This window comes from Rhea americana, unplaced genomic scaffold, assembly GCF_003343005.1.
Source record: "Rhea americana isolate MKP2758 unplaced genomic scaffold, rheAme1 scaffold_81, whole genome shotgun sequence".
NCBI classification, from domain to species: domain Eukaryota; kingdom Metazoa; phylum Chordata; class Aves; order Rheiformes; family Rheidae; genus Rhea; species Rhea americana.
Genome location: NW_028186990.1, coordinates 1,815,256 through 1,956,133, shown reverse-complemented (window position 1 = coordinate 1,956,133; position 140,878 = coordinate 1,815,256). Strand labels below are relative to the sequence as shown.

The 140,878-nt window shown below is 46.0% G+C and overlaps 5 protein-coding genes across 7 annotated transcripts in view; 2 read left to right on the top strand and 3 right to left on the bottom strand.

Moving 5' to 3' along the window:
- The window catches only part of IGSF3 (immunoglobulin superfamily member 3), a 109,224-nt gene extending 53,111 nt beyond the window's left edge, over positions 1–56,113 (top strand). The window contains exons 3-10 of one of the 2 annotated variants that reach the window (XM_085323060.1): positions 18,083–18,493; positions 20,320–20,709; positions 22,430–22,831; positions 26,648–27,052; positions 45,800–46,210; positions 47,624–48,031; positions 51,345–51,761; positions 53,077–56,113. In XM_085323060.1, the coding sequence (XP_085179186.1) occupies positions 18,083–18,493; positions 20,320–20,709; positions 22,430–22,831; positions 26,648–27,052; positions 45,800–46,210; positions 47,624–48,031; positions 51,345–51,761; positions 53,077–53,327 (3,095 nt within the window). In that variant the 3' untranslated portion in view covers positions 53,328–56,113. The remainder of the gene's footprint in view (positions 1–18,082; positions 18,494–20,319; positions 20,710–22,429; positions 22,832–26,647; positions 27,053–45,799; positions 46,211–47,623; positions 48,032–51,344; positions 51,762–53,076) is intronic. The other variant, XM_085323061.1, reaches the window with a different exon arrangement.
- A 159-nt stretch (positions 56,114–56,272) lies between these two features.
- Positions 56,273–66,978, bottom strand: ADPRH (ADP-ribosylarginine hydrolase). The gene is made up of 4 exons (XM_085323063.1): positions 66,695–66,978; positions 65,706–66,052; positions 59,359–59,719; positions 56,273–58,371 (listed from the first exon to the last, which is right to left on the bottom strand). The coding sequence occupies exons 1-4, from the start codon at positions 66,874–66,876 to the stop codon at positions 57,978–57,980; spliced, it is 1,284 nt and encodes a 427-aa protein (XP_085179189.1). The 5' UTR covers positions 66,877–66,978; the 3' UTR covers positions 56,273–57,977.
- Positions 66,979–83,598: 16,620 nt separating this feature from the next.
- Positions 83,599–109,800, top strand: CD80 (CD80 molecule). Its single transcript, XM_085323047.1, has 7 exons — positions 83,599–83,620; positions 83,830–83,939; positions 96,484–96,831; positions 99,539–99,820; positions 101,714–101,839; positions 105,038–105,158; positions 107,073–109,800. Exons 2-6 carry the CDS (start codon positions 83,843–83,845, stop codon positions 105,139–105,141), a joined length of 957 nt encoding a protein of 318 aa, XP_085179173.1. The 5' UTR covers positions 83,599–83,620; positions 83,830–83,842; the 3' UTR covers positions 105,142–105,158; positions 107,073–109,800.
- A 1,785-nt stretch (positions 109,801–111,585) lies between these two features.
- TIMMDC1 (translocase of inner mitochondrial membrane domain containing 1) lies at positions 111,586–119,777 on the bottom strand. Of its 2 annotated transcripts, none has more exons than XM_085323044.1 (7): positions 119,628–119,777; positions 119,267–119,432; positions 117,612–117,700; positions 115,660–115,727; positions 114,665–114,743; positions 113,140–113,250; positions 111,586–112,565 (listed from the first exon to the last, which is right to left on the bottom strand). In XM_085323044.1, exons 1-7 carry the CDS (start codon positions 119,738–119,740, stop codon positions 112,487–112,489), a joined length of 705 nt encoding a protein of 234 aa, XP_085179170.1. In that variant the 5' UTR covers positions 119,741–119,777; the 3' UTR covers positions 111,586–112,486. The 2 variants fall into 2 exon arrangements, with proteins under 2 accessions (XP_085179170.1, XP_085179171.1); XM_085323045.1 differs by having other exon boundaries at positions 119,405–119,432.
- Positions 119,778–121,224: 1,447 nt separating this feature from the next.
- On the bottom strand, positions 121,225–138,569 carry POGLUT1 (protein O-glucosyltransferase 1). The gene is made up of 11 exons (XM_085322995.1): positions 138,461–138,569; positions 137,255–137,345; positions 134,457–134,600; positions 133,878–134,013; positions 130,749–130,870; positions 129,330–129,389; positions 128,204–128,303; positions 127,195–127,253; positions 124,695–124,862; positions 124,121–124,177; positions 121,225–123,540 (listed from the first exon to the last, which is right to left on the bottom strand). Exons 1-11 carry the CDS (start codon positions 138,546–138,548, stop codon positions 123,384–123,386), a joined length of 1,182 nt encoding a protein of 393 aa, XP_085179121.1. The 5' UTR covers positions 138,549–138,569; the 3' UTR covers positions 121,225–123,383.
- Between the last annotated feature and the right edge of the window lie 2,309 nt (positions 138,570–140,878).

Here is a 140,878-nt window from a genome sequence, read left to right as displayed (position 1 = left end):
TTTCTTTCTAGTGTAGTATGTACTAAGAGCTGCTACTACTGAAAACAAGCATAGCCTCTGCAGGGACACTGGTGGGTTTTGCTGGAGATCTAGGGAGGAGAGAGAGGCTGAGGTTAGGTGACTCACCTGAGGCTACACAGCCAATGAATGGTAATCCCTGCTTGGGCTCCACCTTTCGCTTGCGGATGTGCTCTACCCTTAGCTGTCTGGTCCTGCTTGTGTTGGCATGCTGGTTGCAGYGTAGGGTATGTGGAGTGCAAAGGGTGAGGTAGGGCGTTCCTGCTCCACGCTGCATGCCAGGCACCAAAAAAGATGGACTTTGRTCTTTCATTGGGAAAATGCCACTGTTCTCCGCCTGGAAGTAAGTACTGGGCACTGGATGACTGTCTGTTGTGCTTTGGTCTGTTTTGCTGTCCCAGCTATCCCAGCAGGGGTGGTTGGGGGGTTCGGGGAAGATAGGAACTCCAATATAGCAGTCTTGTTTTTCTGAGGAGGTTAAAGCTGTTGGGAATCGTTTTCTCTCTGGCACTGTGGAGAACGTGCAGTTCCAGAAAGGGTGGTGGTGGGAAGTGTGTGCCAGTCCCTCTGTGGTGATAGCATTGAGGCTTTCAGGAGGGACCCAGTGCTGCATGGTTTATTGGAAATTCTTTTCTTAAAATCTGTATGAATAGTGCATTAGTCAAAGTCTAGGGTAAGAGAGCAGCAGGTGTCATGAATTCTGGAAGTGGAAAGCAGATCTACAGCACAAGGTCACAAAGACCTTATTGACTGTAGCTTAAAGGAAAAAAAGGAAGTAGAAGATTAATGGAGGTGAAAATCAGCCAGTCAGTCACTGCAGTTAGCCTTGTTGGGCTTTGGGTGCGCATACACTGTCCTGCAGCTTCACCGCTGCTGGAGGAATTGCAACCAGCGTGAAAATGGTACATTGGCAGGAGATGCCGCTGCCTCTTTCCTGCTCTCAGTCTGTGTTTCCAGGGTGCAAGTATTCCACAGACCTTGGGAAGAGACTTCTGAGCCTGATTTAACTGCAGCTGATGGAAGGCCTTCATCTGTTTTCTGATGTGCAATGTATTGCTTGTATGGACATGAACCAAGAGGAAGCTAAAAATGAGCGAATGCTTTTGTACCACATGGTTGTGAATGTATTTCTGGTCTTCAAGCCAGCTTTAAGAGCTTAGTTAATGAAAGAGACTGAGAGGATGGAGTTGTCCGCCCCCAACTCTATAGCTCCCAGCCTTCTCRCTGTGAAATAAGGGCTCTCGAGAAGCAGCATAGCAGTAATTCAGAAGGGAGAGAGGCTGGGAGCTTCCAGCCAAACTCACAGTAATTAGAGAGAAGGTAGCTGTGAGTGTGTCAGACAGATGGCCTCAGGGGATGAGCTCTCATGTTGTACCCTCAGACCAAATATATCACATAGCATGGGTGTAGGGCAGGCCTCCACTGCTGTGCTCCACAGGGTGCTTGTCCCAAAGGAAGCATCTCCAAGAAAACAGTGTCTTTCTGATCCCTTTTAACCTCACTRCTTTTATGGCTATGAAATATAGTGGTCTATGCCAGCTCCACTGAGGATGGCAAAACATCTTTGGAAGCTGCAGTGTCAAGTACTTCACTGCATTTACATGTGAAGGATGAGTGTTTCTCAGCCTCCTAGGAATTTCATTTTCAGTGTCTTTTCGTATTGTTGGGCACACTTAGGGGCTAAATTTGCACTGGTAGCATAAAATGAATTGGCTTTTCACTTGCTCCATACAAGGCAGTAAGTGAGTTGGGTCTGGCCTGTATGTCATTTACACCATCTTAACAACTCTCTGTGTAGATACCCTTAAATTCCTTAAATCATCAAAGTAAACTGCATGGATTAAAGTCTAGTGTAAAACTATTTAAAGGCACAAGCTTGAGAAGCTACGTTARGTTAACTGAAATCACTTTGCATGGATTTTTGTGGTATAACCTAGTTCTTAATAGATTGAGAATGTCTGGGGATGATAAAGTACTCAAATAAACTTGCAATGAATTTTAAGTGGAAATGGCTTTCTGTCTCTTACAGTTCCTTTTTTTCAATGATAGTTAGAAGAAGGAAAGTTTTACATGAACACAGATTTTTTTTTCCCCTTCCTCTCTCCCCTCCCCTTTTTTATTACTTCCCTACTTGTTTATCTGGGGGAGGTGGGGAAGTAAGGTGCAGTAGTRTATAATTCATTTTGCTGTAGAGTGATTGCGTTTGGAAGAACCTTACTGGAAGACTCGTTTAGAATCTCAGGTGTACAATGGGAGTCTTTTTGCATCTCTGCAAATGGGCCGCAGGTATGAGTCCTTTCCAAGGAAATTTTCTCCCAAATGTATCTGTTAAGATGTCTTGACAAAAACAAGCTAGGACTTACGAATTCTAAGAGGCTGACTAAAACTCCCTTCCCGTATTGATTTATCCACTCTTTCTTCTGTGCTGTCATGATTCTAGTTCTTCAGTCACCCTTGAGTCTGCCAGGGCAGAAGAGACCTGAATACTTAATGCGTTTAAACAAGGGTTTGGAGGGGGGGGGGGAACAGAATAATTAAAAAAATCTTTCTTGCCATTTTAATATAACAGAAAAAAAGAACAAGCAAAAGTTCTTTTCTTCCTTTTTTGAAGGTCATGTTTACAGAAATTTAGCTATGATCTGAAATATGATAGCCTTTAAAACTGCCCCATTTTTAAAGGTCTAGGTTACAGAGAACAAAACACTGATAGGCACAGCACGGGGAGATGTCCTAGCTGTAGTACAAGACACTGCTCCTGAGTCTAAAGAAATCTTGAGATTTCTTTATTTGGGTGGATGAATGGATTCCTTCATTCTACCCAGTCTTAGGGTAACATACTGATATCAGTGCTGAGTTTTGGTAAGAGTTCTTTTATAAAAGAAAGAGGAAAAAATGTGAGCAGATGAACTAGTGAAGCTTGATTGCCTGTGGTTTTTGCTTCATGGTTCAATTCCTAGGTATCTATTAAAGTACAAACATTGCTGTTCTGTGATTGGGATAGTCTCAGGTTCTCTCCCAAGTGACTTTGGTGTCTAATTAAGGACTGAGTGAACATTGTATTGTTACCCTCAGAAAATATTAATGTGTGGTGGGTATCTCTGCTACACCTCCAGCTACATCATGAAACCTGTGAAACTTAGCTATTCTGAGACAGCTATCCATCTCTCAAATTTTGTTTGAGATCTTTAGCCACTGTCAAAGTAATAGATACTTTCTAAAGTTAGATGGGAGACAGATGCACATACTCAAGTTGTAATCCCATAGTCTCATTTCACTGATGGAGGCAATATCCTGCTTTTCCTTCAGGTAAGGCAGAATGGTAAGGCTTTTGGAGAGCAAATATCCAGAACAGAGCCTAGTCTCTTAGATCTTGGGCTGTGCACAGAGGCTGTGTTACAGAAGACTCCCATTTCCCAAGGTGGTACTAGGAGCCGCCAGTGTGGGATCAGCCAAGGTCCCACTGTTTGGCGGGAGAGAAGCTATCGAAGGACTACAGGCTCCATGCACCTACCATGAATTAAAGAATTAGTCTCCACTGACTGTATGCCCTCGGTGTGCTCTGCTTTCTATAATGAGATGATCACTCACGTTGACTAATTGGTCATAATTCTGCAAATTGACTTGTTTAGACTTCCAGTTCTACTTGCTTAAAAAAGAAAAAAAAAGATGTTTAAATGAGATAGTTGTGAGAAGTTTTTTCCCCTGTAGACAGTGCAGAATGAGGGTGATGACTAAGTACTTTATCAGGATCCCAGTGTATACTGTATTTGCGTACCATAGCTCCTCTGCATGAGAGATCTTGGGCTTTCGAACTTTGTAAGTGCTGTGAGTCAAGTCATTATCTCTGTGTCAGAGATGGTGAAACTCAAGTGCTGAGCGTATTCAACTTGAGGCAGAGAGTCAGTGACATTTCTGGATATGAAACACAAGAGGCTGAAACATTGCAGGAACTTCTTTCATCTGCTTGTTGTTTTCTCTTGAAGCTTAAGTATCTGTAAGATCAYATTAGCCTGACAATGTCCAGCAGCCAGAGGTTGATGTGAACGGTAGAAATGAAGGAAGATACTGTCCAAAGATACAGCTCTAGTGAGAAGCCCTTCCTGCAGTCTCTCATCATGTCAGCAATCTAACTCCATTATCTTTGGTTTTTACTCCCGTATTTGCCTTTAATAGGAGTCTAGTACATTTGGAGGTCCCCTGTTACTGTAAATGCTGAGGAGAATTTCTCTCTCCCACCTTCCATTCAGGAGTCTTCAGGCTGATACAAGTTGGAGATACTTCGGTTACACACTGCTTTCCCCAGCCTGCTGAATGCATGGTAACAAACAGAGTATCTGCTGCTGTCTCGGGACATGTCTCTCTTGCTGTCATAGCCAGTTAAGCTCTAGAGCTTGCCTTCTCTGGGATCACGCTCAAGAAGCACTTGCAAGGCAAGTGAAATGCCCCATGCTGGCCATTTTGCTGTTTACCTACAGGGTAGTGAATAGCAGCTGGGAAGTGGGCAGCTCTCAGAGCCTTTTGCTCTCTGGTGCAATGGCAAAACAAGCACTGCCTAGAAAACTGAAGCTGTCTGGAGACCTGGGGACAGCAGTGTATCAGCTGTGCTTGGCTCTTGCTCAGAAGCTTTACAAGTAGAAAGCTGGAAGTGCTATAAATAAAATCCAGGATCCTGCAGGAGTCAGTGATATTGATCCTGGACTGGAGACATTGTAGAAACTTCCTCTTTCTTAGCTTATTCTTGATTTTTCTTTGTTGTTTTGAGCTTGTTTTAATGGATTACTTTTGATAGTTTGAACTTTTGGGTTTCTGGTATATGCACCAAAAGCATCTTTTTGTTGGTGTGTTTGAATGTGGGATTTATTTCCTGAATACTTAGTTTAAAATACCCACTGCTTCTGTACTGCAAAGCACAATTGAGGAAGTCATGGAAAACCTGGAACACTAGAAGGCCCATCTGTATTTTGCAAGCTGCAAAGCTTTTCTGTCCATCTGTAAGTGGCAGTGGTGCACGTCTCTCCWGAGGGCTCTGAGAGTCTTTCTGCAGATTCCTCTCCTCACTAGGACTGCTTGATGAGCGGGGTTCTGTGACTGGGAGGAGGCAGACAAGCATCTAGTGGCAACAAAGTTGGAGAAAGTGTYGCTCTCTTTCTGAAACTGATGCTGCGGTTCAGCATTTAACCGTGGTGAGTGCAAGTTTGTTGTAGTTATGTGAAGAAGTCGGTGCCAGGGAAGAGTGAAGAAGGCTGCTCCTCAATACTGTTGTTGCACCCCCTCATTCCTGCCTCCCTGTATCAAGGGTTCAAGGGCTACAGCAGGATGTAGCTACAAGGAGAGCTTTGCTGCTAGCCTGTGCCACGAGTCTGGAGGAAGTTCACAGAAGAGAGGGTTCAGGAGCTTTGATCTCTATGAAKTGAGTTACCACAAGCCACAAAAACATCAAGCATATAATTTCTAAGACAGGAATTAACTATTGAGTGAGTCCTTTCTGCCTCCATGTCTGGTTTAGGAGCTCTGCTTTAGAAGTGGTGAGCAAAAGGGTTTCTTCACCAGCCTTGCCAAAGCAGCCCAGAGCATTGTGGTGGAGARTCATCATCATTTCCTTTGACCGATCCTTGCTCATAGCTCTCTCTGCTGCCTGGAGAAGCCCTATTGTCTTCTTTGTCTCCTTCAAACAAAGCATGGTTTGTAGGGAAAAGTGATGCCCCCTTCTGTAGTTGCGTGGAGGAGTGCTGCTTGAATCTTGCAGACAGTGCCCCTTTGCAGAGGGAGAAACTTGATGGTGGCCATCTGTCCTTGGGATGATAACCAGAGAGGTTAATGAAGGTCTGAGAGAGGGMGGTTTGAGGGAAGGGGGAGAGTGGAGGGACATGGTGTGCTTTGAGGTGTCTAGATTGGTGAATACGAAGATAACTGCATATATAAAATCCTTCAACATAAAAGGTGCCAAGTATACTCATGGAGAAAAGGAACTGGTTGTGCATGCCATACTAGGTTTTCCAGACTAGCTGACTGTTACAGTGAAGCAAGACCAGACCACTCTACAGCCTCTGAAAAACACTTCTAAGCACAGCACTTTGTAGGTGAACTCCCCTCTTCCTTTTCTTACCTTCTGTCCTCCAAATCATCACCATCCAAACTGTAAGAAGCTTTAAGAAGAGARGTTGTCATAGTCAGATGCATAAGAAGAACTACAATAGAAAGAAATTCATTATGAAAATGGATTTGCAAAACTGGATGTTACCTTCATTTATCCATGCTACGTTGATCTGGCAGAATTTAGTCAACTATTTGCCTGAATTTGCATTGCTTGTCACAATTCTGCTTTCCACTGTGTCTAACACAGGAGGAGAGCAGGTGTTCCTCATGGTTGGGAGAACTCAAATTCTGTCCTTCAGGAGCAGGGAGTTGCCAAATCCTGCCTTTCAGTCATCACAGGGATGCCAGCTTCAAAACAGCAGCTTTGAGCTGCCAAAACTTTGCTGGAAGAAGGTAACTTGTAAGTCTCAAGAAGCAATATCCTTCATTCCAGCTTCCTTCATTCCAGCTCCCTTCGGCTCACACTGACTATGACTCAGAAGACAGTTTTCTGTCTGGTGAAGAGGTATATGTTATAAACAGTTTCTATACTTTAAACACAACTGTTAGAGGAAGAGCAGATTTCCACTTTCTTAGATTGTATGGGGGATTTTTTTGTTCTTAGATTTCAAAACTTTGTTAACTACCTATTTATCACCATCTGTTTCTCAGTAATCTTCTCAGATAAACAYGTGAAGATTTGGTTCTGGTCTCTTCCCTGTTGATGCAACAATTTAACTTTGTCTTCCCATGGAAACTTAAGATCCAGACCTCAATTGAATGGGAATTAAGGGCTAAAGTATAAAATAGAGCCTAATTCTGAGTTTCCTTGGGTGCTTTGCTTCTGAAGAGATGGTCTCAATCTTGTGAGGGCTGAACTACTCTGTTCTTGTGTGTTCAGTTTTTGGAGGGGATGGATGCATCAGGGTATGCTGGCTCTGGAGCCATGCACCTGCAAAATGCTGGCTCTGGAGCCATGCACTGGTTCCCAGCTCAGCCACTGACTTGTGTATGATACAAGGTGCACTCGAGCTGCTGTCAGTGCCTCCTCTCTAGTTACTCTATGTTGGACTGTGTCGCAGTAGCTGCGTTTAGCACAAGGACCCTGATGACAATTGGGAAGCCGCAAGTTTCCTTAGTTTAAAAAATGCCACTCACAGGAATCCTCTACTGAGTATGTCTTAAGCCTGTGTTATCTTCCACCAGAGGCAAAAAGAAATCACTGCTGCTGACCGTAAAGATTTACTGGCCAGAAGGGATCATTTGGAAATTCTAGCTTTGTGCTTTGCAATACTTGGGGCAGGAGAGATCCCAGAAAGCACTTGGCAGATGGGAGGAAGGAACTTAAAAGGTCTCAGAACATTCATTATTATATAAATGAGGGAAACTTATCTTTCACAGGCTCATCTTGACCTTCTGTGTTCTCTGCTGGCCTCTTGAAACACAAATGTTAATCTCTGAAAACAGCTCTGCTGTTTTCTGCAGCGTTGATACTACTCTTAGTTTTATAACTGAAGTAGAAGAGAATCCTCCTCTAAAAAATGATTTTTGAGAAGGGTGACCCACCTGAAAACACTAAAAAACCCCACAAACAATATTATAGCCTACTGGGAATGTGGTCTGAGCTGCATTTTTATTGTTTTGAAATGATACTGTATGATGCTCTCCCTATTCAGTTGTTTGTATTGCCTGCCTGAGTATGCAAGGTTACATGAAATAAGGCTTTTTAAAAATTGCAGAAAAGAGGATTTGTAAGCTTCCCATGTCTATAATTTCTTAATTTCAGCTTCAGAGATATAAAACATTAAGACAGTATTGTGTACGCAGCTTCAGAGAAGTTAGCAAAAGTCATGTCAGCTACCTGGCTCTGCGTTGGCTGGGTATTTCTTACTTTCCCTGGCTGATGCTTGAGGGCTCGGGAAGATGGTGGCTTAACAGGTTGCCCTGTGCCTGCTGAGCCATTGTAGATTCCCATATTCATGCTCTTAACAACACTTGTGAGCTAAGTAAAACACATCAGCTTAACCCTTGGTGAAAAAGGTGCGTGCTAATGTGTTCTACCCATGTAGAGGGTACAGGCTCCCTCAGGAGCTTGTATTAAGTTATGGGAGCCRGCTCGGAGCTCTCTGGCTTGGCATTGGGGGAGCGCTAAACCCTTACAGAGGTCAGCGTGCAAAAGAGGGAGGGAGAGCCAGCAAGAGCTGCTGGGGAGAGAGAGAGGATTGTGGGCTGACTCACCTGGGCTCATTGCTGGAGGTTACCACCTCCACAGGTGGGCAGCCAAATGCACARTGTTGTCCAGGGCAGTTTGCAGCCTGGTGCTGCCTTTCCCAAACACCTTCTCCTGGACCACATCTTGGGGAGAGCTCGTCTGCATGGGCTGGAGCCGTGCCAGGGAGTGGGCGGATGGCTGGGGCCAGTGGTCTGTGATGCGGTGCTGGAGCTGCATTTCGTTCAACAACTGAGGTGGAGGCAGAGACCCCACRGCCGGGGACAGCCCAGGCGGAGGGTGATGTGCAAGCCTTCCCGTTGGCAAAGTGGTGGGAGTAGGCTGCTACCGCAGCGTGCCTGAATTCCCTCTGGTTCTGRTTTGGGTCCTGGCCTGTAAGAGAGCCGAGTGTTTCATACCATCTGTTGTAACCATAGAGCACACATACCAAATATAAAGAGAAATTGCATCTTTTAAGGTGTTGGGGAACAGAGCAGGGAAATCCAAGCTGTCATAAATCACAAGCTTCCCTGTTGCAGAGAGGGGTATCATCATTCAACAGAAGAGACCATCTGCCAGGAGACTTCTTACGTGGACAGCCTGTAAGACTCTTCATTTGGCTGTGCCACCCCTAACCCTGTCATTTTCCTTTGGGTGGCATCGCTGCCATCACAGGGCACCTTTTTACCACTCTGCGTGTTGAAGGCCTGCAGGCTGGCTTGTCTGTCTGTCCTTCTGGAGAGCACCTGACTCAGAGCAGGGTTGCAAAAGAGTGTGTGTGTGTGGCGGGGGTAGATGGTAAGGGGTTTTGTCCCTCCTGCTGCTGGGAGATGGAGAGCCTGTTCTCTCTGCCCACACCACGCACCTGGGTCTCTGTGCTCTGGGGGCACCTCTGTTTCCTGAGCATCCCTGCCCTTCGGGCAGCCTGTAAGTCAGTGGACACTTTCAGTGCTATTCACTTCACCCATGCTCCGGCTAATTTTTGCTTAACGAACAAATGATGACTCTCTCTGCTGGGTGCTTCCTTCTCCTTTCACATACCGCCCCTTTCTGGTTTCTCTTTTCTAATGAGGTCATTTCAACTTCTCTACCTAAATTAGCTGTCCTAATAACCAGATGCTCCTTGGGGTACATTGGGACTGGGTGGGTGGAGAAAAAAAAAAGGGAGCTTGTTAGAAAGGGAGCTTGCCTCTCAGCTGAGAGCAGAGGGGCACGAGAGAGATGGTAGGGTGTAGCGAAACTGAGGAGGGAGGCATAAACGCTACTTCTCCCAGGCGCCCGCCATGTTACGTTAGAAATAGTGGAGAAAAGAGGTGCAGAAAAACAAAGGAGCAGCTGCTGCTCATCAGTGAGAGGAGGCTCAGGGGAGCGCCCTGAAGTGTGCTGCGCTCAAGGGGCAGRCAGGAGCCCCCAAGTCCCCTGGTGCAAAAGGGAGAGCAGATACCGTTTCTCATGAAACTGAAGCCCTTGGTCATCTGCAAGCCCCTGGGAAAGCTGTAGCTCCTCTGGGTCTRTCGAGGACAGCGGGAGCTGGAGGCAGCGTCAGGGCTGCATGAGTCCGTTCTCGTTGCCTGTGAGCCCCGGGCTCCTGGCTGGTTTCTCGGTCGAGCCTTGCTGGCTGCGTAGCCCTGGGGGTGCTGCGAGTGCCCCAACCCCGCAGCGGGGCAGGCGGGTGCCTCCCGAAAGCAGGCAGCCGGGGCAGGACGCGGGGGCGCCTTCGGCAGGGAGCCTCCCCTCCTCGCCAGGCACCGCTGGAGCCGGAGCAGGCTGCGCCGCCACGGGATCCTCTCGTGTTGCACACCAGGGAGCGTAAGTAATCATCCCTAACGAGCGTGCGGAGCGGGTCGGATGTGTGACTAACGGATTCTGCAGCGTGCAAGGACTTCAGGCCCCGAGTCGGAAAGCTGACCTAATTTCCAATTTACATATCTTTTATCCAATTCTCTCTTTTTTTTTTCTCCCTTTCTTTTACATTATTTATATATATATATGTTTTTTTTTTCCTGTGCCCTTTCTTACTGGCTGTTTGAACTCATCCGGTTACTTTGAGAGATGCATTTCTATCGACATAATCATTCCAACCAGTCGTTAATGTACAAACAAGGATGCTATTGTAATCTGAGGATTTATTGCTACTGCTGTGAAACAACTGCTATGCCATCTTATTTAACTCTTCGGTTCCCCTGTTGCCTTTTACTGGCARCTGAATTAGTAATAAGCTACCCTTTTAAAAAGCTGCATTTTTTTTACCTTTTTATTTTATRTTATTTTATTCCTCTCTTTCAGCTACCTTTCATCTGAAAATATCTTAACCTCCTTATTTCCCAGGTGGAACAGTGTGGATTGGGCTTTACTGAAGCAAAGTAATTCTCAAACTAAMCAGATTATTTACACTTGTTTTAAATTTTCCTTGCAGTATCAGAAGCCACTTACATGTTGATAGGTGGTGAAAAGAAGAGAGAAAGTTCACAGAGACCATTTTTTAGGCGCTCCGTGCACTTTCCAGAGGGGAAGACACCCCACACGGCCCCCAGTAGCAAGTATATCTCTGGGGCTGGTAGATATTCCTCTTTAACCCTCCTGCTGTGGCCTGCTGGAAGTTAGGTCAGGGACCCCACCGCTCTCCAGACCAGCACTAATCTGGGAGAATCCGTGTGCTARGTACATGCATTTCCCTTTGCCAACCAGGCTTCAGCTCTCTGGGCTCTGTACTACTTGGAAAAAGGAGATGCTGAGACAAAAAGCATATTCATAGTTAGCCTTGCCAAAGATGCATCATGTCTCCAAACTGCACAGCACAGAGCTGCCACTCAGAAGAACTGTTACAACTGTGGCCTATTAACTCACGTAAAAATACTGTTCTCTCGGCATCCTGTTAATACCGGTACGGATCTGGGGAGCATTTTCCTCCTCCCTGCTGCAGTGACTGGAATCCTTACTGCAAAGTCATGCTGCTTTTTCACCATGACTTTTGTCTAATTCTCCACTTTAAGAGTCTAGCATGCATGTTTGCAAGTTGTGTGTCTTGCAGTTTGTTCAAAAACATTTCTGTGGGTCTGAGCAAAGGCTCCTGGAACAACATGTAAGGTGAATACTTTCCGCTTCCCAGTAAAAGCTCGTAAAGCACTTTGCAAGGACTGTAACAGGCAAGTCTTGCTGGCTCCTGGAGGTGGGTCTTTTTGCAATGRTTCAGCTTCAGTGAGGGCTGGCTGCTTCAGCAAGCATCCCTGTCCAGCTACACTGCTTCTCTGAGCACACCTGCGCAGTAAAGGTAACTAGCACTGGTTGAGGCAGAGCAGGCATCTTCTCTGTCCTCCAGCATCTGYCAGCCGCTGGATGTTCGATGGGCTTGGTGTACTCTAGAGCAGTCAGGAGTCAAGGTGGTCAACTCCGCATCTATAACAGAGTTTGCATGTGAAACCTGATCCTCATAATTCTCTCTCCGCTTCTTCAGTTAACCTTTCATTTTACAATTTTAGGATAGCTCAGTAATCTCCCTCTCCCCTGCTCCCCCACAAATTCTGGTCACAGATAGGACTTTGGGCGGTGCATGAAACTTTTAAGTAGCAGCAGGAACAAAACTTTTTGTTTATTCCTGTTCTTTTTTACCCATGTGACCTGTGAGTTTTTAGCTGAGATTTGAAATTAAGGCAAGGGAGGGGCGTTACCAGCATCATCATCTCAGTGTTGTCTGCTTGCAGAGGTGACATTTGGGGGTCTTTGTCACTTACACAGCAAGYGTTTTTCTCTGTGCTGGAGACATTAGGCCATCTTCTGATTGACTAGGTAGGAGGAGTGGTGTCCAGTGTGCTGCAGCAGGTATGGATCGGTGTGTACAGCTAATTGCTAGGCATGCAGTCTGAGAGGATTACGTTGCTAATCTGGATATCTTTCCTTCCTTAACACCACCTTTTCCTCTTGCGACATGCATGCACATGTCTTTGGATCCTGTCAGGAATGGAAATAGGTAGCGGCATCGAGGAGGGACAGGAATGTGGCTTCCTGAAAGCTTGCTGTGGCTGGGAGGCGGCAGGTCCTTTCCAGTTGTTCCTGTTGCATCAGGGAAGACTGATGACAGATTCYCCTTCTTTCCTCTCACAGTACTTCTGGCTGTTGCAAGGCAATGACAGTGTCTTGCCTGGCTCCAGTAAAACTGGGTGCTTGATTTTCTGCACTAGAGACAAATGAAACCTCTTTTGCTTTGATGGCAAAGGGGATTGCTAGTATTAAGGAGATATGGGTGCAGATGCCATGACTCTGGTAAGGGGTAATGTGGTGTAGCGAGGCTCCCACGGTGGTGCCCTCTGGGACAGTGCTGGTGATCACAGAAGGGATAGCAGATTGCAGAGGATAATAATGAAATGTTAAATCCCTGTGCCTGGCACTCCTGCCTGCATTCCTGTTAGTGGTGTCATTCAGTGTCTGCCAGTGCTTTCTCTGAACTGGCGGTCTTGAGCAGCTTGTTCTTGTCTTGCAAGAACAACCAGAGGGATCAGGGAAGGAGGTTGGTGGCACTGTGCTGGGATCCCTGCGGGGCAACAAGATGTCATGGGGCAGATGGAAACATAACTCTCACATTAATTCCCTTTAAAATCTGAGCAGTGTTTCTCAGCAGAAAGCAACTCCCTGGGTACAGGGAGTGCGTGTATTTGTTCTTCCTAAATAGTTCACACTTGATGCCTGGCAAACTTAGCTCTATCCAGACCGTATGAGGTATGTAGCTGGGGACATAGGATAACACTGTACAGTTTCTCTGAAGTGTGTTGGAGGATAAAGGGAATAAGGAATCACAAGAGAAGTAGAGACTGGTGGGTTTTCTTGTTGCAGAGTGGCCCTGAGATGGCCCTGCTGTGCTGGGTAGTCTATATAATTTGGCTTGCCTACAGAGTAAGGCTACAGTCGCAATAAGTGATTTTTACAGCACTATTTTACAGACTTTAGCTAGAGAGCCTTCCTGCCTTTGGCTCCCAGCTCTGTCACCACACATGCATCATTAAATGGGGCAAACAGTGTCCCAGACTTGGAAGCAGATGAAAATGTTGGTAGCTCTCTCATTTATGTCCATCATATGAGACTTTTGATTACCTGTTGCTGAGGTGTCATAGGGATTTTGGATACCCAGGAACAAATCAGAGACAGCATGTGCAAAGTGAGGGGCACCCTTGGTCTGGCATTTGTCTGCGTGAGGCAGCTTGCAGCCAGGCCCTCTGGATACAGGCAGCTCAGTGGAGAGCCTTRATGCACACCAAGTCCAGAGCTGGCAACTCCAGGTTTCATTCCCCACTTTTTCCTGGGAGACCTTCAGCCAATTCCTTACCTGAAAGCAAATACCTGATTTCCCCATCTGTTGGTACTCAATGTTGCTCACAACATGCTCATCACTTGTGCTTTACTGAGGTGTGTTTTTGAAGCAGATGTGACTGGAGCTGTGTGCATAGGCTTCCTTAGGACGGTGTGCACCTTGGGACCAGTCTCTTGGGAGAGACCTCTTCCTTCTCTTCCTCCTCCTCCTCCTCCTCCTCCTTGCAGGAGGGCACTGGGTGCCTCCCTAGCTAGATCCCTGACACCCTCTAGTGGCAACAATTCTTACATTTATTATTTCAAGAGCTCTCACAACTTGGGTAGTTTGTGCGCTGCAGCCCACCCACCTCTGAGTTCCTATCCTCGTGGCCTCTGCAGCAGCTCATGGCTGAGGACTAGTAGGAAGTGCCATATTTCTTGCTGCTTTTAAAGTGATGTAAGTAAAGGCTTGATGCTGTCCGTTCTGGCCAGTATCGGGAAACGGGCTCAAGAATGGCAGTAGTGAGTAGGTTTGCTCCAGGTGAGCGCTTTCCCACTGCTTGGCTAACCACCACCAAACTAGTGGCAACGGCGAGCTGTGCAGACACAGCTGGGTGGCCCAAGAGCTGCAGGGCTGGGCAAGGTGGCCGCAGGGATGGACTTGGGTTGGGAGGAGGAGGAGGCAAGGCTGGATATTGGAGATCACACAAGATGGGCTGCCTAAACTGCACGTTCAAATGGGAGGAGAAGCAAGCAGTAGCTGGGAGAGAAAAAAAACAAGCCAAAGGATGTGTCTTGCAGCATCTGTCTAAGTTCTTATTCAAGTGTTGCCAAGCTCCAGTTCATACAATAACAACTCTCTTCTATATTTACCATTGCTTTCAATTTGAGCTCAGTTTATGTGAGCTGGAAGCTGAGGTTCCAGTGAGTTTTTCTCGCAGACTGATGTCCTCACATCAGAGATGCAGGATTTCTGAGCTGAAAAGGCACCRGGGCCTCCCCTGCTTCCATGAATAAGCACGCACACTTTCTGCTGCAACGCTTAGCTTGCAGCAGCGTGGGCCTTATGGCGAGGCCCCCTGAAGCCCTAGCAAGTCTGGAGAGTGCACAGCTGTCAGACAAGTGCTGTCATTGGGATATGGCTTTGCAGCATACTGGTGGGCAGTGGAGCTGGGGTACCCAGGTAAACTCTGCGGGGAAGTTACTCAGGTCTACGAGGCTGGATATGTGAACTGACATCCTTGAAACCTGAGCTTGACAGCTGRCTTGAGAGAAGTTTCTCTTTGGACGTGTGATGTCATGCTCTGTAAAGTACCTTTGCAGAGTTCCCTGCTTATTTTTCTTTCTGTGACCTACGGGCCTAACCTGTTCCAGCTTTCTGTGCTCATMCCTATAGCCTTCTTGTTGGTAAAGGCGCTACACTGCAAAGCAGTCAGGGAGCTCAGCTGATGCGTGAGACCAGACTGACTTCAGATGGCTCTGTAAGAGCCCCAGATATTCCAGAGCATTCAAAATGAAATGGTCCTCAGGTTCCTGAAATGAGGTGTGATGTGGTTCCACATGTACTTTCAGAGCAGCGTTTTCCCCTTTCTCCTTTCCCCCTTCCCCCAACCTGATAYGCCAGACACATCTTGCAGTATAACTAAAAAAGTTGCTTGTGCATCGCTGGCCAAGCGTGAGAGCAATGGTGTTGAACACAGAGCCTTCCCCCTGGTCCAGCCAACTCAAAGCACTTATCTGTCCCTCGTGACATCTCATCCTACAGAAAGTGGACTTTCACAAATTGGGCTTTCATTTAGAGAGTGGGTCTCTAGTCCTTCTTGTTATGACAGTGACCTGCTAAATGTAATCCCACACCAAACCAATTCAAAACCACTGCCTCAAGCCTGCATATAACCTGAAAAAAGTCTTACTGATTCATCTGCTTGGGAGGATATGGTTCAATTTTTTTACCCAAAAAACAAAGACTGCAAGATAGGGTGTTGRGGGTTATGCAGAGCTCCCAGACTGGGGAAGGAGGATGGGCACATCTCTGTAGAGCATGGAACTGAGGGAGGGAGAGGTGTTGAGGTACTGGGGACTGGGACTGCATCTCTGACTGGCAGAAGGGAATCATCCTTGTACTTTTTCTTATAGCTGTTTTCACCCCGTAAGTTGTACGGACATTGGTATAGGGAGCTCTGCCTTTGAAGCAGCTCGTCAGKAAAGTAACTCGAGCAAGATGGAGATCAGATTTAATTCATTTAAATAATATGAGAAAAAGGTTTAAGAGACCGTGGCTGGAGGGCAGAGAGAGTGGAGCTGCACTGCTCTGGAAATTATGCAGAGAGGTTTTAAATGAGAAATTTAAATCTCATCATGCAGGAGTTGTGAGGCAGGAGGTTTAGTTGCTGGCTGTTGCCACCGCTTTCGAGCCAGAGGGAAGGAAGAAATGCAAAGCGGGACGGGCTCCCGATGGGCACAATGAGGTCTGGAAGATCGACCCAAGGTTGTTAGCTGGTGGGCAGCGAGCAAGGCGGCAGGGCGAGGAGGATGAGGGGAAGGGAGCAAAGAGGGAGAGATGGCTGCCCAGACCAGGGGCGATGACTGCTATGTAAATGGTTCTTACCACGTACTTTCCCTGCTTGTGGCAGTAAATTCCCTGGGTAGTGAACTCTTGGTAAAAGCGAACGTCCCCATCTAGGCTGGATGAGGGAAGATTTCCCTCTCATTTCCTTCATCGCATGGTGTTTTTCTTTCCCCTCTTCTGTTTTAACTTTTCTGCTGTAAATAATTCCAGTGTTGCCTTTACTGCAACTCATCATTTTTTGTTACAGTGCCTGAATGAAACAGATGAAACTTCTGGCAACTTAACTAATTTTGTCAAGTCTTTCAGTGTTGTCAATGCAGAGATATGTTAATTATATTCTGTCAGTACATGGTGGCACTATGGGCATTAACAAATTCAGTGATGCCGCCTTGTCTGCCTTGTGTACGGACATGGGGAGGAGTTTTACGTTATTCTTTTCAGTGTGATATTGTTGAGACAACAAAGTTTAGAAACATTTTTTTTCTTTTTAAGAAAGTCTGTCAAATTGTGATAGAACCTCTTGCTAAAATTAAGGTACTGTACTTGCAAACACATGCTGCTGCAATTTTGGTTTTTTTTTTTCCCCTCCTGATTTTAGTAGCTGTTTGCTCTTTGGAAATCTTTGTAAATTTGTAAAAACGTAGAGGAGGCAGGGAGAAAGCTCTGACTTTCCAGAAAATACCTGTTGGGATTTTGAGAGCTCTGRCTCTTGGTCCCATCTGGTTGAGCTGCAGGGGTGGAGGATTGCTTGCAGCCAGTCATCTGTCCCCTTCTCTTCTGGATGTTACTGCCCACAAATCTGGACAGACAGGACCTCAACCGTGCCAGCACCAGTGTGGCATGCTGGTGGAGGAGGATTCATTAATCCCAGCGCGTTTCAGCTCATACTGATGTGCCCAACTCTGAAACTGCCCTGGGTGCAACGTGGCAGAGGGGAGGGTGAGCCTCCGGAGGCATCCGTCCAAGGGAGCGAGAGGGCTTTCTGGCTGACGTGGTGCTCCGAYGCCTGTGCTGTGTCCTGCCTTCTGCCCTCCTCAGAAAATCGGTTGTTTGCCCCTGTGACTTCACTGCAAGAGTTTTTCCCCCAGTGTGCCCTGTGCTCATACTGGGTTCGTGGCATTTACTTCCTTTCCACTGGTTAATCAACTTGAAATGTAGCCAGCAGTTTTATTACCAAATGTCTTGATGTGTCTGCATCCCAGGAACAAGCACTGGACATTTTGCAATTGCATTGCTTCCCTCAAGGAGCCAGTTCCCCCTGAATGCAGAAACCCCATAGTTTTGCCCAAGGGGGTCATTAAATTGTGAAAAGAAATAAATAAGGAAAGAGGAATTGGATTTCATGACTTCTTTATGAGGGCAGATTAAAGGAACTAAGTATGTTTAGCTTGGCCAAACAGTAACTAAGGGGCTGAAGACCCAAGTCAGGGCTAGCAGAGCTAGCAAGACATGAGGARGAAGGAGGGGAGGTTATTAAGCGTAGTCTAGGGGCATATGACAGAGCAATGGCACAGAAAGAAGGGGAGGCAAACCTGAAGGTGAGCCCACGCATCATCTTCCCCAAACTTAGTAGGAAGTGAATGCATTAAGCTGTGCAGTAGTAACCTTTGCAGAGTGATGAAAAACTGTGCGGTAGCTGGGACTACTGAGCAGAAATATAAGCTAAGCACTGGAACATATACTGTTAGTAACAGTCTTTCTCTCCCAAGATTTTGGGGATGATTCTCTTTTTATTTGGGGCTAGATGTGACCTAACAGGGCTTTGCAGTTCTTTGACTTATTGATTGCAATAGTTAAGAGAAACCTCTCCCCCGCCTTGCTTTCTACATATCTAGGCTTTAGTCACTCCCTGGGCTCAGCATTTTGAAGTTACTAACTCAAAACCGGTGTTTCTGCCCCCCCCCCCCCCCCCCCGGCCCCTTTTGCTGCAGTCATCCCCGACTCGCTGCGTGTGACTGCCATACCACAGACGCTGAACAAGGTGGAGCGCGACTCCCTGGAGCTCAAGTGTGAAGTGTCCAAGAGCACAGCCCAGCACAGCCATGTCTCCATCGCCTGGTATCGGCAGCGAGGCAGTGAGCCACCCGTGGAAGTGATCTCCCTCAGCCGTGATTTTGTCCTGCGGGCCGGGAGCACCTATGCCCAGCGGCAGGCCACAGGAGATGTTCGCTTGGACAAAGTGGGAGAGACCACCTCTAAGCTCACGATCTACAACCTCCACCCATCAGATCAAGGTGAATTTTACTGCGAGGCGGCTGAGTGGATCCAGGACCCGGACAAGTCTTGGTACGCCATGACCCGCAAGCGCTCTCAGGGCACCATCGTCAACATCCAAGCCACTGGTTAGTGCCTTCTCTGTTCTTTCTTGCTCATCTGGGTGGTGGGAGAAGCCAAACAATGCTGTTGTGAGAAAGTGGAGAAGGGGACTGTGTGCAATACCTTTTATTGGGAGGCTTGGGTGCTGACCGGAGCGGTAAGTGATGCATATCACATTACCTTGCTGCTAGTCTGTGCGCTGATATTCAGCAAAGTAAATAAGACTGCAAGACCAGGTACAGAAATCCCGTGGGTCAGATTATGTTCCTGTTACGTAGTCCTGCATGCTTAATGCAACACTGGGGGAAGCTGGGTCTGGTCTGGGACTGGGCAGCTTCAGACTATGGTTCGCTGTAGACTCTGGGTGTTTGTGGTCTGCTGACCTTGGGTACACCCTGGAAGGCAACCGCTCCTAGGAGGGTTTCTGAGGTCCCTCACTGCCAGTTACCTGGAAGGGCACGGGCTAGGCTCCCTTCACTCTATATGGCTTATTAAAATGTCTCACTTCCCTGGCCCACAGCTGTGTGCCTCTCACTGATGAGATGAGGATCTGCACTAGCAATGTCCCCCTTCACCCTGGTTCTGTCCCTTCTGGAGTCAGGGCAGGACAAAGCCACATTTTGCAGAGGTGAAGGGCCCCCCATAAAGATGCCTGGCCATACTGATAGGTGCTCTGCATGTTCCTAGGAAGTGCCTGCAGCTGCCCCGTGCCAGGCTCCGTTGTCTGCCTTGTACCCTGCCAGGGAGGCTGCTAGCCAAGGCCGGGGTGGAAGGCGCTCTGCACGAAGCCATCCTTTGTTGGCCTGTGGGCTACCTGAGAACAGGGAAGCTGCAGATGAAGAGCAACCAGCAGCAGCTGGGGCCAGCAAGGCAATTTGGGTGGCAGCAAGTGGCTCTGCCCTTTCTCCTGACACGACCAAAGATCAGAAGCTGAAACAGGAGACAAAACTTGCATCTTAAGTGCTTGGTCCTGGCACAGGCAACGAGAGTTTTGAAAAGTGAGGAGACTCAGTGACACAGGCAGAAAATAAAACTAAAAAATTCAGCAAACACTTACTCATTGTGTGAGACCCTTTTGCAAGTCAAAATCCTCCTCCCAGCCGACACTGCAGGTTTCTGCTAAAAGATCCAGCTGATCTTTTTCTTCCTCTCTAATATCCCCGAAGTCCCAGCCTCTCCTGGCTAGTCAGGTGGTCAGAGTATGAGTAAGACAAGGCTCCTGGTCACCATCCTGCAATGCCACTGGATCCTCAGCTAAAAGCAGTTAGAAAAGGGGTAGCCACTCTGCTGGTGAGTGGTTGGTGACTTGACCCTTGTGGGAAGCATGGCAGAATAAGCACCAGTGTTTTCTGTGGGGCCAGGAGCCAGGGCTGCCAAGCTCTGTCACCTGCACTGTGCTGAGCCCGTTGGTGCCCAGTGCCTTGTCTCAGTGGGCTGGCAGCTGCTTCAGAGGACTGCATTAGTCAGAGCCCTCATTAGAGTGCTCTTCTGCTGTGGTCACAGCAGAGCTGCTCCTTACTAGTATAGGCTGGGGGAAAATGAGCAGTTCTTCCCTTCCCCTTTGGGTGGGGAGGCATTGCAGCTTTTCCACACTGAGCAGCAAGCTGCCTCTCCTGTGCCACAGGTGGACTCAGCTCTCACAGCAAAAGTAAGCCCCTGACCCCTCCACCTGCATATTCATGTGTTCAAGGGATGTTGATCGCACAGGGAGAGGGGAGAAACACAAYGGCAAGCTGTAAATATAGCAGAGTTGTGGAAAGTGTGGTGTTAGTTGCTGGCCCTCACATGAGATGTGCTGGCCCTCCAGGTATGCTTTGGCTGTGCTGATATGCACTGGTTTGTCTCTCCCTAGACAAGGAGTTCAGTGTTCGTCTGGAGACGGAGAAGCGGATGTACACCGTGGGTGAGCCAGTGGAGTTCCGGTGTATCCTGGAGGCACAGAACGTCCCTGACCGCTACTTCTCCATCTCGTGGGCCTTCAACAGTTCCCTCATTGCCAGCCTGGGCCCCAACGCTGTGCCAGTGCTCAACAATGAGTTTGCCCAGCGTGAAGCCCTGGGCCAGCTCAAGGTAGCCAAAGAAAGTGACAATGTTTTTGTGCTGAAGATCTACCGCCTCCGCCTTGAGGACAGCGGCAAGTACAACTGCCGGGTGACTGAGCGGGAGAAGACTGTGACAGGGGACTTCATTGACAAGGAGAGCAAGCGGCCGAAGAACATACCCATCACTGTCCTGCCGCTCAGTAAGTAGAGATATGCCCACGCYGCCAAGGGGCCATTGCCAAGGGCCCTTTCTGTGCGTGGCGGCTGGCTTGTGAGACCTTGATGTACCTGGCCCAGACTTTAGCAGGGGGAGAAGGGAGGATAAGATTTATATGCTGTGGAGGCTTAAAATCCCAACTAACAAGATTTTTTTTTTGAGGGGAAGAAGACAGTGGATAAAGAGGGATATGTGCTGTTTAGGTTCATAAATGGGAAACATGCCCACACCTTGATAGTTGCCCCAAGCTGGCAGTTTTGCTTTGAGTGGAAAGTGCATGTGACAGCCTCTGGTTGTTTTATCACACTCTCTCCTCAGCTTGCTCTGCAGGGAGCTGGGAACTCCGAAGTATTCTGCAGTCTTAATGGGAAATCCTGCTTGTCTGTGGCTTGAGAGTTGCCAGGTTCCTGGAGAGGTCTTGGTGGCTGTCGTTCAGGCGTCTTGCAAGACTGTTCTTCTGCAATTGCTGGGTTGTGCCCTATGCTAGGAGAAACCATGGGTCACATGCTCCTCAAGCCCAGGTTTGCTCTTCAGCATAGATGTCTCTTTTGGTTACTGTTTGTCTGCCAGATCTGGTGAAAACAACCCCATTAGTGTCTCATCTGAATGCCTTTTATGTTTGTCAGACAAACACTGTAAATACAGAAATAAGAGCGTGGGAGGAAAGGGTCCGCTGACTCATTCCTCCTTTGTCTCACTCTCAAACTCAAGTAGACATGACATGGCAAACCGTGGAAGTGTTGTCCAACTTACCCTAGCAGTGGGTTTTGACTGAACAAAGGAGTAGCTGAGAGAGGGTTTTGTGTAGTGTTTGCATCCTATTTTTTTATTTTATAGGGAAATGCAGCCCTCTTCTCAAACTCTTTTTTCCTTCTAATTTTTCCAAAAGAAATTCTAATTCTTTTCTTTTACCAATGTTGGGTCTTGTTTGTTTGGCATTGAAAATTATTCCAGTTAGAAATCTTTTCACAGGACAATTGTCTGAAATGCAGTACTTCTAGGCAAAGCCACTATGACAGATTTCATTCCTGAAATTTCATAAGTCACCAGCTCTAGCAACAAATGTGATGATTTTTCAAGGGTGCTAAGTGTCCAAAACTCCGATGGAAGACAACAGGAGTAACCAGCACTCAGTATCTCTGAAAAAACGGCTGTAAAGTTCAACATCTCTGGGAAGCTCAAGCTACCTTTTTTTTTTTTGATGATGCCAAACATTTATAGCTAACTCTTAGTGTTAATAGTGATGGGAGTTTGTGAGAGCTTCTCCTAAAAGGTGTTGCAGGAAGTGGAAGTGGCAAGATGGTAATCAGAATGACATGAACCGGAAAGCCCGGGGAGTTGGAAGGCTTTTTGGCAGAGCCACTTGCATGTGGTGCATGTAGCAACACAAATCCCCTGAAGTGTTTTGAGATGCCGTCCCGGACCTGCAACCAGAAGATGCGTCCGTGTCTCATGAGCCATAGGGAGAGCGAGCAAGCTTTGGCCTGCACCTGATTTAAGTGTGCAAGTCACCAGGAGCATCTCGCTGCCCACAAGCTGTTTTTGGATGTGGTCACGCATAAAGTTAAGATGTGCCTGGACCCAAATATGTGGGCAGTTTCCTGCACCTGGTGAAGTCTCTCGGGACGTCAGTGTCCTTCTGGTGGACTGAGGATTGGCGAGTGTATATCATCTTCCCTGTGTGTATGCGTTTTTCTCCTTAGAGACCAGCATCTCATTGGAAATAACCAACAATGCCAGCAATGTCTTGGAGGGCGAGAGCTTGCGCTTTGGCTGCAACGTGCGCTCAGGCTTTGGGCCCCAAAGCCGCCTCTCAGTCACCTGGCAGCTAGTGGACAAGCAGAACCGGCGCAGCGAAATTGTACGGCTGGATCGGGATGGCACCCTGCACCCAGGCCCTTCATATGCCGAGCGCAGCAGCTACGGGGGCATCCAGATGGAGCAGGTGCGGCCCGGTGCCTTCACCCTGGAGATCTTCAACAGTGTCAAGGCAGACGAGGGCCACTATGAGTGCCGAGTGGCAGAGTGGACACGGACACTGGATGGGGAATGGCAGATGGTTGGGGAGCGGCATGCTGGCACGTCAGTGTCTGTCACTGCTCTGGGTGAGTACTCGAGGTGCGGGGGCCTCAGGGCCGTGCTCCCCATGCCTSCCAGTCCCCCGAGTGTCACCTGCAAATGCCTCGTGGCGAGGGCAAGGTGCAGGAGATGCCTGCTGCTCTTGATTCTCCTGTGTTTGCTGGTGAAAAGTAGGCACTCAGCAGCCAGACCCTGGTGCACAGTTCCYGGGTAGGTTGGTGCAAAACAACTGTGTACGTTGTTGCGTTTGAAGGCCAAGTCTGAGGCATGGCCATAAAGTGAGCAAGATTGGGGATAGCTAAATAGAGGGGCAGTGTTTYGGACATCCTTCCAAAGACAGAAACCAGCAGGCGAGAGGGCAGCGTAATGCTTCCTGGTCCACTGAAAGAGGGCCCCAYGTCACCTGTGGTGCTGGAGATGGACTGTGGGAAGTAGAATTGTAGCACTCCATCAGCAATCCTTGGGCACTGAAGCTTCCTTGTGGACCCTAGGTAAACCTTACCTCCACTCGCTAGTCCAGGAGAACGAAACCTCCACTCATGAGACATGGGGACCGCCAGAAATTGTGAGCAGATCCTACAGCATGAGAAGCCCTCAGGAGCCGTGGTTCAGGGAGGCTCCTCAGTGCCTCCGCACAGGAGGCCTTGAGCAAGAGGCCCAAGACTACACCATAGTCCACTGACCAGGCTGAACTAGAAGTCAAGATCATTGCAGTACTTCTCTTTGAGAGAGAGCACCTCTGTTTCACCATATTGATGGTGAACCATATTGAAGTAAGAGAGGGCAGTTAAGGCATTAGAGGATTTGCAAAGCCTAGGAATTGCTTGGTCCAGTTCAGGCCTGGCTATATTGAATCCTGCACTGGTTCCCAAAGTACTTTGCAGGAGACTGAAGAACTGATGACTGTTCCTGTGAGGCCACTTGCAGAATGCCAGAGCTGTAAAGAATTGGTGCTCAGTGTTAAAAAGTTGAAATAGATTTTTTGGTTCTCTGCAGTATTAATCTTAAGCTTTGGCAAGATGTCAGAGAGACCAGATATTAAAGTCATATCATATTCTGATTAAAATCTTGCTTTTTCATCCTTTCCTCCCCTCTACTTTTGACCTTCTTTCAGAGGCTGCACTGTCTAAAGCTAGAAATCATTGCTATACAGCTTCTGAAAGCAAGCAGGAACTTTAGTTTGTAAAAAATTAAAGGCAGCTTCTCAGCTAGTTTGAACAGCATTTTCCTCTTGAGGTCGGTGACATTTAGCCTGCTATAAGTCTGTGTCCATTCTCTTTACTCTGCTATTTGTGGAGGTTAGTGGGGATAGAACAGAGAGTACAACAGTAAATTAAGTGATAGAATTTTAAAATGCATCACTTTCGCTCTTACTGAAAGTTAAGATGTTCAGAACTTCCCAGCAGTTCCAGAAAATGTCATTAAAAGTTAGTTTTCCCTCTCCCTCTAATCCTTGTCCCTGAGAAATCTCTGGTTGTTAAACAAATTCTGTCAAGTTCTAAGAAATTTCCTAGGTCCTGTTCCTGAAACCATCAAAGACTGAAGTAGCTCCATGAAATTTTATGGAAAAAATGTTGATTTTTATTGCTGTTGCTGCTGAATCTGATTTTGTTGTTGTTGTTGTTCTGCTTAATGTTTGTAAAGTGTTTTGAGAAACTCAAAGAGAATATGCCAAGGAAAAGGGAGGTTTATTGCTACAGAAAGTGCTAGTAAGAAATGCAGCAAATTTAAGTGATACTCGCATTTCAAGTTAAGATCTAATCGTTTGCCAGTCTGCCAGGATAAGAAACTCTTTAGCTGAACCAGCACAGATTATTTTAGAACCCATAAATCTTCCTACACTGTGATTCTAAAGCAATAGCCAGAAGAGAGATTGGCTGTTGGATGAAATCGGATGTCCCTGAACTGCTGGGAACTTCAGTGCAGATCAGGGGTTTCAGTCTCTGGATGGTTGGGATGGAAGAGGGTCAGGCGCTCGCCTCTGTAGAAGTGAGGTCAGCTGGATGAGAGAATTTTGACATGTTGCTGTAGGCAGGTCTTGCACAAAAATCTGCCTGCTTTCATGCATGGCTTCCCTCCTTTTATACGAAGTCCTTCAGGAAGAACGGCTTTTATGTGTTCACCCAAATGCCGTGAACAATGTTTGTTGAGTTGAGGAATTGATTTGTTTTTTGCATGACAGTCAAGAGAAGTACTTTTCTTAAGCCCAGACTGACTGGAGATAAAACTCTACAAGCTCAGCTGGCCTTGAAAGAGAATCAGCCTCCTAGGGCCAGAAATCTCTGCTGTGCTGGGCCTCAAAACACATTGGCCTGGCCAGGAGAGCTGCTGCAGAGTCAATATGTGACAGCTTACGTGGGGATGAGATGTAGCAGTCTTCCAGTGGGCATCCTCCTTAGCCTTGTTTTCCTCTGCTGGATAATCACTGAACATATTCCAAGAGGCTTTAATCCCAAAGACTAGCCTGTTTTCTCAGTAATTACACATCCCAGAGCTCTGCCATGGTGATGCCTTTGGGTGATGAGGGCAGCAGAGGCACTTGCTGGAAACATGCTGACATTGTGGTGTCTGTGCTGTGGCCAGTTGGGCTTGGCAGCAGTGACTCTACAGGCTGCAGCTGAACTCCCAGCTGATCTCCTGGGACTGGAGAATCCTCTCAGTCTATAATTTTGAGCCCATGATAGATTGAAGCTCCATGATGATCTAAAAAACGTTTCTGTTCCTGCTGGGTGCTGGCTGGGGACTTCACCCTCAGAGCTACAATGAAAACTTTACCAGATGCCTGAATTGTCAACACTGCAGAGGGAGGAGAGCTCTTAACTCGCTTGAGATACCCAGCGGAGACTTCCAGGAAGTAAATCTTTCTTGTGGATGTTGCTGATGGAAAATTAGGTCCCTGCTAAATTAACAGGCTGCATTTAAGTAATCAGAAAAAAAGACTTATTTTTCTGCAATGCAAACAAATGAATGATGGAAATTCCCTTACCCAAAATGAAAATCTTATGACCCAAAATCTGAGATAGTCAACTAGGAATATATTGTCTTCAAATTATTAATAGGCTGCTAGTTTTAAACTCTCCTAAACCAAAAAATTAAATTGGGAGTAGTTGAGGACAAATATGTTGACTAGCTTGTGGAATTGTGCATATATGATAATAGCTGTATAAAGCTATCTCATAGCTGTAATTTGAAAGACAACAAAAAAAATACACTCTATGAAGAACAGAATCCAGTAACCAGCTTCTCTCTTACTTACATTGCCTCCATCCTGGGATTTCATAACCACTGCCACCTCTCCAAAGTCTGAAAGCAAGCTGCTCTTACTTCCCTGACCTTTTGCCTGTGACCAACTGCAAACATGGCGTGGGGAAGGGAGAGGGATGCCTTGGCCAAGAGACAACTGTGAATCCCAGGAGCTGTGGGTGATCAGTCTTGTTCCCTTTACAGAGTCAGATCTTGCCTTGCAATGGTTCTGTGCCCATTGCAAACTTCCCTTATGGGCTGGTTTGACAGCATGCAAAAGTACTGAGATTGGTTGCTCTCCCTCTGGGTTTCAGGCGGTCTCTCTCCTCCTCGCAGAAGTCGAGCATGTCCCTGTTGTCACTGCAACAAGTGCTTACTCAGACGGTCACTACTATGCAGGCAGCTAAGTGTGGTTTTTTTTTCTCATTGCTGTTCATGCCACTTTGCGATTGCAAATGAGAGAAGCCAGCACAACATGAGCTGCTGATTATTCCAGACCCACGGCTGGATAAGAACACTCTACCTTTTGCATATTAACAGCAGAGAGCAGGTCCTCGTTAGGCAAGTATCTCTCAAAGCCCTTTTCTTTCTTTCTGCAGAGGCTGGTTTTGCTGTCACAGCTATTTCCCGCACCCCTGGCGTGACCTACAATGAGTCATTCGACCTGCAGTGCATCATCAAGCCGCACTACCCATCATGGGTGCCGGTGTCAGTGACGTGGCGTTTCCAGCCGGCTGGCAGCACCGAGTTCCATGACCTGGTCACCTTCACGCGCGATGGTGGTGTCCAGTGGGGGGACAGGTATGCCAGCTTCCGGACACGCACTGCCATTGAAAAGGCAGAGTCCAGCAACAACGTGCGTCTCAGCATCAGCAGGGCGAGTGACACGGAGGCTGGCAAGTACCAGTGTGTGGCTGAACTCTGGCGGAAGAACTACAACAGTAGCTGGACGCGGCTGGCGGACAGGACCTCCAACCTGCTGGAAATCAGGGTCCTGCGGCCAGGTAGGTGCCAAAGGAGGGCAGGGAAGTGCTTCATGGTGATGGGCTGCTTATCAATCAGTGCTGTGGTGGCCTCTCAGAGCGAGTATTGCTCTTGCAGCTGCCGCTGAGTTTTCACACTTGTTAAAGACTTTGGCTGTAGATATGTTAAGCCCTGCTCTCCACTTCAGAAGACATTCCTCCTGTTCCTGTACTCCTCCTGTGCTGTTTGTGGGTTTTTCTTCTGAGAGGTGAGGTGACTGCTGGCTCTGTCCAGTGTCTGGGCTGTTCTTGTGAAATGGATGCCACCTCCCTTCAGCAGAGCAGATTGGCTTGGAGAGCAGAGGGGAGGGGCAGTGCAAACAGTATCAAAGAGGAGAGGATCATCCTTCCACCAAAGCCTGTGCATGCATACCTATCGTAGATGATACGCTACATCTTCTCTAGTAACTGACTGTGTCTCTTGTTCTGTTGGAGGGGTCCTCAAAAGCAACCAGTGGTAAAAAGAGCCTGATAGTCATCCCCAACAGAAAGTGAGTCCTTTCCAGTTAGAAGACACCAAGGCCATGGGTGCCTGCATGACTGTGCAACATGTAGGCAACAGACCCCTGGCATGGCCGAGAGTCAGAAAATCTGCGATGTCCTTTTGCTGCCTGTATAGTCACTGGAAAGAGCTAGGTGTCTTCTGTAGGCCACCTAGCTGACTCTTTGGTTGTACCTACTTTTCTCCAAGAACGATGTAAAAGCAAGGTCAGGGCAGCTCCAAGCCCCAGCTGCGGTAAATGGTTTATTGCTGTCTCAGATTTTAGGCTGGAATAGATAGATGTTCTGAGTGAGACTCTTGGCATCTTCGAGACCCTTGGCTCAGTTCCTTGCAGCACTTTTAGTTCTCCCCTCATGTGGTTTTGTGCACTGAGACTCCTTCCTCGTGTCTGTCTTTTGGTTTCATTTTGTGTGGTTTTTTTCTTTCTTTCTTTTCAGTAGCCCTTTTCATATCCTCTACCTACCCCCAACCCTTACTGTGTATTTGGAAGAATCAGGATGCTGTGAGCTCCGTGCCCCTCATGATCTCACTACTCTGTTTCTTCCCTCCCTCTGTCCTTGCACTCATCTCTAGGTTAATCTTTTCCATTTATCTTGATTATCCTGACCTGTAATACGTATCTTAACTGCTCCCAAGGTCAGGTTGGTGATGTTCATCATTTTAGCTTATTTCCCTAGGAAACAGCGTTGATTGGAGAAGGTCACTGGAGTAATAAGCTTTTTCATGCTGCATCTCTGTGCATACGTGTGTGTGTGTGTGCATGAGAGAGAGAGAAAGAGAAATCCTTGGTAATACTTTCCAAAAGACAGCCTCTATGTTGCAGCTCATGGGGGCCAGAAGGATGTTTAAAGGTCAGTGGAAGGCCTAACATGCTCTGGCAAACAGTTCTTTACTGCAACAGTAACTATCCAGGATAGTGCAGTGCTTTACCGAAACAAGTGATCTAGGTCTCTGCATTTTTTACCTCTCCCTGCCTCTCTACTGCTCAACAAACTACCACCATGGAAATGTTATCCACCAGTCTGATGAGCCTTGCATAGCATGGTTTTACAGCCCACAAGGGGATGGAGGAGAAGAGGGGGGCTCCTTTCTCTCTCTCCTCCTCAGAATGTCTCCCAGCACCTCTGTTGTGCTCTTCCTGCCTGTCATATCCATGCCCTACAGCCTCTGTGGGGTAGCTTGGAAGTTCTCTGTAAATACTGCTGGCAGCCATGCAAGTGTCTGCTGTGATTCTCTCTACTTTTGCAAGCTACAGAGGTCATGCTTTTGTTGGGTCCTTGGATGATCCCGAGAGAATCCAGGATGATGTGGGAGGCACCTTCCTCAGACACCTCTGAATGAATGTCCTAGTGCCCCAACAGCCAGACCTGGGCTGCTGAAGTAGATGCTGGTTTTCAGATTAATATGCAGGGCTTTTTCTTAAGGGGGATCGTTCAGGACCCCTGAACAATTAAATTCATGAGAGAGCTGTCAGTCTAAACCTGTGGCTTCCCATAGTCACATTAATTTGACATAACGTCAGCCTACCATTGGATGGCTTAGTCCTGTCTTCTCCTTTTCCTTTGCCACTTGCCACAAGTTTCTGCCTTGTCCTACATGCCAGTGAGTATGGGGTGAACTGTCTCTACTACTACTCTTTGAGGAAAACCATAAGGAAGGTATCTGGAGTTTTTTTGGCAAATTGAGGTGGCATATATTTCCAGATTGTAAGTTAATGTTGAAATTCTAGTTTTCTCTTAAAACTCTGCTCCCTATTTGTCAGAGTGACCTTTCTATTTGACAGATTCAAGGTGCAGATGTGGCAATCGATATATGTCAGCCTTTAAAGTATATTAAGGTGAAAAGCTTTACAGAAAGGCAAAATTGTGGCTAACTGATTGCTTCATTAATCTCTTTGCTTGGTGAAGTCCCACATGCTCAAGAGACTAGGTGCTGGATCTTCTCTTGGTGTGTCAGTTTGCTATTGCAATACTTAGGCTGTCTCTTTTTGGCCTTCCTGCAGTGGGTTATAGGGATATTTGTAGATGTCATGCATGCTGTGTGATAACTGCGGAAGGGCACCACTGACTTTGAAATGCATCTGTTAATATAGCTGCAGTTTCACGTATTGCAGTCTCAAGTGGCAAACAGGTAATTTTGAGGAGACTTCAGCAGTTTGAAACACTTAACTCCTTCCTTACTCCCGGGAAGAAACTAGCAGCATCTGAGAAACAAAACATGAAGCTCCCGAAGGAGGAAATGAATAGGGAAGCGATAACACATCTCTAAAGTGAAGCTCTGTAGGTGGGAAGACAGAAGTGTCCTCCATTACATCTTAGAGCTAGTTTTGACCTTTGGATGTGACCATTCCTTATCCCCTTGGCACTAGGCCATTGTAAGGACTGACTGTTTCAGAAAAAACCCTATAGAATACACTAGCTGTACATGTGACAGCTTATATAGTGGATTTAGGTATCACGAGGGTGTGATATTCATCACTTGGCGATATGTGAAAACTCACAAGCAGCCACAGTAGTATCTGAAGCCCCACTATTTTTCCCATTCATTGCATGCTCCTTGGTATCACACAACCCAGCACATTTATACAGCAATACAGCACTGGTTGTGCAGTAGAAGAAAGGTTATGCAAAAGTGCAGGCATGTTCCCCCAGTCAGCCTGTGTGCACTTTGGAGCGAGAGAGTGTGCACTGCTGTAGAGTGAGTCGTTTTTAACTTCTACAGACTGGAGCTGAAATCCAGCCTGGTTCGGGGGTCTTTTTGGCAGGATTACGGACCAGACTGGCTACTGGCAAAATCGTTTGCAGCTGTTTTGTGTCCTTACATCGCAGTACTCTCCTTCTACTTACAACTCTCAGTGAGCTCATGTTGCAGCAGAGGAGGAAAAAAAGTGAGATGCAATTCATGCCAGCTGCTTCCCCAAAGCCCAAGCTGGCAGGAGCACTGCACACAGAAGCGTGAGCTGAGCTTGGAACAAGCCCCAGATGCACACGTAAAGATGTTTTTTCCACCCTCATCCTTTTGTTTGGGATTCCCTTTTGTTACAGGATCTGGCCTGCCTCTGAAATCTCATTTATACCCCAAAATCTAGGAGTTCCCCTAATGATTCACCACCGCATACCCTTACATAGCCATTACCTTGCCCTTTGTACACTTGTTGCTGTGGCCTTTACCTTTCCTGGCTGGAGAAGAGGATGATCCATACTGAGCTGATATGCAAGTCAGCACCCAGGGCAGATGTGTCCTGAGAAGGGACAGACATGGTAGCTCCCTGACACACACTGATCTCTTTGATCTTAGAGGAAGAGAAGGTTCAGGAGGTTTCTTTTGAATCCAGATGATCCTGAAAGCATTTGGATTTAGTTGCTCAGGCTGGTTTCATCATACTAGCTAAACCTATCTGCACATGTAGGATAGTAGCCTTCTCCTGCTCTCTCCGCTATTCCTTGTGTACCACTCAGAGTGATACTGTAGATTTTATACGGGACAAGGTGAGACCCAAGGGCTGACAGCCTGGCTTTGCTCGTGGTTACTCCTTCAGTCTTGGTCTCTCTGCTAGATTTTCAGGGATGGAGCTGTTGAGACAGGGCATGCTGTTTGTGAGCAGCATGTGTCTGTGCAAAGTCTGTGCGACTCAGACAAGGGCAGCAGACAGTCTCTGGCGGCATAGTACATGATGGAAACTGTGCTGCAATCTGGGCAGACGAGGACATTTGAATATGACTCTTTTGGCAAGAAGGTCTGAGCAGATTTGTGCTGGTGTATTAAATTGCTATTGTCCTCGTGTGCATTACTGCACTTATCTTTCCCCTGCAGTGTGAGCGTGAGGTGATTCAGCAGAGCTGTGAGGGAACTGAGTGCTGGGAAATCTTTCTGGCAACAGCTGAATAGAAAAGGAGGGCTTTCTCTCAAGCAGGAGATTGTGACAAATCCCACCAAGCCCCCTCTTTATACTTGGGCGTGGGCTTGCACATCCCAGTGCCGCTTAACAGCCTTTGCTCAATGCAGCAGAGAGCAACCTGGTGAGCAGGTGTCTGCACCAGGCCTGTTCATCTGGAGCACAGAAGGCAATTGGGAGTGGTTGTCTGGTTCTGGGGTGCAGAGCACATTCATGATGCTTGTGGGGAAACCAAGGCTGGCAACATGGAAGTCTGTAAGACTCATGATGCCAATACCATGCCTTTCATCAGGATCTGGAGAGCAGGCCAATATCTTGCTTGCATGACCCCTCCGACCTCCATGGCACAGACATCCCCAGTGCCTATGCACTTGACTTTGGAGATCCAGCATTCCCCAGTACCCGGAGACCTTGGCGCTGGATGCTCCCTGGGCAAGGGACTAGGGCATGGAGAGAGCTCAGCTACTGATGTGCCTGTATTTGGCCAGCTGACCTTGTCCCTGCTGACAGCTGGGCATGGCCCTCCACCCCTGTCTTCAGAGGAGACACCTCACTGTGTGCAAACCATCAGCCTCTAATAAACGCGCAGTTGCGTCTGTGCCCACAAATTGATTTTTCTTCCAATCTTCCTCCTCTCCTGCCTTTCCCATCCTTCCCTTCTTGCGTCATCCTTCTGCCGCTTCTTTCATTACTAATCCTGAAGCAGGCACATGGGGAGAAGCTGCAATCACCTCTATAAATTTATCCTCTTGCTACTGGTTGACAGTAATGAACGTGGGAGGAGGGACGGGGAGAGGTGGAGGAGTATGATAACAGAACAGACGCCAGGAGTCCTGGGCTCCTTGCTGCTTTTTTGCAAGCCGGGCTATGGCAGATTGATTGACCTGGGAGCCGTCAAGCAAACAAGACAGTCAGACTCTTCATTAGAGCATTAATTAGCTTCCAGAGGCTCTCCAGGGGCTGCTTCATAAAATTTGGTTTATTAGGAAATGTCAAGTTGAAACTATTATTGTGGAGAGGGAGGGTGGAGTCTCCTCAGCTGGCCTCAGAGAAGGGGTAAACTTATGTCTTGGATGTTGCTTTGAGAGCAGGATGAGCCAGAGCTTTGCTTCCCCAGTCCAGAAATTCCACAGTCAGATGGATGCAGAGCTCTCTGTCACTCTCTCACTGTCTATAAGAAACCCGGCAAGTGATGGTTTGGTGAGTGCTGCTGAAGTGACTGAGGGTGGGGAAGCTGCAGGGTGGAGAGAGAATGAGGCAGAGGACGGAAGGTATGGAAAAATATACTGCTTTATGATGTGCTTAATGCTGGGAGGGGAAGATGAATTTTAAAGCAATTGCCAAGACACTTGCAGACCATTGGGACAGCCTTTACTCTAACAAGTGTAGTCACTTTCTCCATTCTTAGTTTTTAATAACATTCTCTGGAAGGAATCATCTCATGAAGTGATGTGAAAGACACCTTTTCTACCATGAGTGGCCAGTGGAGCACCAGGGTCTCCTAGACTCCTGAAGGATGGTTCAGACAAGTATTTTCAAGAGCCACAAAGTTCATACTTCAGAACTTGAGCCTTTTTTGCTGCTGGCAACATCTAACAGTAAAGTTCAACATGGAAAGCTAACAGGCCAGAAACTTCCTTAAAGAAATCAAGTCTAGAAACTGTCTTAAGTCTCTGCTTGTTTGAGCTCAGAGTGGTTTTGCTCTGTAGAAGAGCATTGCCTCTCTGCTTTAAAGCCTTCTGTGTCATATGGCAAATAGTTGCAATCTTAGTTCAGTGATGAAGGAATTCAGGAACTGCTCTGTAGAGACAGGAGGCTGATAATCAGCAGCCACAACTGTGGTGCAGAACAGTCTCCTCTCCTGGATGCTCAGGCTTGCTTCTTTCCCTTCATTACCAGTGTGGTAAGACCTGCAGTCCTGAATTGCTGCCTCTGTTATTTCCTATTGCTTTCCAGCACACTAAACAGCTAAAATGAATGAATCAGTGTTGTGTGACCCAATGCTGTCTCCTTGCACAGACTTTCATTAGCAACCCAACTGGAGCTCTTGTTCTTCTCCAGTTGGCCCAGGTTGGTTTGTTTTCACACCTCTTTTCCCTCCCTTTCCTAGCCCATGGCACAGCCTCCTACATGTGTGCATTTACCACTGGGAGCCTGTTCCGGTGCTCATCAGGTCCCTTTAAGCTTCCTTGCTTAAACTTGCTGCCACCTCCTTCACACAATTATTTATCCCTGGCTGGGACCCGTGGCATGCTTTCCCTGCACACAAGCCATCAAACTCTTCTTTCCAGTACCCCCTACCTCCATCTCTTCTCCGTATTGTCGTTGTTTCACACATGCCTGGGAGCCTGATCTTCTCCCTGCTGCTGTGGTGCATGCAATACCCTCTAATTTACAGACATAACTTTTTGTGAAAATAGATATGAGGTGAAGTTTTACCTGTAAGCACATATTCATGAGAGGATGCTCTCCTCCCAGGGTGCTTGCTGGCTTACCTTGTCATGCCAGGCTGTGGCTTCACAGTCACGAATAACAGATAGGTGCTCCACCAGATCACTCAGTGGGGCAAATCAGAGCAATTCAGGTCACGCGTGGGTGTGAGATTTCATTTCTGGCAGAACTGTTGAAGCACACACAGCAAAAGCCATCCTGATCCCACTAAACAGCTGTTATTACAAAATGAGCCTCCCAGTGTAAAGAACAGAGGCGTTCGCACTGGGTCAGCAACAGTGTTCCTGGCCCAGTGGTAGGGATGCTGACAGTGGGGTTGCTGGGTCAGAGCAGGGCTTCTCCTACCTTTGTCTTCCCATCTGGCATGGAATGTAGCTACTGAACTTCGTGCAGGAGATCTTGCTTCTCAGCTTCCCTGAGCAAGACTCGAGAATTTCAGAAGACCTGGGCTGTATTCAAAGCATGCTGCTCTGGTCATATTATCTGGTCATAACTTCACAGTTACTTTTTTAAGTGCATTTTTTTCACTTCCACTTCAAAGCCCTCTGTTTTTCTCTTTGATATCTAATGAGTGGTCTTCCACTCCCGCTTTCAGCATGCGTATACAGAACCAGAATCACAGCCTGCTTTGCAGTCTGCACACGCAGCTTCTTTGATGTTGTCTAGTGTCTTTTTTCTGTACCCTTTAGCTTCTCACTGAAGCCCTGTTTGCTCTCCTGGGACTTAAAATATTCTGCAGTGAAGAATTCTGCAGTTGTCCAGCTCTAAAGCTTTTTGTGTCTCTCATATCCTTGAAGCCCCCAAAAGCAGAGTCAGCAGTGGCAGCCAAAGGAAGGCCATCCTTTGGAGGAGAGCCGCTCTTTCAGGAGTGTCAGTGGTGGGCACTGACTCCTGGTGTCAACTAAGAGCTGACCTGCACTGTCCTGCACCCATGCCAGGGCACAAGCCCATTCCCCTCCACTACACTGGCTGATCCCCACAGATCAGCAGCCTTGGGGCTGGCAGGCTTGGTGCTGCGACAGCACATTTTTTCTCTTGCTGCGTTGTAAGCCCTCCTGTGAGAGTGGCCTCCGGGTCAAGTGTCCTTCTTACTGTGCCTGAGCGGCAGCTCTGGCTCTTCCATTGTTTTACATGGGACTTGGATCATTTTTCTAGCTTCTGCATCACATGGGATGCTACTTCTTTGATGAGAAACCCCCTCTTCCTCATTGTTCCTTTGTACAGGATGTCCTTTTCTGAGAACAGTGCTGAGCAGCTAGGCAGAGAGATGGCCCAGCCCAAATTAGTGTAAATCCCCTGCCTCTAGCCTCTGTGAGTATTGGTTCAACTAACGGATTTGAGATGTCTTCTGCCGGCAGTACACAGCTGGCAAGTTCCCGGTGGCTCTGCTCTTCAGCATGACAGCCACCTGCATAGCTAGGTGATGCAGCAATGCCCATGCAAAGGAGGTAGTTTCAGTAAAATAAAGCTCACTATTTCTCCCAGTGGCGAATTCTTTTTACTGAATTAAATTAATACTTCTGTGTGAGCAGAGTAAAGAAGGGCAATTTTTCTTTGAATACTTTTCCAGAGTTTTAGTTCAATAAAGAGCTGATTATTTTGGGTTTTCTATGTTTTCTGGCACCGGTCAAAGACTGATTTCACTGGACCTGTGATCTGCTTTGTTTTAGCAAAATGGTAGACTCTAGACAGGCAAAACCTATGGTTCAAGGTTTTTTTCCTTAATTTGGAAACATAAATTTTCTAAGGTCATTTTTCCTTTGGATAGGAATTTGGGATACTATTGAAGAAAATTCCTACAGTTTTTCTATATCACATATAATATGGAAACATGGAGTCCAGATAATGATGGATCTATAGTCCATCCTGCTGTGATCCTTCCTGTGTCTTCTTTTTTAAGATGATTTTTTTTTTGAGAAATGCCAGATGGCTCGTTTTGTTTGAACATTCTTCCATGGAGTAGATGGATTCACTGAACAGTTTGTGGAGGCAACAAAATCATGAGAGCTTAGGATGTGGGTTTCACAAGGCAGGTGGAGCTGATCTAGCACTTGGTTGTGCAGAAGGAGGTGCTCCTCATTGCCTGACTGTACCTGGTTCTGTCCCTTTACTTGTGCCAGCACTGACCCTTCAGAGAGCCAGTTCCATTCACTAAACCTGTAGAAGATTAACCCAGTGGGAAAGAAGTAGCTGAAGAAGCTACTTCAGAAGAAGCTGAAAGTGGTCCCTTCTAGTGAGAGAGCTCTTAGGTGCATTCAGTCAGGTCCTTCCCCCAAGACCTTGCCTTCACCCAAAGGGCAGAACTGGTGGGGCGGGTGAGGACTAGGAAAGACCTTGGGATCCCAAGTGAGTTCTGCAGGGGAGCTTGCTCTCTGCATGGTAACAAAATGGCATTTCATACCACTATCAGCTTTTCATCCCTCTCTTTAGCAGCTGACTTTCCAGCAGTAGCCTCTGAAGCTGAGTATATCAAATAGTGCAAACAAAGTCAGTCTTTGGTTATAGGTGTACTCTAGCATACATCTACGCAAATTTTTCAGGTGTCTGACACCCAGCTATAGGGAATTTGGCTCTTAATGGCCAACCTCGAGAATGACACAGGAATTTGTATGTGGTGCTGTCATATGTATTGTAACTTGATTTTGGGTAGATTTTTTTTCCTAATCATTGTAGCTCTTTTTTCTTGAAATCTTTCTGATGAGAGGTTGATTAACTCTCAGTATGTTATTTTTTTTCTTTCTTCATCCTCTGTGGCTGTAACTTGATGCTGAATTTATCTTACAGTGATCCTATCTCCATATTTTAATTTACAAGTGATCAGTGAGCCGTATATGGCTTTCTGACAGCAGGCACAGCTCATGCTGGGAGTCTTTTACTTCTCTGCCACCCTTCTCCTACAGAACCTTTACATTTATTTCAGAATTTGATGGAAAGGTTTCTGATTTTATTTGTGGGATGTCTTGATTGTTTGTTTTATTTTCTTCAAGGTGGATTGTCCATGACTCTTTCTATTTTGCCATCCCTCAGAGAATCTTAATTTCTGCTTGTGAGGGAAGCTCTTGTTTTTCCCAGGCTCACACAGCCCAGCGGCATGTCCCAGCTAGCAGCCTCTGGGTTAGCCATGGCCAGACCTCAGCGCTGCAGGCTTCCCAGTTTTCTCCATCCCTGCAGCTACGCACATGGCCTTCTCTCTTTACACTTAAAGATGTATGGCTCCTGGGCTTTAAAGAGGCCTTTCTAGGTCACATATACATGCTTCACTACCCTACGTGCCCTGATTTGTTACCCGTTGGTTTATTAGCTGCTCTGCAAGCTCCAGTGTGCCATGGGCCTGTGATCTTGGGCTGTCCCTTAGCTGAGCAGATGTCCTTGTCACAGCCCATAGGCTTCACTCTACAGTGCATAGCTTGTACCAAGGGACTTGTGCCTGCTACCTGTGGGTTTTCTGATAGTAGGTCGAGGGTCTGACTGTGCTGCCTTTGGGGAGAGGCAAGCATGAGGCCAGGCACCAAGTTTGGTCAGTGAGGTCAATAGGGCTGAAGGAGTCAGCACTGATGAAGGGGTTTGGTGCTGGGGCTTCACCACAGGGTATGCAGAGAAGGTGCCTGTGCTCCTTGACACAACACTTTGCAGCAGCATTTGGGTGCCTCCCCAAGTCCCTGCAGGCTGTAATAGTGTGCTGCAGGGTGCTTGCATTTAGGGCAGGGGCTTAGGCTGCTGAGTGTTAGCTTGGATTTATATAGCTACTTAAATACCCAGCTGGTAGTGCTCCAGCAGGCAGGCTGTGAGGATAGTCTGCTTCTACAAGGCAATTGAACTTGCATCAACTAAGTGACGTATTGAACCATGTCACTTGGTGGTTTATTCCTTTCTCCTTCTGACATTGAAAGGAGGCAGCTTGCAGCCAGCTCCTCTGTAGCTTGGGCTTGTTCCTGGGGCTGGGAGTGCCCCACCAGCCCTTGCTTCAGGAAGTGTTGATTTACACCGTGCGTACAAGGAACAGTAGATTTCCATTAGAAGTGTTGTCCAGTTGATCCGTAGCAAAGCATGAGCAGCACTTGCAGGGAGGGGCTGTCTGAAGGGCGGTTGGCTCGAGCATCTCGAGTCCCTTTGAGCGGGGTGCATGGCATAGGGAGGGCGCCCGGGGAGGAGTAGCAAGCACGACGGGCCTGGATGGCCAAGGGACGTGGCCGCTCCTGAAAGCCGCAGCGGCTCTGCCCTGCAGCCGAGCGAGCACAGAGGGGCTGGCTGGCCGTGCGGTCTATCCGGCAGGGCAGAGCAGAATGGGATTAACGGCCTGTCTGACTGCAAGCAGACAGGACCGCCCCTGCCGGGGGGGTGTGGGGGAAAGGAGGTGACCCATATCGGTCTAGACTAGCAGTCAATCAGTCTGATGACTTGACCAGAGATGTGTCTTATCTATACCAGAACGGAGCAGTGTGCAAAAATAAGGGTTCTACTTTACAAAATAAGTAGGCTAGAGAGGTTGTAGCTTCCTACAAGACCTTCTTCTGTGGGGCTGCCCAGGCAGAACAGGCTCTGGCCATGGTTCTTTATCGCTGTTGCAGACACACATATATTTTGCTTTTATTTGTATGTCCAACCTGGAGCAGCCTGCCTGAGCGGTTAGGGGACTGCAGAAACATTTGGTATTGCTGCTATACATTTGGTATATTGCTGATATTTGGGAGCTAGGAGAGCACAGGATGGCCCAGACCAGCTCGGTGGGACCACAGCTGGCTGCGTCACAGAAGAAGACAAGTGCAGAGCTGTGGCACCAATCCAAGAAGTAGTACAGGACTGCGATAAAGCTCTGGCTTAGGAGAAAACGGCATTTATTCCAATGAGGTAGAGTTACATGCTGCAGGCAGCCCAGACGGCAATTGCGCAGTGAGGAGGATGGCTCTGAAACTAGCAGTGCTTGAGGTCAAAATGGCAGTGAGGCGCTCAATTTTGAAGCCTCAGCTCTTTTGCCTGCCCACCTGGGAAGGGGCAGCGGCTGCACGTTGCTCAGCAAAGGGTTAACGTTGTCTCTCCTTTCCGTGGAGCTGCTCTCCCAGTAATTCAATCATGTCAGCCTGTTTGCAGGCAATAATTCATTGTTATAGGAACACTACAGCAAAGTGACAAGTTAATAATGGCAGTAATAATGGCAGGCAAAGTCTAATGCTGTTTCCCTTTCTCCTGCTCCTGTTACACTGCAGTCTCCCTTGTTGGCTAACACAATTTGCAACCTCCCTAATCCAGTTTCAGTAGGAATTCTGCTCTATTAAAGGAGCATAACAAGAGTAGGGAGTTGTGCTACCATGCTCCTGGCATCTCTGGGGAGGCTGCTCTGGTGCTGGAGGTTTTCATCTTTGCTGTGATTTTTGGTGTGAGGCTCAAGCCTAATCAGGAGCTCCTCCTGTGAATGGTTCATCTCCCTCCCTTCTGTGAATGCCTTCTCTCTGGCCTCTCTTTCTCTGAAAAGCCACTCCTTTAGCTCCCACGTCTTTCCCTTTTGTGCGTCCGTTTCCTTTCAGCTAGCCTGGTAAACCTCAGCCTACCATTGCTCATCATGCTGAGTCAGAAGGCCAACATGTATTTACTTGACTCCTGTTACCACAGTTCCCTGCAGCCTTTAATGCACATGTCCTTGTAGTATTTCTTGGGAAGGGAAGAGGCTCGTCACTCTTGTTTTATGAAAGGGAGAAGAGGTGGTGGAGGTGCAGCGGGTTAGTGGCACATCTCAGCCTGTGGCAGAATGGAGAATTGAGTACAGACGTCTCCAGTCCAAGATGGACATCCACCACTATGCTTCCTCCTCATGGAATTAGGGTGCTGGCAGTTTGGAGACACTAGTGAGAAAAAGGTGAGGCACTCTTTTAGGTTAGAGCCAGCTGTGGCCACAGGCCAGGGGGTCTGCTGGCCCACAGGAGCTGGCCTGTCTCTGAATGTGGCCTGGTTGCTGCAGAGCTGGCTCAGCCATCACCCCTATTCCCGTGAGGAAAAGCTGCAGTTGATTATCAGCCTCTTTTTCCTGCCTTAGGCTTTCTCTGTGAGTTTGTGCTGCAAGACAGGCAAGGGCCCTCTTTTAAGCAGAGAGTACCTAAAAGAGACCCGGTTCCTAGATAGGTCCTGTGCCTGGGACTCATCTTGCAACTGTGCCCCTGGAAAGGACTCTCTTCTCATCAACCTGTTGACCACAATCCCCTGTGTCTGGGTTTGGCTCTGGTTTGCTCTGTTTCTCCTCTCCTCCCCTCCTCCAAACAGTGAAATCCTGGTAGAGGCTTTTGAAAGTAGGATAATCCCTGGGAAAACTTTAATATTCATCAACCTTCTCCAGGAGAGAGCATTTTCTTGAAGAGTCCTCCCCAGAGAGGGATCACCCCCAAAGCAGGACAAGACAGCTCTTTTGGCCCCCGTCCTGGACTGTGAAGCATCTCTAGGGTGACTCTGTGGCCATCCTCACGCCCATCCTTTCCCCAGAGCATGCAGAGCTCCCTGTTCCCAAGCTCACAGCCCTCTTGTCTCCCACTGCAGGGGAGCATGCTGGAGTCTTGTCTGGGGTTACCTGCGGGAGGGTGTCTTCAGCTGAACTCAAACACTGGCATTCCCAGGATTTGGGAATAGTGGCTCCCATGTGGGAAGCAAGCTCTCTTGTATTTTCTTGGTGCCCACAAAGGAAAATGATGTCGAGAGTCTTAGACAGAGCCTCTTTTATTTGGGGCGTTTTTAGGTATGGATTACAAAGCACTTTTGTGTTTTAATAAATGTTGTAACCCCAGCTAGATGATTAAGAAAGAGAGGCAAGGCAGCCAAGTGGCTTAACCAGGACAGTGAGTCAGTGAAAATGCTGTGTCAGTTAGGAAAAGTTAGTAAAAATTCATATCACTGCCTCTGCATTTCTTCTGCTCTGATAACTAGTTTCCCTTCTCCCCACAAGCATTTGTAGAATTATGCTTATCAAATATCAAACTTGAGGAGCCTGACTCCCTCTGTGATGATGTAGAGAGTACCGCAGCCACATAAGTCAACAGATAGTGTGCCCAGCCATATTCTGTGCCGTGGTTGTAACGTGGGTCAGACCTGGCCCTGCAGCCCTGCAGGGGAAGTGTCAAGGACCAAAGGCTGCTGCAGGTATCCTGAGACAGCAGTTGTCCTTGCAAGTGAGTCGAGACTGTTTCTTCAGCCTGGGATTGATGCAAAGGGACCATGACGCTGGAGGTCTGTCAGTTAAGTGAGGTGTCTAGCAGGTGCATGGGCTAGCTGTGGACACCTAGCATCTTTGCCAGCCTCTCTACAAAAAGAGGGATATAAGGTCCTCAGTGTGCTGGCCTGGTCCCAGTGTGAGTCCTTGCCCTTGCCTTGCCAGGGCTCTTTGAGCAGATTTGGTGGGATGCCCGTATTGATGCAGATCTTTGCTCTGTGCCGTCAGAGAGCTGGCGCTTTCTGTCCCAGCCCCTGCCCAAACAACTGCCCATGTGCCCTGCGCTACAAAACTAGGCGGATTTGAAAAAAAATATGAGGGCTGTAACCATTACTTGCTGCCAGTGTAAACTGAGAGCCTTAAGAGTGTACCTGGAGCCAATTACAGTACATCCAGGTATGACACCTCTACTGGCACCCTCCAGGGAGCCAGGAGACACTGGCAGCAGCATTACAGTTTGCAGATGATATGCACAGTAACCTCACCTAGACACGTGCAGCTGTTTCCCTCACAAAGCAGATGTTCGGGAGCCTGTTAAGAGAGCATCAGTCTCTTGACAGCGTAGCAGAAAATGCCGTGTAACCGTGTCTGTTCACATGGCCGCACCCGCCCCTTCTGCTGCTTTACAGTGCACCGTGACGGCCGTGCCCGGGCGCCCCACAACCCCAGCCCCTGAGGCACGCTACAAGCCCTTGCTTGGCTTTCTGCCCAGGTGAATTTCCAAGCCAGGGAAGGGAGTTTCCCCTCACGTCAAGAGGGTGAGATTTGGCTGGCTTAGTGCCTGGGGTGTCAGTCTTCTTGCAATCCTACTCATACACCAGCAACTACAATAATTTCCATGTCGCGCAGGCATTTTTAAACATGCCTTGCAAGCCACATGGGGCATAGCGAGATCCAGCTTTATACTGAAGCATTTGTATCAGCAGGAATGAAAAGAGATGGACTCACTGGTGCTCTGTTGTACCATTTCCATCACCCTGGCCCACTAACTTCAGAACTTTTTTTTAATTGCGTTGTTTCTGTATGCCAAATGAGCCTTTCAGATTATTTGGCCTATCTCTGAATGGTGGCTGATAGTCCCACCTCTTGCACTCCTGTGGGATAGCAGAAGTGTAAAGGATTCCCACAAAGCTTCCTGTCTCTTAACCAGACTGTGGGCAGAGGATCTCTCTCCTGCGTTAGAAAGCACATCAGCCTTTCAGCCTGCAGCTGAAGCTGTTTCCAGTTGTGTGCCTAGAGTGTTTCCAAATCAGCAGTTTTTAGCTTGTGGTCTGTGAAAGCCCTGGATTATTCCTAAAGGATCTGCAAAAGGTGACTAAGAAAAGCCAGGCTGGCACTAGTAGGTGCACAGTTACTGTGCAGGAGTGAGCACCTGCACGGGAAAGCATTTGGTGTTCACAGGTTGCAAAAGGCTGAGAGTGTCCTGCCCAGATCCATGGGAGGGAAACAGATCCCACGTTTGCACTTTCCATGGAACATCTCAGTTAGGAAAGTAAGTCATAGTAGATGAGAAGTTCATTGGCAGAAGTGTCATTATGTTGATACTGCTAATCTAGAGAAAACTTGGTGTACTTGTTGTACATCTGTGCAAGTTCATGCAGTCTAGCAAAGGGAAGCCCTGTAATTCCTCATCAAGGCCTACTGCTCTGCATGGTAGAAGTGATCATGTCCTCATGATTTGGTGGTGGGTGGGGGGGCTCTATGGGTACTGAGATGCTGTGGTAGTACAGATTCCTGAATGCTGTCTGCTATAGCTACTAATAAAGATTTTTGGAGGATACCTGTATGGAATCGAAGGTCTCATTTTTGCCAGACTAAGACAGATTTCTCTCCCATCATCCTTACCTGCCTCTGAAAAAAGATGTTGTCTTAAGCCTTGAATGGAAGCAGGAGAACTGCACGTAGGTTGTCTGAGTGCCCTGTAACATGAGGGGTGTCGTGGTGTTTGTACGCACCGATAATTGCTGTGCTTAGGGCTGGGAACATACCCTTACTGCTTCAGTGAAATAAATCCATCACATATGAGATGCAGGTCTGTTGCCCAAAACACTGCACTTAAAAATATCCCTGTCCTCCTCATTTCCTCCTCCTGGAGATACAGTAGTGTGGGAAGGACATGGGGAGGGGCTCTTGAAACTCTCCGCAGCTCCAGTCTCTGCATGCCCCAACTGTGTGTGTGTGTGTGTGTGCGCGCGTGTATTGGTACGGAGCAACCCTGCTACACATGCAGTATGAGTATATACTGCATTTTAATAGATATAAGCTACTGACTTAACATACACAGTTGCTATAGTAACAGGTTTCCGTAGTAACAGTTGCAGAAAATAATCCAGTACCAATTAAAAATAAACTGTTTGGAAAGGCGGCTGGGGCGGGGGGAGGAAGGGAACTGCTGGGAATCACCTTCCCCTTTATTGGTTCATCTCCCAGGGCCTCAGAAGATTGATTAATGCTTGAAATAACCTTTCTTAACCAACAGTGACCCACAAAGGTGGGATGAGAGTGAGTGTGGTGGCTGAGGCTGCTGTCCTCAAGTGAAACAAAGGGGAAGGAGTGTGTCGTGGGGGCAGGGGGCACAGCAGAGATGCGAGACTATGTTGCTAAACCTCTCCATTAAGTTGAAGTCCCCAGAGAGAAAGAACAAGGGGCTCTTTTCCCTCCTTCCCTCCCTCCCTGCTCTCTGCATGCCATACCCATAACACCAGCATCTAGTCTGTATTAGCATACTGATTAAAGCCATAGGCAATCCAAGCTCCAGGGGAACTTTTAATGTGTTACCAGGATGCCTATCTCAGATGCTGTATTAGAGCTGAAAGTGTCACTGTCAGGGGAGTTTCTCTCCTCCGTTTGATGTTGTTTGTATGTACTCGTCCTTTCCCTCGTCCCTCCGCTCATCGCTTGTGCTGACAGGCATGTGAGACCCTAGAGTCCAGAGGAAGCTGGAAGTAAAACATAACGCAAAGTGAGGAGCCCTTGCCTTGGTGAGAGACAAGAGACGACATCGCTTCCTTGCAAGCGCAGGATGCGTGCGCTGGGTTCTTGGGGTGGGGATTTGCACGGCTCCTCAGCAGGCTGCAACCTTCAGTGCCTTTAGTCCTGTGCTTGTGTTGTGCTACTCCTACCAGGCCCGCTCAGTAGGTTTCATTAAGAGATTTATAAATTGTCAACAAAATCCTTTCACTTGGCAGCAAGACATGCTGATTTTCAGACAATGCTAGGTGCTCATTGCATGGGCAGCGGCAGCAGCACGTAAAATTCAGGGATGCATTGAATTGGAGAGAGACTGTAGCCCACCTATTCTGTCTTTTAACCATTGAAAACCACCATTTGTCAGGACCACCCGTTGTAGGTGACTCCCGAATAGTGGCCCTTTCCATTGCAGGTGTGCCAAGAGCTGCCTAGTCCTGACTGCAGGGGGTCGGGAGGGAGCTGCTGTCTGCCAGACACTGTCACGTATTGTCCCTGTTTCCTGGAAACCCTCAGTGCTTGTGTCTGACCTATTTTTGTGCATATACTCAGATCCAATAATGTCCTGAATGTTCAAACCTCAGCCTCATCCCTTCTAGCTATCAGATCAGAGTTTCCTGCATTGTTCTGTTCAAGATGAGATGCTGGTCCCTGTTGTGGTAAGAGGCTTGAAGAAAGGAAGATGTTGCTCAGACAAATAGATGTGTCTAGTCAGAATCAGTTCTGCTCTTCAGATCTTTAGTTCACAAGACTGGAGGGCATATCAAGTATAAATGTCACATGAGGGCGCTTCATATCTTCCATCTGCAAATGTGAAGGCCTTGGATCAAGGCTCACTGCAATAGACACAGGCCGAACACAGGCTGGGAAAGGCTTTATTTCCTGTTCCTACAGGGAGAGAGAAATTTGAAGCTAGTTTCTCTGTCTCCCTGCACGGACAAGAACTAATGACACCATGCTGTCCTCTACCCTGTGTGACCACTAAGCTACCAGTGTGAGATCGACAGTGACAGTGGGAAGCCGAGAGAGATGATGTGCCTGTGACTTGTGCAAAGTTACGTAGTGAGCCTGTGATGGACTCAGAGGCAGAGCTCCTGATGGCTGGACCTAGGTGCAAAATGCAGAGCAGAGCATGTTCCCTGCTGTTCCTTTCCAGAGTGATCATTCTCTTCAGCTGTGCTCCTATTTGCTCTCCTTAACTATTGTGTGTCCAGAGGTTACAAGTCACTGAGATGGCTGGAGTATGACAGCAGTAGAGTCGTATTTAAAGTTCCAGGAAACGAGTTTCTGTGAAGTTGGTCAAAGGCTCATTGGCCTAAGCTGCATGTGGTATGTTTTCACCATGAAAAAAAAAAACACTTTGTGCCTGGAGGGTTGTTGCATGTGAAGAGAATGGAAAACTGAGTTTGGGTGTAACCTTCTTGCTACACTTGATGCCATAAACCCCAGTGAGTTAAGAAAGGGACCCTATTAAAGAAGAAAAAGTAGGTTTCTTGCTGAGGGAACTGATGGGAAGATTCGGGAGTAGAAGGGAGATCAAAAACAGAGGAGAGAAATTTTGACAGCAGAGCATTTGAACACCTGTGCCCCAAAGGCCTGGTGCAAGCGGGATTCAGGCTAGGGCACTCATGACTATAGGTAAGGGAGAACTCTCTGTGTTCCTCCCTAAACAAATAAGATTATTTCTCTGCACCTTTTCTCATCCTTTTCTGTCTTCCCCACCAGTAACAAAGCTGCAAGTGAGCAAGTCGAAGCGGAGCATCACTCTGGTGGAGAACAGGCCCATCCCCCTCAACTGCTCAGTGAAATCTCAGACCAGCCCCGATTCGCACTTCGCTGTGCTGTGGTACGTCCACAAGCCCTCCGACGCTGATGGCAAGCTCATCCTGAAGACCACCCATAGCTCAGCCTTTGAGTACGGCACCTATGCAGAAGAAGAGGGGCTGCGAGGCCGGCTGCAGTTTGAGCGGTCAGCATCCGGGGGACTCTTCAGCCTGACGGTCCAGCGGGCAGAGGTCCGTGACAGTGGCAGCTACTACTGCCATGTGGAGGAATGGCTGCTCAGCCCCAACCATGCCTGGTACAAGCTGGCAGAGGAGGTGTCAGGGCGAACGGAGGTCACTGTCAAGCAACCAGGTAGTATGCCCCTCACTGGTGAGATATTCCAGGGTAAACCTTGGGTCCTCTCCGTGCCTGCTGTCTCATATGTGCCTTGTGGAGCTCATTGAGCTTTTCTGGAGCAATGAGGATCCTCTGTTCTTCCTTCTGCTACAGCCTTGTCTCCAAACCCGTGTCACATCCTCATGCCAGCACCCCTGCGCTCCCTCACTGTTTGCTTCTGAGCCATTTTCCCTCTTCAGTGTGACCCTTCTCCATTTAGGCTGGGATGATGTGTGTTTGTGTGTCCCCACATAACAATTGGTATTTACATCAGTAAAGATGGATTGATGAAAGAACTAAAGATGGCCCTAATAAACTGAGAATAAAGCCTTACCTCAAGTAAAGAGATAGGGAGGCAGGCACAATCTCTGAGAGCTGCCTGGACCCAGTGTGAGCTTCTTTGGTAGAGCATCGCTATTTCACAAGGAAGCCTGTCTTGTTACAGCTTTCTTTTGGTTTCCTGTTTCTGGAGAATAAAATCTATCAGGTAGGAGGGATGTACCTGGATAGCAGGGCTGAAGCAAGATGCTTAATTCATTTTCTCTGTCTGAATTTGGCTGGCTAGCCATAAGCTGTGCAGACCTGGTGTCCTGCAGGTCTATTGAATGCAGTCACTAGTCAGTACCTTAGGTGTAGCTGTGCCTGGTCACACAGCAAGTGCAGTAGGCTTGAGTGTATTGCTCCTTGCCTGTCCTAGCTCTTCATTTCCATATGAAAATTCCCAGGATGGGCCTGGAACAGCCAGAGAAGGGAAGGCGGAAGCTGGGATTTACCCCCTCCTTTACATCACCTGCCTCCCTCTGATAAGAACTGTGCCCATTTCTTACTGTAGTGGCCATACCAGAAAAGTCCAAACTGTGCCTCTTAAAAGAACTCGTGAAGGAGTCGGGAGTGTACGACACGTCATTTCATGTGAAAGAGCTGATTGCAATCACCCCCAGTGTATCAGTGGAGCAAAAACCAGGGACATTCTCAGCACAGTGATGCACTGTGTGTGACTTTGCCCTTGACCCTTGTACCACTTCCCTTTTGCGGTGGTGATTCCCTATAATCAGTTGTCCAGTCTCTGCATTGTTTTATTCTCCATTTTCACAGTGCGTGAGTGCTTGCTGGTTTGGGTAGGATTGAGCTAGTGCCCATCTCCAAAAGCAGAATGAGAAAAGACTGAGGTGTGACCTTCCTTCTCAAGGTGTCCATATACTTAGGACCCCCCCAGGTCCTACTAAGTGATTGTGGCGCTCTGAGTTTCCTGTGCAGAATGGGGCTTTGTTACTAATCTGAGATTTTCAGACGAGCCTACAAACTGTAAGTTCATTTTGAGCTTATGAAAAGACAAAGGACACTTGCAGCCCGCAGTCACATTGTATTTTCAATTGCCTTTTCCCTTAGATAACCGCCTGCAGGTGAATCAGACACACAAGAACGTCACCATCCTGGAGAACCAGTGGGTGACCCTGGAGTGCCTGGTCAGCAGCCGGACCAGCCTGTCATCCCAGCTCTCTGTCGAGTGGTATGTGTGGCGGCCAGGACACCCAGAGAAGGAGGCCGTGGCCCGGCTGAGCCGACAGAGCATCCTGCGCTACGGGGAGGTGGCAGCGCTGGGCGACCTGAGGAACCGGCTGCACCTGGAGAGCCCGTCCCCAGGCCTCTACCTCCTCACCATCCAGAATGCTACCGTGCGGGACAGTGGGGCCTATGACTGCCGTGTGGAGGAGTGGCTGCTGGACCCCAGTGATCGCTGGTACAAGCGGGCAGAGGACCTCTCTGGCATCATTACTCTCACCGTGAAGCAGCCAGGTAACGAGGAGCCATGGGTCTTGTGCCACCAGCTTTTAAGAAATTCTCTTCTTTCTTTGATCATCCTTATGATTTACCATCCTTCCTGCAGTCAATTGCTGGTCAAGGCAGAGGGTAGGAGCATGGCAGCTGCAGGCCATGCTCACATTTAGCTGGGTGTCTTTGTTGCCACTTTGCTCTTCCGGAGGGAGCATGCAGCAGGGCCTACAAATACAGCTAATTGGATGTGGGATTGTAGCACCATTGGGTCTGTGAATTCTGTTTTACAGCACTGTAGTCCCCTGCTTCTATTTACTTTTTGATTGAGAATGAGACAGAAAAAGCTGTCTTGGGGCTGAAGGCCTGTGCTTCTCAGATGTGTACCCAAGGGGCAGGGAGGGTCCTTGCATGGATAAAAGGTACCAGAGGAGGCTGAGACCTTGTAGTTGTCCAGGCAGTTTCACAAGATGCTGCTCCCCATTCTATGAGTGAAGAGCAGACATGGGGTGTGTCGATCCAGAGCTTTGTTTGTGGGTTGGGACAAGGGCTCAGGCACCTTAACAGAGTGAAATTTGGTTATGAAGAATATGCCTGTGTACAGACAAATGGGTACTTCAGGACTTCTTAACCTCCCAGCAAAGTTTTAGGCCACCATCTCATCCATTATAGCAATTCATCCAACTCCTGTTGTGTAACACCACCTGAAATATGCTCACATTTTGACGTTCCCTGTACACAGCAAGACAAGGATCAGGGATCGCTGCAGCCTCAATTTCTTCTCATTCTTTGCAATATCTATTAGGAGAAAAAGTGCCAAAGAAATTAAAACCAGGAAGAAAATTCCAGTTTTGTCTGTTTTAACAGCACAGATTGGAAACTGCAAGGGCAGTTTACCTTGGGAAATACAGATTCTCCAGTTTTTGAGGCATATGACTCAAGATTAAATGCCCATCTCAAAGGAAGGCTGTAGTTCAAGCAGAAGTTATGACTTGTACTCACTGGGTACCTTAGAGCATTTAAGAAAAAAACACTGCAAGTGTTTCTGGTGCCTTATGCCTGCCTATGTCCTGCCTACAACCTTGTAACTCTGCAGTGGAGCTGGCCAAATTTCAAGATTTTTGAAAGGTTTTAGTGGTAATTCTTGTAAGGAAGATTTGTACTGTGAAGGAGAAGTTCTTTCAGGGGACAGCACAGCACTTACCCACAAGATCTTTGCTTGGGAAACTTTTCTCACTGAGATGGTTTGAGCAGAAGCACCCCAGGGTCTCCAGGCAGTAAATGAGTAGCGTACATACCTGCACAGTTATCAGTGTAATTCTTCGAGCTGAAAATTGCCAGCCCTGATGGACAGGGGATGAATGTGAGAGGAAATTTCTTTGGTTCATTTTGAGTTGTGGATATGGATTTGGAGTGGGAAGAAGAGGAGGAATTGGGAATGTCCTAAGATAAGATTTTTTTTAAAAAAAAAGGTGTGGTGTTTGTTTTTCTTTCATAGCAGTCAGTAACTGAAAAATTACTAAACTTAAAAATAGCATTATTTGTGACTCATATCTCATTAGTGAGGATCTCTGTACTCATCTTTCACTACAATAATCATAAGCAAAGGAAAAAAACACACTCAACACCTTCAGACTGCAGTTCTCCTCTTTTTGTTTAACTGGCGGAGGCAGGGAAGGCTTTTTGTTTGTTTTGACAAGCCATTTCCTTCCTTTCCTTCTTTTTACCTCAGAAGACACAGAAATTTCAAGACTTATCTCATTCCTGTTTCTGTTCGGGAGTCTCTTGAGGAGAATGAGAACTGGAAACACTGATGTTGCCTATAGCCTTAAGAGCTCTGGCCTTAATGAAAGTTTTCTGTGTAGGATCATATAAAAAGTATAGGAAAACTGCTGTAGTGAAAAGCACAGCACCCTCCTCCTTGCAGCTCCTACTGAGGCCCTTTGGAAAGAGACCCCAAAACCCACTTCTCACAACACCCTGGACTGGATTCTCCAGCTGTACAGCTAAGGAGATTTGTTGAGTCCACCAGCCTTGGAGGAGGCTTCAGGATCAACAGAGCCCTGGGGGAAAGTCCCTTCTGCTGTAGCTGTTCCCTGTGTCCCAGGGAAGGGGATTCCTGGACAAGAGCCTGCTTTCTCCCTTCCTCCCTCTTTGGGAGCCCGTGGGAACTGCCCCTCTTCATCCCCACTCAGAAGACCTCCCTCACCTCCCAGTCTAGTCTGGCCTTTCCTATGTATGTCCTTCACGTGCTGCCTACAGCTTTCAAAAGGCTACCCGCTCTAGAAAGGAGCGTGACATGGCCCCCAGGAGCCGATGACTGCAGTGTTCCCAGTGCTGTGTGCAAGACAGATGTGGTCTGAGGCTGGAAGAGCTGAAAGCGCTCGGCTATATGTGAGAATGAGAGCAAACTCCTGTTGCTGGAGGGATGCCCAGCTATCTTTGCTGGAGGAGAAACTGCCTCTTTCTTTGGTGAGCTATTGGCTTGCCCTTCATACTTAATTCCTACATTAGAAAGAGCTTTTTAATCTTTAAATGAAAGCTTAGATCTGGGCTGATTGTGATCTCCAGAGTACATGTTCCCTGGCAATATAACTAAATCAAATGTTAATTGCTCTTGAAATCAGCCTTTAATCAACTCATCTTAGATTCCGGCCACTGTATGTCAGTTAGGTAAAAACATCTCTTTAGCCTTGCAGCAAGCAATGGAGAAAAAAGGAGACATTTAGTGTCCTTGCTGCCTGTGTGCTGAGGGCATCTTTGTGGAGGAACCTGTTACCTAATGAACTTCACAAATGTTGGAAAAAAAGTTCTCTCTTTTGGCTTAGATGTACTAATTTTGAAGACCACTCTTGTATAAGTTAAGAATAAAAAATAAACAGAGAATGAAATGTGGTTTCCTCTGATAGCTAGGGAGTTTTATGTTGCTCCTCTGTGCACAGACTGAACTTTCATATTTCCTGATATTCTCTTTTAATGTGTCTAGATGAATTACAGAGACTTTCTCTTTTCACATACAAGTCCATTAGTGCATGCATGCTTCTTGCTGGGAGGCTGCTGCGAAAGTCTGTGTGGGCAGGGTGATAATGTGCAGCAGTGCTAACAACCAGCTCCTGTTTTGACTCTGAGCCGGATGGAGCATGGTAAGGTGAGGATGCTGGCTCTAGGGGGTTGACCAAAGAGGTGCTTGTGGAACTTGGCAGGCTGCGTGAAACCTTTGCATATTGCTTGGATCGCATCTAGCATTGGAGATGTGACAATACGTTTGTGCTGAGGAAGGGCAACTTTGAACATAGTATTCAGCTCTGTGTTCACCTCTCCCCTTTTATTGTCTCAGACCCCACCTTGCAGGTGGACACAGCCACCTCCAACCTGACGGTGCAGGAGAAGGAGTCCTTCCCGCTTGACTGCAGCATCCTGTCCCGCTCCAGCCAGGAGTCCCACTTTGCAGTGGCATGGTACAACCTGCGGGCCAGAGAAGGAGGCGACCGCTCAGAGGAGGAGGAGAGGGAGGCTGTGCTGAGTGTGGGCCCAGACGCCGTGTTCAGCCAGGAGGCCAGCCCCTGGGAGGGCCGGCTGCGCTTCCAGAGGCTCTCAGCAGTGCTCTTCCGGCTGACGGTGCTGCAGGCTGGTGTCGCCGACACTGGCAACTACTCGTGCCATGTGGAGGAGTGGCTGGCAGATCCCAATGGCGTGTGGTATCGGCTGGCTGAGGAAGAGTCTGGCACAGTCGCTGTTCACGTGCAGGATGCAGGTGAGAAGAGGTGACCATCCTCTTGAGTGGATGGCCTGTATGCCTCCTGTTCATTTGGGCATTTGTGATCCCTCCCTGCCTTTCCCTCTGTGGCCATAGAGCCTACCACTTCAGCATGTGTTCAGAGGCAGCCCCGCTGGGTTATGGCCCAGTTCCAGATTGGGTTTCAGGTGTTCACCATGCTAAATTGTGGCAATCAGCACCAGCTTTCTTGCCTTTTTTGGCAGCCAAAGTAGAAAGGCCAAGGAATGAATAGGATATGGAGCCTGGATCTGGTCTGCACTGGGGCAAATCTGTGGCTCAGATGTTTTTTCAGTCAGCTTGCTAGCTCCTAACACAGCCCTTATTCAGGCTTAGAATATCTGCCCTGCATTTAACTCTGCACTTGGGCTGTCTGCCCCAGAGTCCAATTTGCCCAGATCCAGCAGAGGCAGGCATTACTCTATGCTTGGGTTTAACCTTTTGCTTTGGGAAATGCTCTGGAATTTGGCTTAGCTCTGCACATGAGTACAGGTTTACACATTAGCAAGCAAGGGTCAGGATGAGGTTGGGCTGCTGGTGGATATACAGCCAACTTTGCCTTTTCCTTGTACTGGGATACTGCAGCATTATGGCACCTTGACGGTTTGCTCTCCTGCTCCTTGGGCACTGCCAGGTTACTAGGGCCTGTCTGCAGGACTGATCGAAGGGTGAGTTCTGTCTTTAAGGGAGCTCCTATGGCTGCAGCCTTGTACACAGGTGCTGTTAATCCGAGCTCGGCATGCGGAATAATTCTGCTGTTGAGTCTTGGTGCTGAAGAATGTCAGCTGCTAAACCAGCCCCGTTGTCGTAAGGAAGTAAGATCTTGTGTGATCCCTGAGCTGTTACACGAGGGCTTCCTCCCAGTAACTCTTGAAGCCGTTGGATGATTTTAGACACATCCAGCCAAGAGTTGGAGGCCTCAGCGATAACTAAGGTCATTAGAGCTTTTTGGGTACTCCAGGGAGATACCCTAGGATATTGCCTGTGTGTGCTGCCACTGAGGAAAAAGCCTTTGTGTGAGATTCCTCACTTGATTAAACACCAGAAGATCTATACCGGAGAGGACTCCGTTGTTGCACTCAGGAAACTTCAGGGGTGATAAAACTGAAGCATTCCCTGTAATAGCTTTATTTTGCTGCTATGTCTTGAAATGTTGGTATTTTTCTCAGAGTCCTACTTTCTGGGTTGATACAAATTAATGAACATCTGATTTTTACATTCCTGAAAAAAGTTTCTGGGCTGTGGATTGCAGAGAAGCTGTAAAATGTGACTGTCCTTTGTCTCTGCTTTTCAGGCTCTACCCTTCAGTCAGTCATCTGCTCCAACGATGCCCTCTTCTACTTTGTGTTCTTCTACCCCTTTCCCATTTTTGGCATCTTGATCATCACCATCCTCCTGGTGCGGTTCAAGAGTCGAAACTCCAGCAAGAACTCAGAGGGCAAGAATGGGGTCCCCTTGCTGTGGATCAAAGAGCCTCACCTCAACTACTCTCCCACTTGCCTAGAGCCACCAGTCCTCAGCATCCACCCAGGAACTATCGACTAAAAGGCAGAGGCGCCCAGGTGGATGCACAGAAAGAGAGAGAGAGAAGCAGAGACAGACCAGGAACCCTAAGGAACAGGGTGGTTTTTGTTGTTCTTGTTTCATTTGTTTCAATGTCTGCGCTCTGGTGCAGTGACTGAGCTCTGCAGAGCACCCAGTCGATTGAGACTGGAAAGTCTGAGGCTTCTTCAAGCATCTGTGGAAACGCAACCAGTCACAGGGACGGACGGGGGAGGGTCTATGTGCTTGCTGTACATAGCAGATATTCTTCACTGATTAATTTTGCTCCCATCAGTTGTTGTCCTTTGGGCCATGACTTTTTTTCCATTGTTTTTATTTTCAGTCACCCAAAGAACTGTAGACCTCCCCCTCCCTTCATACGGTGAGGAGTTCCCAGTGTACTTTTCGTCCTGGGACAGTCTCTTTGGAGTAAATGTATGTTTTCCAAAACAGACTTCATTCTTCTTCCTCAGACTCTGTGCCACAGCAAACAAGGTCTTTTCCCAAGGTGTGCTGAGCTAGACACTCCCTTTTCCAAAGCTGGCAAAGCCAGGATGAGATCCTGAGGCTAGCTGGGGTATTGGGAATTCCATCTCAAAGACTGGCCATAGCCTCAGCATCTTCTTGCCCTCATCTTCCTCTCTCAGGAGGAAGAAATTCACCATTTGTGAGTGTTCCCTGGTCTTTGGGCAGACTGAATATTCAGCACACTTGTAGAAAGACAAAAGCAATTTAGTTTGACTCCAGGAACTGAACAGAGAGGTGGGAGGGAACTACCTGAAAGCCCTGACTTTGTTGGTAGCAAGAGGCTCCTGGTACGATCTGGCTCATCAGAGACACACTCCTCCCTGGCCTCTGTGCTGCCACCTTTGAAGAGACGGGTTCCCTGTGTGCCCCAGTCGTGTGGGGATGGATGGCTGGATCCACTCTATAAAAACTTTAACTTGACCAAAGTAATGACTCTACAAAGGGGGAAGGGGAAAGCTCCACTAGTGGAGATTCACTATCCCTGGATGGTTTGGTGAAGGAGCCAGGTCACAGTCACGCCACGCAGCAGGGATGTGCAGTTAACCATCATGCGTCACAAAATTTCCCAGGGGCTTGCATGGCCTCCCAGCCTAAGCTTGAACTGGTGAAGGAGTGAGCATCGCATCTGCTCCCTGAAGGCTTCTGTGTCCCTGTGGGCTGAAAGAAATCTTCCCTGTATCTAAGTGCATGTGCCATTTTCCATTTCTGGGGCTTTAGGAGAAGAAACAGTTTCACCATGAGCTCCCCCTCCTGGCAAAGTCACCTGCGCTTTGCTGTATACAATTGCTGTGACAGAAAATGCTGTTCTTTCTGTGAAAGATATGGCTCTCGCGAACCAAACCAGGGCTCTCTCTGCATGGGGCACCTAAGCTCTAGAACCCAGTAATGCCAAGTACTCCTGCTGTGTCCTGTGGAGGAAACCGCCTCCTCCCCAATACACCCTAAGCATTATGTCTGGCGGAAGAAAATATTTGCCAAAAATGGCCTTTTGTTGTCTTCCTTGATGTCTTCCTGGCATATCTGGCCATTTATTTTTTGCAGCATGGCTGAAGCCAACAGGGGCAGTTGGGCGAAGCCACAAGACCCCACCTGCCTCATGTGAGATAGGTGCCATACCTACAGCCTCTGTCCCCTTCAGGGTGGTAGGACTGCTCTTTGCGAAGAGAAGAGGACCTCAGAGGATGCTCTGTAGCACTAGTAGGTTAAACCCTGATGCCTTGATGTTTCAGAGGTGGTGAAGCCGCAGGTGGAAATCTGAACTGTGTATCCTCTGTTCTGGCTGGAAGAGAAGCCTGCCTATCCCTACATGCACGCAGACAGTTCTGTTCCTGGCAGCAGGTGAGTCCATCAGATGTTCGTCATAAGCCACCTCTATTCCTCCATGAGAACGGCATTTATTTCTTCTTCAGCTGAGAACACAAAATTTCACTCATCCCTCTGTGAAGCCTCCCTCCTCAAGAGGTAATTGCTTACTGGCCCCAGCGTATGTGTAGTGTCACACTCCTATGTATATCACACACCCACACACTTGTCTTTCCTTTCTGGATAAGGAGTCTGCAAAGGGCGGAATGAAATGATAAGTGAAGGGAAATAAAGAACCAAGGCAAAACGAACAGCAGCTGCAGCCAGTGGGTATTGTTTCATAAATGTAATATCTCCTGTACGTACTGCTTCAGGGAATGAACTGCAATTCATTTCAGCTGTAAAGAGAGAGGAAAAAAAGTCAGCAGGAGCTGTTCATTCCTGAGAAAGCACTGCGCTGCATCCGAACCAGACTCCTCCTTGCCAGCCTGCCCTGGCAGCCCATCCCTGGAGCAGGGCTGTCTGCGGAGGGCTTTCCCACAGCAACGTCCCCCTGGGTGATCCCAATCCCTTCCCAGCCCCACTGTGGGAGCCGGTGCGTTCTTGCACCGAGCCCAGGATTTCTTGGGAAGCAGCTACCACGATGGTCACAGAATACCTTGCCGGTGACGTTTCTCCATTACTCTGGCAGTGTGTTACCCAGTCTCAAACTTCTCTTTGTTTTTATAAGGCAAACTTCCTGTAATGAGTTTTAACATAAAGCTTTTCAAACCACTCTCTCTGCTGTAACTTTCTATACTGAATCCAAGATGAAAGAGAGAAACCCTATCCATGCATGATGTGGAAAAATGTTTGGGATTTTTTTAAAAAGACCAGAAACTTTGTACTATGTTGCACTAAAACATGTTTTATACAACACACCTGAGAAGTGTAGTAAACTGTGTTGAAATTGTGATTCATATTGCTGCTGTTTTTTGTCTGAGTTAGGCTTTCATTAGGCCTTTATGCGCATGCCCTGCTGAAGCTTGCAGACAACTTTGCTCCCTCTGGCCCTCCAGGCATACAGCCCCACCCATCCCTTAGTTCATCCCATAACAGAGTATTGCATTTAGCAGAGGCATGGCGTATCCATTTATTGGATGGGATAGCCTGATTTTGAAATTGCTCTTAAAATAATAAGCATTTAGAAGTATAATATTTGGGATTTGAAGAAAAGCATATTTGTCACAGAATGAGCTGCATAATCCATGGCAAATGGTAAACAAATAATCATTACTAGTCTAGACTTGAATATAAGAATATAGTTTACTACAAGAGTTGCCTAACCTGATATAAAATGCAACCTCTACATTCATAGAATCACATAATCAGTAAGGTTGGAAGATCTCCAGGATGACCTCTGGAGATCATCTAGTCCAACTGCCCTGCTCAAGCAGGGTCACCTACAGCATGTTAGACCAGGTTGCATCCAGGCGGGCCTTGAATATCTCCAGAGAAGGAGACTCCACAACCTCGCCGGGTGACCTCTTCCAGTGCTCCGTCACTCTCACAGTGAAGAAATTCCTCCTCACATTCAGGCGGAACTGCCTGTGCTTCAGTTTGTGCCTGTTGCCTCTTGTCCTGTCACATGGCACTACTCAAGAGTTTGGCTCCGTCCCCTTGACACCCTCCCTTCAGGTACCTGTACACGTCGATAAGATCCCCCCTCAGGCTTCTCTTCCCCGGGCTAAACAGGCCCAGCTCTCACAGCCGTTCCTCAGAGGGCAGGTGCTGCAGCCCTCTGATCATCTTTGTAGCCCTATGCTGGACTCTCTCCAGTAGCTCCATGTCTCTCTTGGACTGGGGAGCCCACAACTGGATGCAGTACTCGAGATGAGGCCTCCCCAGGGCTGAGTAGAGGGGCAGGATCACCTCCCTCCACCTGCTGGCAACACTCTTCCCAATGCACCCCATGAGACCACTGGCTTTCCTGGCTACAAGGGCACATTTCTGGCTCATAGTGAACTTGTCATCCACTAGCACTCCCAGGTGCTTCTCTGCAGAGCTGCTCTCCAAAAAGTCAGCCCCCAGCCTGTATCGGTGCCTAGGGTTATTTCTTCCTAGATGCAGGACCCTGCACTTGCCTTTGTTGAACCTCATGAGGTTCTTCTCCGCCCAACTCTCCAGCCTGTCCAGGTCTCTCTGAACAGCATGGAAGCAAGCCATGCAGGATCGAGCCAGCCATTCATTCATTAGCAGCCCTTACCTTGCAGAAGGGTTTAGCCAGCAGTCTGGAACTTCCCCTTAGCTGAGATAGGAAAATAGCATGACGCATTCTTTAAACAGCAAAAGCACTGTGGAGCTCTGCAAAATGCAGCGGCAAAGCTGCAAGGTTAATTTTTTTGGTACTCAAAACAAAAAATACTCTCTACTAAATTAATTGTATGGGAGAATGTCACCCCCTGACACAGCTGGCTGTTGCCTCCACCAGAGCTTAGAGCAGATGCATCCTGAGAGAGGGAGCACAAGTTTTGTCTCTGCAGATGTTCAGTGCTAGAAGATGAGTGGCATCCCCGGCCCTTCCCCTTGGCAGTGTGTGGTGGGAGCCTGATGTAGCCATCATAGGCCACCTTGCCTGGCTTCGGGGACAGGAAGAGACCCCTGCTGCTTGGCTGCCCATCTACACCTCACCACCATGTGACTGCTCCCCGCCAAATCCCAAGCTGCTATTAAATATCAGTGCTCAAGACAACACACAGAAAAAGAAAAAGCAAGCTTCACCCTTGTTACAATCACATACACGGACTCAGCAGTTTGCGAAGAGCACAGCTAGCTTGCTGGAGACTAGCCAGTACCAAGCAGGTACAGGTCCCTGGCCACTGCCTCCAGGCGCTCCCTGAACTCCAGGTCTTGGTAGAGGGTGGCCCTCACGCCAAGGAAGCCGTGCAGCGCCCCCCACCAGCAAGCCGCGATGGCAGCCGTGGAGTCACTGTCACCCCCGTGGAAGAAAGCACGGTAAGCCAGCTCAGGCCAGGAGCCTGCGGCGCCTAGCAGTGCGTCATAGGCAATCATGGGGGCGTCATGCCCGCTGCTGCCCCCCCAGCCTGAGTAGCTGATGGAGGTGTAGAATGAATCTCTCTCTGCAACACCGTATTTTGAGGGGAAGGTAGGTGGTGAGACTCCATCCGATATGCCTCGCTCCTCCAGGTATTTTTCCCACTGCTCTTCAAAGTAATGCCTGCAAAAGAGAAGGGAAGAAGGACCTGCAGACAGGCATCCCCGTGCTACAGCAAACACCATTTCTGCATACAGGCACTACAGATAGCTAAAAAATGCACCCCACAGAAACAGCTGGAGCAACAGCTCAACAAAATGGTAGGCGTCCCATTTATCACACAGGTCGTGATTTACAGTAAGGTGCACAAGAGTATGTCTCAGTGCACTAGATTTCCCCTCCCTCCAGCCACATGGGAGAAGGCAGTCCAGCACCTGCTACTGCTGCTGTGCTGCAAGGGATCAAAGGCTCAGAGCAAGAACTGAGTCATCCTCCTGAGTTCACATATTGCCTCTGCCAGTGTCTCTGGGTGTGTGCCTGGGTCCACGTACAGTCACTCCGAACAAACATCCAGATTTGGTTAAAACTCTCAAGTTGAGCTCAACCCTCAGCCCAGTGCTCGTCCCCATCCCTGGTTCCCATCTTTCATCAGATTGTGGTTCCTTCAGATCAGAAGTCTAGCTACTTTATATTGGCCCCAAAAATGTCATGGCCACATGGCACAAGCAGTTCGCCCTTTTTTGTTTGTTTGTTTGTTTGTTTGTTTGTTAGAGGTATTTGTCCCCTGGGAGACTTAAGAAGAAAGTTCTTCTTTCTGAGCTGATTTGATCCCACAGCAGGCATATGCTGCTCTAAGAGTTTATAATGATGTGACTATAAAGCTTAAGCATAAATAGAGCTTGTCCTCTTGTATGTGCGGTTTATTCTAATTTTTAACAATTCCTTTTCTTTTAACCGTATATATTTTCATTACCCTGGTTTCTGCAGTGTGAAAGGGCTTTAGACTGTGCCTAAGAGCACTTCGAGAGAGAGAGTGAGTGCCCTTTGGGATCACTGGAAGGAAGCCAGCACAGAAACCTGCACTCAGAGCTTGCTTTGGGTGCATCTGAAAACAAAGCATTGAATGCATTGTGTGGCAGGGCCTGTGAAAAGCAGGAACACCTAGCTCACCAGTGGCCCATGCTCTCCTCCACGAAGAAGCCAGCATCCTTAACATAGGCTTTTGCTCGCGGCAGCACTTCCAACAGCCCCTTTCCCCAGGCCTGGAGGGGTCTGCGGTTGACCGCAAAGGCAGTGAAGAGAGCAGAGGCCAGGGAGCCCAGGTAGCCGGTGGGATGGTGGTGGGTCATTCGCCCACTCTCAATGCTGACTTGCACCAAGGTGTCCAGCTGCTGGGGGTGGGGGAAACGCAGCCCAATACACATGGAGCGCATGGCGGCACCACAGCCTCCTGCCTGGGAACTGAATGGGATTCTCCAGCCATCTGGCCTCTCTGGCTCCAGCTTCAGAGCATTTTCCATACATGTGTCACCTGGGCAGGAAGGAAAAGAGCCAAAGAAAGGAAAAAAACACCAATCAGGAGGCGATACGGTCACATCACACAGGAACATCAGGAAGACAGGCAGAGTAGAGGGAAGGAAATATTACTCTGTATAGGGATTCAGACCCCATAAATACATATGTAATAGATAAAAATAGGAGATTTGGAGGCGCATCAGATCACATTGATCCCTGACCCAAAGCAGGACTAAGTGTCTCTGTCTTATTCCTGACAGATTTTTAACCTCCTTATAGGGCTCTTTAAAGATGGAGACCCCACAACCTGCACAGGAATCTCTTCCATTGCTTCACTGATGGAAACGGTTCCTACTGATGAACTCCCTTGCTGTATTTTTAAGTTTGTTAGGAAGCAACGAACTTAGTACCTGCCTCACTATAACAGTTTGTTTCACACAACTGGCTTTATCGTACTCCCCTTGAATGTCTCTTAAATAAGCTGAAGAACAAAGGCCAGACCAAAGGTTTGTCCAGCCCATTAGCTTGTCTCCAAAGATGATAGCCACTAGCACATAATTACAGAAAGACTATTAAGAATGTACCCATTTCTGCTAGAGCAGCTCCGAACAGTCAGAGAAGTAAGGCCTTCCTGAGTCAGAAGCTGGATCCACAGGGTCATGGTCATTAAACCCCAGTGGACCTAACTACCATGAATGTCAGTCTCATTAGGTCTCATGCATGCTTTCAGACTCTTTTAACATCCCATGGTAACCAGTGCCACGATTTTTTTATGCAAAGTATTTCCTTCTGTCTTAAACCACTCATTTGACAATTTGCTGAAATTCTCTTCTAATTTTTATATTACAAGAACTAATGACTAACCTTTCTCCATGCTATTCAAGACTGAATAAGTTTTGTCAAGTCCTCTTTCCTCTACTAAAACTCCTGCTCCAGGCTGACATCCTAGACGAATTTTGCCTCTTCTCAGGCGGAAGGCCATGCCATAGCTCTATGCTGCCACCTCTTTCCTAGTGCTGTTATTTATTTTTTTTTAAAGAAATGGCTCTGCTTCTTCTAATGCTCCTTCTTTCAACACTTGATTTAACAGTCCAGCATATCTATGGGTGAAAGCCACGTGTAGAAACACATTCAAATCTTAGAGCCCCAAGTCTCTGGAGTGTTAAGCCCAAATGTTTGTTTGCAAGAAAGAGGAAACACTTTTGAAAAAAAAATAAATTATCTTTGATTCTCTTCTGCCTTGCCTTTTTTTCTTAGCCTTCTCTTCTGGCCAAATCTGAAATACTTATTTTCCAACAGAGAAGTTAATCAAGGGTGGGTTTCAAGTAGCTTAGTTCAAGTTTTGAATGTGTTGGATAACTGTGAAAGAATTCAAAAATGAATCTTTTCCCAACTGCAATATGCCTAGTTCTCTCACAAGCACACAGCAGCAGCTGACATGCTCATGCACCGAAGATGACACAGCAGAGCCTGCACTTTGCTAACTAGCCAAGGAGGCTAGCTGATAAATGAACATGCACATGCTCTGTTGCTTTAAATGTCAAACTAAGGAATCTGCATAGAGTAACAAGCAACTCGGCAAGAAGCTTGGTCCAGACTTTTTATGTAACTGTACAATTCTAGTATCTTTGGTGCAGTCTGATTACCATGATCTGAGACCTTACTAATCATAGCCAGGCACTGCACTAAGTACTCTACAGAGCTGTTTGCTTTTTCATTTGCAAATAGAAGCTCGGCAGTAGGATTTTTGTATACGGCACTCTTATTCTACCAGCACATGGCATTTACATTACCCTTTTAATTAACCTCAGTCCCTCCAAATCCAAGTACAGGCTGAGGATTGCCTTCCGTTCATGTACTAGAAACAAATAATGGTTGGCCACTGTCAAGAATAAGGTCACATGGATCCTTTTATAGTTCCGGTCCAAGTGTTTTTAGCATCTTTCTTTTCTGACAGTGTTGTGGCATGATAGGCTCATTAGATCAATGTAGGATGCAGCCCGCCCTGCTCTGTGAACTGCTGGGTAAGTTCCCCATGAACAAGTGTCTCAAACTGAAAAAGCAACACAGTGTTGTGGCTGCCCAAGTGTTAGCCTGGTGAGCCTGCCACGTGAGACAAACTCTGAGAACGGGAACAGCATAAGCAAGGCTCCTTCATAGGAAAAAATGGGTTGATGTTCAGCACAACCCACAGCGTCAGGTTACTTTCATTCTCGTGAGCTCATGACCCATGCACAAACCAGAACTGATATTTCACCAGCCTCAGAGGTGCCCAGTCTGCCTGCGCATCGGCATCTCTTCCACAGCCTGTCCGTGTAGATGAGACTGCTGTTTTTGCTGCCCTGCATGGCCAGTGTCCCACTGGATCAGTCCAGATGTTCTTCAAGCCTACCTCTAGCTGATTTACAGAGTGAAAAATGGCAGGGCCATATTTCTCTACTGGAGGAGGTACTACATACAGTGCTGGATATGGGTAGTACAGCCCTGCTGGGACTGATCATCACCAGCTTTTAACTGAACTGCGAAGGAGTTTATTTTTGTGACGTCTCAAAGTGTGAATGTATTCAGGCCTCTGAATATGCTTTTTAAATACTTTATTAATGCCATGCTGGCTGCTATTTTCCAAAATAGCAAAGAGTGATAGCAGTATAATTTCTAGCTTTATTGTGATTATGAGAAAACTGAGGCATTTTTCGAAAATTTTAGTTATGTATTTCTAAATACACTAACCATTGCACTTACTTATGATCTATAATAGGACATTTAAAAAGCCCTGTCAAACAAAATTACAGCTTTTAAAAAGACTGTGCCAACTATCCCATTTGTATGTCCTTGGTAAAGCCAACTTTCTGGTAGGAAGCTGAGGGGAAGAGGAGAGAGAGAAAAAGGGCTAAATGTAGCTCAAAATAAAAACCTGCACAACAAACAAAAGGAAAATGAACTTTGTAGTCTTGATGGAGCTGCAAGAAAAACATGTCTTGAGCACATGTTTGAGCAGGTTGAGACTTAGTCCTTGATAAAAAAGTGAGATTATTCTTTCATTAGCTATAATCAAAGGAAAATGTGGATGATGACAAGGCTTAAAATGTAAAGAAAGACTGGTTATTTTGCAATAATAGTCAAACAGTTGCTCACAGCTTTAAACCTGTGTGTGTAAGTTTAGGAGATTACTACTGACAACTTGCAAATGAAAAAAAAATGTAAAACACACCAGTATACAACAGTTAAGGCTCTTCTGATTTATGAAGAAAGTGATGTGTTGTAAATGCTATCCTAATCCTTCTAAACAATCAAAATATTAAAACTTTTGAAAGCTGAGTAGGAACACTAATCTGAAATGAAGTTGTTGGGTTTTTTTTTTTTAATCAGATTTTTTTAAACTGCAGTAGGAATTTTGGAGTCACGTAAATCTATTTTGGAAACTCAGTAAATCCTGTTAGAATTTCTTTGTGCTACCTAAAAGAAACTAAAAGTAACATGAGGAGAGTGCTATTCTAAGGAAAGAAGACATATAGGTGAAAAGCATGTGCAAATAAAGCAATCTGAAAAAGTTTCAAGTGTAACTGAATGTTATTTCTGGAATAGGCTTCCATTCAATTTATTTTGGCTCTTCATGAGCACAAATAGTAATGTTTGGGGTCTGCTGATATGCATAAAAAGATTAGTTAGAACAATCATGTAGTCCCACATAATTCCACAGACAGAAGAGTTCTTAGACCAAAAGAAATGGAGTGACAGGCAATAGTTTTGAAGCAGGAGTTTTTCTGGAGAACGTTTAAGACAGATGCAGTTGTATTACAGAAGAAGAAACATGGCCATGTTTGTGTCACTTCATTCATTGGCTTTGCTATCTGCAAAGAATGATGAATGTGGGGCTTCAGCACATTGCAAAAAGCAACAATGCCTGTAGGGACTAACTTGCCATTGAGTTGAGAGAGTCAGGTTAACTTTTCCTCCTGGGGCTGCTTACTTGAGGGAACCTGCTGAGACCTTCTGATGACTAATAAACTTGTGGGAATCCTTTTGTCACTGGGAGTTTTGTTTTTTGGGTCCAGACTCCCTTGTGTGGGTGAACAATATGATTTCCCCCCACTGTTGTGGGGGAATCTCCTCTCTATTGGGTGAAAGTTGCAGCAACAACTTTCCATTCTCAGCTCTAACGGCTGCAATTCCCTGAAGAGTCTTCACTTTGGCTCTCAGATGATAATCTGGAGTTATGTTCTCACTTAAAATCTATTTATTCTGATTACTGGAGCAAATTAGAGACAAGTGAGGTCTAGCAGTCTTACTGTTAAGATTTATCAATACAACATGCAGACTCCAGATTGCAGACTGTTTCATGGATGAGATGTTCCCTTTGATAATACGTTAGTGAGCATTAAACAGTCAAAGCTCAGAATTTAAGCTCTCAGAGGCTCTCTAAGGCCTATTGGACCCCTTTTCTGCAGTTTCAGCAGGAGCCCTACAGAACACAATTACAAGAACATTTTTGTCAGACTTCCACTTTTTCCACATACCAGTCTTTCCCCCATCAAAATCTTATGAGATAAGTGTCCATGGACCCAGTGACCACTAAAGAAGATGCACCTCTTTGCTTAGCTAGCCTGACCTTTCCTTGTCACTCCAATTGTTTGCCATGGCAAATTTACTCTAAAACCCTTCACTTCCAAACTGGAACTGCTTGTGGGCATGTTGCAGCTAAGTTACTCACATAAGGACTGTAGCATCTGTGCAATTATCCTCAGCTATTTCTAAAATTTCAATTTAGGCTCTTCTCATTTTCAGCTCAGGTTTTAGTCACCAAGCTTAGATAGCAGAGGCAAAAATAGCTTCCAGGCATTGTCTCACAAACAGCTGTGGTTAGTCCATTTTGGTAGAACCCTTCAGTTGTGGAAACTATTAGATGCTTCTTTGCCGAAACAGCAGGGATTCTCTGGAAAGTTTAACTTGCTGGATCCTGCTGTCCTGGCAGACACCATTACCCTTTCTTAAATATTTTATTAATTAATCCACTCATACAACTGAGTTTATCTATCTTAAAGAATACTGCTATCTCAGCTCACAATAGCAAGGTAGGAGGGGCTGGGACAAGGTATGCAGAATAAATTCCTTCTCAAGTTTCTAGTCAGGCTTCTTGTGGAAATGTGCAGCTCTGTCACACCATGCTCGGTGACCCTAACAGAGTAATGCAGGATTTGGCCTTTCCAGGGGAAAACATGTTTTATGTCAAGTCAGAACTTTCCTGATAATAACTAAGGAGCCTAAAGTCTAAGGAGCTCCTATTTAACTTTCATTCAAGCGTCCACAAGAGGCTGGGCCAGACGTGTGGAGAAATGACAGCTTCTGGGAAGAGTTGGGTCAGCAGGCCTAGATTAACCATATATACAATAGGAAAACATCATATATAGCCTGACTATTACAACCTCTGTCAACACACCCTTCCTAAACAGTGCCACACACTGCTGATCCCCGCTACTTGTGACCCAAACCTGGCAGTGTTGCGTTTATGCAGAGAAAGGAGAGCTGATAGAAAAAACAACTTCAGAAAAGACAGCTGAGTCCTGACTGTCCAGGTGCAGAAGTGGACGTGTGGAGCTAGCCAAAAGTAGACTTTGGGTTTAATAAACTTAATTATTCTAGGCAAATTATTCTTTGTGCCTTTAAGTACATTTTAAATGTGATTTATTGCATTTGTTATGAGATGTTCCATGTTAATTCTGTTTAAACGTGTTGCTTTAACACAACATTTCAGGGTGTGTCCTGTGAGTTTTTCTAATCTAGTTCAGAGAGGGTCAAACCACCTCAGCTTGCCTCATTGTATCTTCTTCAATTCAGCCTGAGACAGGTACCAAGTGTAAAAAACGTCCGTACAGTCCGGTTAACACTATAGACAGCCAAAAGCAAAGCCTTAAGTTGAGAAGCAGGGACAGGAAGCCACGCTACAGGAAAGCGAGAGACTGTTAGCCCTGAGGAGAAAAGGGGGCTGGCACGAGAGGGGTTACCTGGAGCTCTGCCTGCCATGTCGTTCATGCACTCCTTGTAGTTCTTTGCCAACAAGGAGTAGAGATGTGCTAAATCTGGATTTTTCCCAGCAGCTACCAGGGCTTCAGCTGTGGCCAGGTGCATCACTGTATCATCGCTGACTTTCCAGCCCCGGATACTGAAGTTGCCGAGCCCCCCCATCTGTGCCAGCTCCTTGTGGATTTTAGGGCCGCTCTGGAGGAACTCCCATTTCCCATTGTAGAAGCCCAGCGTGTCCCCAAGTGCACTCAGCACCATAGCTGCCACGTAGTTCTCCATCGCCCTCGGACACAATTTTTGCCCCACAACTGCTTCAATGCAGCAAATACTAGGGGAAAAGAAAAAAAAAAGCAAGTGAGAGAGGGAGAGAAGCAGAAAGTCTTTCTCATCTTGGTGCAGGCTAAGCTTTGACAGCTCAGCTGCTTGACCTAGCACCTTCACCTCACTATTTTCCTCCCAACTGCCTGTTTGCCCAGGACCTCTGGGCACAGGCGCAGCGCGCAGGCACAAGCCTGTGAGCCCGTGCTGTGGAGCGAGCCCGGAGCTGGGGACGCCGGAGCCCGGTCCCCCCAGAGCAGCAAGAGCTGCGCACCGCGCCGGTTCAGAGCAGCGGCAGCACTGCAGGCACGGGTACCCCTGCCTTCAGAGCCTGGCGACGGAGGTTTCTGTTCTCAAAAGCAGAATTGAGTAGCGGGGGGGGGGATATTTTAAGTAAAACACCCCCCTCCAGCCAAAATACACCCTTCAGAGTTTGTCACTTTTTATGGCTGCGTCTTCGTAAGTGCTAAAGGGCCTGGAAGTCTCCTTTCACCGTATGACTTGGGAAAAATGCCGAAAGAAAAATCACAGACATATAGTGAAAATTCAAATTACTAATCAACTGCTGGAGGCCGAGCATGTGATTTGCGTAACCGAGAAGGCCTCTTACCGTTGAACTTTGTTTTCGTTCGTACGAGCGACTGTTACTTACACGGCGAGCGCTCTGAGCAAGAGCGGCGGGGTCCTCCCCGGCGCTAGGGAGGGGGGCGGCGCGCAGCTCCCGCCGCTGCGGCCCGCCGCGGCGTCCGGTGGCTCCGCGGGGCCCCGTGCCCTGCTGCTGCAGCTGCTGCCACGCAGGGCTTCCTGCGGCCTTTCGGCTACCCAGGGGGGCATCCCGCGGCCATGGCTGCTCCCCCGGGGGGGCAGGAGGCGGCAACGGGCCGGGCCGCGCAGGCCGAGGGCTCCCCCGCCGCCCTCGCCTCGCCGCCGCCGGCGCTTCCCGCCGTGCGTAACTGCCGCGTCACCGCCGCGCCGCCCCGCAGGGCAGCGACCCCCCGCCCCACTCCCCGGGGGTGGGAGCCCACTGCCAGCGGGGCTCTGCCCCACCACCACCACCGCCACCACCACCGCCATCACCGCCATCACGCCCCCGGCCCGGCCCGGCGGGTTCCACACCGCCGCCACACCAGCCGCAGACCCCGTAACCGCCGGGTCACCCACCCGCTGCCCCCTCCCTTCCTTATCACCATTTCTTTTTCTTCCTTTTTCCTTTTCCTTTTCCTTTTCCTTTTTTTTCTTTTTTTTTTGGCCCAGTTATTATAGGATCGAGGGGTCAGGAGGAACAGCTGTCATTCGGGGCGGTGCAAGAAAGTTTCCTGGGCCGTGGAGCTAAATATAGTCTTTTGTTTTCAGGATTATTTCTTCCTCAGCACCTTCAGCAGCAAAATATTCGTTAATTCGGAAATGAAGTCACCAAATGGAAATCAAACATTTTGTTGGAAAACTGGAAAAAAAAAATGTCAAAAAGTGAGGCGTGCGTGCAGCATTTCCCCTGTTTTTCAGCTGAAGTTCTTCACTTATTTCACCTCCCCTGCTCCTTCTGGCCTGATCCCAGCTTGGCCCGGTCTCCTCCTGGGGGAGCACGGTGGCTCTGCCCCGAGCCTGCAGAGGGGAGAAACCTCTTCTTTCACGTTACATTTATATCGTCCTTTCTGAGCACTCATCCGCTGCAGCTCGAGCCGATGACCAGCGAAACCAGCCAGCCCTGCCCCATCTCCAGCATTTCCCCTCTGGTTCACCCCCCTGCCCCATCCCTCAGCGCGGCAGCGGCCAGTCCCCACGCGTGCCCTCTGCAGCCTCGCATTCGGCTGGGTTTGGCCTCAAGGGACAAGGTCCCTCCCACGTCCCAAGCTCTGGGTCAGTTTTTGACCCGTCTTTCGTTGTTGTTGTTGTCGTTGCAGTTTGCTTCAAGTTGTATCTCTAGGTGTTTGATGATACCATTGCCTCCTACAAGTTTTATATTGTATTTTTAAGGATGTTGGTGGTTGCACAGTTCAGGGCTTCTAGTGAATGGGCAAGGAAGGAAAAGAAGCAGGAAGCAGGAGTGAGATACAGGATCGAGCATGACTTGGGCTGACCTTTGCTACGGCTGATCCTTTTCGACAACCAGTGATTGTTTAATGTGCCACACACCATATCTCCAGAGCCCGGATTCGCCCAAGAAGGTGCTGGTGTCTCTTATAGGAAAAAAAAAATCCCCCCACGCCTATGAGAGAAAGTGGTGGTAGTTTTTGAGCTGCAGCCCTGGGGGATTTCAGGGCAATCAAGATGTAGCACTGGGTCAGAACAGAGTCCCTGGGGAATTTGGGGGCAATTAAGGGCGCAGGGCTGGAGATGGGCCCAGGGGAATTTCAAGGTAGCTGAGCATGCAGAGCTGCGCTTGAGCATCTACCCCAGCAGCTTCGGTGGTTTAATATTCAGTGCCCATTCAAATATCGACTGCTGCTCTGCACGATGCTGTAAATGTGGAGTTTTAGAAGCTTCTGATATAGAAAATAGTAACAGAAAAGGAAGTGGGAAAAGAAGTTGCCTGTGTCTTAGCTCAGCCAGCAGTGCCTGCTGACCTTTTCTGCTTCTCTGGTTCGTTCTGTTTTATATAGAACTACTCAGAATTTACTCAAGTCGGTGCAACACTTAAAAGCAAAGCAGGGTTTTCCTCTCTCAAGTTTTGGGCCTGTCAGATCGAGAGGCCAGAGCTTTTGATGGCTATCTGTGAGGAGGGGCTTCTGCTGCACCTTTAAGGACAAGGGAGAGAAAAAGAAATTCATAGGGTTCCCAAAATAGCCAGAAAAATGGGAGAATTCCTCTGCAAGAGTACAAAATGCCTGTAACACTGAAATCTCTGGATCACATCATGGTTTCCTGGTTCTTGATCTTGTTCAGCTTCCTAAAAATTGAAACCACAATATACTTTGGAGTTAAGTGACATCTGAGACATAGTACAGAAAAACAGTGAGCAGCGATCGCTGAGAGACAGTGGCTGATGAGCCGTTCACAGGAGCTGCGAGCACGGGGCTTGTAGTGGGAGAGAGGTGATTTTCAGGCCCATGTGCCATACCCTGATGCCAAAGGGCTCTCCTGCAGGGTGGGCAGGAGAGCATCCTTCATATGGTGTGCTGGCCACCCCGGGGTGCTACGTGCAGCATTGCCCTGGGTCACTGTGTGGCACCGCCACGCCAACTCAGCAAGGACTATCTTCCAGTTTTGAGCCATGCAAAGAATTAAAAAGAATTAAAGACTAACTATATTTCAATTTTCTAGAGTTTTTTTTTTCTGTTCTTTCTTTTTTTTAATGAAAATTAGGCTGCGGTGGACCAAATGCCAGGATATGCCTTCTGGAAAGTACCATCTCGGAGCAGCTTGCTGACATGTCCCTGCCATTTGTTGGACACTGTGGTTAGTACTCACTCAGAGTCAGAATTTTCCTTCATATTCATCTGGAAAAAAAGGGTAATTCTCTTTGACTTAAAATATGTGATGTTTTAGATGAGCCCAGCGTTTAAGAGCCCAGTTCTGAGGCGCAGTGAAAGGTAGCATTACAGCACCAGGACAACATACTAGTTTGGACTCTGTGCGATGTTTCCTCAGAACTACACAAAGTCTTCAGGCGAAGAGCTGGAAGAAAGTTCATATTAAAAATTGGTGGTCACTGCTGTAACTTCCACCCTCACAAACTTGGCAATGCCCCTATTTTACATGCTACAGCTCTCCCTGAAATGGGACAGCTCACACATTAATCTTCTCTTTGGCCCTCAGATTCAAACGTGACTTTCCAAGGGATCTCCTGGGCCCTCAAGCATGTTCTGTTTGGATCCATGCCAATCATTAACAGTCCCTTGTCCTTTTAATAGCACTTTTCTCTTTAATGACAGTAGGCATTTTTTAAGTGGGGAATACTTCTGGGCTTACCCTAGTTTTCAGTCCCCAGGTGTGTGCCTTTCTTTGTCACAGGCCAGAGCAAATAATAATTTAGCACAACAAGCAATGACTGAAATTCAAAGCAGAGGCATCAAAAGTCACGTGAGGTCAGCTCAGGATCTGGAGCCCTGTCTGCAGAGCACCTTGGCAAGGATTGCTGGCAAGGCAGCCATGCGTGACTGTACACGCACATGCGAAGGAAACACTCGCTGTTGCTGGATGCCTGCGGCTGCTGCAGCCGTGCTGACTTGATGTTTGCAGCCAGGGGGCTGAGGGGAAGCTGGTTACAAAGATGAAGCTTGTGCCTAGAATTGGGATCATGAGTGGAGATATGTCTCATGAGAGAGGATTTGAAGGGCTGTGCTGAAGCAAGCCCTTGGGAGGATCCAACTCGCTGCCCAGGGCAGAAGGGAAACATCAGAAAATTAGTGTGAACTGTGCATTGTGGTACCTGCTACTCTCTCCAGGATGTTTCCAAAAGCCCTCTTTAATACAGATTTTTTTTTTTTTAAGGAGGGGGGACTACTTCAAGTAGGCACAATTCTGTGATGCCAACTTGGGACAACCAGCAAAGTTGGTCACACAGGAAATGTCTCCTGCTGAGCTGAGAGCTGTGATCACCTCTCCTGCTTCCACGTCTGGGAAAATGGACTGCAAATTCATCTTTGCTGCCCATCTGTTAGGTGCATAGCTGTCTTCTTGGCAAACTGGGCTGTGCGGGAACAGCTACCTCTCTAGCAGGCTGCATGCCTTGCTTCCAAGCCCAGGGAAGCCAATGAAGTGGTCTCAATCAGCTTCTGCGGAATGGGGTTTGGCTCAAGCAGTGGATTGGCAGGCCAGTTGCTCCACGATGTGAATAAAGTGACATTCTGATTTTTGGTCATGTGCCAGTATTGGTGCTGCACTCCCTTCAGTGGCTGAGGGGGTCTGCAGGCCATGCCTCTGTCCCTTCTGCTGCTGCCTTCCCTGAACGCCTGACAGTTACGCAGGTACTTTCTCGACACACAGGGGCTGTGGGAACACACTGGGGGAGAGCGTGCTGGCGAGCCTGCCTCCCCATAGCAGCTGATGAACTGGAGGAATTTGTGATTTTTAGCTCCTCCAGCAGACCCAGTGACTCGCATTACAGCCACTGGTAGGCTAAATTTGAAGGTTCTTGGTGCTTGAGTCATAACTCATCGATGAAGATAAGCTCCAGCAAGATATGATGGGTTAAACGTGGCCAGTTAGTGTGTGTGTCAGGGAGTGGTTATTGGGTTAAACATCCCATAGATTTTTGGAATGAGATATTCTTCCCACCCTGCAGGAGAACTGATGTTAAAAGTGTTAGATGTGTTTTCCACTTTCAGGACAGAGTTCTCCTTTCCATGTGAAAAGATACAGCCTGGGAAACATAATGCTGGCCTGTGTTATAGAAAATATCTGTCAGTTGTGAGGATAGTGAGGAGCAACAGCAGGAGAAGAGCTTAGTCTGCTGAAACAGAGAGCAAAGTGGGTCTGTTAATCCTAGCAGTAGCTCCAGTGAGGTCCCTAGTGTTGACACAGCAATCGACTGGTTAAGTATAGGTAGTTCCCACAGCCAAGGTGTACTGCCACACTACAGCTGAGCTAAACCAACAGTCGGGTCCTTCTGAAAAGCAACTCAGCTCCTCTTCTTTCTCTTGCCAGCAATGAGGGTCATCTGCTTTGCAGTGTAAATCCCGTTCAGCCCCCTATTCTGGAAAAGAAGAGTTAAGTGATGGTTAGAAGCAGTCTACAAATAAGTGGTAGGGAAGGGAGAGTCTCCTCTTTTGTCTGCTGGTAAGTTGTAAATGTGTTCAAGTCACCTTGTGAAACTGCAGGTTGTGTAGGAGTATCAGAGCTAAATTTGAGGCAGGAATGGTTGGGAGGCAGTGGGACACTAGCTGAGGCCTGGAGAGGCAAGGAGAAAGGAATGGCGTTCAGGAATTCCTGTTAGGGTCAGGGAGTACTTGTAACAACAGGGCCTGCTAGGCTGAAGAATGACTTTCATCAGCTTGAATGACTTAAACAGAGACTATGCAAAATCCTAGATATGATAACTTAGGAAAAGCCCTGTGGTGGCTTTGAGTTATTTGATCAAGTGGTTGTTTTTCCACCATAGAGATTTCTCTGATCTCTGACCTGAGCGTTCTCTCTTTTTTGGCTTTCTCTTGTGCCTGTTTCTTTATCAGCTCCCTCTAAAATACTTTTGTTCATGGGAATGGCTCCTGGTTTTGGTTGTATACCAAAAGAACCAAAGAGAATTAGTGGGAAGCGGGTTAGGGAAAATGACAGCAAAGCATGGTCTTTTAAAGGTTACTTCTGCATTTAATTCTTCATGAATTGGATTTCAGAGAATTGAGAAGTGCTGGTGTATGACAGAAGGGGAACAGATTAACAAGACCACTGAATGCTCTGTTTTATCCGTTGGTCTGACAAGGCTTAAAAATATCTGCCTGCTTCCTTTCTGCCGTTACGTACTTCATGTGATGCAAACCAGTGGTGACATTGCCTTGCTACATGGAGAAGTCCTCACAGGAGGAGGAGTGGGGAGGTAACGTGAGAACATTGACTGCTGGGCTCCCCTCTTCCGGCTTCCCCGTCATCCTGTGCATGTAGCCAAACTCACATGGGAATGAAGCCTTTGGAGGAGTCCACAAAACACACTGCTGTGCTGTGGTGTGGTTAACCCTCCATAACAGCCCTTGTCTGGCAGAAAGGATGGGCAAGCTCTCAGCAAAGGAAGCTGCTAACTATGAAACCACTAGTTTTAAAACTGAGGTAGCATTTGGGGTCTGGGAGGAGATGTACTGTGACTGATCTCACAGATGTGTGACTGTATGAAGCTACAAGATAATGTAAAATAAACAGGTTTAGGTAGAAAAAAAAAACAAACATACAAGCATTGATTAGTGACTTGTTTCAGACCACGTGTTGTCAAAAGTTGGTTGAGAGTAAGAAAATCACTACCAAAGCAGACACAGGGAAGCCTTAGAATAAGGATATTGCTTCTATAGTAGTTTCAGTATTGCTGGAGATCTGTACCCATACAATAACAATGGCTCTGCAATGCATCTGAAGAATCTCTTCTGCTTGAAGCTGAGAGGAGAAAATAATACTTGCCATTTCTTTCTGTATTGAAGACCCCTTCCTTCCACTTCAACCTAAACCCCCAGCAGTAGGAGTGTGGAACAGCTTATCGCTTGATGTCAACGTGACAGGAGCATGGACTTGGGGATCAGGTCTTGTGTCAGAGCAGGTACTAGCTGAATGTGGGAAGCGTGTTGGGCTCAAGGCCTGTCAGAGCATCCATTTCTCTGGAATAGTTGGGCGGCTGTAAGAGAGAGAGGAGCATAAGATCTTTTTGCACACCATTCAGTCATTTACTTGCACTGGGACAGGTGCTCTAGAATTGAAATGTTCCTTATCCCATCCTCAGTCTCCAGAGCCTTTTAATTTTTTCCACTGAATACCCCTGGCACGGCAGCCACTTTGATATAACCTAGCCATGCATAGCTTAAGTTTTCTTGGCTGTGGTAGTGAAACCTGTGAGGCCACACTTGAGCTGACATGAATGCATCCAGCCATAAATGAGGCTCATATGAGGAACTCGTAGGTGTCTTGCACCTCAGCCAGGAGAAAAGCAAATCAGAAGGGCTGAAGGCATGACAGCTGAAAAGAGGGTGGTTGTACATGTGGGTGGGTGAGGGAGCAACAATAGGCTGCTTAATCTCCAAGTCAAGGAACTGGTATGTGAAAACACAGTTCAGTGGTAAGAATTTCTGCCACTAGGGAGGAGAGTAGCAAAGGTCATTTCTATCATTAAGAAACAAGGATGAAGAGGTATGTGAGCTGGAATCTCCAAGCAGCCAACTAGCCTGACCTTGGGAAATGGAAAATGAGATAAAGTGCAAAATGAGTTTGCCAAGGCTATCTCATAATAGGCTATCCCAGTAGGTTCATTTTGATAAGATAATTGACTATGTAAATGGAGGATTTCAGAAAGGCAACTCTTACGGTGCTACCAGCAAAACTATTAAGTTGGAGAAAAAGGGATTAATGTGAGCATTGTAAAGATTCACCTAAAGAAAGGATGTTAGGAGATTGTGCCTCAAGGGAAGCAAGCAGGCTGGAATGGGGTTACTGATGATGCTCCTCAAAGGGCTGATCTTGTTTACCCACAGGCTCTAATCAGATTTGGGGACAGTATAAAACTTGGAGGGCTCGTCAGTACAGAAATGGCTCAGATTGTCATGCAAGGAGAACTGACAGCACAAAGAACTGGTATAACAGCAACAGGATGAAAGTCGTCTCCACAAAGCACTGGGTTTTGTGTGCAGAGGCCAGCAGTGAGATGTCCTGCTCCCAGCTTGTCATCTGCCATTTGGAAATTACAGAAGAAGGGAAGTTTTGATTGATCGTAAGATGACGATGAGTGCTCACCACTGTGCAGCCGAGAAAGAGATGAATGTGACCACAGGTGAGATCCCCACAGATGTTTTAAAGCAGTTTTGGGGCCATAGTGAGGGCCCAGAGACCACAGAGTAGGTGTGCTGGGTAGCTCTGGGCAGCCCTGACTGGGGATGAGGCAGAGAGGGACCGTGGCAGGGAGGGGAGACTGTTGTGTGGGGAGAGCAAAGTTGGCTTGCTCAGCCCAGTGCCCAAAGGCTTGGAGTAGGTCTGGCTGCTGGGCAGGAGAAGCACTGTTTAAATGAAAGTGCGGTGCTGCAACCAGAAAGCACATGGTGCCAGTGCTTTGCCAGGCCTCTGGCAGAGCAGGTCTGAGCCTGTGTCTGCATAGCCCCTGCGAGCCCGCTGCAAAGCTGTGCTTGTCTAGCAGGCCAGCAGGGCTGGGCACAATGGGCCACCAAGTCCAAGATGGCCAGGTGTGACATCTGCTGCTTGATCTTCCCCAGAGTACCTAGGGACAGGGCTCTGTGCTCTGGACATCTCTTCTGGCCAGTTTGTTTCAAGCTTGTTTGCAAAGGTGGATGGTGGTTGCCAACACTCCTGAAAATCCAGGCTCAACTGCATGGGAAACATAGGAGAGAAAGCCTGTGTACAAGTGAGCACAAGCAACAGCATCCTTACCTCTGGATTTCTCCTCTCATGACTTTTTACAAGCATATTTGAAGCTCAGGCCTTTCTTCAATCTTTGACATCTCCAAGTGCCTTAAGTGGAAGACAAGATATATTGGTGGAAGAGCTGACCTCAATAGACGGGTTCACCCGAGTAAGCCTCACTGAAGGAGGATAACATCTCTGAAGTCAGTACAAGGAAACAATCCAAGTAAAAGGTATCCGTATCCCTGAGATCTGAGGGTTTCCATCAAAGTGTGATATCCAAGAAGAGGGGGAAGTCCCATGGCTTGCACTTACAGAAAATCACTCTGGTTTAGATTTGAAGGGAAAAGAAACAAACCAAAGCTGGACACCACATATAGGTTTGAGGTTCAGATGTTTTCAGGTTTGGTTCTTGTTTTAAGTTGTGGGGCTTTTGATTTTGTTTGTTTTCTCCTGAACTCCCCCTCCCACCTTCAAATGTCAACCTGGCAGGTTTCTGGAATTGAGTTCTTTTGAACTTTGCTTCCTGAAAACTCTGAATTTGCACTTCCCATGTTGATATCAGATTTGTGTACACAGTAGAGTAAGCTTTGTTTGTAGATGCATCAGCAAGGATAGATACGTAACTGTTTTCTAAATAAACAAATCTGCCAAGAATATTGTGTTTGGCAAGAAAATTAATGTGAGGAATAGCCACTCCGCAGGTTGCCAGCACAACCTTGTTGCAGATGGAGTTTTTGGAGGCTTTTTGTACTGAGCACACACAAACCAAAACCAGTTAATGCTTTATAGCACATACAGACACATTTTTTTACAAAGGGTTGCAAAAAGAAGGCTCCATGACAGTGCTCTTTCAACTGTAAATTTCTTGTTCCCATGCATAAAGAAGTTAGAGCCCAGTAAGAATATGTGGGAACAACTTTAGCAGAAGGAAAATAGCTTCTTATCTTGTGACTGTTACTCTTAGAAATAGATGTTTCTTTTCTTGCTGAATTTTTTTGTTGTTGAATTTTTCATAGGTCAGTCTAAACCATAGCTGACGTATAAAACTTTAGCCTTTAAAATTAAGCCTTACCACAAAAAGCAGATGATAGCAATGCCTAGCAAGGATGATTATAAGGCAGTGTTTTCAGCTCTGCTTTTAATACAGAGTATAATTCTGCTCTTCAGTTTGACTACCATGGAAATCAGCATTACATTATCTATACAAATCTGTGTCAGAATGGTAGTCACACTTGTTAACACTTTGTGCTTGTCCATATGGGGAAATTGTGAGGGCTGTGAATTAGCAGCATGCTCATTGATTCTAATTAACTCCTCTTGTATGCTCTTAGTGAGCACCGTGTGTGATTTGTCTTACTCTGCTTTCAAAGACAGGAGAGATTAGCTGGTCCAGACACACGGTTACAGCAAAGTTGCCTATGACACTTGGCACTGATTTAATATCCTGCTTTTGCCAACAGGGAGTGACCCCTCCTCTCTGCCCTCAACCACCTGATCCTGCTGCTGGTTCTGGAGATAGCCTCATATCCTAGTAAGTTGGTGCAGCTCACAAAGATGGCAGAAAACTAACCTAGCAAAGAAAAACAATTAAACAATTACTGCCAGACTTGCACATTGAATCAGATTCCATGAGGGCATTGAGATGCACGCTCCATCCAGGGAGGTTTATCAGCCACATGGAAGTAATTCTTGGGATTTTGCAAGCTGGTGAAGTAGAAGCCAAGCACAACGTGAATTAACTGTGCATTACTGAAATCAAAACAACATCCTGACATGCAAAACCCACTTAAAAGTTGTCAGTCCTTAGTCATAATGACAAATTCCTCAGTTGAGCAGGATGAATGCCCAGCAGACCTCATCTAGAGGAAAATAGCTCCAAAGAGCTACTTCTCAAACATACCATTTTATACCCCCTATTCATTCATTTCATGCATACATTTTCATATCTGTACACCATCATGTTCACCCAAGTGGCTGGACATTTATTTGTTTACGCTTGCATTGCTCTTGTTTCTCACTGTCTCCGTGGTTTTACTATTAGGATAGCCTGACCTTTCATGGACCTCTGCCAAATATCCAGGATGAAGCAGTTCTCGAACCTAGCCTCCCCATCGTCCATTCTGATGCCAAATGGTAGCCTTGATGAATGCAAGGGCACTCTTTGTTTCTCCAGGTGATACAGACCTATGCTGTCCTGTCTAGATAAGAACCAGTTTGAAAATCATCTTCCTTGTGATGCTGGCACTTGTGCCAAACAGTAAAATGCCTGATTAGCCAGGCCTCCTAGGGGCCTGGTTGTCCTCAGCTACCCTCCTGCACTGCTAACAGTCATGGCAGGGAGCATAGGTGCCTATGTGCTGGCTTTCTGTGCAGCGAGGGCCCTCTGAGGTCAGGCAGGCTGATTTTTAATGTTTACTCATTGCTGCATTTAATTTTTTCTTGTATAATAGCACAAAAAAAGGAAAATACAACCCAGCATGTACTACCCATGTGCTGTGCTATCTGATCCCTTGCCCTGCGCTACAGCTGCTGCTGCCGTGTTGTCCTTGCTTTTGATAACTGGGCAAGAGTGAGCATAGTCAGGGCAACGCTATATCTGCCAGTCATGTGTGCCGCAGTAGAGCTGTCACAGCCCCGGAGCTGAAGTTGGCTTTGAAAATAGGACCTGGGCTCTTGGACCCTTGTGAGCTGGCACAAGCCAACACAGCAACCAGTGCAAGTGCTAACTTGCAGCACAGTGCAGCCAGGGGTGGAGCTAAAACCACCCATCTGCTGAAATAGCTACTGTATATGTTTGTGTTTTTGTTTTTTATATATATATAAAAAAAAAAAAAAAAAAAAAAAAAAAAATTTAAAAAAAAAAAAAAAAAAAAAAAAAAAAAAAAAAAAAAAAAAAAAAAAAAAAAAAAACAGCCCATCCCTTCTTCACAGCCTGCTTCTGCTGCAGGGGGCAGCTCCCCAACACGGAGGGCTGCCGTAGCCATTGCAGGCAGCACAGTGCTTCTCTGAGGAGACCCAGCACACTTGCTGCCTTTATCTTCACCCACTGGGCTAGAAGGCGTAGGAGATTGATTTCTCCTTTGCAAGGCATCGAACAGTCTCTGCTGCAAGGGGAAAGCCTGCAGGAGCTAGGTGGGGTGGGCGGGCGAGGGCAGCTGTGGCTGTCAGCTTGTGCGCTGTGGGGCAGGCAGCTGCTCTCCGTTTCCTGCGTGGCCCATGCGAAGCGCGTAGGGCTCCTGCGCGCAGCGGTAACACAAATCGTGGCACCCAGTAACAGCACCCTGCAGCAGCCCAGTGGATCCCCTACAGTGGTTTGCTGTGACTGTAACTATGGAATTTAACCCTAGGTTAAAATAACTTTATTTTAGTCACAGTGTTTTTGAGCAGCGGGCATTGAAATAGCTTCAATGTATCAGAACTAAATTACACTTGCCAAACAGAGTGGGTGCATTTTCCATTTGCCTTACTTTAACTTCCCATATTTTCCCCCTCTCTGTTTCTGTGTAAGAAGCTGTTGCTTTAGCTTTATTCATCACTCTTGACTTAACACAGCATACTACCTGTGCTTTCTAATGCACGGTGTTACTAGAGCACGTTATCAGTCTCCGCATGGTCTCCTGGATGCCATTTGGCATGAAATACCTTGGGCACTGTGCCAGGGCATTGCTAAATGGGTTAGGCTTTGGTCGGAGGACTGAGGAGCTCATCTGAGAGGCACTGACTGAGACTGATGCAATTTTTCCTCTTTCAGGGGCCTTAGCTCCAATGCACATCCGCAAACCCGTTGAAAGGGGGCCATCACCCAGCAGCATCTTTGGAGGAAGTTAGTTCAGAGACCTCTCAGTGAAGGGTCTATGGCAAAAGAGATCATTTGGGATAACCTGATGTGTGGGTTCCCTCCGAAACTCTGAGGGAAAAACCAAGGCTGATGCCCTCCATCCTGCCACACAGAGGAGAGATTGCTCAAGTGAAACATGCCTGAAAGTCCTCTCTCTTTCTTTCTTTTCTTTCTTTTTTTCTTTCTTTTTTTTTCTTTTTTTTTTTTTTTTTTTTTTTTTTTTTTTTTTTTTTTTTTTTTTTTTTTTTTGTAAACAAAACTATACTTGGGCTCTCACTTGTGCTGAGATGAAGCATCTAACTTCTCCAGGTCTTGCTAGATTTATAGCCTGAAGGGTAGGGACAGCTGAGGGGAAAACAAGAACGATAAGTCTATTGAACTGTGGGGTTTTTGTTATTGTTGTTTTCTTTTGTAAAATGAAAGTGATTTTCTGTAACATGAAACTGTTGGATTTTCCTCTTTCCCCACAATGTTTTCTTCATTTTTTATTGACATTGTTTAGGAGATAGCCTGTCATCTTGGCTTAATTTCTCAAGGCCCTTGAACCTCTTTAATAGGGCCTTTTTCTGCCCTACTCTTACAAAGAAAGGTATCATTTACTCTACTAATGAACAGATGAGTGTTATCAACTGCACTCACTTCATTCCTCTTGCACATTCTGTCTCACATGCTGGTTTTCTAGTCATCAAATACTGAAAAGAAACCCATTCCTAAATGTTACTCTGCTTTGCAACGGGATCATTTCTCTGACAGAGAGTTTTCCGAGGCATTTGCCCAGTCTTTTTTTTTTTTTTTTTTTTTGATGAGTTTATGTATCTAGAAACCCATCTTGTATACTTTCCATTTGGCCTGTGTGTTCTTGCATACTGGCTGCTGCCATTCTCTGAGCTGTGTCTGTCGCATTAAAGCCAATAAAAGGCATCATCAATCTGTAGGAGGGAATGTGGTTATGATTCTTCACTGGAGAGCAGGTGTTGTGTTCTGTTTTTCAGTATTTATCCAGTTACACTCTTTCTAATATTTCTGTGCTGTGAGATGTCGACTGAGAAATAGGAAGAGGTTTTTCCTTGGTTGTTTTTGCCCGTCACTGAAAGAGTGAAGTTCGATTCTGCTCTCAGTGCATGTTTCTGCAACGGTGACTTTACCATTTGAAAAAAGCTGGTGATGTTTGTCAATCTGAAGGAGAACGCTGGTGGTGATGTATTTGAGCAACCTTCCGGTAAAACCACGTAATGATTATACTAGGAGTAGAGAGTATGTGGGTCCACCTCACTTGCAGAGAGGTGAAATCCTTAACTGCCTAAAATGCTGCACTATCATAGGGGAAATGCAGTGAGGTGAGGATGGATCAGTGATCAGAGAGCTGTGGCAGGAATTGGAAGAGTGATGTATGAATGACTAATTCATCTGCAAACTCTGCCGATGCAAAGAATTTCTACCACAAGTGCTGATTAGTGAAATCAACTTCCTCCACAGAGCACATATTTTGCAAAATGTCACTAGTATTTACTGCTTTTTTCCTAACGGTTTGTGTGAAAGCAAAGGAAAAATGTGGTGTATGTGATGCTCTCGCATCTTCCTCTTTTCCACAGTAATTGTCTTTAGTAGAATTTAGAGGCCCTTTCTTATTAAATATAAACTTCCCTTTTCAGGCTGTAATACTGCTTCTGTCAATTTAAATCTGATTCTGGAGCACATACAGGTAAAAGGCCTCTTGAAGTGCATAAGACAGCATTTTCCTATGGGGATTTTATTGTGAAAATAGTTAGTTAGGGCTTATAAGGCCCACAGTCGTCTCTTCTGAACTGTGACTGTAATGTGAGCCCTCTCGACCAAGGACGATAAGCCTGTCTTCCCTTGAAGACCTACTTGGCTTCCAAGAATCAAGTACATGTGCTTAGGGAAGCTTTATGCGATCGACAGTCATGACTTCAGCCTCCAGTTAAAGCAGAACAAAGCACTTTGCTGCACTGTTTCTGCTATTTGCCATCTCCTTGCAATTAATGCGCTCTCTGTAGGAGAAAACTAAGCGCTGTGATACCTAGAAAAAGAGAAGGAGCTCTGACCAAGAATAACATCCTTGAGTTCAGCTTTCCGTACGAAATCAAGCCAGCCTTAATGACGTAATTAGCTGACCCGGGCTGCAGTGTGCGTGAAAACAGCTATTGTGTCTCTTTGCTACAGGCCACAAGCTGGTGAAGGGTCAGGCGGGAAAGGGCAGGGTAGATGGAAGTAACCAAGCAGATGAAACTGCTGAGGACATGGGGAATTTACTTCGTTGTTTCCTTCTGAGGACTCCATCTCTTGGCCAGCCGGTCTCATGACAGCGAAAGTACTGTTTCAGGGGCCTGGCTGTACAGAGATTATATACCACTGATTTCACCAGTTGTGGGGTTAGGCCATTAAGGATGTAACTGAACTTGCCAGTATGGTCCAAGCATCTAATGGGACCCACGTACCCCAGACCCTAGTCGTGTTGCCATGAAGCAGCAAGGCATTTCAAGCGCTGATGGGCTCACCCATCTTTTCTGGGACTGCCTGTTGAAGAGCAGGGTTAAACCCTGAGAAATGGACACAGATGTTGATGCAACAGGCTGGAGTTTCTTTCTAGCTGTAATATGCTAATAGCAAAAAAAAAAAAAAAAAAAAGTGCTGAGATTTAAGATGAAAGTGAGATGATAAACTGTACAGCTATAGCACAGGCTCCAGTAAAACCACATAATGACTACACTAGGAGTAGAAAGTATGTGAGTCCACCTCACTTGCAGAGAGGTGAAATCTCTAACTGCCTAAAATGCTGCCTTGTCATAGGGGACATGGAGTGAGGGGAGGATGGATCAGTGGCCAGAGAGCTAGGGCAGGAATTGGAAAAGTGATGAGTGATGAGATGAATGACTAATTCATCTGCAAATCTGCCGATGGTCCTGTTAGAAAATGTATTTGTAGAATTCAAATGTACAGATTTTAAACCAGAATCCAGCTGACAAAGCATGGGTGCTAGGAACCCTGCAACACACAGACCTGGTCCCCATCTGGTTCAACAGTAAACTCCTCTGGGCCTTTTCACCCCTTTTCATCCTTTCTCTCTTCTCTTCTCTTCTCTTCTCTTCTCTTCTCTTCTCTTCTCTTCTCTTCTCTTCTCTTCTCTTCTCTTCTCTTCTCTTTTCTTCTCTTTTCTTCTCTTTTCTCTTTTCTTTACTGAGAAATTATCAGTTGTTCGTGCTCTGGTTTTTGATTTCTGTATTGAAACGTGGTCAGTTATGTCAAAAGGAAACTGAGTTGCGTTAAGATCTAACAAGCCCAGTACCCTTCCACATCATTCCATCTAATCCATCTAATTCGAGGCACATAGGTGACATAGTGACAGATCAGTTCTGACGAGGATTCTTTTACTTTAAATCAAATTAATATAAATCAGCAGGCCAGAAATCTGTGCTTAAATTACTGATTTTAATCTTGTCTTGCACTTGCACTTTATTTTTTTCCTGAAAAACTTCAGGTTTTCACTGGTGTGTAACCCTTTAACTGTGGTTATTATAAGGAAATATAACCCCCCACACTATATCTGGATTCTTTTTATTTTGTCAGACAACATGTTATATCCATACAAGTTTACATCACTTAGGACATAGTTAGGCTCTTATTTACGAAGCTGCTTGTTTTTCTGCTTAGGATTTGCTTCAGATTGTTCTTGTTTGGAAACTGGAACTGAGTTAAAACGCACACAGAGGACATCTTTAAAACACCGAGCTAAACCCCTCAAACGGTCTGGGCTCAAGGAGGAGAGATTTGTCAAAACACGTTTTGCATTTGAAAGTGAGGGAAATCCTTCTTGGAATTAATGAATTAAACCACTTGTTTCCAATTATGCTGTCTTTTGAGGTTTTCCAAGAAGGATAGATAGCTCATGCCTGCCTCCTGCCTTGATATCCTCCAGAGGTGAGATGAGGAGTCCAGGTTTATATTCTGCTCAGAAAATGGTTTCTCAACTTTGAAGCAAGGGAGCTGCTAAACGAAACTGGTATAAAACCCTGCTACGATGGAAAATACTCTCTCTGCAAGCTCTGACGGGGCTGCTGCTGCTCTCCACGACTGGTTTGGTCCCACAGCTGCTGGGTGCTGGTTGCGCATGTGGCAGCTGCTTCTCGCTTGGGTGTTTGGCTGGGACAGGCAACGTATACAGCCTAAATAGGCTTTCTTAAATTTTCTTAGCATAAGGAACATGATTTAGTTGAGCTTGATACAATGATTTTTCCCCTTCAAATGTGATTTTAGAGAGGATTGTTTGCAAAGCAGCATCAGCTATTACATTTTTAAGAGCTGCAGTTTACGAAACGCCTTGCCAGACGTTGGTACTCCAGAAAGGCTGGAGCCCTTCCGCTTGCTGGGCAGCTCCAAATTCTACTGCTGCTTCGCTGAGCGAGAGAAAGGAAAAAAAAGGACAGAAAAAAGAACGGAAAAAAAAGAAAAGGATGGGGGAAAAAAAGAAACGGAGAAAAAGAAAAAAGGAAAAAAAGAAAGAAAGGAAAACCCCGGAAGGCAGTCTGCAGCCTGCGCCGGCGCCCGGGCGCTGCCGGCGGCCGTGGGGCGGCGTCGCGCCCGCCCCGCGAGGAAGCCGTGGGCGGCCCGCGGCCCCATATGAGCGCGAGGGCGGCGCGCGGCGCCCGCGCTGCCTTCCCCGACGGAGCGCCCGCGCCGTGGCGCGCCGCTGAGGCCGCGGGCGGGCAGCGCTTGCCCCACGGCTGGCGGCGGCAGGTACCCCGCGGCCCCGGGCGGGCAGGGAGGGAGAGCGGCGGCGGGGGGAGGCCCGAGGGGAGAGCGCGCGTGTTGCCCTTCCCCTCCGGCGGCGCCGCGGCGGGAGTGGGCAGGAAGCGGGGGGCGGCGGCGGCCGCCGTCGGGGCCGCGGCTCGTCTCCCCGCCGGCGGCTGGTGCTAAGGAGCCGCCGCTCTGCTTTGCCGCCGCAGGAGCTGCGCGAGCATGGCGAGCTGCCCCCAGGCCGGGCTGGTGCCGTCGGGACCGGCGCTGAAGAGGTGGCTCGGGCTCGGGCTCCTCCTGTTTTACTTCATGAGTTTAGGTAAGGAGAAACGCCGGTGCCCGCCTGCACCCCGACGGGGCGGCAGCGGGCCGGCGCATGGGCTGGGGCGGGTGCGTGGCGGGTCAGTGTCCCTCTTCGGTCAGGGCTGAGGCCAAGCTGCCACTCAGGAGGGCGATCGCTGGTAGAGATTCTTCAGCCCACCAGAGGGGACCGACCACGTTCGCGTGTATCAGAGCTGCGCTCGTCATGCCCGCGCAGCGCTCACGGGCGCCCGGGCTTGTCCAAGCCTGCTGGCCGTGGCAGAAACGCCCCAAACGCTCGTATTCCCACTTCCTTCCTTGGCCCCAGGGGCAAAGCGGTCCCGGCTGGGGCGAGAGGACCTGCCGTCCTCAAGAGGCTTGGCATGAGCTTCCTCAGCTGCACGAAACGTTCACCTTGAAACCACACACAAAACTCGCTCTGGAGCTGAGATTTGTTACGGCTGCAAAGCGGGTTGGGCCTATTGGCGGTTTTAGTGTTTCTCTGTAGCTAATGATACTCTGGAGCAAACCTGGGGTGAGCTGAGATTTTGATTAAAGACCAAGTCATGCAAAATTAGGAGTTCTTCATGCTGATGTTGTAAAACTGGAAGATATGTGATGCTCTCCGCTGAGTTTCATTTTGAGTTTCAGTCTCAGAACCCTAAAACACAAGTTGGAGCATTTAACAGGGATCGCAGAGCTCGCCTGTAAAGAAAGCAACCGCCCGGTCTCCGCTCCTGAGATCTTTTCCCTCCTACCTTCCCTCACCTCTGTGCTTGCAAAGCACATGTCAAACACACAGATTTTTTTTTTTTTTGCACGGACTGTGTGTGTAAATAATGCATCCGTGTGCAGAACTGTTTCTCAGTATTTTAAAGAGATTGTGTGATATTATTAATGTAGTAGTGAGTGTTTGTTATTCACCAGTCACATGTAATTTTTGTTTAAAAAGGATTCTAATTCCAAGACCAAAAATGGGCAATATTTGGGTATATAGTCTTAATGCATATGCAGTACTATAAATAGGAGCGTGATCTGGTTAGAAAACTCGAAGTTTCGGTAGTTACTGTTACATTTTACCTGGCTTACTAAGGACCTGACAGTTTACCATGCTTTCTAGCTATCTGTCTGTTTCTTAGGCCCCTGCTCCTAACTTTTGAATCTGCTGCCCAAATATGACAGAGGCTCTCAAAGGTGTGGTGTCCTTGCATGTTGCACGGAAACGGCTAGCTAGCAACCGTCCCAGAGCAGGCTCCAGAAGAGCCACGGTCCATGTTGCCTTCTGCCCTGGCCCACTGCTAGAGAGGGCAGGCAGGGGCTGCAAAGAGCGTGGCAGCCCTGAGGGCTCAGTAATCGTCTGGCAGAGACCGTTGGGTTGGAGGCACAAGGCACATAGGCCAGCAGAATTGGGTAATCCTGTCGCTGAGAGGTCTGACTTCTCCAAATCTGACTGATTACAAAATTCGAGGGTTTAACGCTGCAAGAGGTGTGGGGGGAAGCTATTTTAAAGAATAGTATTGGCTTCTGGGGCATAAGCGTTAAATTCTTCCCCAGTTTACAAGCCTATGGAACTCCTGGTGCCACAGTAGCCAGGTTGCTCTGCAGACTGATAACAACAACAACATCATCAGGACAGTGCGCTTTCTTTCTCCCTCTATACACACACTTAGACATCACACTACCTTTGTCATCAAAACTAGGCATTCCCACATTAGTGATCTGTACAGTACATGGTGCATATGGTACCCACATAGGAGCAGTGTTAAAAGCTTTGCTGGGACTTGCAGATGATGCCTTCCCTAGGTCGCCCACAGGGACCACAAAGATCTGCTTTTGACCTCATCATGGCAAAATGGTGGAGCCCTGCGAGTCTGTCATTGCCCTGCCAGTGACTTCGCATGTGTTGTTAAGCAAGTCCCAAAGGCTTCAATTCATTTGTTTTCAAAAATGATCCATCCTCATGCCCACATCAAGGCACAGCTGAAGTGGGCACCAAAAGCCTGTAACTGCTCTTGCATCCTCCGTGGTTCAGCCCAGGTGTCTTTGTGCTTGCACCTTTGGGCTGTAGCTCCAAAAGGCCGAACAGCATGTTAGGGTGACAGCAGGTTTTCTCTGCGTACCATGTGCAAGTAAAATAGTAACGCAGGGAATGTCAGGCTGAACTTGGACATCGTAGGGAGTAGAGGACATTAAAGGTGGTGGTGCAGGGCAATTAAGAAGATGATTTGAAGACTGTATTGTGCAGGAAATTGTGTAAGCCCAAACTATGCAGCTATGTTTGCTTCCCCTTAATTGTGCTGCCCAAGGGTTCATCTGAGGTGACCCATCGAGATGTTGGTGTAACTTAGAGCAGTTTCTGAGATGACATCTGCTGCTGGAAACACTGATCTGCATGAACACCCTGCTATCTCAGCAAAGTGGAAAAGCAGCAGAACAGCCTTGATTACGGAAAAAACAAACTTGTTTATTTGCAGGTTGGGGCTGAATACATTGACAGTTTCCTTTTTGGGCTTGTTTTCTTCCTGCTGTGGCACCTCCACACCTACCTACTGATTTCAGGATCACCATTTCTCAGTCACAGTGGCTTATACCAGTGCCTTTGCAGTTGTCATACTAGGAAAGCATTGCTAGCAATCTTCCAGCATGATTTTTCCCTGTTGTGTGCAAATGTGGAATAGGCAATGACTGCAGGGACTCAATGGTCCCTGTTTTGTGTCGACGGAGGATTCCTCTTAGGCCTTCTGCAGTCTTTGCATCTGACCAAAGACCATCCAGTTCTCTGTTTCTTCCCAGTCATGAAATTTTTGGAAAGTTTTGAGGAAAATCCCTATAGTGATTCTGAGTTATTGGAGAGTGTGGGGGAAAAATATCCACTTCCTTCAGCACTGAAAAAGCATGTTTGCTCACAAGTACCTTGCTCTGGGAATCCCCTCTCATACATTATTGCCAATGAAAAGCTCAGGGCAAAGCTAGTTTTCGGAAAGGTTCAAAGAGGGTCAAGGGTAAAGAGGCCACCCACAAATATTAAAGTGACTAGTGAGAATCACCTAGATTTAGGTGATTTGTGGATGATTTCTGCGCCAGCTCCAGCATGGGCTGTGTTTAGGGCAGAATGTATGGTAGACATGGCAGAAATTTCTCCTAAGGTACCAAATTTACACACGTGATTGGTGGATGCAAATTGAGTTTCTGTCCTGTTGCTGTTGCTTCTTTCAGGGTTTTTTTTTTCCATTCTTTTTTTTTTTTTTTTTTTTTTTTTTTTTTTTTTTTTTTTTTTTTTTTTTTTTTTTTTTTTTTTTTTTTTTTCTTTCCAGATGTGCAGAAATGTTTGTTTTTGGTTAGAAAAATAACGGCAGCAGAACTAAAAAAGACCTCCTTATTCTCCCTCTCTGTCTATCCAGAGTGAAACCTGATGGCCCAGCCTCTCTGGAGAAATAGAAACCCACCTAAAGACTATTATTTTTTCTTGCAGGTTGCTTTACTTTTCCTGCTTTTTTTAATGAAAGATTTCTTAAAAAATACTCATAGAATTAAAACATATACAAGCTAGATTCGTATCAATCAAAGCATAGCTATATGCATGCATAGAGTTTTTTTAAAGTTACCCATCTAACACTTCTTTCACCCTCACTGTTTCCATTTTCCAGTTAGATCAGAATGAACCCAAATAGCTCTGGTGAGCTCACATTACTCTGAAGCCAGTAACTTTTTTGAATTTCTTGGATCACTGACATGTTTGTAACCTTTTTGCAATACCGGCATCAGACATTCTTGCATTTAAACATGCAAAGTTTTGGCTGAATTTTACACACGGTGGTGGACTATTAGCACAAGTTGCTGCCTTTTATGCCCTCATGCCTTTCCTACTTATTGCTGCCTCAATTCTGAGTTCCACATGTGGTTTTACGGCATAATTAATCTGACATAAGTGAAGGCTACTGCCAATGGGGTTGTCCCACTACCTTCCTTTTGACGGCTTAGTTTTCTTTTGGGTCAGCTTGTTGAACCACATCAGCCTGCAGTGATTAGAGCCAATGCGAAGAAAGAGGGCAAGTGCGTGGCAGGTGCTAGGAAGACCCCTCTTCTCAGTCGCAGTCTGCTTTTACACCAGACTTTGCTTACCATGAAACTGCATCCTAAGGGGCACAGGCAGACAGCAGAGATGAGGTGGCCAAACAGTTCATTGCCCTTGAAAGGTGCAGGCCTGCTTGTCTTCCTCTGCATACGGCTGCATGATCCTCCCCTTGTTTACACTAGTCATAGCACACACCTGGTCCATGGATGAGCTAATTCATCTCCCAACTTAGTGGATTCCTTTATTCTTCGCTTTACGTCCACAAAGCAATGGGTAGAGCCAGGTTCTGCAGAGATCTGCAAGGAAAGCAATGGGAATGCATAAGGTTGGAAGGGAAACAGGAGCCAGACCACCTCTTTTTGTATGAGGAAGCCATAAGATTGGTGAAGTTTGTCACCTAAATGTACTCTGAGGCTGTGCCAGGCTAGAGGAGAATTTCCACGTTCAGCGAAGTTCTCCTTCCTTCTTAACGTGTGTTTCCCTCTCTGAGCACTGTGTGCATGCAGCTGTGGTATTTTTCGTGAGGCGGCAAGGCAAATGCGTAGAATGCAGTCAAGAAGACTGTTCGCTTGGCAGAAGGAGGTTGTTTCTGTTTTTACATATGTGAACTTTATGTTTAATTGTAGCTTTTCTATCCCCTTGGAGGGACATCACTATCAAGAGTTTCAGGAGCTCATCTGAGAATATGTAAATCTTTCCCAACATGGAAATGCCACAACTTTGCTTCTGCTTTTTCACTGTTATGCTTTTAAAATATCATTGGTCCCAGGGGACTCCCTGGCTGAAAATAAAAGTGCTGACTGCTGGGCAATGGTAACATCTCTAGCTATACCGCACTCAAACTACATCTACTTTTTGGTGAGTCTGCCATACCATATCAAATGAAAAGTTAGAAAAGACTATTTAGGCAAGTTCCTCTCCACACTATTGCCCTCCCTGTAGCAAGTATCCTCTGGTGTGGTTTTAAACACCTGACAGACGAGGATTTCATCCCTGCTCTCGGGGAAAGTGCTTCGGTCTAAATAGATCTCACCGTTAGACACCGCTTTCTTATCAGCTGAGCGTGTCCCTTCCTCGCACTACCCTGACCTGCGATGCTCCCAGCTATTATCCGTGGTGCCACAAGCGGTCCGTGCCCAAGTCTCTGTCACTTCACTCCATCTCTGGTCTCGGTAGCTTTCAGACGCCTCTGGACTGCTTTGTTCTCCTTTCGTTAGTCATCCTGCAGCTCATTGCCATTTACCACGCTGCACTTTTATATGGCGTTGTTTAATCTTTCCTCCAAACAGTCCTCCAGCTGCGGGGTGATTGTCAAGCCGAGCTTTAGCGAGCTAGTGCCGGAGCAGGGACCGGGCTGGTTTTAGACTAGGATAATGGCAGGCAGGCTTGATGCTTTCTTAGCTGTGTTGGTAAATATTGCTAGTACCATAAGCAAGTCACTGAGGTTTGGGGGGGGAGGGTAATTTTGTAATGCTGAGTGGGCTAATGTGGAAAGTATGGTATCTGATTCTCCTGGCTGCTGGGTGCTTTGACCTTTTGTGAGCTCCAGAAATGGGCTGGCCACCTGTGGGGCAGAGGCAGCGAGAGTTAGCGAACGCTTAGGAAAACTTGAGCCTTAAGCAGCAGAGAGGTCTCAGCTTTGCCAGCTCTGCTGTGAGGAGAGCAGTGTTTATGCTAGTGGTCCTGAGGGAATTAGGAAAATGATGTGAGAAATCTTCAGCTCGGAGATAAATACAGAGGAAGTACAGAATGATCCAGTCAGAATGGGACAAAATCTTTGAGAGGAAAAAAAAATTTTTTATTTTTCTCTTTGTGTGCTACAGCTCTCCCCCAGAGGCTTGTCTTACACAATTGCCACCTCTTGGGTCTGCCCCAAAATTGGGAAATCGTAAGAGCCAGTGTTAGGAAGCTGATCATGGCAGGAACCAAAATATGCAAATCCTCCGAGGGCATCTAGATTTAGATTTGAGTTCTGAGCGAACATCCTCGTCCCCCACCCTCGCCTTTTTTTTTTTTATCCTGGCGAGGCTCACCCGGTGCTGGGAGCAGAGAATGAGGAAGTTTCGGAAGGAGCCTTCCTCCTTTCCCATCTCAAAAACGCCCTGCTCCTCCCCGGGCTGCCGTCCGCGCAGGGGGCCCAAAGGGGAAGGGAGGCAGGAACGTCCCTCCCAGCCCCGCGTGCTTTGGCCTCTCGGCTCCAGCTCCCTGCTTGGTGGTGGCATCTCGGCTCGCGCCGAGGAGAGAAATTTGCCAGCTGGCTTGTGATGTTAAGAGTTGCGATCTTACTCGTCTGACAAAGCAAGCAGGCTGGGTGTACCCAGGCGGTACCCAAGCGGTGGGCTTGTCCCCGCGCAGGGCCCTCCTGACTTCAGGAGCAGAAGGTTGGTATCTCAAGAAGCGCTGAAGGAAACGTGGCCCCAGCGCAGCGGGAGGGAGGGGTAGCGGCTGGCTGGAGCTGCCGCCGGTCCTACTTCGGATTCCCTCTCGTGTCCTCGGTTGCCAATTGCAGATTGTGAAACTTCTTCCAATTAACTGAGTTTCCTTTTCCCCAAAGCTGGGGTTTTGGCAGAGCGGTGGCTCAGGAGCAGCACTCACTTTCGTTCCCTCTCTGGATGGATCGCCTCGCTGGCCCTAGCGGCGTAAAGATGATCAAAGGGGGGCACGAAAGCTAGTTTGTGGTGAGCCGCAATTAAGGCAAATGCAATGTTTTGTCTGTAAGCTGCAAGTGAAGCAGCAGTCGGAGGGAGGGTTTAAACAGGATCTGACGAGAGCAATGAGTCTCTAAGAAAGTGGGCCCACCCCTGACACCAACATATGTTGACGGTGCTGTATGAATCCCTCCAAAATGAGTGTTAACTACAGAACATTACTTTTTATCAAAACAAGTTAAAACAGACAAATAAAGCTGATACTTTCACACTTTTTTTTTTTTTGGTCATCATTATGGTCCTGAGCTAATGCACAGCTGGAAAAAAACAAGGCTGGCGCCCGCCACCAGGGATGTGGTATCGCTTTATTTGTAGACTCAGGAAGATGTCCTTTGCTTTTCACAACTGGCTTTGCGTTTTCAAGGATTTCTTTGCATTTCTTTGCACGTAAACCAAAACTACATTGAAACAGAATGGAGGCTGTTAAAGGAGTCAGACAAAAAGTGCCAAAATGTTATAAGGTTATTGCATTTGTTGCCAAAACCAAGCCGTATAAAGCTGGACAAGTCACGGTTAATGTTTTGCTTAAAAAGGAACGTGAGTATCTTGAGATAGGAAGCTCATGAAGTGAGGTGGCGCAGCTTAAACTGCTGCCGCACTCAGCAGGGCATCCTCTGGGTACGGCTCTGAAGCACGCAGAGCCGAGCCTGTGAAAACCTGTTCAAACCGTTGTCCTGCCTCGGTCCTGCCGTGTCATCCTTGTAAGATTGAGTTAATTAATCAATTAGTTGCTGCAGGCGTGTTTGTGCTTGTCTAGTCTGGGCACGTACGAGGAGCTGAGACCGAAGGGAATTGCCGCCGGGTGAGGTGCGGAGCTGTTTGTCTTGAGGAAGCCTTCCCTTCGCTTCTTCTCGTTTGGGATGAGTGAAGGAATGTGACCTGCAGAGAGTTCACTGCAACAGGAGCTGACCGAATCTGGCTTGCAGCTGCCCTGCAGTATCAGGAGCAGCTGAAGGATAGCAGCAGGCCTGTAATTCCTGACGGAAAGCTTGTGCTGGGGGTCATGCAAGGTGAAAGGACTGCTGCTCCTTTCTGTGTGAGCTCAGACCTCCCTTCGCATACCTCCCTGCGTGCCGAAATGAAGTCTGGACAGAAAGCCCCTGGGAGGTTTCCCATGTGCTCATGCTCAGGTTAATACTCAGTCACAGGGACTTTAAAGAGATCTGCTGGCTGGGCCGGCCAGCGCTCACTTCTCGCTGTCCGTATGCAGTCTTTCTCACTCCGCTGGACCTTTACACTCAAATGTGGAGGAAGGCAGCGATTTTGCGTGCTGCTGAAATCTCACAATTGCTCCGTGTAGAAGCTATTCAAGCATCTTATGAGGTCTTTTCTGTGATCAACATATTCATAAGAATTAGTCATACCGCTGATTTAGCTTAAATATAAAGCATTTCTTCAAGTCTAGCAGAAGCCACATGCTGAATTTTAACTCTGTGAAAAGCTTTGTGAGAATCCGATTCCTCGCTGGTAAAATCACTTGGAACAAAGTAAAGACTTGTGGGGAGTCTCCAGTTCTTCAAAGACCTAGCTTTTCATAAATCAAAAGTTTTTTAGCTAATTATTTGTCTTGCTTGGAAATCCTCACAAATTTTCTGGAAGTTTGGTTTGGGGGAAAATGTACTACTGAGAAAATGACAGGCCTGAACTCGAGAATTACCTCGGGACTAGCAGCTGGCTGGCTGCGTTTCCCTGCACCAAGCCTCGGGGACAGGCCCTGGGACAAAGCCACACCTTTGTGAGACCTTATCCTCGGCCAGCCAACCCCGTCAAAAGGAGGATCCCTCCCTCGCGGGCACAGTGGGCACCTCTTCCCAGCCCTGCCTCTGGTCCCACTCTCCAGCCTGCAGCGTGGCCCTCACACAGGCATGAGGCGAGAAGGGCACCCGTGCTGAGCTGCAGTGAGTCCCGTGTGTGCCGTTTGAGACAAAGTCAGCTTTGGTGCTAGTTAAAAAGTGGAAAGACGGGCCACTGTTGCAAGGATATTTAGGGCAGCTCAAGGAGAAAAACAACGTGAGGCTGTTTTGAGCCTCCCAGTTTTGGAGGGCTGGTTCACGACTGTGCTCGGTTTGTGGTGTAAAACCTGAGAATTTGCCTTAGAGCATTTTGCAGAACTGTTAGTCGAAAAGGTCTGCAGATCTACTGTCTTATGTGCTGCCTACACAGAGGGGTCGAAGGACTTCAGGCCCAACAAGAAGGATCATCTTTTCATGTGTTTGGCCCCAGAGGTTGTGTGTAAAGAGAGGTAACGCACAGTAAAAGAGAAGAATGGCAAAGTAGATCAGAAGGGCAGAGAAACGGGTGATGGAGGGGAAAGCGAATGGCACTGGGGTTCCTATTCACCAGGAATTAATTGAAGGTTTCTAACAGTTTGATGCTGCTTCTCTAAAGCTTCGTATGATCTTTTACTTCTATGTCAGTCAAATGTCTTTGCCGTACCTTCATCCCAGAGACGGTCGGCTCCCCAGCACTGTTCAGCTGTAGGTGCTGCTCAGGAAAACCAAGCTCTCTGTGGCTTGGGGAACCTCTAAAACTTGGGTGGGCAAGGAATAAAGGAAATGGGGATCTTTGTTAAAAGATAAGGACTCAACAGCTTTCCTACTTTTCCTGACAGCAGGTTCTGACTTTCAGAGTGAGCCAGAAAGGATGCTTTTCCTCTGAACTCACCTTTCTGCTCTTAATTAGCTCTGCTTTATGGGGCATTTGCTGCATGGGAGTAGTTTGAATGAAACATGTTTTTCTGCCTGGGGAAAAGAACATCAGCCTTTGCTGTGCTTTGGTGTTGTCGCATACTGCAGGGCTCCAGTGAAGTAGTTACCATTAGTGCATATCAAGTGAGCAAGTGGACTTCACTGGAGGTGGGAAGAGGAGAGAATGTTTTTTTTCTAGAGGAGTCATTAAAAATTATTTCCACGGTGGATACCTCCCTCAGAGCCTGGTTACAGAGAGTATTCAGCACAGAAATGGGACAGAACTCAATTTTCATTTTTGCTTTGCAGTTCACCTTTAAAGCGAAAGGGGACTTTTGTGGGGCTGAATGACTCTTCATGGACTCCGGTTCCTTCAGGCTTGTAGCATTCAGGTTGCAGTTTCAAGGGTATAGAGCCTTTTAAGGGTAGATGTGACATAAGCAGGAGTTTCCAGTCCTTGCACATGTATTGCTGAGGAGGTTTTTGTTCTCCTTCTGGTTGTGAAGGAGACTCTTAGGGGCAAGGCACAGAGAACCTCATGCAACTCATGATGCTATGTCACCCTGACATTTATAGTACGCCTACTCTTCCTCTATCACTGCAAAAGAAAATAGAAAACACATATTTGATTGCGATGTTGTTGCCAGAGTCCACAGTCCAAGTTTCTCTGGCTGCTGTTGGAAGTCTCTGCAGCAATGGTAAGAGCCTGAGAGGATGTGCAAAGAGGTGGCTGAGGAAAAATGAACGTACACTAACACACATACATGCACAAGAGCATGCAGGCACACAAGAGGAGGAACTTCAAGAATTACAACTTAAAGCGGGCTGCTTTTAAAACAAGCAGAAGGAAATGCTTTTTCACATAGCATGTAATTTAGCGGTGGACCTCACTGTCACAGGATGTTGTGGAAGCCAAAAATATACATACGTTCCTAAAGAGGTAGGACCTATTTGTGAATAATAAGCCTATCAGCAGTGATTAAGTTGCCAAACTCAAGAAATCCCTAAATGCATGCTTGCCAAAGGTTGGCAGGATATGGCAGCTCTTTTCTTTCGTAGGATGTAACAACCATTTTTTTTACTATTCTGCTACTGATTGCTCGCTGACACAGGTGAATGGGCTGAGTGGGCTCCTGGTTTGCCCTAAGCTGGTTGATCTTAAGTCTGTTAAGCGTTCTGTAAGGGGAAGTACAGCTAGCTGGAAAAAAAAAATTATCTGATTCTATCAGATCTTTCTCCTTTGGAAGACCAATGAAGTGCCTGAGGGAAGGACAAAGAGTTAAATGACAAGTTGCTCATTTAATTGTATATATTTAATTATAAATTTTATTTAATTAATATAAAAACAATGTTGCCAGGGCCTTTTCAGTATTTTTCAGTGTATTTCCTACCAAGCTGATATAAAGCATGCAGGTGAAGCAGAGGTAGGTGTATCTCAGGGGATGGGTTGGTGCTCATTTCAGGTTCAATCTCAGACACTCTGTCTGGCCTGATGACCGCTGCACTTCATCTAGCGGCCCGTGATGCTGCCCCAAGAACAAGCGTCCCTTTGGTTCCCTCTAGCACGTGCAGCTGGGGGACTGCAAAGCATTTCACAAGCAGCAGCACAGGCCCATACGCTGCTGGGGTCCTGCTGCCTGCTGCTTGACAGCGTCCCAAGGGCCTGTGAGTCACTGCTAAGCAAATGAGCCTGGTGAGTGACAAGCTTCTGGCTGTTTTGGACAGTTCGGATGAATCTGGATGTCACAGCATCCCAGTCGCGCTCTGGGAGCTCCTCTCTGTGCACGTGTACGCAGTGGCTGTCCTGTACTGCATAAAAATAATGTGTGTTCCAGCATCAGGCGGGTTTTACCGGGGGGCGGGTGGCACTCAGCTTTGCCAAAAAGTTCGGTTCACACTTAAGGTTGAGACTCTTTGCATGGGATCTCGCATCCACTGATGGTCAGCATTGCACTCTGCACATCAGTAATGGCCTCCCTGTTCAGGGCTCCCGCACGGTCTCTCTCAGACACATTTCTTATCATCTGTTTTGTAGGGAAGGAGAAGGGAATTTGAATCTTCTCCGTTTTGAGCCCAGTTTTTTTTGCTTGTTTTTCTGCTTTTCGTCAGTGAAGTGCAAGAGACTCGTAACCTCCACTCTATCAGTAATGTGTCGCCGTTCCAGAAAAGGCAAGGGCTCTTCTCTGGGCTTCGGCTGGACTCCCCGCTCCACACCCCTGCAAGAGCCTACCCACTGAGAAGAGGAAGGAGGGTGGGAAAGTCTTATTGCTCATGGAAACAGTGTGCAAAGAAATCATAATGGGAAGCAGGGGGATTGTTGCTAACCTTGCAAGAGCCCCTGTTTTTTTTATTGTAGGATCATACCTGTGTCCTAAGGTATGGCACTAGCATGTGCCCTGGGAAGGAGTTCTGGGAAGTCTTTGCTAGCTTGCGGATGATCCCAAGGGAGGACCATGGGCCTTACATTCATTTTAGCTAGGCTGAGCAAAATTGTCACTTACTAATACTAAGAAGCTGATGAAACCATGGCTCTGACTTTTGTTTATTATTGTAGGATTGTGTCTGACTTCTGGGATTTTGGAAGTTTCTTTATAACATAAAACCAATATTCCACTGTTGCCCTGTTTGGGGTGCAGGCAATACCGCAGAAGATGATATGGGCTTTCCTAATGCTGAGCTCTAAAAAGGGAGCACGGAGGAGATGTTTAGACACTAGCAGTTTGTGCAGTGTACATTATTATCCTCTCAGATGACTATCATGGTGTTTCTTTATTCTGAGGTGCATTTTTCTAAGGTGCCAGCAAGATTTATTTTCAGGCGGTTGAGCCTCCTGCCTTTGCCTTCGGTAGTCTGTGCATGCTGAAATCCTTGTGTGCCTGCTAGCTTGGAATCATAAGTGGCATTAGAACATCACAGAAAAGATATTGCCAAGGAAAGTAGGGTCCCCTTCACCCAGGGCTGGAGCTGTAAACTGGTCTGTGGATAGAGGGATGAGCAGGTGTAGACAAAAGCTGAAATAGGTGAGTTCTCTGCAGAAGATCCTGGTGCAACAGTGTACCACCATCTCACTGGCTTTTATTTGCTCCCTCTTAGGCTATGCAGTGGAGAAAAAAGTGGCCAAAGGCAAAGTGGGGGAAAAAGTTGGCCTGCCTTGTTGTCATGAAATACCCAGCACAGAAAGCCTACGCAATTACCGGGTCTACTGGCAGAAGAACATCACGGAGGTAGTGCTTGCTTACGCAGAGGGGAAGAAGATCTCGGTAAACGAACGGTATGAGAATCGGACCGAGCTTGACTCGAGGAATCTCACCCTGTGGATCTCTCCCGTGGAAATACTGGACAATGGCCCCTACCAGTGTGTAGTTCAGCACCTCAAAATTTCACAGAACTCAGTAGCACCCCGCATTGTATGTGATGAGCCTGTGACGCTCTTCATTACAGGTAGGTGGGTTGCTTTCCATCACCTGAGGCTTTCCAGTGCCAGACTCTGGAGATAAGGGGCACTTCTACAAGCTTTGTTCATAGTGTCAGACAGACCTCATTTCCATCAGGAAGTCTGAAAGAGAGGAAGAAAGTGTGTTAAGCCACTTTATTTCCCTTCCATCAGCCTCTTTTCCCCATCTTTCCAAAGCTACCTCAGTTACTGAAAATTTGCATATTGTCTCCTGCCACCATTTTCCTCCCCCCCCCCCCCCCCCCCCCAATCTTCCCCTGGATGACTCCCTCTTTGGTAAGGACCTCTCCTGCAACACCTCCCCAGGTACCACGTCTGGTCTGTGCCCTGGGCCACCTCTGCCCCCTGCTGTCTTTTGAGTAAAGCTGAGGCCAGGCCCTATGCAGAGGGAACATTTCCCAAACCAGCTGAGAAATGGGGCGGTACCACTTCCTCGCAGCCGCAGCAGTGCCCTCGGCCTATGTCAGACCCCAGAGGGGCCCCAGGATATTCTGGGAGACTGGCAGGTTGCAAAACAGCTCCAGAGCCTAAGGCTGAAGTTAACTAGAGCTTTGAGGCTTTTTACCTTAAGAAACAATGCAAGTCCCTTTGCTCAAAACGAATCTGAATCTTTTCTTGGAGGCTAGAAAAAGTTCCGTTGACATTATTTTCCACTTGCTTGACTGTTTTTGTGGTGGTTGGTTTCAACCAAAAGCAGAGATGCTGGTAACTTTTACATACATATATATATATATATGTATATATATTTAATTTGTACATACATTTGCACATACATATTTCAGTGCGATACCTTTAGCAGTGAAGAGTTTCAGAAATCTTCTAGAAAAGCTAGTGAATAAACATTCCCTCATCTTGAATGAGATCCATAACAAAAATCCCAAGTTCCTAAGATTTCGTCATTGCCTGCCTACCTGGAGATATATAGGGTGTATGTGCAAGGGCACAAGTTCACTGATTCTTCCAGTGATTAGGAAAAGGGGAGCTGTATTGCCAGAACCATCCCCCGCCGTGGAGGGAAATACTGCTGAGGGTTTAAAAGTTAACTAACTGTATGAGAAATGTGAAATGACAGGTCTCCATCCTTTCCTCTTCCAGTTTCTTCTGTTTCAGACATGTCCATGCTCTAACAGGCCCAGTGTAATAATTGTGGTAGACTTTTTCTCCCTTTGGAAAACAAGGATCAGTTAAGGTGGGGCTCGGCAAAGGGAAAGCTTCCTTCGCTTTTAGGCCACTGTTGCAGTCCAGCTACCCCAGGAGAGGCTGAGAGTTGTTACCCCCTGGCGACTGTTCAGAGAAGTGACGTTCCAGAGTAGATGTCAAAATGTTGCTCAACAGATAGTTATTCGTTAGTTTAGACTGTGGATTCACAGTCCTTAAGCCATGAAAGACCATGCTCCCGCCTTAAGAGGCCATTGCCCTGCCCATGTTTGTGGGCCATCTGCCTCCAGTAGACCCTCGCAGTCCTGTAGTTGGGTGGTGAGCCAGACTGGGAGCTATTTCCGCAAAAGCTTAGCTGCTTCAAAAAGGGTCATGTCACAGTGCGATGAGCAAGCTGCTACAGCTCTCTGTGTGGCCTCACTGTGGTTGGGACTGACGCTGGATTGAGGGGAGCTGTGAACTTGAAGCCGAGGGGTTGGGAGGGAGAGAGGGAGGAATTGTTCCCTTTGGAGTAATGGTGCTGGTGAAACTTAGAAACTGCGCACACAGCTGCTTCTCTTGACCTGCAGAAGATTTTTCCAGTGTGAGAGCAGCCTTAAATAGTTTCTGTGCCACCCCTTTACTCCTCCTCACCCTAGGCTGTCCTTGCAACCTGTGGGCCTCCTCCCTTGCACCAACATAACTGTTTATAGCCATGCAGTAAACCAGATTGTGAAACGAATCTAGGCTAACAATAACACCACCTTTCTGCTCCTTCTTCACTCAGATCAGTTTTCTCACCTGCTTCACCATGCAGCCCCACATATGCTTGCACCAATGTATCTGAAGGGGAGGGAAGGCATGGAACAGGCAGTGTGGGTGGGAAACATGCTTTGGCACTGAGAAAAAATGTGTCATGACAAAAATACATGGCCTGTCTTCCTTAAGGGGGAGGGGGTCCATTTATTGCTACACATTTTTACAGTGAATAGTACAACTGGGTCTTGCTCTCAGCTGGGCCTTCCGGAGAGACCGTCATACACGAAATGTAATTTGGTCTCTTGCTGATTGTCCTGGCTGACAGGCCAACATTTGACTCACCTCTGTTCCTGCCAGAGATGGGGCCTCTGTGAGCCTCTGACTGAGAAAGGTCTAAAGAGGGAGGGGAAAAGGAAATTGTTTATCAATGTGTATAACACAAATTTTTATTCTGCCAGTTCATATTCAGTCCTGTATTTTTTCCTTCCTGTTTGTAACTCCTTCTGGTGCTTCACATATGTAGAGAGAAAAAGTGGTACTTGAAAAATAGGGTCATAAAATCTGTGCCCCCGGGATACTGACCAGACAGGTAAAGAAGTGAGGGCCAACACTGTGTTTAGTCGAGGCTGTGGGAAGAATGCTAAGGCACAAGAAAGTCCACACAGATTATGAAAAGCTGATTAAGAGGAAAAACACCCAGGGGGGTAGTGGTGGTCTTTTCTTTGACCGTAGGTGACTAGGACTGCAGCTTTCTGTGTTATCTGACAGAATGATAACTAAAGTTCTCTCTTGCTTCAGCTGACTTCAGTGAGCCCAGCATAACAGCAGAAGTACGCAGTAGTTCTTGTGAATCAGATGAGGTGGTAGTAAGATGTTCTTCTCATGGAGGTTTCCCAAAACCCAAAATCTCTGGAATCTTCAACAACACTTCTGTGGTGTGGAATGCTACCTGGGTGTCTGAGTCCAGCATCAGCCCATACAACATCACAGGCAACGTGCAGCTCAACGTGACTGAAGACACCAGCTTCACTTGCTCCATTGAATACAGTGGCTTTACCAAGTCTGCTAGCTTGCTTCTGAGTAGGTTTTTACTTACTTATTCTTTGTTGCAGAAATATTTTGTGGAACTTGCTGAGGTGCCCCTCTGAGGAAGTGACAGATTTTGTGTATCCATTCTATGCAGGAATGGCCCCATCAGTCCACTTAGGAGTTGCACACCAAAATATTTCAATGGCTGTAAGACAGCAGGGGTGGGAAGGAGGAGTTATGAAAGTGTCTGATAATCAGGAGATGGCCCTGGCTTTCTGCCTCTTCATCGTGATTCATGGCGGGTTGGGCTGACTAAGCAGCTGAATCCTATCGTGGTCTGGTAGCGTCAGCCTCGGTGGCTCCAAAAGTGGGATTCCTACCATCCAGTGCCTGCCTATCTGTACCAGCACAATCCTGCTGCCACTTTTGTGACACAGACCTGGCATTTGAGTGGAGGGGCTTGAGAAATGTGTGTGCCTTAAAAGCCACATGTTGCACTTTAAAAGAATTTCCTCATTTAACAAACCAACACATTTGCTCCTGCTTCAGTGTCAGAAACTGCCAGCTGGGATCTGGAGGAATTTCTGCTTCCATTTTATCCATGCAAATTAGCCCCAGTATTAAACAGATCACTGTGCTTGGCTTAAAAGTGATAAAAAGTGATAACCCTGTGGTTTGAAAGCTTAATGGACAAGAGGAAACAGCATGAAGCAAGGCAGCACACTGTGGTCCAGATGTTTTGCAGTAGAAAGAAATTTGAAATAAATTTGTTAAAGCCAGAAAGATATATTTTTAATATTATTGCCAAAAAAGTCTTTTAAAATATGTCTTTGGGTCTTATGTTTTGACTGCAGAGATACAGACATTTTCAAGGGAAGCTAGAGAATGCAAGAGCTATTTTTCCTAGGGAATTGTACCTTATTCATCAAGGTGCCTTATTCATCAAAAAATCTTACTAAAATCAAAGGGACTTGTGAGGAAAGGTGCCATTCAGCTTCAGGAAGAATGACAGAAACTAGTGCTTGATGAATATTGCTTATTGCTGGATGTAGTGCATAACCTCCCTATAGATCGTAATGGAAGAATGTTTTAAATTTCATACTACATAGAAAAGGAGACCAAGTAATAATAAAAAAGTAAGACACAATTGTCACACAAATTCTCGGAGGAGGGTGGAATCAATAGTGACAACAGCAGTCATAGAGCCCCCAATTTTTGATATTTAAGATATGTAACCACTTCCACTTCAGTATGATTGAAATGGTTTTCAGCTGCAATGATGAAAATCTGAAGACCTATGAGCTTGTATCAGGTCTGTTCTCCTGCTGAGTTTGGGTTGCCCTGTACTGTACAAGAATGGCCCATTCTCTGTTCTAATTTCCAATTGGCAGAATGGCTGTCTACAATGATGAAAGGCCAAAGGATCCAGATCTGCTGAAACTCAACTCTGCCCCAACACTCTTTTGCTGGCATGCAGAGAATGACACCTCCAGTCTATTTAATACATCTTATTTCCTGTCATCTGTGAATTTAGAGTAACAAATTAGGCATAAAACTGCCTAAAACAGCAAGAAAACTCTGAGAATGGAAACTCTTGAGATATGGGCTCAGAGTTTTCCACCAAGCCTAACCAGTTTCTTTGAAAAGAGTTTATGTGGGTTTTTATGCATATGACTATCTCCATCCTTTTCTGGATAGAGATCCAGCATTTAGGATTCTATGATGTGTTAAAAATTTCAGCATATAACAGCTGTGGGGGAATGGAAGGGCCTTTACAGCTTAGGTGCCAGCTTTGTCTGCTAGTTTATTGGATAAATGTATTTTCAGGCTGAATATCTGAGTTAAAATTTGGTCAGAACCACCAGGATTCACATACCTGCTCTTACATGAAAGTGCAAATATGATATGGGGCCCTTCAGTTATGTTTTACTTCTTCTCTTTCAGAAAAAAGAAGTGACTGTGTTCTTCCCACTATACCTCCATCTTACAATGTCATTACTGCTTCAAGTATCATCATTATTGTCTTCCTTTTGGCTGTCACCTTAGCAGCAAAATTCCTCCCAAGGCGTGGTAAGTATAGCTCCTTTTTCATGAAACAGTCTCTCACTGCTTGTGGAGAAACTCTGTAAAATACCTTTTCTAGAAACTGCACTGCCACACTAGATATTTTTGTACCTTCTTCTCGTTTCCTTTTTTTCTGTGCAGCATCTACTGTTACAAAATTTAAGACCAACTGTGGACTTTCCTACATTTTGGTGTGCAAGCAGCACCAAGGTTCAGGTTTGAGATTCAAGGAGTGATTGGGAGTTTTGCCAGTAAACTGGAATATTTCCAAAGGACAGTGGTAAATAGACACACAAAGGTTCAATTTTATGTTTTAAAGTGCTTGAAAATGCAAATGGTCATAATAGAAACAGCTGAGAACTGACGGTTTCAAAATGGGAACTCTCTATGCACCATACTTGGACAATCGCTCAGAAAAGTCACAGACCAAGTTACAAAAATATGTCATGCTAGAGCAAGTTACAAAAATATGTCATGCTAGAGCCACAGAAAGGACTTGAGCATAGCCACACCTCACTTTAGGGGACTCATCGCCTACTGGAGACGGAGAGATGGATTTACCTTCTTTTTGGAGCCCCCAAGGGTACAGGTGGGCTGCCCTGTCCCACTCTCTGAAGTCTTCAGTAACTCCAGACTGTGCCCCTTCAGTGGCAAAGGGGAACTCAGGCATCTCAGGGTTAGATGGCAGTTTATATATATATATGTTTGTATATGTATATATTTATTTATTTATTTATTTATTTATTAAAACAAAAAAGTTTTTTGGGGGGGTCTCTAAATCTCATCTATTATCTGTTGCTCCTTCTTATGTCTAGGCTGACTTAGCCAGAAGGCCCAGACATGATGCCTGCCCCTAGTGGGTAGACATCTAATGGAACTATAAAGTCAGTGAGGCATCCAGCCTATACTGAAAGTCAACAGCAATTAGTGTCCCATTTTCACCCTCTTAATAGCTTTGAAAAACAGTCCTGGAGAAACACAGGGAGCCTTGCAGCACTTTATAAATAGCACCCAATCAAGTGCTGTCAGGTCACAGGGGAAGTGAAGTTTAGAACCAAGAATTCAGCACTGAGAATGATCTATGTTAACTCCATTTAAACCAAAAGCCACAAGTTTGAGTATCTTAGCTCATCAGTCACACTAGTATCCCTCTTTAGAAAGAGGTGATTTGTTAGGCATCAGGGACTCAGTTCACTTAGGGACACTTGTGAGTTTATCATACTTGTGTCTTCTGCTATCTCTATTTCAATTTTAAGCAGGGTCACTCACAAGTGAGAAATGTGGAGGTGGTAGTGTTTTTATTCTGCCCTCCTCACCCACCATGCTCCTTTAAAAACCAGCGTGACCACTGAATTGGGCTGGGCTCTTTCTTTCTTTTGTGCTAAAGCACAAAGAAGCGAGGTTTATGAAAGGCTGTGACCCTCTTAGCTACATCTATGCACTTCCCCATTTTCTGCTCTCATTTTTCCATGACACCAGTGTTGGTTCTCCTATGCTGTTCTCTGGGGCTATGGTGATGGGAAAGCAGTAACCAGGTTGAAAACAAGCAAGTCACAACTGAACACAACCTCTAACTCTGTTAGCTGTGTGGATAATGAGCTTCTAACTAAGGGAGAGAATGAATTGAGGCCCAGAAATTTGATTCTAAATAAATACAGGCTGGAAATTAAAAGGTTCCTTACCAGTAAAGTAGTAACATGCTGGAGCATTCTGAGATAATCTTTTGTACAGAAATTCATATTACCTCTAAGAGAGGTGTAAAAGCATTGTAGCACCAGCATGGTACAATGAGATTACCTGCAGTAGCAAGGGTGGCTTTGCTGCATAACCTGGAATTTCCATCTCAGTTCTGTTTTCCTAACACATACCAGGGAGCAGATTTGCTGAGTCAGATGGTGTTATTTTGCATGGTCACTTTTCACACTAGACCTGAATTGTAAGAAACTGAAGCTGGCATTTCAAGCCGACTTCCCAGTTTGAACAGTTGTTACACTTCAGTGCTGCTATGCATTACCACCTCTCTGGAAAGGGAAACATCTGTCTTAACAGTGCTTCCTGCTGGTGTTACTACAGGTCACCCGTTCAAGAGACATTGTGGGAGCTCAGAACACATTTGAGAGGGCCTCTGTTGCTCTGACGTAGGCAAATCTGGCCTAGGATCTACCTTAATGCTAAGAGTTTAGTTTCTTAGCTCAGAAAGCCATACTTCAAGGAGCTGAAGTATGGGATGGAAGAATAGAAAGAATAAGCAAAATGGGAATAAGGGTTCTCAGATGCATAGAATCATAGAATGGTAAGGTTGGAAGGGACCTCTGGAGATCATCTAGTCCAACCCTCAACATAGCCTCATATGGGGATTGAACCCACAATCTTGGCTTTAGCAGCACCATGTTCTAACCAACTGAGCTAAACCTGCATGATTGTGGTGGTGACCAAAACAGGTAGGTGGTTTGGTGAGGCTTACACTCCTTTGAGGAGCTCATAGCCTCACTTGTTTATCTTTGCAGTAATTTAAGAATGGATGGAAAGTCTCCAAATTTTTTTTTCTGGATATTTCTTCAATTGATCTAACACAAAGGACTCAGATCAGAGGTAGTATAAAGTATAGCTTAAATGGCATGTTGTGAAGTTTCTGCAAGCAAAACTTGCCCTAATAGGGCAGAGGCACTCGATCTGATTTATAAAAATATGCCACTCATAGATGCTGAGATACTAAAGGGACTTGTTTTATCTTAACTTCTTTTAAAGCACAGAAAAGATTTTTTTTGTTTCTTTATGCTAACACTTGTGTTCTTCTACTCATTTGCTGTGTAAATTGCATTTAGTGGCAGGTAACTTTTACCATTTCTTCCCTTCTGACCTTATCGTAGCATTTCTTGACTAGTCTTTGTTCCAGGCTGTGGTCCCAGCTCTGTGCTAATACATTTTATGCATATGACACCATATCATTTACTTCATAGAATTTTTAACAGGTCAGGCTATTGCTATGGGGTAGCTATACTCAGATGCACTGCAAGGGCAAGTCCTGTCAGGAAAAAAAATGGAAGCAGCTAGCCCTAAAAGATTTCTTTTTATCTACTGCCTTATAATGAGTTCTCCTCTCCTCCCTCCCCACTCTCAATTATACCTTACTTTGCTGAAGAAGGCATTTGGATACAGCACTTTCTGGATTTCCAGGTATTAATGAGGGATTTTCTCTTCCAGTCTGTTCGCAGTGTTGTATGTCTCAAGATTCAGAAGAAGAGGTGAAAGAAAGTATGAAGACAGCTGAGCTTTCTAAAGTGACATCTGAAATGTCATCTGTATGACCAGACCATATTTGCAGGTAGCTTTCTTTACTATTCTTCTCTGGCACAGAGAGTCTCAAATATTATTAGATTCTTATGCAATTCTAGCTCTCAAAATTACGTATGGCTTTTAATATGAGTGTGCACTGTTCTTTAGGGTCAAAGCTGTAGGGACCTACTGCCAACTCAGAGCCATGGTATTTCCCAGCCAGATGCTCCTGTTGTTTGTGGGGCATTGCGTTGTTTTGATTCTAACTAATTTTTAGAAGTGAATCTAGTAAAAAATGTTAGAGGATTTGATTTCTTGAGCTGTTGAGTAGCTTTCTTCGTTGAATGGGACCTGCATGCAATTTTTTGTGGCATTCATTTCCTTAATTCGTATCATTTTTCAGGGACTAAATGGGAATAGATAGAGAGAGGAGAAAAACTATTTGATGGATTTGACTATATCTCTTCTAAAACTGTATAAAGAAGCTGGTTAGTACCAGAGAGGTGGGTTTTTAGCAAGGTCATCCCATCCTAATTTGCAGTGACATTCCCTACCACTGCCCTTGTGGGCATCCAGTTTAAGAACTGGGCACTCTTTTAGTGCCTGTCCTATTGGAGTCATAAATGAGTAGCTTATGACTTGCAGGTTCTACAAGAGGCTTCCCCCTGCAGAGGTTATTTCCGGGGAATGGCCTGTGAGCCATGTGCCTAATCTGATGAATAAAGATGAGGACATCAGTGCTCATAGAAACTAAGAGGAATTGACCAAACAGGGATAAGGGAGAGATGAAGAATGAGAGAACAACTCCAGCTTTCCAAATAAGATTGTCAATGCCAGTCCACTTACGAGGTATCTCCATTCCCTTCAGCAGCTGGAGGAGTGGAAAGAGAAGGAAAAGTTTCCCATCTACAACTTGCTCAGGAAATACTCTGATGTTTTAAAAGGAGTTATTTTTGATATGCTGTGTTTTGAAGGATGATATAGGAACTTACCCTGGGTTTATGACTACAAAACATTATATAAATTTTGGCTTGAAAGCTCAGCTATGTCCAAGGTTGTGTCCTCCAAAAATATATTTTTCAAGCAAGCGGTTGAAGAAAAGATTATTAGCTAATTGTTACTACTGATATTATCCAGGTGACTGTATTTCTTGCTTTCACTACAGCATGCTGAATTGCTAGGGGGATACATTACAATAATAGCTGTAGTCTTAGAAGTCACAAATTTCTCAAGCTGTGTATTGTAATAATCTAAAGGCTTGAAATTCTTGAGACTGAAAGAAGGGGAAAATATAATTTAGGCCACTTTTCTCATTTCCAAACCTGACCACCCACTCATATTTTCCTCTGGGGAAGGCCATATCTGGAACAGATACTAAAACCTTGGTTAGCATGAATTCTTGGGGGTTTTGTGAGTACTGCTCCCTGGTGGGAGTTCACCTACTGAATAAATCCATTTTACCGCATTTCTCTTTCTTATAAAAATTTGCCTTTTTTAGTTTATTTTTGGAAATGGCTGGTGTTTCCTAGCTCCAGGGCCTGGGATGGTTGCTATCTGTAAACAAGAGATAGAAAAGCATTAAAAGTGTGTTAGAAAAGCATTTTGCTTCCTCAGTGGCTGATTGTAGTCCTGTAACTGTGTGATGTGCTGAGCCATGTCCTAGTACTGCTTAGAAAAAGTAGTATGTTCATTAGTCATCCTTGCTTCACTGTGGAAGGGCCCCTTCTGCGTGCTCCAAAGGCTCTCCCAGTAAGCAAGCGTTGAGCCAGTCTGTAACTCTCGGTAGTGCCCATCTTGACCTATCTAGCTCTGATGCAGCACCCTGTTTGGTTCTACTGTACTAGCAGCCCTCTTGTGGACTGTAGCAGGTGATGCCTGTTTGTCTCTAGGCTCTGCATCATTCTCACATTTAAGATTAGGAAGGGAAAAAAAATAATAAAAGCTTTTCTTTGTGTCCCCTTAGGTCTCCCATTCTATGAATTCTACACTGCAGTCCCCCTTGTTCTCTACAGCAGTGCTTATTGCAGTGACCCTTTGGCTCTCTGAAAGGGGGTGACAGCAGGAAGAAAAAAATCTGCTCAAGAAGACTGACAAGATTATCTCATGTGAACAAACAGAAAAGCCCACCTACACTACAGAAGCTGTGGGGTGGTCATATTACAATGCAGTTGCTGGAACTGCACCCTGGAGGACGCTCCATATTTCTACAGGAGCGCACAAGAATGTCATCAGCATCGCACTGCTCCAGTATACCAATTCCAGAGTTTGGGACAGTTTGGCTTTGATGCTGCCTCCGTGAAAATCAGGGGCCTTCTGAGCTCTAGCAGGTAGCCCTTGTCCACCTCTCCCTTTAGTAATGTGGAGCTGGCCTCTGGGAGACATCCAAAATCCAATGCAGATTCTCACGGCAGGCTGTGCCTCCATGCTGTAACTGGGAGCGGCTAAAACTTCTTTTATATTCAGCCTGGCACCAATAGCTGCCAGTACTGTTCTTTTTTGCTGGAGGAGTTTGGATCCGGATTTGACCATTTTGGATATGCGTCTCTTCTCCCCTGAAGAGGCAATAATGCAGCCACTTTTTAGGAAAAAGCATCTCAAGGTGGCAATATACACCTCACACTTACTTTCAGTGCTGTAAGACTTTTTTTTTGATGATACGTACTGACAGCACAGCTAACTAATGTTTCTTGTGTACAGAGGTGGCGCAAGTTCTCATGAACTTTCTCTCTTCTGAAAGGATAGCCTTGCCAACCCAGGTACTGAGACACTGCTCTTCCATTAACATACTCTGAGATGCAAGAGCATAGCTGACACAGTCCAGCCCACTGGTGATGGTGCATGTGAGCATATGCATGTGCATGCATGCACAATTATACAAGCTTTTATATGTATTTCTTCTGATCTGCACTTGTAAAACTCTGTAACACTCAGTGGATATCTTAAGTGTTATCTAATATAATGAAATGTAACTCAGGACCTTGCTTCATATATCTCATAGGTCTGCTTTTGTTTGTACATTTGTCTAGACGTATTTGTTAGGGTTGGTTCTCCTTTTTTTTTTTTTTTTTTGGAGTCTCTCATAGCAACATACAGTTACTTGGCTTTGAATGCTGCTGTTTGTCAGTATTCTCTGTACCCAGCCAGGACTTGAAGGAAGTTCCCTGCAGGATGCTAACATTACCTAAGACTCAGCTGATCTGGGTGATATTCTTGCCTACTGTGTAGGAGAAAAATGGTTTCTCATTTTGAGGGGAAAAGAGGTTTTTTTTTTAAAAAAAGAAGAAAAAAAACCCAACAAGCTTCCTGAGCAACCATACATACTAACCTAATTCAACCCTGCCCTGATTATGATGGTGTTGCTGCCTTTTTCTTTTGCTCTGAGCTGCTGCAAGCTGCATCCATTCCCTTATTGCTTCAGCCAGCACATACTGCAACTACTGCTAGGGATGGCACAGAAGCAGCACCTATATCATACGTGACTGTACACAGTTAGCAGGGCAGACAAAAGGCTGAAAGCACCGTGCTATCCTCTTTGTGGGATGTTTTGTTGCTTAAGGAGTTTATCTTACTAGGACACAGCAAAAACATGTACCAGTGGGTTCACTTTTTTTCCTAGCAAGAATTAAGACAGAAATTGGTTGAGAAACCAAGAGCACTAAAAGCAGTTTATGGGGTTCAGCTATGAGAGGCTAAGGGATCAGGAAAAGTCTCTAGTGAAAATAAGACAGACACTGCTGCCTTCATGCTTCCTGCAGTCATGCTGCCGCATCAGCTATTTTACTGCTTTCCCATTGTATGAAATGAAGCAAGGACCTCTAAACATTCTTACTTGGGACTTTTGACAGAGAAGGAAGGTAAGGTTGCTACTGGACCACCAATGAGCATCACAGCACTGACACACTCTGTACCTGTGCATTCTGGCTTCAGACTGTGCAGAGGTGGCAAAGAAAGCAGTGCTAGCCAAAGGCAGCTTGACCTGATCACAAGACTTGGTATACAGGCTGCCAGGAAAATGGTATCTCATGCTTTTCATACTTTTCTTTCAATCTCTTCTTTCCAGCACAAACTACCAGCTGCTTTCATGCTGAATGCTTTTTCTTCTATTTAATTAGCTCATTTTCAACACTGTGCTTTCTTGCCTGTTAGAACCATGGCACATTTCCACCATACCAGCCATACTGCAGCTTGGATAGTTGTACACGCACAGCCTTTTTCTTCTGACCATCCCGTGCCTGACTTCTGCTCCTGACTGCTGATTGCACAAACTTCTAGAGAACGGTTCCTCTTCTGCACACTGCCAAACCTTCTACATCACCACAGACTCCTGTGACACTTTAAATAACTCATTCTAAAGTAAACCAGAATTTTCACACTGACAGCTATGGCTAGCATCAGGTTGTTTTTATTTACTTGGTAGGCAGGTTGGTTTTTTTTTTGTTTTTTTCTTAAGCACTTATAGTATGAGTTATGTTTTCCATTACCTTATGCTGTTTTCAGTGAATTGCACACAAATGGTTTCCATGAGACCTTTCCAGCTTGATACCTGGGTCTTTGTACCAGGTGAGCTGCTCCCATCTTATTGCAAGTATTTTGTATATAATAATTTTCCTGATGTTTCTCCTTTAATTGTATTGAAAGTTAAATGGTAAACTTTGTATCCTTTCCTCAGTAATTAAAGATGTCTGCTGTAAGTGCTGGGAAGTAGTAGAGCCTCTCAATTATTCACATGAGCCCAAGCAACCATTTCACAGCCTCTAAAAAAAAGTAGACCATCACAGCAAGGTAGGTGATGGAACTGGCTAACAAAACTGTACTACAATAGCTAGAGCTGGGTTCGAGAGCCAGCCCTGGTTGGTGTGCTCAACAGAAATGACAAAAATAGCACTCAAGCACCTGACCTGTAAATTCAGCATAACTCATTTTTGTTGATCTATTGAGGATTAACTGAACAACATAGCTATGCTGGTAGCATAAAGCCTGCACCAGGTCATTCTTCTCCTTCCCTAAAAGGTGTTTTTCAGTGCAAAAATAAAATCCAGTGTAAGACATTCTTGCTGTATCCCTCCTATCTGTGTTAGTTACCAGTCCTCCACTGTCAGGGTAGCTTCATCATTGTGCCTTTTCCTGGAAGGAACATTTGGATTCAAAAATAAGCTCTGAACCAATTCTTCACACCCCATTTTGGACAGTGGCTTCAATTACAAGAAATGAGGAAGTGCAGGGAGCTAACTTAGCAGGAAATAAAGCAAAAAATGGCTGATGATCTTGAGCTGAATGCAGATGAGGTCTCTGCTTCCTTTGCGAATGTGCAACATAAAGGACATTCAGCAACCCCTTTCTTCCTTACAAGGAGAGAAAATCCTATCTGCTAGCTTAGGTCTGACTAGTCTCCCAGGGAAGAACATTACCATATCAATGGTCACAGACACAAGAGAATCAGTATTCTTTAGTCATCCTAGTAAGTGGCCACTAAAGAGGAAGAGGGAGCAATGACATAGCTAAATGTTATCAGAACACGACTTGGAAAGGCCTACTGTTCTGTTAGTTTTTGAAGGGGCACAGGGGAATTACAGAATGGTTGAAGTTGGAAGAGCTATCTGTAGACCATCTAGTCCAACCCCTCTGCTCAAGCACAGTAACCTACAGCATGTTGCCTGGGATTGTGTCCAGATGGCTTTTGAGTATCTCCAAGGATGGAAACTCCACAACCTCTCTGGGCAACGTGTTACAGTGCTCAGTAATCTTACTACTGCCACCAAAGCATGCAAAAGTAAAAATATGGAAGAGTGGGAGACTTATCCATAGTTCTGCTTATTCAGATCCTTTAGTTGTTCCTAGGGATCCTAGGGAAGAAAAAACAAAGTTGAAGAAAAGAAAACGTATTTCTTCCATAGAAAAAAAGACCTATACTGAGGTGTTAAGTAAATAAATGTTCAGTTTATAAGTTAGGAAGCAGCATCTTCTCAGAAGCAAGCTGTGCCAAAAATCTGCTTTAGGTGGAATATGCTCTGTGGAATCAACTGCTCGTATTTCAATCAACAGCTATCAACTGTAATGGAGGAACAGTGTAACTACTCTACTTCTGGGAAGGAGACCAGAACCCCCTGCCAGATACAATTCTCTTTAATAGACTAAAAACCTCTAATAAGCAAAAAGGACCAGAATTATGACCTTCTGATTTGAAGAAAATGGTGATGGGCCACCTGGCCCTTCTAGGTACCGGCCTTTATGAAATTAACTTCAGCCCTGCTCATGGCTAACAACTATGACTTAGCAGTCAGTCACTGGTACCAATAATAAATGGAGCTGGCACTCTCCTGGCTCTCGTCCATGTTACTGTCTAGATAAAGGAGAGCCCGATGCTGCCACTAGACTTAACTGCTCACTGGTGACATCTCAGGTATAGCTCTTCTCATGAGATACCACTCAGGTACCTTTCTGTAATGCAAATACAGCATAAGAATAATATGGAGACATTTCACTGCTGCAAAATAGCTTTACTGAGCATCTTGAACCACATTTCCCTCAGAGATAATCCCCTAATGTCTCACCTTCAAATGAAATTAGATGACTTTTTATTGTTACTAAAACTGCCCATGGTATCAATCCTTCCACCATCACCACCACAAACAGTCATCCCTGCTGTGGTCTTCTCAGCCACCCTTCTACAAAGTAAGACAAAACATGTCTTTTTCAGGGTATTTCCGTATCATTCCCAGGTCCTCCACCCTTCCTCTACACTGATTGCAAAATACCCTATTTACCCTAGGAACCAAGTGTGTTTTTCTATAAAAAAAAGCCTGCAGAAACCACAATCAGAGTTGGCCCCACCCAGGCAAGTCAAACTGTGGATAGGGGGATGACAGGAGGACAGAAAGGACTACTGCTAGTGCTGCCTGTGTCATGGACAACAGTCTCCAGCTGCCATCTAAAGAGTAGCCTTCACCAGAATGAAATTAGCTTTTAGAACCAGGGTATCTTTAGCAGCCAAACTATTAGTAAGTTACCTCCCCTATTTCTACATTACAGGTGGCCTGGATATCTTCAGAAGTGAAATGGGTTCTGTCAAAGATTCTGGAGCTACTCTCCTCCCCAGCCAAACCTAGCTGTCACTTACTGTTCTGCAGAGCCTGCATTTCCACCTTCTCAAGTCGAATAGGTTGGCCCCTTACAAGCTTTTGTGCTGTGATACACATCCATTAACAATGTTTTAATGTTTTCATCAAATTGTTTCTTCAGAAATGTAAGCATATACCTCAGTTCACAGAATACTTCCTCCACCCCTTAACCGAAGAGTTTTTAATGGGCAGAATCAAAACACTTCATAGTTGCTTGCAACAGATCTGGGGAAGATTTAGCAGCTCCTGGATTCTCTTGCTATCTCCTTCTCTCTGGTCCTCCCTGAGCGTTGCTTTCTGTTTGGCCCAAGACTTCAGTTACATCAAGCCTCGATTGCCTAAAGGGGAAGAAAATGCAAAATAACTTTATGACTGTATCCTCTTCATAAAGATATCATTACAGAGCCTTCTTTAAAGGTTTATTCTAGAATCCACATTATTTGTAAGTTTCAACGAGTCATGCAATCAGCATCATAGCTCTCTCTCCCCAAAGCCTCCAGCCTTCCTCATCGTAATATGGGAGGGAGAGAAGGCAGCAATGAAGGAAAACTGAGAGTTTTGGCCTCTCTCAATTTTGGTAAAGAAATACAAGTGTGCTCTAAAGATGAGCAAATTCACCCCTCTTGCTCATCTTCTCAGCCACTACAGAAGTGAAAGATGGAGACGTAGTTGTGGGGGAAGCCACAAATTTCATACAGAACACAGCTTTCTACAAAATAAGCAGCAGCATCTAACAATAGGAAGACTAAATCAGAAGTTCACAAACTGGTATGTGAAATGCCCCAAAAACTAAAGAGGAGAGGAACTGAGCCTAACAGGACCTAGTGCATCAAGGTTTCTTTAAATATTTGAACCACACAGATCTAGACTCGCTTCTAGTCAAAGACATGAACAGGCAGAGCCATTCCTTACCATTCTGCTAACTTCTGTTCATACAGCTCCCTCCGCTCACGATTTCTCTTCTCCTGCAATGTCTCACCAGCAAGTTTTTGCATTATTATTAAGAGGCCCCCTGCAGGGATTCTAGAAGAAGCGACAGAAAAGTCAAAAGTCACCCAAGGGACATGTAATAGTAATAATTTACTGGCAATAGCAAAAGGAGCATGCGGGGGCCAGCCACCAGACCAGTGGTGCATAACATACCCCAGTACTCACATCACACTATAGACTAAGGTGCTCCTATTCTAGTGACTGTCACTAAACTCAGCTTATCATGAGCTGTGACTCACTGTAATCCCTTTTCTGTGACATATTTTGAAGTTACTCATTAACAGCATGCAAAAGGCAAGGGCTAGAAGGAGTATTGTGGATACAAGTAATTTTGTGGATAACCTAACCAATGATTTAGACAGTCAAATCCCTGCTTAGCTTCTGTTCAACTTCTGGAAATACCTCTGTTTTCACTGATAAAGCTCCCTGGGCTATTGCTAGGCATGCCCACAGCTGACTCCAACCTGATAGAGCTAAGCAGCTCACATCAAGTTCTTTGTCTTGTCCACATATGATCCTCAAATTAATGTGTGAGTATATTTCCATATCTGGACTTTTGAAGAGCTCCCAGGTCTGCTTGAAATGTCAGACTTCTGAGTGAACAGGTCACTTCCCTGATGGACAGGGCTCCCAAACAACTGTTGGTTCCTCTGTCTCCCAGGGAGCTTTAGGAGATGCAGGGCTACAAAATCTACATGAAGAGATGTGCCATCTTACAGCCTTGACAGAGGGAGGCCAAAACACACTACTTCTTCCTTTGCATTTCCTAATGGCCGCTGCTCCACGTTTTGGCTTTCACAGATCCCATTTTGTAAATACTCCATGTTCATATAGGTTCCTAAACTAAGTACTGGCAGCTCCTGGGGTGCCCCATTGTTTAGAAGTTGCAATTACAACACCCAGCATCCCTTGTGGATCGAGCTCTGGATTCTGAGCTGCTACAAGGAAGTCACTGATGAAGCCAAGAAGGGAGCCCAGATGCTGTAGGTCTTAAGACTCCTGCCTTCACCCCCAGACAACACAGCTCCTTAGAACAGATGTCTAACTCTTCTGCACACAACCAAAGGGCTAACTAGTGGCCACACCGAAGCAAGGGAACAGAAAACAAGTCTATGACCCATCCTCATAGATAAATTTCCTATTTAACAGTGGTTAGTGCCTCCTCCAACATGCAAAGAAAAGAAAGAAGCTCTGTTGAGAGCAGGGAGTCCCTATCACTGAGAAAACAGCAAACATAAATCAAGGAAATAAAAACAGGTTAAAGGGTTGGGAGAAAAATCACCTTCACGAGGCCCCAAGAAAGACAGAGAAAATCCTCAGGGCAGGAGGGAAAGGGAAGCTTCTGTAGTTCCACCTATGATTCAAGGCTTGGTGGGGGAAGCTGTCATCCAACATAAACCCTTATAGAATAGCTACCAGACTGTCACCAGCAGCAGTCACAACTTACCCAAACACTATTCCAAACACGCTGCCGCCCGCCAGCCCATGTAGGCCCAAGTGCATTCTGAAGAGGGCTCCTGTGAAGGCTGAAGAAAACACACTCAAACCACAAACTGCTCCCTGTCAGCCATCACATACATGCTGAAGGAGCTGCTTTGCCCCATTTCGCCTTTCCACAGGCAGATGCCCACATTTAACAGAGCAGAAACAAAGTGCTGTGTCCAGCAGGGAGGGACCTTGGCCACACAATCACACTAGCTCTCAAGAGGCAGGCACTTCAACCACCAGAGATGAGCTGCTATTGCAATGCTTCCAGCAGGACTTTATCCACACCTTCTCTGCACTAAAACATGGCATAAATTCTTCTGTTTCAGAACGACTCCCCAAGAAATGTTAAAATAGAAATGTATCTGCAAAAGGAAAACCAATTTTCTGCTGGCTGTAGTGTGGTTCCCTTTTCTTCTTTGAAATGGCAGCCAATAATAGCTGCAACACAAAGCAAAAAACGACAGTAAAACATGTATCTGACTTTAATGCCAATAAAGCCTGTAAAAATGGAACAAACAAATCCCTTACCAAGAGCCCTATGTCTACCAAGAGTAGACATGCAAAACTTCACATGAAAAGGGTAGTTTAGAAGCAGCATATTGAACTGTTAAAAAGAGAGGAAATAAAGGAATGTTTTCCTTGCTGAATAGCTGATTGTAAGTTCAGGTTATACACAAAATGCTGCTTTTACGCTACAAGCATTTTTCACCCCAAAACTCCAACAAATATTTCAAAGACGAATAATCATAAAACTACCCTATGATTTCATAAATGCATTGTTATCTCTCTATTACAAAAAAAGGCCCACAACAGTTAAATAAATGAGTCACTAAGTCAGTCAATAGAACAGGAAGCAAAATCCAGGAGCGTAGACAGCTAGAGACGTGCTCAAATCTAAGCTAGTAATTCCTTTACTCATAAACAGAAAAACATACAAAAATAAAGCAGTCTTACCTCCTGCTGCAGCAAAATTACTGACGGTGGTTTTATTGCGGTACACAGACAGACCAGTGCTCACTGTGCTGCAAGGATAAGGCACAAAAGAAATCAGCAGTTACACATGAAAAAGATAGGCAGCAAAGCACAAACTGAAAAAAAAGGATCAAGTCCACCATCAGGTTGCCTCTAACTGCCTCGTTGCCAGTCTGTCTAGAGCACACACACACACCATCCATAAACGCTTTGATTTTAGTAATTTTACTGTATTCAGCTGTTCAGCTGGAGGCAGGGGAATACCAGGATTCTAAGCTTGGATTTGGGATATTCTGTCTTGTTTTTGTTTTTTTTCTTTTTTAAAAATCAAAGACCTTTTTTGTTGTATATTCAAGGATGATAGCAAGTGAGCAACCAAAAGTTCCTATCTGTCTGTCCTGACACAGGAGACAAATCTGTGTCTCTAAGAGCTTGCCAGATGTACATAGATTTTACCACTACAGCTAAGTCAGACTAATGATGTCAGCAGGTTCACCTGCTCTTGAAGCATGAGATCTTCTGCAAGGGTATGTATATCATCTCCTCCAAAAGTATAAAGTAAGCCCCAAAAGTCTCTCTCTTCTCAGTCCAGTAGCCACATCTTCCCCACCAGCTTAGCAAGCCTCCTGCATGATATCTGCAAGTCACCAGCAATCTTCTTATCTTTCCCAACGCTGTAACGTCAACTCAGGTTTTGTACAAGGTAAAACTAACAACTTGTTTTTAAATTGCCAAACTCAAAATTAGCCCAAATACAGAACATAGTCTTCAAATTGCATTTTACAGTAGCAGTTAACACTGAGTGGTAAGTATCTTCTTTCAAAGGCTTGTACAAAAATGTAATGAAAAAGGACAATGCATTCGATTGCAGGGGAGACATCTGGTGGAAGATGACAAGGTTACACACCAAGTCCAGAAAAATTTAAAGCAATCACAAGTTCTAGGAGAGAAATTAAACAGCATGCCAGTTAAACCAAAAAAGAAAAAAAGATACTAAGCCAAGAAAAGCCAAAAAAAACTACTGAGACCAAGGGAAAAACATAGAGAGGCACAAAAAAATTATGAAGAAAGGCAGAAATATAAAATAAGCTGCAACTGGGAAATAATGTTAGTCATACTGCCTATGTCTTACAAACAAAACACAATTTAAAGACAATGCAGCTACAGATGTAGTCAGTACAGGTTTGGAATTACATGGATTTATCACTTTGAAGGTCAAGGAAGAAGATATTCCTAGTTTACAAGGGCTTTAAATGGAAGAGCATGCTTATTTTGATGTTGTATTGTCAGAAATATACTGACATGTCTAGGGAAGAAAATCAGAAAAGCAGAACATTATGTGTAGGGAAATTTTAAAAGACTAAAGATGCACAACTGGTAGGTCTAATGACCAATGACATGCTTAACAAGATGAATCATCTGCAAATATTTGGAACACAAAGATAAAGAATTGTGAGTAATGTCTGTGTATACAAACTAAGCGTAATGAGAAATAAAAAGCAGGAGAAAAAAATTAGCATGGGACAGAAAGCCATTCCTGAACAGACAACGCATTGGAACATTCTCCCAGAGAAGACTATAGAACACCTCAAACAAAAGGGATTAAGCAAAAGCAGAAAGAAGCTGTTAAGTACAGGGAAGAATCCTATATAAGTCAAAAATAGTATGGATTAGGTGTAACCAAAAGGGCTTTTCCAATTTAGTTTCTGGGTTGGTTTGTCGGAGGATTTGAATTGAGATATATACAAAAGGTTAAATCCTTTTCATGTTTATACCTTATCAACCAGACTCATTGTTAATGCAACATTTCAAACATTCATCAATCACTAGTAGTCTCTCAAGAAGCAGCAACTACAGGCACAACATGCACTAAGGACATCTTCCCACTAATGAGTAAACCAATTCCTCTCCCACTACCAACAGGAAATACTTACTTAAATATTGCCACAAAAGCAGCTACTCTCCAACTCCAGCGCCAGCCATAGCGGATGAAGCTCCTGAGACCAGCACGGTGAGCTGATTGCTACAGTAAGAGAGAAGAAAGAGCAGGTCTGAGATCTGTAAGCTATTTCAGCAAGCACAAGTCCACTGTATCCTGAAGAAGGTGATACAGAGTATCCACAGTGGCTATTGGGCTTGATGGGCCTCAAAATATTGGGAATGATTCTCTGACCCTTAAGGACAGAGTTGATCATCTCAAAAGGAAAAGCAGCTCATCAGGTCATCAATAGGAAAACCAAGAATTGATTCCAGTTTGTAACATCAACTGGTCTTTCATGGTGCTGAGCACAGTTTTGAGACAGTGATAGCTTTCTAAGGAAGCACTTTTCATGCTGTAATAGAAGAAGATAAAAGAGGAGAAGAAGGCGGGGGGGGGAACAAACTGAAAACAAGCCCTTAATTATCATCAGTTGATATGTATTAAATACATCAATAATAACCATCTACTTAATATCTGAATAGAGATCCTCAAGCTCTGCAGTTTAGCCCTGGCATTTGAAAGTTTGGCAATAAAAGATGTAATAAAAAGAAGTTTCATAAAAATTAAAGAATATTCCAGGTAATGCTACTGAAAATAACCGCATTCTCTCTTCCAGTGCCTGAGATATAAGTGTTTTGCCTGGGTGCAAAAACAAAAGGTCAGTAGAAAAAAAGAGTGAAGCCAGATACCGACACTTCACAGACAGCCGAGTCGGAGGTCAAATCTAAAAAATGAATGATGTACAACTAGGCAGAAGATTTTAAGGTTTTTGTTTCTAATAATCCAGGCTACCAGCACTTAAATTGAAGAACAACCTCCCCTCAAAGTCCTAATAACTCTACAAAATGTCCCAAGTGTTCTTCGTGGTGAGGTATAGTGACAGGTTGTAAGAATTATATTTTAAAACAAAATATATGTGCAAAACAAACAAACAAAAAATCGGTAGGTTCAGAGGGCACTGCCAGTTTGACACTAGAGAGTACCATCACACTAAAATTTAAAAGCCAAAAGGCTTTTCAAGAGAAATTATTTAATTAGTCACTTAATAGAAAAAGAAATAGTAACAATGTTTAAGTTCTATAGGTAAGGACAGTTTTCTTTTAAGTTAAACATGTAATATCTGGGTATAACTGAATGAAGACAACAGGTGATTACACCCACTATATGTATTTTTACGCATAAAGCAAACGCGTTGGTACCGGGCCAGTACTGTAACCAGGTTTCAAAATTAAGCATGCACTCACTCTTGCGTTTTGTACATGTTATTAGAACAAGCTCATCAGCACGAGAAGCCTGGTCTCCTACTGGCTTACATCGCATCGCCCAGGGCCCCAAGAGAAACTTCCTCCACAGCTGCAAGGGTTTACGAGGTGTCTGGTCTCCGCACACTGGCGGTGCGACCTTCCCCCCTACGGGGGCACGTCCAAATCCCGCTGCGACGCCCGTTTCCGTGACGCGGCAGGAGCACGGCTACGGGTGAAACCTCCAGCCCCCTGCCCAACGCGCGCGGAGCTGCCCAGAGCCCTGCAGCGCTGCTGGCTCGGGGCCGCCCGCACCGCCCGCGGCCCGGGCGAGCCGCACACGCCGCCGGCGCGGCTCCGGCCCTACCACGGCGTCGGCGCGGTTGTGGAAGAGCTCCCCGTGGCTCCGCGCGATGAACTCCTTCCTGGCGTGCCGGAAGGCGGGCAGCCCGCCGTACACCCAGCCGAGGACGCCCCCCGAGAACGCCGATTTGACAATATTCACCGTTTCTTCCGGCAGCTGCCGCCGCTCGCTGCAAAGACACGGCGCGGGTTAGGGGCCGCGGCGCCGCTTCACCCGGCGCCCTCCCGCCTCGCCTCGAAAACCCCATTCGCAAAGCCCCGAAGAGAAGAGCCGCCGCCGCCCGCGCGCGCAGCAGGGCCCCAACGGCCGCCCCAACGGCCGCCCCAACGGCCGCCGCCTCCCCGCCCCCCGCGCCCGCGCTCACTCGCGCTGCCAGAGCTCGCGGAGCCGCTCCCAGCCCGTCTGCGGCGGCGGCGCGGGGCGGCCGAAGGGCGACTGGGCGCCGGCCGCCTCCGCCATGCCCGTGCCCGTGCCCATGCCGGTCCCCGCGCGGCGGCGGCGGCGGCGGCGCGGCAGCGCCCCCTGCCCCCCGGCACGGAGCGGCGCGCAGCGGCCCCGGCCCGCTGACAGGAAGGGGCTGCCGCCGCCGCGGGGCTTCGCGGTTGTTTTCCTGTAGCCTTAGACCACCGGGAAGAGCTTCGTAATGCTTAGCTGCCCCCCCCCTTCCCCACCCGCTGGCGATACGCGGGCGGCAGAGCGGGCCCGGCGCTGCTGCGGCGGAGGGAGGGGGCGCCCGGCCTTCAGGGTGGCGCACGGATGGGGCCTAGCTGCAGCCTGCTGCACCGTTCAGCGAGATTAAGGGTTGTTTGGGGGAGAGGGGGGAAAAAAGAAACGAAACCCTAAAGGCCTTCGTTTCACAAAGAGCGCAGCTCAGGGAAAGCTCGAGCACGCAGCGTCGGCACCACAAAAGCGGTGGTTAGTCTTTTCCTACACCCCGAGCTGCAGTTCACACTAATCCCGGTGCAGTTTAAGGCACGTATTTTCGTTTAAGCTTTGAATGAAAAATGCTGATACCCTGGATCCGGAGGTCTCGACCCACTTGCTCATTCAAAATCCTACTCCACGAGCTGTTTTTGTTTACTGATTTCCTTCACCATCTCATTCCTCTTCGTTTTATCCGTTCACTGGCATCTTGTTTTCTGTCGCATGGAGTAAGCATGGTATCTTTTGTAATTAAAACAGGATCTGTTCCTGGGCCTCCCCTCCTCTTGTGCCATGCCTCGTGGTACCAGAACATTTCTGTCAAAGGTGCCAGCTGCAAGGCCAAGGCAGTCACTCTCCAAGGAGTAACTCTGCTTTCCCCGAGCTGCTCCTTGTGTGCACCTGGAGCACCTACTCACATGGCTGGGGTTGTCTTTGGGCTGTGGTCGCTGTTCTCCGGGCCATCTATCGAACTCTTCTATTTAACGATGAAAAAAGCCAGCTGGTGTGCACAGATCTCTGCCAATCATATCCATTATCAGCTTCCTGCTTTCTGTCCTCCTTGCCCAGTCTGGTTTTCATTAGATTTTTACATTCTTGCTAGATACGAGTTTACAGATTTTTATTTTCTGTGTGCGCAGTGGTTAAATCAGGAGAGTTTTAGTCTCCAGGAGTATAGCAGTACAAATACCATGCTAGCAGAGCAGCATTCACATACCCCCCCATCCTTTATTTAAATCCTACTCGTGAGGAAGGACCCTTCACCTCTAGAAGTGATCTCTCCGCTGATTCAGGCATTATCCTGTCTGCCAAGACTGGCAGCTGAGGGCCCAATTAATTATGGCTGTCTTAGTGATGTGAAAAAGGAAGCAGACTGAACCGTATGTACCAATTCAAACAGGCTATTGACCAACCAATGGATAGAGTTTTCAGTCACCATTGCCCTTAGACCTGAATGAGAGACTTAAATGGGAAGAGCTCTCTCTTTCATCCACTCCACCGATACAGCCTACCCATTACCATTGGAGAGAAAAAACAGACACGCTTCAGCTTCTTGGATGAAACAGCTGGTGGTTTGTCCTGATCTTTTATTACAATATAATTGTTCTTTGGACTAAAACGTGATGTATCCGACAAACTTTCTTGTTTTTAATCCAAAAGCACTTCATTAAAAATGGTTCAAAACATTATACATAATTGTTTCAGTGTCTCAGATTGCTCTCTCCTTGTTGACTAAACATGCAAAACCAGAAAACCCCTTCCACTCTTATACAGTTCTTTTCCTCAGAAACCAAACTGTTTTAATACCCTAATTTGTTTTCTTTGTACACTAGCACAACCCAGCCAGTGGTCCTGAAACTGATACGTTGCTCCAGCAACTAGGGTTTGACTGATATGTCTAGCAGTTATTTCCCTGTACCAGAGCTTGGCAATGCTGCTAAGGCCTCTGTGTGAGTATATGCATATATATGTTTACTTAGCATTACTGTTCTTTGGAGCATTTTCTTCTCTGATCCAAACTGACTATGGAGAAGATTATGAGCCATTACTAGCATTCTCTCTTCCCTTCCATTAACGTGCAACTTCCTAAGACATGAGGCCGCTTTGTAAGCAAGGGTGCTCACCTGGGATGCAGAGGCCTCATGGCGTTGTTTCAGGCTAGTCTTAGCAATTGCTTCTCTGCAATCAGGCCTCTGCAGGCTTAGGGAGCCATGTACCAGGACTGCTAAGAACTGCGCCTGACTGACAAGTGAGTGTTCCTACCCAAAGGATATGCTTAGGACACTGGCCCCTCTGATCCTGCTGATGCAGTCAGTCTGTGGCACAGAAGAAATAGTGATCCCAAAGCATGTGGGCAAATGGCTCACAAGGAGGCAGCACAATGTCTAGCTCTTTTCCACTAGAAAACTTGAAGTTACTGAACAAATTGTAAGCAGGAAGAACTGCATCTCTCCGGATGCCGAGGAACATGCTGCTTCCTACCAGGCCCCTCCCAACTCAGGGACCACAGAGCATTTTAGAAACTCCATTCACCAGAGGCTGCTCAGCCCACAGTAGGTATAAATCAGGTAATTTTCATTAATAAACCAATTAATAGCTAAAGAAATCAGACTGCGACTGAACTCAAAATGAGTAACGTGAGGAGTAGCTGCCATTAAGTGATTGGAGACATTCCTAAACCAGACTGAAGGAGATAAGAAAAGGAAGGTAACCACTACGAGAAATAAAAGCAAATGCTGAAGTGAGCAGTGGAGTTACCAGCCTCAAAATAAGAACTAGAAAGGATTATAGAAGGGGAGCAGAACAAGGACTCAACTTCTGGAATGAAGAAGAGCTGGATATATCCCTTCAAATACTTTTCCTAAGTTCCCAAGGGCCCTGGGACATCTGGCCAGTGGACTGGTGAGAGCTTATCAGGGGCTCTGTTTTACAGTGTGTGTATATCTGCATCCAGATAAGCTCATCTGTCAGAGGATGGACTGTCTTTATGTCAGTTGCCAAATGCTTGACTGTCTACTACTCAGATTTAGCACTGTGGCAAAATCATCATCCCCGGCTCCCCTATGAGGTAGGTCATTTATGTGTGCAAGGAGAATTTGCCCTTTCAACAGTGCATTACAGCCTTGCTTTAGAAACTAGATATAAACTTCAGAAAAAAAACCTAAGTCTTAAGCTATCTGAAAAGGTTACCCCAAAACCCAGTCACTGCTTCTGTCAGGGAACACCTAATAACCCAAGTGCAATCACACAGGTGAAAAAACATTGCCCATCTGCCAAAAACGGACATGTATCTCCCAGTTAAGCAGGGCTCACAGTTTGTGTGCCCTGTCCATAACTACAAAAGACTTGATAAAATGTCCAGTAAAATTAACTGTAAGGTCCCTCATTGACTGGATGGGATTTAAGATTATTCTGAGACAGACAGAGGTAGTAAAGTCCCAAATGCTTACAACGCTATTCCAGGCACCAACATAACTACTCCATTAAATACTCATTATCGAACATTCTACTCAGTGTTCTTACGGCAACAGCTTAAGTGGGTCCCACTGTATGGGAAGAATTTTAAAGTTAACCTATTGCTGTTCTCTGTAGTTTTAGTGTAAAGGATAATAAACCTCAGAGAACAAGAAAGAAGGTAAATTGGTCTTCAGATTTCCACAGAGATCAGTTCGAGCTGCTAAGAAAACCACAGAAGTCTCTACAGTTCTGTTTTCAGCCGTTCAGAAGTAATCTCATTGTAGTTGTTCCTCCTTTTCACTTTGTAAGTCAACGCTTGGGAATACTCAGACAGCAGATGCTTCCAGTAGCAAGAGACATCTTCCATCTGCAAGTGCTCAGTGATGAACTGGCGTCCCCTACAGACACAAAAGACAGTCAGAACTAACAAGAGTTCCTACAAGAGTCCGTGGTTTTGTTTTATATGTATAATCAACTTTCACTCTTCTGTTTTTCAGCGTTAAACAGCATGCATTGCTCTGTACTGTCTACTTTAATTTCACAATTTTCATTTATCCTCATCGCTGTGACACTTGCAATGCTTCTGTTATCCTCAAGATGGTATTTGCTATCTGAAATAATATTTATGATCCCAGATACACCCTAAGCAACAGTGGTTGATGCTGCTTCAGAAGCCAGTCACTGCCAGCCTCGATATATAATGTTTATAATGCAGACATGGTTCCCAAAGGTCAACTCATTTCATACCGAGACCAAAGCTCCTAACTTCCTATAGTGTTCAGTGGGATTCCTGACATGGATCACATCCAAACTGAAGACCTAAACACACAATCTTGTTCTCCTATTCTCTGTTATGACTCCTCCAACCCCCGTGCTGTTATTGCAGAAGATAAATATACTTTACCCTATTAGTATTAGGCTGTCTTTGATAGGTGTTTCAGAAGAGTGCCTGACAGCTACAGAGGAAATACAACTTACCTCTCTGAAATTTCTTGTGCTATGGCATCATTTTCCTTTACAAACTGCAACAGCTCCCTAAAATGCAGACAAAAAGATTACTATGAACATCTAGCTCAACAGAAAACATCAGACCTTGGCTAGACTGCTGTGGAGGACAAGACTAAGGATTTATAACTGAGCGAGGGACTGGTACTCTTCATTTCAGAGCACAGAAGAAACTTGCCATTCTCAGCTACTCCAGAACAACCCCAGACAGCAAGCTGAACTCTGGGAGTTGACACATTTAGCCCAGTGACATGTTGTTCTTCCTCTTACCTGTGTTGCATAACTATTAAAGTACCTAGTACCTGCTGATTCCAGTGAAGGTGGGAGACCTATGTACCACAGTGAAACTCAGGCTCTCCAAGTAATACGAGCATAGGATTTTTTAAGGGGTGGTTATAAAGAGAAAAGAACATGACCTCCAAATGCGTTTGCTGCCTAGGAGTGGAGGCACTTCTTAAGTGTAATACAAACCAAGCCACCTTTCCAAACATAGCAGTGTTTTTCTGTTGCACGCAATGCTCTGCTAAGCACACTTGGGGTCTCATACCTGACATCAGAGAGGTCTGATTTGACTGGGATGTAGTGGACCCAAGGCTTCAGCTGGGGGTAGAAGAACTCCAACCACTCTTTTCCAACATGAAAGACAAGCGAACCGCACAAGAAAAGATGTTTGAACCGGAAACTGGCAGCCACTCCCCGGAAATTAAACAGGTACCTTTAAAAAGATAAGCAAAGAGAGGGACTTAATCACACCTGCCATTTTACAAGGAAATACTACCCGCTCTACGAAGGAATTGGTCTCCAAGTGGTGGGTCAACCTTCTCTCATAGATAACATAGGATAGTGTCTCTCACACTGAGTTAAGCATCTGTCACAAGAGAAAAGAGAAGAAATTTTTTGAAGCTCCTCACATAAAAAGATGAAGTTAAGGATGTGCTAGGTGAGTTTCTGATGCCTGTCAAAATTGGAGGAGAAAGTTTAGGGGTGCAGCTTTAGCTCTGCTACAGACTTTCACCTGTGACAAATCAAAGGAGACTTACCAGACCACAGCTAAAATGACATGAAGAGTCAAAATTTTGACACTGGTCCTGTGATTCTACACTACTCCAGAGATTCTGCTCCCACAAGGAGCTCTTTTCTCACATCTCTTGCAATGAACTTTTTTATTCATTGTTCTGCTTTGATGTATCTATACTAGCCTTTTTTTTTTTTTTTTTCCTGAGATCCTGCCTTAATCTGAAGTGAAACAATATTAACTTGGGAATGCAAACCTAGGAGATGAAAGAGGCTATCACTGAATAGATGACTTCGCTGATTAGAAAGAATCAACAACCCCGTTTTCAATATTTTTTGACAAATTAGTAAAATGGGCTTGGATTTGGGAGAGGAAGGATTTTGTTAGCAAACTGTATCTCAAAGGTATATTTGTGTATTTGTCTGTTTGCTTTCTAAATCCACATTTCTCCAGTAATACTTAAAGCTGTTTTTTCACATGGGTAAAACCCCTAAGTACATGTAACTGATCTTTGAAGTTACTGATCTTTGAACATTTGGGACTAGGGGAAGGGAATTCTTCCTTTAACACAGCTGTTCTGGGTGAGATAGTAATTATAACTAAGCTCGGCCTAGCACTAAGTGGAAGGAAGTAGATCTACAATTATTCTGTATTCTTTGTATTACTGTAGTAGTACTTAGGAGCTCAAGGCAGGGACCAGGAGCTCACTGTGTTAGGAACTGAATCAACACACATAGAGATAAGAACAGCTGTCTGGAAGTGAGGAAATGTCTCCATCCAATTCCACACAGTGCTCCCATCATCTGAGACCTCAGATGACCTCAAGTCATTAAGAGCTGCTCTCAGATGGTCTGGTATGGCATCTACATTGAAGGAAGCAGTGAGAAATTCAAGTCAACTCTACCAGACCCTGCCTCTCTCAACTCATGGACAGTTGGAGGTATGACTTCTAAGTTAAATAGCGTGATTACAGCCTCTCTGTACCTTTGTTTTTCCACCTACAGTCTAAACTCAGTAATGGAGGACCACTGTAGGCGCTAGTCATTCAGGACAGAGTCCATGCTGCTGACAAGGACTACCGAAAACTGTTACTAAATTGGGCTATGATACAAGCATGCGAGGATGTTTCAGCCTGTTCTGTACAAAGGGGCTTAAGAGGCATCAGGAGTTGGAAAGTCTGTGTATACCAGAAGGAGAAGTCTAGGGAACAGTCTAGTAGAATGTAAAATGAGAAAAACTGATCACATTTTCACAAAAACACAGATCCAGCCAAATCACTAAATTCTTGCATCAGTAGATTCTAGCTGGTAGAATCATCAAAAAATTATTATAAAGCAAAATAAAAATTTAAACACCAGACATATATGTAAATACAAAACCAACAGTCTATTTTTACAAAGAAAACCACAAGAAGAATATTAAACCAAAAAAATTATAATAAAAATCCTTTGTAAATCAAAACCACATTTCCCCAAAGAACATACGAAGTATGAATGAATACTGTATCTGCCCAATTGTATTTCAGGTTCTCTCTTTCATCATATACTTCCAACAACAACACTTATCTGCATACACCTATCAAGGCATGATTCTTTAGTTCCTTATGTCTTTGAAGATATTAATGTTATGACTGTAACACCAAAAAAATAACTTTGAACTCACAGCTCAGGACAAGAATTTAAAGAAAATTTGATTTAAAGACTTTTTGATTTAAAAGTCTGTAAAAACAAATGCATTTTCAATTTGTGTTTTTGTTTATTAGTGATCTAAGACCTTTACTTTCCCCAAAGCACTTTGCTTCTCCACACCTGATAGGGAAAACTGATACTGAAAGTGGCCAAGTTAAGCTCCCAAATTTTTAACTGGCTTATGTACATTCGTAGGTTTTCCATGCATGGAATTCATTGCAGGGATTAGATCTTTTGGTGGGGGGAAGAGGCGAGGAGAGGGAGAGAGAGAAAGAGAGAATAGACCATACAAGCAAAGTAGTAACACATAGCCCTTGAATAGCTTTACTGATCAAAACTCTTACTTGTATTTGCAGTGATCAACCAGTGGAATTTCCTTTGCAGGAGGTTTCCCTAGGGTGTCCTTAAAATAAAGAGAATAAAAAAACAAAACAAAACCATACATTTTACATTTTATATGGTGATTTTATATTCATTTTCCTTCTCAGTTAACTAGAAATGAGCTAAAATCTCATGCCCTTCCATCCTCACTTACAAGAAAACTTCACTGCTGGGATTTTAGAAGTGTTATAAAGAATTCCCAACCCTTTCACTAAGGGGGGGGGGAGTTCAGTAACTTACACACTGCCTGTAAGTGAACACCAGAGTAATGATGTTAAATTGACAGCTACAGAGCTGAAAACAGCTTAGGACAATGGACTGTCTGAAGCCAAATGTAACTGGATTAGCCAAGATTGTCTGGAGAGCTGGACTGTGGAGCAACTATAAAACTGAAAACTTAGAAGTAATAGTTATCAGAAAGTTACCAGCAACAAGACAGAGAGATAGAGATGAGAGAAAAAGGCTTAAAAAGACAGAACAACACACAGGCAATCTGGGGCTAGAAGGGGAAAGCTAAGTTAATTTAGTAGCAATGGAGGTGGAAGGTATCCACTCTTGAACAGCAGGCTTACAACTCAAGAGCAGAGAGAGAACCCCAAAGCTGAAGGGCAGAGCCTGTAATCTTACTAAACCTCTGAAGTTTTAAACACTTTAGGATCTAGTAAATACTTCATTGAGCAGGATCCTAGTATATGTCCTTTGTCTCTTATTTCCTGGTTCATTCAGATGAGCCCTATTGGTTCATTTCCTTATGTGTACTGGTTTTCTTGAGCAAAAAAAAGTAGGTGGAAAAAAAATAGCTGGCAGGCCAAACTCTACAGGCTCCTTCCTCTCATGCACCAGAGAGATGTGGCTATTAGCAGAAGTAAAAGCCTCCGCTACTCTAGAGGAATGTCCACAGAATGCATCTCAACCAAAATCATGTTGCAAGGTCCTTTGTGGCTTGCACCCTCAGAGACAAAACATACACACCTTTTCAGATTTCCAGGCCTGGTTTTTAGTGTACTCAGCATCCACGAGTTCTGGGTTTTCTCGGGACAGCAGAATGAGGGGGTCTCTCTCAGGACTTGTTCTACAAAAGAAATGCCATCATTTTCAACCCATCTGATCCAGCACAGCTGATAAACTTCAGGACTCAACACCCCTACCTCTTCTTCATGAGACTGACCTTTTTATGCCCCCAGAAAACACTGTTAAGTGCCTATCATATAGTATACTTCTGTCCATAGTTGTATTAACAGAAGAGAAAGGGTTATATGTATTGGAAGATTTGATGCCTTGTTTATTTTTTTCATGTATGGCAAAAGGAAGCAACTCCCAGGAAAAATCAGCAGAAATGTTTTTCCTTCAAGCTTGATCCTGACAGATACTGAATACATTAACTCCCCTGATTTGGGAAGGGGAGTTAAGAAATGCTAGGCATCTTTGGTGCTGATCCCTCTGATACAAACTAATTTAAATCACTACTGATAAACAAGGTTATGAGCTCCCTGAGACTTACTCCCTGTGATCTCCTGAGCCTACCTATTAACAGTCAGATACCAAGTCCACCCCTAAAACCCCACCAGTTTGGAGGAACACAGATAAATAGGGGTTAACATCATTTTCAGATTGTCACTAGAGAGAGGGAGAAAATCTAACCCTCTCTTACCCCAAGTGCTCAGGTACCTAATGCAAGAACACTTGTTGATTCACTGTACAACACTTTTGTAGAGAAAGAACAATTCACATTGTCAAGAAGCTGGTACAGCAATACCAAATCTTCAGATTTGTATCATGCGCCTGCAGTCCCCAACACAGAAGAAGAGAAACTGCTTCCTAGGCAGACAATTTTACTCATTAAGAAATAAAGAGCAAATTCACCAAAACTTCTGTTTCTGTATTAGACTTATTATTATAAATTAGCTGCAAATGGCTGCTCTTAAGGAGAATCGCTAATGGTGAAATGCTGCTGTACTAAACGTCTCACCTTCCTTTAATAAAAAAAAAATCTATTCTGAGTTACACTCGTTTATATCTTGGAGATACAGAAATTTGCACGTACGTAAAGTTGACATGGCATATACTGGCAGAATCTCCTGTAGGTAAATATACTCACCTGGATCCTCGGAAATATCCTTTGGAGATTTTCTTCATCCATGGCCATTTTTCTGCAGATCTGAAAATATTTTTATATGTGGCAATAAATGATTTAATAAAACCATGAAACAGCGTTCTCATCAATTTTCACAGCATGATTTCATTTTATTATTCTTTATTTTTGATAGCAATCAGTTTCTTCATTATAGCAGAAAAAACCTCTCAGTCAGTCCAGTGAAAGGTTTTCCTGTGAACAGTTGTGTTCAAGGCAAGACAATATAGACTATTTTTCAAAGACACAATCAAAAGAATAAATTACACACAAAACCCCTTCTCAAGCCTTTACTTTAAGGATATTAACATTTTCCAAAAATTTGAATATACTTTTTATATTGTTGCTTTACTTTTCTTCCTTTCACTGACTATGGATAGTGTGAAATGACTACAGAGTCTCTAACTACTGTTATAGCCTTCTTTTTCTGAACAAAATGTTGCTTTGTTTTTAAGTCATTTCTTCAAAATCTCTCTTTTTTTTTCGCATTGCATCTGCATGTAACCCAGTGATGTCAATGAGGTCTGCTAGGAATGCAAGAGTAAGTAAATGCTTTGGATCTATATTATATTATATTATAGTATAGTATATTAACATTCAGCTATAATTAGTCCCATAAATCTTCAGATTTTGAAGAAGGACATACAGCCTGGCATTCTAATGTCAGCTGATCTACATCAAGGTTTTCTCTTGTTGTGTTTCTATTTTCACTTGCTGTTACATACTTCATATGTCACTTTTCAGGAGAAACAACTCCTTATTCTGCTAACAGACAAAGATTTGCCAAAAGATAGAATTCCTGCCAGAAACATCTTCTGTCTTACTAGCCCATCTCAGCCCAGTAATGCTCCTGCTCCCTGGGAACGATTCCAGGTTTCTCTGTTGCACAACTGCAGCCCTCAAGGGAAGGTAGATCTGAGGAAGACTTTTCCTTCACCCTTTCAGAAGCTTATACAAACATCTTGCATCTTCCCTGCAGTGAAAAAAACATGGATCCTACATATGTAGCTGGAAACAAAGGAAAATATTCCTATGTGTCAGGGGAGATTTCTGCAGGCAGCAGATAGTAACTACTGCTTTATCGACCAACCCTATCCCGCTAAAAATGACAGTAATTTGGCTGTGACAGTATTCCTTGCTAAAGGGTTGGAAATAGAGAGCTTAATTGTAACTTCTGGCTGTATCATGCAAGGTTTCCATGAAGAATTCTTATACAACACTTAGACTGTATGTAGTTTACGAGAGCCAGCAGGTCAGACCCCAGGACGACAGACCTGTGGTCTTAGACTTCAGTGTTGCCCTAGAGCCACCCCAGTGCTAGAAGGCTTTTACTGAGATATATTTACTGTTATGCCTGCCCTCAACATCTTCCTTCCCAAAACATACCTTCTGAGGTCCTCTCTCATGAGGTCCCAGCGCCCTAAACCTGTTGGATAAATTGGCCAAACAGCTGGTCCTCCTTCCCAAAATGTCCAGGCAGGATACATGATATCATTGTACTCAGGCGTCTTAAGAAAAGAAGAGACTGTAGTTAAGTTTAACCTAAGAGTATGAGTAATATTTACCTCAGTTTTCTGACTGAGTCTGTTAGTAAAGGAGGCCCCTTTCAGGAATTCTGTCTGTTTTATCCATTGCTGTTCCATAAGAAACCACTGGAGCTCTGTAGTCACTACTGTGCTGGGGATTGTATGAAGACAACCCCAACAGAGAAAAACGAGTGTTATTTCAGAATGTATATTTGATAATTAGTCCTGCTTTGAGCAGGGCACTGGACCTAATGACTTCCTGAGGTCCCTTCCAACCTAAACATTTCTATGAAGCTAAAAAGGCTGCAGTTTGCTGCAAGACAACATATGATTTTCATGCCTTTGAATGCTAAATCAGCCATCCACAGAGTAGTTGCTTTCTTGCTGATTTTCAACAACTATCAAAGTTTTCTTTGAGATAAATAATTCAGGTTGGTACCATGCCAAGTTGTTATCAGTGAGAGACGAGTCAAATTCTGGCTTCAGTTTTTCTAATTTTCAGCATCATGCCTTCCTGTCAGCAAGTTAGTTGTGCTGCTCTTCTACTGCTGAGAATGCATTTGCTCACAGAGTTCAGCTATGTACGTAAGCTAGAAAGACACACATTATACTTGACTTGTCATACCACAGCAGTCTGCAGAATCAATAGCTCTGCATTCACCTCACCCAGGGAGTAATGCCAGACATGCTGGGAAATAACAAAAAAGATCCATATTATACCTGATCAGTAAGTATCAGAAAACGCTGAGCTCCATTCACCTTTTAAAAACTTCTGCCTATGTATAACTACAAATGTTTTCTATTGATCATGGGTTAAGAGGCATTATTATCTCCTCAGTGATACAGGCACTTCTAGGCACTTCTACATTTAGGTTTCCAGCACTTCAGTTAATTTCATATTTCCCAGAGATCATTTAAGAATTTACTATGACAAAGACTCATCACATAAGAATTTCAGTTCCTCACTCCTATTTGAATGCTTAAATTCTTGTTTAATCAGTGGGAAGATCAGTACTTAAATAAAGTGAAAGCTTTTCATGAAACCAGACTATAAGCCACTTCACTGCACTACTAATAAACTTTCTGTCCAAATTACTCATTTATCTGTCATCTGGAGATACTGGAGAGAATCCAGTGGAGGGCCACCAGGGCAGTTAGGAGGCTAGGGCACATGATGCATGAAGAGTGGCTGTATGAGAAACAATACAAGAAGGTTTGTTCATTCACAAGAACAGAAGGCTTGAGGAAATCTAACTGCTATCTTCTATCATCTAACAGGAGGGCTCAGAAATATACAGGCAGACTCTTTTCAGAAGTGCACTAAGACAGAATGAGAGGCAAGAGACACTGATTACAACACAGGTCATTGCAGTTAGATATTAAGAAACATTTTCACTGTGAGAGAGGTCAAACACTGCCGCAGGTGCCCAGGAAGGCTGTGGAGTCCTTGTTCTAGGGGATGCTCAGAACTAGGTAAAACAAGGTCCTGAGCACCATGAGCCCTGCTCTGAGCAGGACACTGGATCAGATGACCTCCTGAGGTCCCTTCCAACCTAAATGAGTCTATGCTTTTATGATCTTCTCCTTCTCAGTCACACTGTTTAAGTCAACACTGATATCAAACCATGACGTCTCCAGACATTACCTTAGTCCTCTGGGCCTTCCAGGATACAGAGTAAGCCAACTTTTCAATCCCTAATACCTTTGACAACAGACCTAAGCTGGACCCTTCCTTCTGGTAGGGGCTAACACTAGCTGTTTACATGTGAGCTGGTACTCCATTATGATTCAGGCTAGAGCTGAGGTTGTAGTTCAGATAGTGTACAACAGTGCTGAGGAACTTTGTGTCTTGCTGGGTCCTGCAAGCTACCCAGGGGGCAAGATGAGGAGTATGTCTGCAAAGATTAAACTATTGTAACCTATTCTGCAGCTACTTGGGTCCTGCCATCTAGAATTAAGGTTATGTTAGGGTCAAAGAGTCACACAATTAGCTTTACTATTAATAGCTTACTATTATCTGCAGTGATCAGAGTTCTTGAATGACAGTGCTTGCAAAGCTGTATCAAAATTTTTAGAGATAGTTTTAGGACGACTGCGGACTACTAGGCAATGGTTATAAATCATACGAGGGCTCAGACTGCATGAGCTAAAGACCTGGGTTTAGGGTAGGATACGTACAAGGTAGCATAAATAGAATAGGGACCCTGAGTTATGAAGAACAAATGGTTTACTGCTTCATTCTGCACCTGCTATGGTTTGCTGGGCTTCAGTCAAGGACAGGGTCACAATCAGGGTTAGACAGACAGCATGCAGGATTTGGGCACACTGAGCATACACTGAGCCAGAATAGGATTTCCTGAAGCGTAAAGTGTAAGGATATTCTAGTGAAAAATAAAATATGATTTGCTATGTTTTGCTACATTCAAGATTAACAATGGGAGAACCAGGAAAACAGATAGTAGGGTTCTCTAGTCTGAGATCAGAGAGGCAAAGAGAGGGAAAGAGCTGCAGAGAGGTGCAGAGACTGTGTCCAAGGAAAAGGCTAACAGAAGACAAAAACATTACAGAAAAGAAACACATTTATCTGTGGTAGCAACAAAGAGGACTAAAAATTACATATTAACTCAGACTAGCTGTATGACAGCTGACTAATGATCACAAATCCTTAGAGCTACAATTTTAACAGAGGCACTGTAGCAAACCACAGTGATGCTGGCACATAGCTCATCCAACTGTGCAGCACTCCACTGTGGCGGAGGTGCGTTTTTGGCCTGGAAAAGGAGCTAATGAGGGGAAAAAATATTCTATTGAATATATCTCCAAGTCTCTGTGCCAGAAAACTGGAATTGTGAAGAAACATAAAAAACAAAAAAGAACAATCAAATTTGACACAAAGATCTTTGGAAGACTATCTGCAAAAATATGTTAAAAAAAAATAATAAAGAGGAGGATGCAGGTCTCAGCAATGCCCAGCATGTGAACCCCTCACCTTACTGAAGGAGAAGACTGGGATAACAGGCTTCATCCACTTGGGGACTTGGGGATAGTCTCGCACATTGATCACCATCTCCATGTCTGGGAGGTGGTTGATAATTCCCAGAAGGAAATGCTCAACTCCACTGCATCTGTGAAAAAACGACATGTGACAAAGATCAGTAAGGAGAAGGCAGACTCCTGGAGTCTCTTGAAAGCTTTTGCTCTCAGTGTAGAAGCAGGAGAGATGGTGAACCTGAACCATACCATAGTCCAGGCTGCAAACTCTCTATAGCAGCCTCTGAGCTTTAGTACAGCACAGATGCCAATGAAGCAACCCACGCTGTTACACCTGCCCTGATTCACAGCTGTCTCTGGGATCTCACAGTTGTCTATCCCTTTGTACAGTGAGGTACAATAATGACTTTTACTTCTTGCCTACATTTCAGTCTCATACATAATTTTCTAGGCTCCTACCCTGATAAGGAATTCAGAACGCTGACACATCATTGTGCTCAAAGACTTTTAACTTGGCAGGCCTGGGAGTATTCTTGTGTCCTAGCTAGGGAGACAGGATATTCTGTATGACTCTCACCTTGCAGGGAACATGCAGTCATGCTCACGATATAACTTGTTCTTAACGATTTGGTAGTGCGTTCCAAGCTTCCGGCCCACCACATCTGATACTATGTCCTTGGAAATGCCACCTTGAAAAGGAGCCAGGTCTTGCTTCCAGACACTGAAACAGAGCAAATATCAGCCACCATTAGGCACAGCAGGGAGGATACTGCATGTAAATTACTGCAGCATACAGGAGAGGCGTCCAGCTGAAGTAAGCTCAGTGTAGCTCCCAGGAGCTCTGTGACATGTGTCACCCCAAACAGCTGTTCCTCAGAGACACAAAGGTCCCAGCTTTGCTCTCTGATGATCTGCATGCTACTTGCCTGAACAGAAAGACCAACACAGGACTCTGAAGCTCAGTCAACATGGACAACTCCAGTTACTCTCCCAGGAAGTACCTTACACACCTTGGCATGCTATGAGTAAAAGTCTTCATCTTGCTTCAAAGCTTTTGAGTTCTGCATCTTGAACTCTGGCCTTCTAGGAATGCCAGGCCACATCAAGACCAAATTTCTCAAAAATATCATGCTATTTAGCCATAAAAAAATAAATTAAGAGCCTAGTCCCAAGAAGCAGCATCATCTGATCATGCTTTGTGCAGTGAAAGCCAGTCCAGAAAACCAAGCCTAGGTTAGAGTGCGCTCTGTGACATCTGCACACCACCAGGGAGCTCCAGGAATAAAGTATGAAAACATGGACCTAACATATGTAATCAAAGACAGGAGAAGGAGGATGCAGTTTATGTAAATTTAGTCTAACAGTTCTCAGATCTAATTGCCTGGAGCTATTACAAAAATTGACAGATTTTAACAGCAATGGGGTATTCCTCCCTATTTTTTGGCAGACATTGCACTGATTCCTTGGTTTAATACAACACTACACTGATTAATCAAGTATAAAATTGTAAAACTACATAAAAAGTTGCTGCTTAACAGATGGGCCAACCACAGGACGAGCTGTCAGGCAGGGATGGAAATGTAATGTACTTGAAGACGAGAAGAGAGCAGGAGAGCTTTATGGCACATCCATGTCGTGTTAATCTAGGTCACCACCTTCCAGTTGTCACTAACAAGTTAGGACCTTCAGTCATTGGCCATTGAGTGGCAGAAAACCAGACACAAGTAGAATCTACTACATGAGGAGAAGTATGTCTTTTACTGTTCTGCTGCACATTTAAAGATCTCCAAATCAGCTAACAAAATGAATCGAGTTTCTTAGTGTCACACAGTACACATGCTGTATTATCTTTCTTGATTCTTTTATAATGCTTGTCACTACAGAATACAAGTGCTCCACTGCTAGCCTTAAATAAACTACACTATAGTGAAAATTAGGTTTGGAGCCCACAGCAACTGTAACTTCCTGTTATTTTCAATTATCATGTTCTGAAGCAAGTTTGGAAGTTATAACCACCTGGAAAGGGGTTCTATCCAAAAGTGGGCAGGAGTGATGACATATATGTTTAAAGCTTAGATGTCTTCAGGCTGTAACAGAATTGGAACTGAGGAAAAGGACTGGAAGACTAAACTTGTTTTCCTCACCAGTATTTCAAGAGTAGTGAAAATCAAAAGCTCCAAACACAGTATACAAGCAGCTGCCTAATATAACTCATCTGATATTAAAAATTAATAAATACAGCACCTAATCTCACCCCCAAAATAAATGGCACAGCTGAAGCTTTTTTAAATAGGAGACTTAAAACTGGGCACATGTGTTTTGAAACCTGATCCTAAAGATAGAAGAATTAATATTTTGACTCTTCACTGTATTCCCCCTCCCTTTAAATAAAAAAGCTGCTTAGCAGTATTAAAAAGAAAAAACACAAAACAGTCCTACAGTCCCTACCTCCACAGCAGTTATGGCCTGGGTGCGTCTAAGTTCTCCATACTACAGTCATGCTTTGTCAGTACGAACAGATGTGAAGTTTGGTCTATAAGACAGCTTAGCCAGCCTTTACACTAACTACAAGAGTCTTGCATCCACATACAAAAGTCCCTAGCAATCTGCATTACATTCATTATGGAAAGATTAGGCCAGCATTTAAAATGCTAGCACTCTGCATAATGCTCTGCAGTTACAAAAATAGTCAGGACCTGAATCTTCCTCAGTGAGCATCTCTTGGATCATGCTTTGCTCATGTGAAAGGCAGATAGTAAATATCCACCGCCTCTCCAATTCTCACAAGCAGTGAACTAAATTCCCTCCAAACAGTGCTCCTCCAATTCTCCCCTTCCCTCTTCTACTAGAAGCCCTGTCCTGGCACAGACAATGAGCGAAGAACTAGGGAACAGCACAATATCACACCAAGTGAATCTGTTCTGTAGCAATCCTTCTTAATCTAGTTACTTCAAAATATTTTGCATGTACTTGATTTTTTTCACTTTTAAAAGTCCATGAGAAAGACTTGTTAGCAACATCCCATAGAAAGAGAAGGTAGAAGTGGATTCTCAACACAGAAATTTAACCAATTTTGTGGATGGGTATATTGTGTAATCATATGTAAGATGCTGACAGTTTGTATTGTTCAGTTGGACAACAAGAACAATCTGTTTGCACTGGACACACCTTTTCTTGGACAGCTGGAGGCCAACTGGTTTCACACAGAACCGTTAATTACCTCCTTCTTCCAGTGCTGTGACTGATGACAGCTGCAGGTGCGACACTTTAGAGCCAAAATATGCCATGGCTAATTCCCATCCATCAGTACTGGAATGAGTATTATTCTCTCTCAGGACCAGGGGTCTGTCCAGGAAAAGGAAACCAGTTTCTCACCTTTGGTGGCAGCTGCAATTCTCCTTTATACATGGCTTATAGAACTCCACAGCTTTGTTAATTTGGTCAGTTATTGCTTTCCATTTGGCATCTAAAATATACAGGAAAGAAAAGTCAAAGGAATTTATCCATTGAACTCTCAGAGCAACAGTGGGGGCTGAACAGGATTTCTGATCCACTTGCCATCATGGCAATAGCAAAGCACCATGATCCCACAACACACTTAAGCACTTCCTCTGCAGCTGAACCAGAGTGTGTGTGACACACAGTATGCTCTGGCTACCTCAAGAGACAGGAAAAAGCTAAACCTCTATTCACTCATTCAGCCACTCAAACTGTGACTGCTCCACTAACACAATCTTCAGTTAGGTATCAGTGATTCTTTTAATGTAGATTTGCTGAGTCCAGACTGCAAAACCAAACTCAGCTTACTGAACAGCATTAAAGTTAGTTGTGTTTGGCTCTGTAATTATAAGGAATTGGTACATGTCCTCCTAATATGTTTTAAGTGATTTTCTCTCCATAAGAAGGAAATAAAGGCAGAGATTAAGGGCAAATTTTAATTCTCCCAGCTAACAACATTCAGATTCTTTTGCTTTCCTTATTCAGCTACACACCTGCAAGGGGGGGGCACATACCTTGCTAATTCTACTGCTCTTAGGTAAAGGCACAGAACAGCCTCCAGAAGGGTTATCCTTAACCCCGGTTAAGGTGAGGCACAGTCCCTAAAGCACACGGAGGGAAGAGCCGTGTCACACACGAGAATAGTGGCCCAGCTGCGCCCGGTTAGGGGCCACCCAGCTGAGGGGCGCGGGCTCGGCCGGCAATGGGGCAGCGCCCCGCATCGAGCATCGCACCGTGCCACCTTGGGCGCAGACTCGCTATGAAAGAGAACCGGGCGGCGGCGGCCTCTCCCCCCACAGCGGGGTAGCGCTGGGAGGCTGCCCGGCCCAGAGGGGCCCCTCAGCCCCGGCAGCGAGGGGCGGCTGAGGCGGGCAGGTAGGAGACGGGGGCAGGGCGGGCCCTCGGCCCCGCGGGCTCCACCACCCTCCACCGAGAGGCCGCGCCGTTAGGCTGACGGTTAACGGCTAACGACCAGGCGCCGGTCGCCCCTCTCCTAACGGCCGCTCCTCCACCCCAACAGTTGCGTACTGGAGGGACACGCGAGGTCCCCGGGCACTGTCCCCTGCCGCTCCGCTCTCTCACCTGCCGGGCCGCCCGCCGCCGTCGCGGGCACCAGCCGCCACACGCTGGCCGCCACCAGCGCCCACAGGGCCACGGCCGCCCGCCCCATGCCGCCGCCGCCAGCGCCGCCCTGCGCCTGCGCACCCCGCCGCCCCAACCAAAGATGGTGGCCGCCCCTCACAAAGATGGCGGCGCTGCGGCCGCGGTGAGGGGGAAGGGGGTGCCGCAGGGGCTGGTGGGAGCTGTAGTCCCCCCCTGGCGTGGCGCCGTGTCCTGAGGGGCGGCCGTTGGGATGGCCCCGCCGGGGGCAGCCTATCCCGGGAGCGCCCACGCAAAGCCGGGCCGTGGCAGCAGGAGTGTGGGCCCCGGGCAGGCACTGAGGCCCTCTGGTGGGCTGGGCCGAAGCCCACGGGTGTGCCATGGCCACGAGTGGGTTGTGGGCTGGCGCTGGGGTGCTGTGCCCCCTCAGCAGGGGTGCCCCGGGTGTTGCTGTGTGTCCTCCTTTGTGCCTCGCCACATGCGCAGCCCTTGGGGTAGCCCCGTGGTACGTTTGCAGAGTGAAGGCCAGCCAGGAGACTGTTTTTTTTTCTTCTTTTCTTTTCTTTTCTTTTCTTTTCTTTTCTTTTCTTTTCTTTTCTTTTCTTTTCTTTTCTTTTCTTTTCTTTTCTTTTCTTTATTAACTTAATGAAATAAAGGTAGCAGCACTGGGGACCTGGCAGAGAGACCATGATCAGGACAGTGGTTTTCCATGCATGAGGCTATCCATTGCATAGCAGCTGTGCTGGCATCTGTGACTGCCGCCAATGCAGGAAACTCGATTATGTTGTTTACAGTAGTAGGAAACTGTGCTGAAAGAAAGAAAACCAAAAAAAGAGAGGCCTGGAGAAGACTGGAGTATGTATTTATGATACTTCCTCTAAAGAGTCTCCTAGCTCTAACCATTTTCCACGGCTCTGGAATTTCATGAGACATATACGGTTGCTGTGTATCTAGCAGCCCTTGGTGGATATGGGAGTTTTTTGGAATTTTCCTGCACACCTGAATTCATCAAAACCTTCTTCTTCCAAAGTGTAACTAAAAGGCTCCTTCTCCTACCTCTACTTGAATGGAAGATTGGGGGAGGAATGTCTCAACTGAAGAGCATGGAGGCGGAGAGTGGTTTTACCAGCTGTCTTTACTAGACAAGAGCTGCAGAGATGTACCCAAAGGCAAGAAACCCCCCTTCTTTGCTGCTGACTCAATTAATCACTTGAGATTAAGTTCTGAATCTTACAGTTTAAAAGTTTAGGTTGATTTGTGTAAACTTTCCTGCAGCTTCAGGAATGTGGACTTTAAGGAGACAGGGAAAAAATAAGTTATAGAACCTAGAATTGGTGGTGTCAGCATTGCAAGAGCCATCAATGTAATGTGTAGGACCTTCTCTTTCCAAAATGATTTTGCAGAATGCAGTTAACGTTTGGGTCTGCTCAACCATATGTAGCCGGTTGTCAGGAGACAGGCTCATTCACACAGTGCTGGATGTAATAACCACGCTGATAAGCAGCCAAAAAATATAGGTAAGAGGGGCAGGGGCTATGCAGACACTATCCTAACAAAAATCCAGACTATTGATCAATGTTTCCTCCCTAGGTTGAGCATGGGACAGACCATTCCTCTTCCTGCGGTCTGAGTATTCAAATGTGAACACCGAACTTTCATCTTTGCTAGCCTAGATCCATATTACTGGATTTTGGATTCCAGGAGGAGGCTCTGTGGTGGCTCACTAATAGGAGGGAGCCACATTCACATAAAGTTTTCCCCTGAATGTAGCAGGAAGACTGAAGGATCAGCCACATAGTTTTGTTGCAAAGGCCTCTTGCGTGACACTGAATGGGTTCCATAGGTATCCTAAGGTTTGGTTGGAGAAACAGTTACCAGAAAATAGGCCAAAGAGAAAATATGTGCTGAGAAAGAGTATGAGGGTTTCCTGAAAACTTGTTAAGTTCTGGAGACTGGTAGTTCTGTTGAACTTGCAAAAGCTGATAACTTAGGGCACCAAGTATCTGCTGAATCAGTGCAAGGCCACAAGTAAACACTAGCATCAACAGTAGATTGTGTGATTAGAGGGCAAGGGTTTCTCTGTAGGCAGATAAAGACTACAGGATTATACATGCATCTATTGAAATAAATGAGTTTGAGGGACTTTCCAAACACCTACCTAAAAGCTGCTAATGTGTCAGCGCAACCCACTAAGTATACAGCTGGGGTTGGCCACACAACTGTTGCTCCAGCTGGGTAACTGAGTGAACTATGTGAGTAAGTGAATGTGTTGTGGGTAGTTATCTGCTATTAGTAGTAACAGCTTCCTACAGCCAAAATCTGGAGTATTTGTCTCGTATTTTCATGCTAAACTTGGGTTGCATGGCCAAAGAATTTTTCAGCAGATTAGGGGACGAATCC

Excerpts from the sequence above, each read along its gene's own strand:
- TIMMDC1 (XM_085323044.1), bottom strand. The coding sequence starts at position 119,740 with ATGGGCACGGGCACGGGCATGGCGGAGGCGGCCGGCGCCCAGTCGCCC. Across the intron at positions 119,433-119,627 it reads CGCGAGCTCTGGCAGCGCGA|CGAGCGGCGGCAGCTGCCGG; the intron begins GTGAGCGCGGGC and ends GTGTCTTTGCAG. Across the intron at positions 113,251-114,664 it reads GTGTTTGGAATAGTGTTTGG|AATCCCTGCAGGGGGCCTCT; the intron begins GTAAGTTGTGAC and ends CGCTTCTTCTAG.
- ADPRH (XM_085323063.1), bottom strand. The coding sequence starts at position 66,876 with ATGCCCCCCTGGGTAGCCGAAAGGCCGCAGGAAGCCCTGCGTGGCAGC. Across the intron at positions 66,053-66,694 it reads TTGCTCAGAGCGCTCGCCGT|TATTTGCTGCATTGAAGCAG; the intron begins GTAAGTAACAGT and ends CTTTTCCCCTAG. Across the intron at positions 58,372-59,358 it reads GAGGAGAGCATGGGCCACTG|GCATTACTTTGAAGAGCAGT; the intron begins GTGAGCTAGGTG and ends TCTCTTTTGCAG.
- POGLUT1 (XM_085322995.1), bottom strand. The coding sequence starts at position 138,548 with ATGGGGCGGGCGGCCGTGGCCCTGTGGGCGCTGGTGGCGGCCAGCGTG. Across the intron at positions 134,601-137,254 it reads AATTGCAGCTGCCACCAAAG|TGTCTGGAAGCAAGACCTGG; the intron begins GTGAGAAACTGG and ends GCTCTGTTTCAG. Across the intron at positions 123,541-124,120 it reads GCACAAGAAATTTCAGAGAG|GGGACGCCAGTTCATCACTG; the intron begins GTAAGTTGTATT and ends TTGTGTCTGTAG.
- CD80 (XM_085323047.1), top strand. The coding sequence starts at position 83,843 with ATGGCGAGCTGCCCCCAGGCCGGGCTGGTGCCGTCGGGACCGGCGCTG. Across the intron at positions 83,940-96,483 it reads GTTTTACTTCATGAGTTTAG|GCTATGCAGTGGAGAAAAAA; the intron begins GTAAGGAGAAAC and ends GCTCCCTCTTAG. Across the intron at positions 101,840-105,037 it reads AAAATTCCTCCCAAGGCGTG|TCTGTTCGCAGTGTTGTATG; the intron begins GTAAGTATAGCT and ends TTTCTCTTCCAG.